We start from the raw sequence: 143,041 nt of genomic DNA, 5'->3' as shown, positions 1-143,041 counted from the left end.
AGGAGATGAGAGAGAGGAGTTCTAGCACAGGTGGCCTAGAATTCAGGTATTGCATTTCATGTGAATCGATCCCTCCGGATGTTGGAGACATTTGGCACAAGTACAACAGCAGTGGTGGGTGAGGGCATTAGTCCAACGGTGTGTTGAATCATCAAAAGTAGTCCAGTTGAAAAAGAAGAGAGCACCGACTCTCCACTGGGAAGATCCTGTCAAACATTCAAGTTTTAAGAGTCCAATCACGATGAAAATCCTGAAAGGTCCAGGAAGAGCGTCCGGGTCAGTCAGAGTGTCTGCACCAGTACAGGGAACAGCAGGGAGAGGTGCTCAGCACCTCGGATTGGGAGTTTGTGTGTAGTGTAGAAGTGGATGACCTCTGGGATGGAGTCAAAGGGCGGGCTGTTCTGTCCCAGCACATACTTGCCATCTTTATATTGTGTGAACTTCATGTGCATGAAACCCTGACAGCTCCTGTGGGGGAAAAAAATATTGAGATGGGGAAGGAGACAAAACAAGAAAGAGAGTGGGAGTGATCCAATATGAAAGCGAAAAAGAGAAGTGTAGAGGAGAGAAATGAGAGATGACATGAAAAGTGGGGCACATAAAACATCATGCAGCCTTCCACACATTCTGACACATAATGACACAGTGGAAATGACAACTTGGATTTATGTTCGCTTCTTTTTTCCTGCACTTTTAGGATGGGATACTAACCAAGATTTAATATCATGTCACAAATTAGGCAGGGACATTATGATGGATGGATGAGTGGTGGTGGTGGAATAGCACATGGGAGGAAAGACAAAGGCAGAGAGAGAAGCAAGCTGGACTGTGAAAGTGGCTGAGCCGAGATAACTACACCGTTTCCTCCCCTTTAAGAGCCAGACAGCCAGGACAGAACTTCCCCTTTAAGGGCCAGTCAGCCAGTCATGATGTATGTCTAATTATAGAAGCAGAGGGAAAGACAAGGGCTGAAACCGGTCACCATAATTATCATTGTTCTAGTAAACCAAACCAAATTTTGAAGAGCAGTGAAACCCAAAAAACTCGCTCTGACTACAAACAGCCAGAACAACAGGCGATTCATGATCGTCCCACTGGCCTCCTGAACAGTTAGAGCCAGACACTTTATCATGTCAGCGCTCATAGTTGACAGTGGGCTTTCATCCAGCCCTGTTTGTTTAGGGGACTCTTTGTATCTCATGGTACATTAGAACCAACCAGAGCTCTTCCATAAATATTCATGTTGGTTTAAACATTGGTAGGTCTGCCTGTGTCAGCGCTGACTCACTTTGAAGTGGCTCTTCACTTTGTCTCCATTAAAAAACCTTCATCCTTCCTCCCATTGTTTATATTAGTGTGTATTCTTAATGTACTGTAGGTGTGGTTCACCTTTTCCAAGGAAGGCCACAATGATAAAAGCACATGGATGCTGCACTATCTCAAAAATGTAGCGGATATGAATTGTTTTTTCACAAAGTGTCCTTACTCAAGGATATACTAGCATCATTGCCATAGTGCCTAAACCAACCTAGCCAGTCACAGCACCCCTATGATGACTAAATGACAATCTATGGCAAATAGTTTCCATCAAATTGGAGACATTATAGGACAATTACAGTTTATTACAACTATGGCCTTTGTGCTCACCAAAGTAATAATGCTGATATCTGGGAACATGACAACATTGCTACAACAAAGTGCAAGAAACACAAGTGTTCTGACAATAAGACAAATGAGCTAAAGATTTTTGCAAGATTATCCAAACCACTATGTTTGGAGATACAACCCAAAGGATTAAAGTGTCCACTGCTCACCTGACAGTTTTTCTCATTGCCGGAGTGACAATAAGTGCACACAAGAGTCTGCATTGTCTTTTTCATTATGTGCAAAGCCTTTTTATGGACTTTCAAGACATACAAGAAAAGCAGACTTGCAAAAACATCTGTGTATGCCTGACACAAGATCACACTCAAGAGTTTTGTCGTCCCATGGCATGTGTGGACTCCAAACATGAAGGACAGCAGACTCAATGTTTCAGACAGACATTTAAAACATGCAGACAATGTCATACTCCATGAACAACAATACCATGAAAAAACATTAGGCAAATTTGGAGTTAAAACCTGAATGAGTGCACCAAAAATTCTGGTAATAATCCGTCATTGCAGTAGGACTGTGTGCATGCAAAACTGTGGAAAGTAAGGAAGTTCAAAGTAGGTCAACGTCTTTAAACCTTAATGGCTGTTTAAAATAATTTTACAGTTTGGCTTCATCTTCTTTTCCAGATATGTTTAGCTAACTGGGAACCGTGTTTGAAACCTATATAATCAGACCGCTCGTGTTTCTTGCCGTGTCTGACTTCTGTTGAGTGATGTTGTGTTCTTGGATTTCCGCTATTAACTTTATGAGTACAATGTTAATAATACTCATACAAATTGTGGCCAAAACAGGGACAATAAAGGCTGTATGAAACCAGAGTTTCCTTTTAAGCTGATTAAAGATCTAAGCTGCTTCAAGGCGGTTCTTTGTTTTGTTAAGACTTTAAGGCTACTCAGTGAAGGGGGATTCCTCCTTCTAAACAACTGAAAGAATGTAAGGTTGATACATTTAGTAGTTTCATTACTTCTTCCAGACCAAACCAACTGTGGAACCAGTGCCAACTGTGACCTTGTTCCTTTGCGTGTGCCCTATGATGTGTGTGTCAAACCCACTCTACTCATGTAAATGAGTAATGCATGAGCTTGTTTATATGTCAGCACAACACAGTGACACTCAGTGTCTCCCCCTCCCCTCCCTCTCTTTCTCTTTCTCTCTCCCCCTCCCTTTCCTCTTTCCCTCCCTGATTCCCTTCTTGTGTGGCCCACAGAAGGTAATTCATATTCATTAGTGATTATGGGGAGGATGATGTGTGCACTGAAGTGTGCTCTACCTGCCTGATTACCACTTAGGGGGCCTGCTGGGGGCCAAGGAAGAAGACCACAGAGAGGGGCCAAGGATGGGGTGAGGACAGAGGGATGATGGGAGAGCAGTGTCAGGCCGGGACGATGGATTGTGGTAGTAATTACAAGGGAGATATTTGACCAGCTAAGCAGTATTGTGCCCTGCAAATGAGTATTGGGAGAGGAATCAGTGCAGCGGTGATCTTAAGTGGGGGTGATAGAGGATGGGAGGGAGGGGGAGAGAAGGAGGTGAGACAGATGGAGAGGTGTGGAGACTACGATATGAGATCAGTAGCTCTGGTGACTTCACACATGCTTTGCACACACTCTGCAGTCACACAGCAGGAAAAAAAGAGAAAAGCGCAATCAAATTATAAAGCGATTAATCTGAGAACAATACTGAAGGTGCTCAGGTGTTTCATTGCTTGTGGTGGTAGAAGGTTTACTGTGTGTGAGTGTGTGTGTGTCCATGTCCTACCGTAGGGACAGGGAGTAGTCGGAGCGGTTGGTCTGACTGTTCCTCACAAGGTAGCTACACTCTTTACACAACGTTAGCAGGGACTCTGCCTCCGAACGTGACAGTGAACCGTGGTACCATCTGATGGACAGAGCAAATTGTTTAAGTGAAATACATATTTGTTGCAATACTAATGAGATTTTCTTCTTCATGACTGAATGCAGGTGCACTGAATAGTTGACAGTGATGGTATTTTTTCTGTTTAAAAAACAGAGCTGAAGACCACAAAGCTCATAACAGCCCTCCCTAATAAGAGATCATTAGGGAGTAATGGGGCAAAATAATCAACTACGACTCTCATCTGTAGGTGTGCACACGTTTGTGTTTGTGTGTTCGACACTGTGTGTGTTGTCTGTGTGCGCACGTGTATGTGTGCTTAAGGGGTGACATGCTTGGATTTCATTAATAAAACGACCCTTCTTGTGCACAAAAACAGCACATAAATTATACCAATGATGTCTGAAATTGCAAGACCACCGTAAATGTTTGTTTTTAATGTTCTGACTTAATTAGTTTTCCTTCTAACCTTCCACATTACTGTAAACTCTGATGAGTGCTGCTTAGCCAAAACACATAACTGTTTCATTTTACGGTGTCCACACCCCTTAATAGATCAAAGTGGTGCAATAAAATTAGTTTTTGCCTTTATTTAAGATGCCTGCTTTCTGTGACTTCACAACATCTTACATTTTGATGTCAACTAATGTCAACTGTCTCCTCGGTACAACTATTAATGTTTTGACATGGCAATTTCTTCACCACATATTACATTCAAAGTAATTAAATTAATAGCAACAGGGACACTCAATCATTGAGTATCAAAAGTCACTGAATATCCAAGCATGTAAACCTTTTAATCAAATTAAACCTTAACAGCAGTGTAGTCTACACTGCAACACATAAAAAGTGATATATGTTTATATAGCTTCCCCGGGTATAAATTAAAGTCAGCATACATACACCTGCTTCTCCAGAGGCAGTGTGGGGTCCACTCTCTCCCCCACCAAAGCAAGGCCTTCCTGTGGCATTCGAAATTTCATTCCCCCTCCTGCCAGTGGGCTGGACCTGGGCCCCGGAGGGCGCAACCGCTCTGTGGGCGATGAAGAACGGTCCCACTCTGCGCCATCAAACTGCACTGTTGGCAGACAGGGACAGAAAAAGTGAGTCACATTATTTACACTCTGCTGTGATCAAAAGGGATTAACCCTCACAGCCAGACTTGGGTAAACATCAGACATCAGGCTATTGCAAAACCATGCATGCAGCAGAAAGACCTCTCATGGATGGCTCAAACTAGAGTACAGCAGGTTTGGGTCTCACAGACTGCAAAACTATCAGAATCAGCACAATTACTATCTTCAACATTTTCCCTCGTGCCAGATGGAGACAGGAAGATGTCATCTTCCATGCCTGGCTGTGGTGCACTTCTGCATCTTCCTGTAGACTACACTGCCCGTAATATTGACTACACAGACTCTACTCTGGTGCGAATTACAGACTGAAATGTTATTTACTCTTTTGTGCCTGATTTTGGTGAAATTCAATCTACAAATCTAGGGATTAAACATTTAATGCACCACAAGCAGTGAGCACACTGATATGAACAAGTGAGAAAGTGCAATTGACAGGGATAGTTGCAATGCATGGTTGATACAAAGGTGGATGTGGTAAGAAGGGAGTGCTTAAACCCTAAAACCCCAGCAGCCAAGCAGTGGCAACAGGCAGGGACAGATGCAGGTTGTGCAGATGCAGGCTGCTGGGGGTTTACGGTGAATGTAGAGCAGATGTAGGCTAACAACCTGGGTCATGTAGGTCATGGCGACTGCACATGTAAGTGTTTGTGGTGGGGTGCTAAAGAAAGGCAGGGTAGGGGGTTGTGTTGGGGGTGATAGGTCACCTTGCTCTCTGACGGGGGGCTCCTCCTCCAGCTGACCCACTGGGGCAGGCCAAGGCAACACCGACAATTCCCTCATTTCTAATGGAGGGGGAGAGCAGGGAGGAGGCGAGAGAAAAGGGTAGCGACAGAGTGAGAAAACAGCAGATGGGTTCGAAAAAAGTTAACCAAAAGCAAGATATGTGACAGACATGGTAATGATCAAGAGGTGAGCCTGAAATCTGGAGCAAGATTTTAATGGGAGGAGGAGAGAATAAGCGAGATGTGAGACGTGAAGAAATAGAAGAAAAGGAAGCCCTTTTGGAAGTGGGAGAGGTGGCGTGTTCAGATGACAGGGATGTGGTGTCAAGAAATGTAGTTAACTATAGCTTCTGTCATGTAGAGAAGTAATATACTCTATCACCTGTCTTTGTAGATAAACAGGTATTTTAGACCCTATATTTACAGTAATTTATAACGTGAGAGACAGCTAAAGAAAGCAAAGGAGATAGGACATAGGGAGGACAGGAGAAGTCAGAGGCTGCATTATTTATAGTCAACTGAATGAATCCACTTTGAGAAATTGTCTAGTAGCGCTAGAAGCAATGAAAACAAAATGTGACTTCATGTGCACTGCAACCCACAGCGTAGTGTGACAGAGGAACTGAGGAGCATGGGGGCAGAATAATGCTCTGTACATTGTCCTACCTGCAGTAGGGGGGTGGCAGAAGGTGCACAGTAAGAGAGAACTGAAAATAGCTCATTATCTACCATGGCAGGCAACCATCTAATGTAACAGAATTTTATGCAGCTTCACACACACATACACACGGACTCATATACATTATGCGATTTGCCAGTTTAACACCGTACATTCAGCCCCCACTCAGAGCGAAAACGGATTACAAAACAAATACAAGGAAAAGAGGGGTGACGTCTTAATGAGCTGACAAATCCAAAGACCCCCCAGGCCCACAACATCAAAGGCCATTTGAACGGGCGTTTGGAAAGAGACCCAGGCTGTAGGGTACATACATGCCTCTCTCCTTCTCTGGTTAATTATTGAACAGACAGACACACTCCGCCACTTTCTCTGGCTCTCTGTGAATTATTGATGCATGGCGCAGTACAATGGCCCCATCTGGAGCGGGCCGCACCTCCGCTGAAGCCAGGATTAAAGTGTGGCCTGGCACCCCTCAATGGGAGGCATGCACGCAAAGACACACACGCACACACCTGACAGCCCTAAACGCTGCCACTGCCACACTCCGCTGCCTACCCGTCACCCCTTGCCACTGCATCACATTTCACACCTCTAATTCTCAAACAAAACTGAGAGAGACACACGGAAAGAGAGAGGGTGTAAATGAGAAGCACACAGACGCAGGTGAAAGGTTACAAGAAAGGAGAGCAAGGATGGTGACAGGCGAGACAATTTATTACAGATCAGAAATGTGCTCAGTCATCTGAGTGAGAGATAAGCTCAGGTCGTGGTGTACTGCAGACAGAGAGGAAAATTCCATCAAGATTCCTCTTGCTCAGTGTTTGGGTGACTGTTGTCCTTAACAACGAATCTTGTCTAGTGTCCTTGAACAAAAGAAGGGGAGAGGATTTCAGTTGTTTCCACTGCCTTATTCATCTATTAAATATTTCTTGATCAACTCACATCTTGAAATAAGGCAAATCACTCAACTTGTTTTAAACCCTTGAGTAGACACAGAGGCGAGACATTAAACAGACCGACAGACCCCTCACAAAAAAGGATTTAGTGTGATGTTGTAGTGATAATAACTCTTGCTTTTTAATTTGCAGGAAGATATCATAATTTAAAATTCCCACTTCCATCTTCTCACCTTCTGTCACAAGCTGAAACTTTCCACACTGTAAAATTGTATCAAATCTCTATAAAGAAATCAATTTTCAATTCAACCGCATTCTTTTCCTGTGATTCAGGGTGACCCAGGTTACTCCTCCTAAATCTGCTGATCTAATTAGCAACCTTGGATTCAGTATTTCTGTTTCTATCTGTCAGAGTGAAACACTGGCAGCTCTCTCTACTGCAAAACGCTCAACACGCACAAAGACACAAAACCATGTCTGAGCTCCTCATTCTGATAACAAAAGGCTGAATACCAAACACACACACACATACACATACACCATACCATGTCACTCATTCACTTGCTGGGAACATCTGGCTCCCATTCACCTCTAATGGGAACCTGTGGATTTGTCATAGACAGAGGGCTGTTAGTACTCTGCTTTGTTCTCAAATACAAGACAATGTGACACATGAATGGTTTACAGATAAAGGCATACTAACACCAGTGCTCACAGCCTGTATTCATGACTTGTACTTCAAATCTACTAAACTGTATCCAGGATATATGCTGAAACAAGGTGGGGTGTTTTTTACATCAGTCCCGTCTCACACTTGAACCCAGCAGATGAAACAGGTGACAGCAATTCAGTAATTTGCAGTCTGACAAAATCTACTGCGCGCCTGGTGCTTCAACTACCTGCTAACAATTACCAGAAATTATCTGAAGGGGAGGGAATGACCACGCTAGGTTTTCAGCTTCATGTTGTGCACAGGACACATCACCTTGAGTGACGGATAACTGACTTTTCAAAGACGCCAGCTGTTTTCTGTGTCCTCTTAATAAGGGGGAGCAGACAAAGACAGTAGAACAGCTTCATTCGTCTATTAATGAAGACATCTGTTTTTCAAACAGCCCTGGCATCCCGTCTTCTTTCTGCACACAAAGACCTTCTGCTGGGCAAAATGGCCCCCATACAGGAAGACAATTAACACCTTATGCCAGTGCAGGAAAAAAAACATGCATTCAATTAAGTTCTCCTTTCATAATATGGATCTGCACCATTTTGATTTGAATCTTAAAGCATCACACATTCTTTAACAATGATTTCTGAGGATTCATTTTCCAGACATTCATTATTTCCATCCCCATGTGGATTTATGCAGTTCTCCCGGTGCTGCTCTGTTTTTCTTCATTTCTCCTCCTTCACCTATCTCCCTCTAAGTGGGGCATTATCTCTCTTCTCGTATTCCCTTGCTCCTTTCCTTGCGTGTCCTACTCTACTTCCATCATCTCTCTGTTTCTCGTATTGGTCGTCGAGAGGGAATCACAAAGGACAGGCCTTTTCATTAATGTCAGTAAAGGAGAAAGAAAAGCTGCGAGAGATGGGGTAGAGAGAGCAAGAGAGAGGAAATGTGACAAAGAGAAAAAAGAAAGCAATAGTGAAAGATAGAGTGTGTGATACAAGGGTCCTTCCACTGTCAGTAAACTGATGAAGAGGCTGGTCTGATGCCCCTAGGGTGTGCTTAGAGCAACAGAGAGCAGCATTACACCAGAAATGGAAATCTCATTTTCTCTCCTGCCTTTTTTCTTAGCCTGCATGTTTGTCTGAGTGCACATATCCCACACAACTCCGACTTAAAGGACCAGTGTGTAAGATGTAGTTGCATATAGTGGAATAGACTTGACAGAAATCAAATATTTGTGAGTATGATTTAATTAGTGTATAATTCCACGAAAATAAGAATTGTTGTGTTTTTGTTACCTTATAATGAGCCCTTAATATCTACATAGGGAGCAGGTCACACTTAGAATAGCCCAGGAAACCTTGTCCTGCCCTGTCAGAGCACCTGTGTCCAAACATCCACACACAGCATATGCACATGCTGGCCATCTGTCAAGGTGTCTTTGCAAGCTTAGCTAAACTGAGCTTTTTGCTTCGGTATTCATTAACACTTGAAAGCACCTTTTTAACATCTAGCTTACAGTGCTATTTGCAAAAGTAAGGATAAAGAAATCAGTGCTGTGCATAGCCTTTAAACATTTACAATATTTCTTTACATGTAGATCCTATATTTTACAATAATAATTTGAAAAATGTGTGTTTGTCCTATAGCTTAGCTTCTCAACTGCTAAAAGTCCGCAGCCATGCTAACAGCTTTGTGAGGCTGTATTCAGTAATTTACCATGTTAATTCTGCTTGTTAGCATGCAAACATTCACTGATTAGCACTAAAAAACAAGTACAGCTGAGGCTGATGGGAATAGCTTTTGGGGTAGGCATAGCCTACGTATGTAGTCATAAACCAAAGTTTAAGACAAACTGAAATTTTGCATTGTTGATGGGGCAACATGAAAATGGTAAATGGACTGTACTTATATAGTGCTTTTCTAGTCATTATGACCACTCAAAGCGCTTTTACACTACATCTCATTCACCCATTCACACACATTCATGCTTTTAGGACAATTACATTCATATTCTAGAGCTTCCCTGTATGAGCCCAGTCCTCTGCTGCTGTCTAATGAGCAGCTGAACTGGAACAAAAGGAGAATAAGGGCTTTGCTCAATGGCACCATAATAGTAATTGCTAAGGTTGGCAATGTTATTCATTCACCTTCCCCAGATCTCCAGCTGATTTGTAGCTCTTATCCTGTGCCCACTCCTCCATCCCTCCGACAGCCGTCATCTGCATCAAATGGCTCAAAGCTCCTTTTTGGGACTATAACACTTACAAATGTGAAGTACCTGAAACATCCATTCATCTCTTCATTAGGTGTGGCCATCAAAGAGCTAATGAAATGGTGCCTTTCATTAGCTCACTAATTGGTGTAGAATGGCTACAGGGTCAATCTCTCATTGCCGGACTGTGCATTGACTTCAAGGAATTAATGACTGCTGTAATTTGAGCTGCATGGTGGCGAATGGTGACGGCTTTCCAACGTTGTAATTAAAACCCACCGGACTGAGAGAGGCCCGTCACGTCCGACCCCTCAGGCACAAGTCAAATGCTTTGGAAGCAGGATTAATTCTTATAGTATTTGAAAATTAGCCATAGCACACAATATTCACCCTGATGATAAGGCATGGATGGAGCGCCATGGTAGCCAAATGGTTACAGTGTGAACAGTCTCTTGTTCAGACTTGCCTGGGGACCTTTGTTGCATGTCATGCCCCTCTCTCTCCCCCTTATTTCCTGTCTGCTTCTCCATTGTCAACTGTTGAATAAAGGCAAAAAAGCCTTTAAACACATTAAAGCATAGATAAGCTGTGAAAACCAAAATCAGAGAGATTCCATCCAGAAGCGCTTGCTTGAATGCAATGCACACAAATCCACATACAATATCCACCATCCTCCCTACACCCATACAAATATCCACACCCATATTTGTGCCAACATGCACCCAACCTCTTCTCACCCTTGAATTTCATAATAATCAGAACTGGAAAGCCTGGTTCAGAATCCGCGTACGTGTCTGTACAGTATGTGCAGGCGCCTGTGTGAAGGTGATGATGAGGCGAGGGCTTTGGCGCTGCTGGCAGATCGCGATGCCCCCCTTTGCCCCCTGTAGCGGGTTATCTGAGTGAGTGTGTCACATTCGTAGGGAGAGGGGGCTATGGCGACAGCCCTGTCACCGCTGCTGTGTTGGTGTGTGTACATGTGTGAGAGAGTGTGCCTATGTTAGTTGGATGACTGATTGCACCCTGCCACAATGGCCCTGACTCCCCCTCCTCTCCCACCGCTTCACCTCGCCACAGCCACCGACCATTAATTCTCCTCAACGCTCCTCCCCTCTGATGCACTGGGCCTCCACAAACATCCAGCGAGCTGCCACCAAACATACAATAACCTTGGACGTCCCTTTATATTTCTCTCCACAGCCTCTTTATCCATTTCATCTGTCTGTCCATCTCTATTTCATATCTCCTCCTCATCTCTGTTTTTTCCTACTCATTCCATCTTTTCTATCTTTCTCTTTCAGCTTCGTTCTTGTCCCCTCCATCTCTCCCCTCCCTCACATGTGGGCTGTGCCTAGCAACACTGAGTGGGGCTGGGAATATGGATTAAATGTGAGAATGGAAAATACTGTTTGTGTGTTTACACTTCAATGCTTTGGTCTGCTCAGACAGACAGCATGCCAGCTCAAGAGTGCTGACTCCAAACGGAAAAAACAAGGGGTCAGACAACTCGAGCCATGCAAGCGTTTTCCTCCATTGCGTTCTAATGGTGCTGTAAGCGCTCCTCCGCGGGAGTACATACTGTATGTGGCAGAGAGAGGAAGTGCTGGAGAGGAAGAAAATGACAGATAAAGCCAGAATGAGTGCAAAGTAGGTGAGAGGTGATATAGGCTTTTAAATTAACTGTCTTGCACCTCCATTCTCAAATAAGTTCCGGTGTCTCTTTGCTGCTTCTCTGGTTAATATAATTTGAGCATGAACATGGTATGAATGGATGTGTGTATGTATGTGTGTGTTCAGACAATTGTGTGCTGACCATGACCCTTTTATCAGCACTGGATCAGTCACGCACATGTAGGCATGTAATTAACTCAGAATGGGAGGGGGGTGGGGGGTTGCGTGGCGGGGGTGAGTCGAGGGAGAGGAGGGAGCGCCGAGGAGGCAAAGTTGATTTATTATGCCATCACCTTGACCTTGGTGACTTGGAGATGCAGCTCAATTAAGTCGACTTGGCCTGGCATGCCTTACACTGATCTACTCCTAAATGACCTATCAGTCTAGTTCTGTTTCTCTTTACCTCACTATCTCTTACTTCCCCTTCACTCTCTCCTTCCAGTTATACTCAGTAAATGGAACATGATGGGATGAGACATGCACTTTCACGACAACTAAAATAATAATCATGCACCATTATTAAAAAAAAAAACACTGCAGATAATGTCATGATTATGAAAGAAATTAAACCAACATTCAGTGTCCCTCCTCTGCAAACCTTTTTACACTGTGCTGCTATATGAAGCCTCTCACGCATAAACGCACACACAAGACATCTCTGTCAATCTGAATGATCATCTAAGAGGTTGCTGTAACTAGTCTGTCATATGTGCAAGAGCAAGATCAATGTAGACCAAGAGGTGTTTAAATGGAGAAAAGTGAGAGAAAGATGTGTCATTTGAACTGAGATAGTAAAGGTCACAGAAGTCTCTGTTTCCTTCATAAAAGGATGTAATGTTGAGGGGGCAGACATTACATTAAAGGTCAGGACAGCTAGATGAGTATTTCAACACGTAGAATCATCAGCTGTGCTCCTGGCAGGGCTCTGACCTTTAAATACAGCCTGGTCTTAAACATTTTCACTAATTCTATTGAATGATTCACTTTAAAAAGAGGTATATTTCGTGAGATACTTTATGGTTTATGATTGGCAACTGACATCAGGAGCTCTCTGTAGCTGATATTGATTCATTGTTTTGCTTAAAGACATGACATTTTAATACAATGGATGATTGCCAATATGGTTGTTTTCTACCGCGCCTTCAGTTAAAAACGCCTTTCCTGCACACTGCTTGCAGCCTGAATTTCAACCTCAACCTTTTAAACCTCTTTTTTTGCTGAATTTTATTCCGGGAAACTCTGAGTATTGATTGAGCCTGGCAGCATGGAGCCAGAAGAACCGACAAAGTATGTGGAGAGGTTGAGACAATGATGTGATTTGCTGCTTCTTAAAACCTTTGAACAGACATGCAAAATAGCCTTTTTATGATGAAGCAGCTCCATAGCCAGATTTTGCTCTTAAAATCAATCCCTGGTCATTTTGACACCAGCAAATCATATCATCAGCATATCATAAGCAAAGACCAATGACAATCCAGTTAATGGAGTATTCCTCCAAATAGGTGTAGGAATGGCTCATAGAGGATGATCGAAGCATCATGGATGGATTGGTTTGGACTTTGCTTTTATAATCATTTTTTCTGGTTACCTGCAAAAGCTTTGGAAATGTGGTCCTTTTTCCACTCCCAGGGTTGGTCGTACTCATCAGCTGGTCTTTCGTCATCTTGTGGCAGCCTGCTGCTCTCTTTGCCCTCCTCCTGAGGTTCTCCATGCACAAAGCCAAGGCGCTGGCCTCGCTCATCTTCGTAGGGGGTGTCATAAAGCTGCACCCCGCCACGTGCCCATCCTCCTCCAGGGCCACGCTGCAGCTCTGTCAAAGCATATGCAAAATAACACAAATTCATACTACAGTATAAACGCAGGCAAACATTCAGGGTTTTGGTGGATGTGTCTCATTTATCCAGTCTGCAAGAAAAACAGGCAACATTAAGCATAAGTATATTATCGCCTGTAGCAATGAGGTTTCCCTGAAGACAATACTGATATTATTCTTTACTACAAGGTAAAACAAAAGCCTGTTGAGCTCTGACATGACTAGAATTAGAAAAGAGAGACAAATGTTGTTTGCACAGCTTGCCATGGGCTCAGAATCTCATATGGGGGGGCTTAACGAGGCCTTGGGCTAGATGCGGAATAGCAACATGGTAGGCAACCCCCCCCCCCCCACCTCTTGTCTATCCGAATCCCAGCAGCAATCTAGCGCGGCTCACCACAGCATCCATGTTGCCTTGTTAACATTTTCATCACTTTCTCAGTAGGTTCCAACTAAGAAATGTTTCTTGGCCCCTGTAACTATTATGTGGAGTCAAATATGGCCATGAGATAAAAGGATCTAAGATTATTGATGCAAGCAAGAGGAGGAAATCAAATTGGCTAATCCATCAATAGGAGCCTCAAAGCTGTAGCAGCAGCAATCAGCATTGGTTCTTTGATATGCTGACCTTAAAAATGTACCCTTTAAAGAAAACAGGTGGTACAGAAGAGGAGAAAATGGGGGGAAAATGAAGGAGTAGGCATCTTTTGTGTCCACAGCCGGCAGACTTGCAAAGGAGGCGCACTCACGTGAGAAGGGAACGGCGCTACGACTAAATGGAAGGGTTCGCTGGTGAAAGGCAGAGGAAAACTTTAACCTTCACACGACAGCACACTCCTATTGGGCGGCCCTGTAGTCACCATGGCGACCGAGTGGAGGCCCTGGGGAAAGGCCCTGAGGTTATGAAGAAGAGGGTGGAGGGAAAATGGAGAGGAGGAGCAAGGCAAGGGAGGGGTTGAAAGCCGAGGAGAGGAGGTGATGGAGTAGAGGAACAGGAGGAGGAGAAGGAAGTGAGGCAGAGAGGAAATAAGGGGAGGGTGATAGAGGAGAAGGACAAGGGAGGGAGGTGTCTGCCAGCGTTTGATGTTAAGTCATTGAGACAGAAGCTCAGTGGGGCTGAATGCTGCTCTACCTGTGTTGGGAACCCGTGGTGTCAGCGGTAGCCTGGAGATGGAGAAGATGAAGGCAGAGAGATAAAAACAGGCATGTAGGAAATAAAATGAGAAATTCATAGGAAACATGATGGAGGAAACACAAGCCGGGGAAGGGGGGGGGGGGATGCAATTTTACAGATAGGTGACAGAGACTGAAGATTGAGGGTGATGATTGAGTGATGACGGGAGAGCTGGGGAGTGTTTAGGCATACAGATGTGTGTCAGAGCACACAGGAACTGGAAACAGAGGCCAGCCTTTTATACTTGAGTCAAACTGAAGAATCATGAGAGTTAAAAACACAACAACTTGAGAGGCAGATGTTGTTTTTTCCCCCATAAAAGTACAGTCTAAAAAGCACACAGGTGTCTTTTGAGGACAATCTTTGTGAGAGATAATTACTATTCCGATCTCACATCTGTCTTTGCCGCTCTGCTGTGTTTTTTAATGAGACAAAAACAGTCTGTGAGACAGACAGACAAAAGCAGGCAGACAGACAGCCCTGGAGTGACAGGCTCAATTCAAAGTAAATGAAAGAGCTGTGACAATACTTCGCCAAATGCTTAGCCATCACCACTGTGAATCTAATCTCTCCAATGGCTGCATCCAGCTGCCACGAGAAAAACAATTCTTTGAGGTTTTTGCAATTACTGTGGACCAGTTGGGCAGAGGAAAAGATGCTCCATTCACTTAGACCTGTGATGATGAACTTAATATGACCACCAAAAAAGCAGCGGACGTGACAACACAGTGTACAGGATGTAGAATTTGCTAAAAGGCAGATAAGACAGACAGCCAGACTCCCGTCAGGGTCCGGGGAGAGCCCTCGAGATGAATCAAGATAGAAATGGGGAAAGCGGAGGGGAGGGGAGGGTATGGGGGGCTTTTACACTAAATGACTGGGACAGACCAGGGAGAGCACTGGGAAAGGGGCAGACAGAGATGTTACAGGAGGAGAGACAAATGGAGAACGATAGATGTGTGCTAGACGATGTGGGAGAAAATCACTAGGGAGGAGGGAGGGTCTGAGAGTGAATAGACATCTATATAAGGGACATTTCGTCAGACTGAGAGCTGCGATGAACTAAAAACACAGGGGAGTGGACAGTGACAGCAGTCCATTTGCAGAACTGTCACCCAAGGGTTAGCAGAACTGTCATTAATCCAAGGAATTAACACTAATGTCTTGAGAATAAGAGCAGAAAAATATAGCAACAAAGATACGTTATTTCATGGATGCAGAAATAAATACACCAAATAATAACTCAGTTTTGAAACAACATCTCAGTGCTGGTTTGGACAGATGATCAATGCCAATAACAATCACTCTATGGTTTATATTTTATTCATGATTTGGTAACCCTGAAATGTAATATAGTACATGTTTGTTTTATGATTTGTTTTGTGTATTTTATGTTTTTATGTAGCATCAGACAAACCTAAATCCTAATTTAACCCTTTGGGGTATCCAGTCTTATACTATGAAAGCATGTCTGATTCATCATTTGTGCGAGTGGTAATGTGGAGATAACAGTTCAAGATAACAAAAAATAAGAAACTACAACACAAAAAGGAAGGAGAAAAAGGAGGGACTGAGACCTAAACTCCATTATGTTCTATGATAACAACATGGCTCACGGAAATGTAGTAATACTGATAAGATACTGAGTGATGAGTCCTCTAACCTGTTATGACTCTCTGGGCCTCATATGGTTCCATGTAGCCGTTGTTCTCGCAGGGAACAGGTCCCAGATCTGGTTCTAGTCGGTGGTCCAAGCGAGCATCGAATGGATCGGAGTAATCTGTGTCCCCTGCCAGCGGAGCAGACGGCACCACCTAAGGGACAAGACACACACTTATTTGTGAAGAAAAATGATTTCTGTTTCAGATCATTAATTTAGAAGAAAAAAAACATCTCCGGCATTTTTTGGACATAAAATAATAAATTGAAACCAAATGAAACATGAATGTTGTCTTGCAAGCACATTCACAAGCTATAATGAGTTTCACTTCCATCCAGCTTTTTGTGAAGCTTCACATCACACTTGAATAAAGCACATGAATGCTCTCTGACAGTCAGGAGAATTCAGTCTGAACTACATGCTAAAAATAAAGGAGTGTTGCACAGACAATAGCTCTTTGGGATTCGAGATGAAGAAAGCAGCACAACGCTTTTCATAAGAAATCACATCTTGTCTGAATGCCACATTAAATATATGTTTGGTTCCAAAGAAAAATGCTTTTAGAGTCTCATTGTTGAACTAATTTGTACCTTTTGTGTGCAACATCATGATATCATGCTGATTCTATGTAGAATATTTTTAGTGTCAATATAATGTTATTGCCTCTTCAAACCATTGAAGAGGACCTATTTTGTATCTCTGTTGCCACATGAAAGCTTTATGCAATGCAGAAAGAAATCACCCTGTCTGATGATGATCAGTTTTTTTATGGCTGGAATAAGGAGGGACTTGGTAGGTTCGGAGCATTTGTTCCTTCATGCAAGCACAGGAGGAAAACAGTGGTCAGCTGGCAAACTGACAGCTACAAAGGCAGCCATATGGTCACTCACTCACTCACTCACTCTCTCACACACACACTCATACACACACACTCACACACACCCCTACAAACACAGGCACCCTTTGGCAAAGTGTTTTTTTGTGTCTCTCTCCCTCTCTGACAAAGGAAATCACTCTAGCAATGCATGCTGCCCAAATTCCTGCTAGACATGTGCATCCCCTCACAAAATTACAAAGTAATCCAATGTTGATTTAGTAACAGGTTATCTATCGATGTACGGGAATCTGCAATGTTAATTAGAGTGCTGATGTTCCCACAGACCCTGGGAAATTAATGAGAGCAGAAGGAGAGCAGGGTAGAGAGGGGAGCTATCGACTGGAGTTAAGACTATTACTTCTATCCACTTCAGGACTTTTGCACTTGTAGCATTTTCCATGAGTGGAGTCATGGATTTAACTGCAGCGATGAATATGATAAAACCCTGAAATACTCCTTAACTAACTCGGCATGTGTGAGCTGAATAAATGTGCAGACCATTTCCTTGTAAAAACCTTCGCTCCAGTCACTCTCTCTCCATAACATCTGTTTGCCTTTTTATATCTCAGTAGCTGTGTATGTTCTCTACAGTCAAACATGCATAGCACAAAAGCAGGACGGCACTGCAGTCCTGATGACACAAACAGCACCACCACATAAATTATAGCTCCCTGTGGCCCTTGACATATCACCATACGGCGCACAGTATATGGCCCCTAACATGTGCTCATGCAGGGGTCTCTCAGCTTGCAAAACCAAACCCCATTTATTATTTATGGTAGGACATAAACTCAAGGGACTGTGACCCTCTCTGACTCAATGGTCCGCTCAAGCCATCAATAATTCTTCCTTCCATCTAAGGAAGAAAATGTACGTGTTGCACCAGATATAATGTGATTTATGTAAACAATGCATATTTGAGACACACATTACCAGCCACTTGCTTATGGAGTTTGATCAATAAAGCTGCCACAGTGATGGGAACAGGCATTAAAGAGAAGTGGGAAAGTACCCCCCCCCCCCTCCCCTTTACTTCATCCCTCCTTCTCACTCTCACCCTCCACTTCACAAGACAGGAGCCACATTAAAATCTAAATTTGTCACCACTTGCTTATTACTCAGAGCACCTACAGTACAAAGACATGCTGAGAAACTGAGGCTCTTACAGGTTCTTGCTGGTCCTCTAAGGATATGGCACTGAGGAGGATCTTGGTGCGCCCCAGCTCCTGGGAGTCCACTTTAATTAGTCTGTGTTTGGGAGATTTCACGTCCACACTAGAGGACTTCATGGGAGACCCATACACAGGGGTGGCAGGTTCAGAAGTCCCAGACTCGCCCCTGGACCTGTTTTCGGACTCCTCATATGGATCTTCGAAGTCCAGGTCCCTCTGGAGCCGGTAGGCTTTAAGGATCTCGCTCTCTGTGTAGTCTGGCGTGGGCGGCTGTGGAGGCACCTTCCTGCCAAAGCTCAGGTAGTCTTTCAGCCACTTTGCCATTGCAGCCCTGCCTCCAAACTGCGTGCTGTGGAGTGAGAGCAGGAGGCTGCAGGGAGCAGACAGAAACAAGAGGGTTATTGCCTGACCTTATTTCTAATGAGATTGTGTGAGCTATGTATTGGACTTGTTCTGAGTGTTTTTCTGATCGTGACAAGTGTTAAAAGCTCTTGTATTGTGTGTGTGTGTGTGTGTGTGTGTGTGTATATACATATATATATACATACACACACATATATAAATACACGCTACCTGATATTTTCCCAACAGCTGGGCTTTACGCACTCCTTTTGTTTTACGCAGGGAGCAATAACATCTGGCAGATTAGACTTTGCCCAAAGGCTGCAATTACATTTCACACCCCAGCAATAAAGTCTGATGTGAACATGCTGATAAAAAAAGGAAGACAAAGACTAGAGATATATATATATATATTAAAGTAACGTAAAATCAGAGAAATCGAAGTTAAATTCAAACTTCTTATCTGCTTTTCGTTTGTAATTTAACCAAAATAGTGTATAATAAGTTTAGTTTGTCGCAGAGTATTTGAAAAGCTGCCCCGCTGAGAATAAGATAATTTGTGTAAAACTTCCCCTCAAAATAATCACAAAAACACTGGATTTAAATGCCAGAGAGCGCAGCGCTGCGAGGGCATACTCACTTAACAACCTTATTCAGTCCTTCAGCCACTTTGGATGCTTTATTCCGCGTTTCTTCATGTCGATGACAAAAAACCGACTCAGAAAAGTGACAAAGCCTTCGAGTGTTCACGCTTTTTATTCCATGAAATGACAAGAGAGAGAAAAAAGAAGAGAGAAAACGGCAGCTTTTCAGGCACAACAAGAGCTGCCGAAATCCACCAGTTCGTCTGACGCCTGACGGTAAAATGTGCGAGTGAAGAGAGTGACTACAGCTCCGAGAGAAGCTAAACCGAGCGATTAAAGGGGAGGTGCTTCATTCCCAGAGGAATATCCTATTCCCTAACGTAGTCAGCCGACCGTTCCCTCGTTGAAATATCTGCACATCACACAGGCTGCAACAAGAGAGGCATCCTTCTTTAAATTCAAAATAACTGCAAGGGGAAAACAAATGAAGAACAGAAACTGGGGGGAAATCAGCTCGCACGAACCTGCTCCAAAGATGTGCATTATTTATTCACATGACATCACTAGAGACCCCCCACCCCCATCCCCCTTGTTTTAGCTTCACATAAGGTTTTTGAAACTATTTTGCCCTTTTCTCCCTCAAATAACGTCTAACTGCGAAAAGCCTGAGGGGTGAAGAAAACTGTGATGTGTCTCCTCATAAAAGGCTTTGGTGGGTTAGGGAAACAGTCACGTTTAGATAGAACAAACAGAAAAACACTCCTTATCCCATACACAAGATGACAAAAGCACTGAAACCTGTCCACTTTGATTGAAAAATAAGCCAGTTGTGTGTGTGTGTGTGTGTGTGTGTGTGTGTGTGTGTGTGTGTGTGTGTGTGTGTGTGTGTGTGTGTGTGTGTGTGTGTGTGTGTGTGTGTGTGTGTGTGTGTGTGTGTGATCCCCTTTTTTCATTCTTTTTGCCCTGACTGTTTCATCCTGTCACAGATGTCCCATTATCCAAGGCCCAGGCTGGTAAATTGGATTGTGTGCTACAGTGAGGATGGCCATCTAAGTCTGTTAAAAGACTGTAAATGCTTCTTTCCCGACACTCATGAGCTCACTTTCTCCCAAGCGGTGGGAGAGTGGATGAGGTCATCGTGCTAGAATCCCACCCCCACTACTATCAGTGTAGCCATCAACACGATCCCATCAAAACCTTCACATCACACTCCTCCTGCCTGCTCTACACCAGGGTTTCAGCTTCAGCTTCAGTCCAGACATAGAGGAGGATCTACAACCAGTGCAAATAAATCTGATGTCACTGGGGGTGTGTGATTGCAATTTATTGTATATAGCCGCAGTTCAATAGTGGTGAGGTACTACATTTTAAGATCAGTTCCATGCAGCCACCATTAAAGCCTGTCAAAGTCATTTTGTCTCTGGGAAATATAAGTTGGAAGAGATCCATGGAGTCCTTTACCTGCTTCACTATAGAGATGCTTTTTCCTAACAGGACAAAACTGTGGAAACAAAGTCTCATGGGAACAATATTCAAAGATATGATCGATTGTGAGAACCAGTCATTATTAGGTGGGAACAAGATCAATATGCTGTGCTGAGGGTCTTATCTTGTTGAAATAAGATCTACAGTATTCATTCAATAGGTTGATAGAGATGTTCTTGGCACTTGTTACTACAAGATCATTTGTTTACACAATATAAATGAATGTTGTTCCTGCAAGATAACGCTTTCTTCCCACAAGTTAGGACAATTGTCCTTGTGTGATAATAATCTCTGATCTTTGGGCCTTTCCTGTATTTCTCTCTGCCCCTTCTCTGTCATTTTTTTCTACCTTTGCATTTTTATCTCCTGTCATCTTCAAATGTACCACTAATCTTCCTTCTCTCTCTCCCCGCAGTCGCACATTCCCCATTTGTCATCTCTAGAATCAGTTCAACACCTCTCCTAACCCCATGCAAGCCAGTAACATACTGAACATACATTTATTTGTCTTTCCATCCTGCCCAGGGTGAACTGTATAGAAGAAAAGATTGAAACTGAGCAAAAAGGTGGAAAATCAGAGAGAAAGAATGAGTAAGACGTCTCTGCTGCCAGACTCAGCAAGAGGAAGACACATGGAGCGCAAAAGGGAGATGAGAGGAAAACAGAAATGGAAATTCAGGGCCTCTCTCACAGAGAGAGATAATCACAAAACAGACAGACAGGTTTAAAGTCATTGTGTTTTTCACGCAAAACAAACACAGTTGCATGGGAGCCAAAGATTTAATTGAATCAAACAAAACAACAAGGCGCTGGAAGGAATATATCAGAGAATTAATAAGACTCTCTCATTATAAAGGGCTAAATATGGATATGACATTTTCTCTTAACTTCATGCTTTCAGATGTTGCTCTTTCCCAGTTGAACAACATCGTTTATGAATATGAAAAGGTAAACAACAAAAAAAGCTGTTCCCTCTGTAGAGCATCAGCGGCTCTAGACATTCATGTACAACCTAAAGCACATCAGCAAATATGTGACAATGACTCTTTGGGTTGGATTAGAGGGTTGGGAAGGGTGAATAATTGATTTCTATAGTTTTGTCTCCCTTGCATTTACTGCCCTCCTTTGGCGGCTCATGTGTGCTGCATCTGTGTCTTTTGGAAATAATAGCAGAAGGCAGGTTTAGTAGTTTGTAAAGTAAATGAACAAATGAAGTTGTCATATATTACAAAGAACCAGGATGCATAGATGAATATTTACGGAGGCTTTAATGTGCATTTTCTCAACAACAACAAAAAATTGAATTATTCCTTCATATAATTCAGTGTTGCCATTGGTTGACTTCACTTTTACGTTTCTCTGATTGGCTAAAATCTCCAAAATAAGGAACTTTCGCTCAACCCCACTGTTAAACTGGGAGCAAAAGAGACTCCTACAGCAGAGGACAGCGACGACATGTATACTCTACAAGACGAGCTGCTGCTATCCTGCAGAGCGTTATTTACCCCCAAGGTCCAAAAAAGCCCCACGCTGTGCTGCTTCTGCACGTGACGGGCAAAATGTGCCATTCAACGTCGCCAATCAAACGCTGATCCGGCGTTTTGCGCATTGCTGATTGGTTGATTTACGATCAGGGCGGATGCATTGCTGCTGTCCACCAGGCAGCAGTGACACCAGTATTTTGGTGAGAGGAGCTGATGGGCAGAGGAAGCACTCACCTGGAGCCCGACCGTCCTCCACAGGTAAGTCTGCAAGTTCCTCCAGTGCAGTTTGTAGATGTGTGTGAACTGCATTAAGCCTGGGGTTATTCCTAAAATTCTGATACACTTATATTGCCCACTGTTGACAGTTGGGCCATTAAGCTTACAGCCCCTTCTAAGTGACTTACAGTAACACTATGTGTGTTTCTTTACTTTATTCATTGCAGTGTTCCTGTTGAGACAGAGGATATCAACTTACTATGAAGAGTCTGAAGGCAAAGTTTAAAAAGACTGAGGTAAGAATCTGTTTTGGGGCTTGTGAAGCTTTAAATTTGGGTGTATTTAAAAGTGGTACACCTGTTTGCTATCCCTCAAGTGCTTTTGTGTTGATCCTAATGTCATAGTGTTCAGCTGCTCTAAATTAAAATTATTCAGATACTGTGAGTTCCAGGTTTCTTGATGTGTGTTTGGGGGGCACCGGGATTCAGTGTCACAGCAGCAGCAGGAGAGCAGGGCTGCCTCCAGACTGCTGCTATAACAAGAGATCTCAGGTGGCGTTCAATTATTTACACGTACATGCACACACATAGACACACACACAAAGACTTCTTACTTTCCTGCTGTCATCTTTAGGCTGCTGTAAAGGACTTTGTAAAGTGGTTCAGTATTTATAGGATTCAAATGTTTTGTCTTTTTTGCAAGGACAGATAGGAGAAATGTTTGGCAGTGTCAGTGATCTGCATGGTGTCCATGTCTTTTCATTGGTACACGCACATAAACTAGCAACCTTTCAACTTGTAGGTGGCCTACCTGAAAAGCCTGCTGGCCTTTCAATGTGGTTTTATTATATAGATCCTGGTGATGCTGTTAGAAATAACAGTCTGTTACTGTCAGATGTCTTAAGGAGAAATTCTACCTTCCTCTTACCATGGATTACAGTCTGTTACTGTCAGATGTCTTAAGGAGAAATTCTACCTTCCTCTTACCATGGATTACACACTTAATGATGATCACTACAACAATGATAACAATGCTGATCTTGATGAAGCTGATGGGTGGTTTCACTTAGGTAAATAAAATGGACTAATTGATAGATATCCTTCATATATACACCTTCCAGGCTCTCCCACACACATAAACCTCTCCAAAGCCTTGGTGACTATTTCATATTTCAGCTTGTTTGTGTCTCCTCTGCACAGTGAATGACAATCCGAACCAGCGGAGCAGAGCACAGCCCCACTAGCTTGTTTCTCTTCTTTTTGCTGAGTCCTCACATCGCTGAGGCCCCCAATCTGTAACTGCAGAGAAACAGATCTATGACACTGCAAAGGGGGTACTGTGCAGGACCTGACAAAAACTAGTGGAGAGAAGGAGAGAAGCTGCTACAGAGAGGAAGGACAGCAGAGAAATTAATATGTTAGAGAAAGGAGGACAGTGAGCAAAAGGAGGATGTGTGTGTGTGTGTGTGTGTGTGTGTGTGTGTGTGTGTGTGTGTGTGTGTGTGTGTGTGTGTGTGTGTGTGTGTGTGTGTGTGTGTGTGTGTGTGTGTGTGTGTGTGTGTGTGTGTGTGTGTGTGTGTGTGTGTGTGTGTGTCAGATAGATAGAGAGAGAGAGTGCAGTGGAGAGATTGGCTATATGTTCCTGCTAGCTAGACCAGGACGAAAGGTAGCTGTTTTGGATGCAGACGGGGAGACGTTGTTATGAGGAGAGAGAATAGAAGTCTTACTCAGCTTCGTTAGAGGATTCTGAGGATAATGTACATTTTCTAGCACGTAGATCTGTGTTGTGATGTTGCTCTGACCTCTATAGGATAGCTATCTGGTAGAAACCTAGATGATTTCTCTACATTATCTGGATTGAGTCTGTATGTTTGTTATGTAGCCAGGCAGCAGTGTATATTGTCAGGCAGGACATACAGTGGTGGCTCGGTACTCTATAGCTGTGTGTGTGTGTGTGTGTGTGTGTGTGTGTGTGTGTGTGTGTGTGTGTGTGTGTGTGTGTGTGTGTGTGTGTGTGTGTGTGTGTGTGTGTGTGTGTGTGTGTGTGTGTGTGATGCCCTACGAGCATAATGGATCCCCAGCAGCCTGTTTTTAGCCTGATGAAACGGTTCTGTTGTTTCAGCCTGCTGCCACTGCCTGTAGGTATACTCTCTCTATATCCAATAATCATAGGAATAAGAAAGGAATTATCAGAATTGTTCTACTGTTTGCAATGTGTATGTCCTAAAAGTTTTTGTCAAACTCTTGCATCCTTTTCAATGATCTTAATAATATTTTCCACATCATCACTGGTTGTTGCCCAGTCATCCATGGTTTTGTATGGTATGTGATATGCAGCGGGGTATCAGTTTTCATTGGGGCATCTCAGGGTGGTGATCTGTCCTTTGGCTTGGCCCCCTCAGAGTCAAGACTGGAGTAAGAGTGATGAGAGGCTCATGCAGGCTGTGGAGCAAAATGAACCTGACAAAGTCTCTGCCCTCATCGTCAAAAAAGGCCTCTGTCCCACCAAGCTGGATGCTGAGGGCAAGTCGGTGTAAGTTGCTCGCCACATTTTTATCATTCTTAGTTACCCGAAGTAATTCAATTGTTATTTTTAGTTGTTTTCATTCCCAAAGTTGCATAACATTTATATTCCTTATTTTATTTTAGTTATTGCTACTTCCGATGATAACATAATTTCCTGCACAGTAGATTCATTTTCCAAGGAAAGACCTACCCAACACTTGGTGTTAAGAGTTTTGCCCTGAAATGATCCATTATGGATTATGTTTATCAATCCAATTTGTTAACAGTTTTTTATACATCCTCTTTTGGTAAATAGTAAAGTTTTATTCTCATTTTGAATCATTTGTGTAAAATACAATTTTAGAAAAAAAGACTACTAATTATTTAAAATAGCATGCAAGCTTAAAAATAAATGCTTATTACTTTACTGTGTATAATGCATGCTAATATACCAAATTGTCCCCATGGCAGGTTCCATCTGTGTGCATCTCGAGGGCGGCTTGAGTGTCTGGAGGTCATAATCTCTCATGGAGCAGACCTCAACATCACTGATGGTGCTGGTACGGTATTTTATTAACAAATCTTCATATCATATCTTACGAGTGAAGGCTGTGTTATCAAATGTGTCATGGACTGTTTACAAATGTCTGTTCTTCTTAACTGACTGACTCCAGGCTTGAGCGCCCTTCACCTTGCAGCCAAATATGGCCAGTCAGAATGTTTAAAGAGACTCTTACAGGTAAAACACAGCATGATAACATAGTTAGATTAATGAATGTATACTTTAAATTATGAATAGAATAAGTACTTGGCAAGCAAGAAAATCAAAAGTGTAATTATCACAAATTGTCCATCTTTTGCTGTTACCTTCCTTGACAGGAGAGATTAGCAGTAGATTGCACAGACAGCATTGGTAGGACACCACTTCATCATGCAGGTAAAAGTTACAATACTACAATATAAAAATCATTGTTCTTACATAACAGTTGCATAAAACAATCAAAAAATCAATGCATTTTATGATGTAAATATGGTAAAATAACCATCATTTTGATCATTTTCTGCAGCGGTCAGTGGTTGCTTGTCCTGCACTGAGACCCTGTGGGACTTTCAAGCCAATCTAGATGTCCAGGATGGAGTAGGTTTAATTGTCTGAAATTTGACCTGAATTTTTTGTCAATGTGAGATAAGATCATTAGTGACTGTTATTTGCTCCTGCTCATGTCAAACACATTATTCAACACCAATACAGGTCCGTGATATTAAGATGATTGTGTGTGTTTTTCTCTCAGGACGGGGCCACCACACTCATCCTGGCAGCTCAGATGAGCAGAGTGGAGCTGTGTGTCTTTCTTATGGGTCGAGGTGCCAACGCAAACATACAAGACAACCAGGGAAGGTACTCGATTGTTAATGTTAAACTCTTCCTCTGTGTCCTCTGGCATAGTCTCACTGTTGCCCCTGCTGAAACCTTGACAGATGGAGTGGCATATAGTGTCAGACAGCCCCAGTCTGCCTGCTGAGGCACACTGGGACATGATGAAGCTTCTTTGGCTAAGCTAGAACCAAACCAAAAAAAGCTTTCTAGGATTATTCTCACAGTGGTGGCGTTGTCTGAGAATAGAAGAAGGATTTCATGTAGGATGTTTCCAGTTGCCTGTTTCATATCTTCAGAATCTTTGACCAAGACTAGAAATTAAGTTCTATGTGTCTTAGTGTAGGTTAGAAATGACTGACAGGCTAATGGTCAGTAGGGTTTAAGAGACCAAATAAGTACCACTGTGAAACAATACAGTATTAGTTTTGATGACTTGTAATAGTATTGTTACTTTGCTCAGTGTGACTGATTTTTAAATAATAATTTTATATGATTGTGTCTGGAATTTTAGGTCCGCATTGATGTTGGCCTGTGAGAGTGATAGTGTTGAGACAGTAGAGGCTCTGCTGAGAGGTGGGGCCAACACACAGCTGGATGACGCCCTTGGACACAAAGCCGCTGATTACGCCACAAACACAGGCAACCAACGTATCATACAGATGTTGCAGGATGGAGCACCCCCAGGTACAGTATGAGACCTGAAATGTTTCTTTATTTGAAGAGATAGAAGATTTCCTTTGATAATTCATTCTTTCTATGGTTGAATTGTTATGAATCAATCCTAGTTAGTTTCGATCAGTTAGATTTAATCAAGTGCAAGAAATGAAGCAGTTCATGACAGCATCAGACCCAGTGTTTGGCTCCTGCTTGTGGCTGTGCTGCTCTGGATGTTTCACTGCTCCCCCAGGAAGTTACTGTAATAGAAGGAAGTGAATCAGGGGGACAGCTGGGTGTGATTATGAAATGGGGGTTAAAAAAAACAAAGAATACAGTCTTGCTCCACTTTTATCTCCCAACAAAGACTTTGATGATATATGAAATACAGATGTGTGGCTTGTGAGAAAAGAGATGGATGAGAGAATTTGGCGTGCAAATGATTCCTGAACGCATTAGTTTTTGTTCTATAATTGGAGACTGTGGTGGATTTCCTATGACATACATGAATGGCACTAATATAAATGACATGTTAAAAAAGTGAGAGGGAGTGCGTGTGTATACGCTTGTGTATGTGCTTCACATGCACCTCTTGCTGTAGACGTTGAAGTTTTGTCTCTTTCCTCTTGCGTACGCAGTCCCTGAGGGCGCAGGAGAGGAGGTAATGTTGCATAGCTGTGTGTTACATCACTCTCTCCATCAATGAGATCATGGCCCACTCTGGGTCATGGCCCACTCTGATCATATTGTGCATGTTTTCCAATATGAGGTCATTGTTTTTGTGAGCTGCTTTCTTTTTGTTGGCTTTCATTCCCCTTTGTTACTGAACCTGAGTCTTATCTTAGTTTCCTCCATTTTCCCGTTTAAGTTGTGCTTGACCTCTGCATGTCTGTGATCCCCCCCTCCCCCTACACCACGCAGCCCCCCCAAGTCCCCTCAGGCGCCTCGTCATTGCAAGGGGGGACTACCCCCCGCAAACGGAAAGCTCCTCCACCTCCGCGCTCTCCTCTCCAGGTACTGTGAGAAACATTTCAGTTGATGGAAAGCTTTACATACATTCAAAAAAGTAATTGGTTTCCAGCCATTTAGTGCTCCTTTTAAAAAGATCCAATGTCCACTACTGCTTCAATGTCTGAATATCATCTCATGTTGCTTATGTCTGCATTGTGAGTGATTTTCCTTTACTAGAATGTTTAATTTCAGTCATTTTAGAAGATGGAGAAAATTCCTTTGGTCCTTTGATAATTCTTTTGGTAATATCTATGTAATAGATCATTGCTTCTCAAGAGATTCATTAAGAAGGCAAGTGCATTTCATACACAGGAGCAACTCAATGTGCTATACATAATAGCAAAATATCAGGGGATGAATTTGAAACATTAAAGCATACAATTAAAAAAGAAAACCCAATTATAATAAAAAAGAATACAAAGTACAAAAAAATAGAAAGAGAGAAGAAAACAAAAAGCTAGACTAAAATAGAGCTTAAAATATTAGAGTGCAGTATAAAATAATGATTTGCTTTAAAATTATTAAAAGAACATACAGTGCAAATGAAGAAAGTATCACCTCTGTAATGACTCATAGAGATTAATTTCATTCTGTTATCCCATCACCATCATCCAGGGTTTGCCACCCTCTCCACAGCCCCGGAGTTCTGTTCCCCCTGCCCGCTCCCCTGAGCCTCAGTCCCAGTCCCAGTCTCCCTCTCCTCAGCCTCCAGATTCACAGCAATCAGCCCAGGTTAGTGGCGTAAGTCTTTGTTTCTTTTTAGACTTTATTCTTGCATTGCTGCTTCATATGATACATTTGTTCATCTGGCAGATTCTATTTTATTGCCTTTTTTGTGGTTGTCTGTGTCAGTCAGAAGATGAGGAGGTTTTTGAGGAGATTCGGCGGCTGCGTCTGGAGAGAGGCCGCCTGCTCCAGAGGATTAAAACATTTGAGCAGCAGCAACAAGCTGCTGTCTCTGCCATGGAGGAGGTACTACACTGCAGGCAGCACATACACCTCTTCTTATTTCTGCTAAATGTTTCATGTTTTATTCAAACCTATAACTATTCATAAAGTTCTTAGTGCGCATTTGTATCAGATACAACACTGTATGGTGTGTATGTGTGTGTGTGTGTGTTCGCACTCTAGTTGTCCCAACTAAAGCAACGTCTCGAGCAGTCAGAGGCAGAGAGGGACAGGCTGCTTGAGGAGCTGAAAGGACTCCAGGGTATTGGGGCCAGTGACTCTGAGGACATGGATGAAATGTTTGACTTCCCAGGTATGTAATCTGTGTGAACATGTACACCTTAGGCCCTGCAGAGCATACATGTTATTTAATGCATGTATCACCATTATACAGCAATGGCATTACTTCTACAAAGCTTTCTATATGTGCCTATGATGTCAGGAAATACACAGATTGATTTTTGTTGTGGTTTTTCAACTTTCCCCCCTAGAGAAGCTGCTCTCCAAGCGCTCCAGAGCTTCCCCTGTTCAGGATGAGGCCACTTCTCAAGGGAATATTGACTCAGCCAGCCCCTCTCCCTCCCCTGCAGACCCAGGAACTGTGGCAGAGCTGTGCAAACAAATAGAGGAACTTACCTCAAAGAACTCTGAACTTGTTCTCAAAGTGCAGGTAAAGTCATGCAAAGTACACACTGACATTAACTTGAAAGAAAAAGACAGAGAAGATAACTAATTCACCCAACATGTATAAACGTAATCACACACCCTCACTCATCACTCATGCAAACACACACACACACACACACACACACACACACACACACACACACACACACACACACACACACACACACACACACACACAACACACACACACACACAGAGACACACAGACACACACAGACACACAGACAGACAGACAGACAGACAGACACACACACACACAGACAGACAGACAGACACACACACACAGAGTACAAGGCCTGTCTAAAGAGGATAAATTGATAGTGACGTGATTATTAAATGGTTCTGAGTAAGATGAAGATGCTATCTAAAGAGTAGCTGAGTGTTCCTGACTCAAGCATTAGCCATGACCACTTAAACTGTATGATGTCACACTCTGTAACACTAATGCACTGAGGCAGTTGTGTGTGGGCAGGTATAAATAGAACAAAACAGCGTCAGACAGGGGGGGGGCATTTTGTGGACATTCTTCACTAACTGAGTCATGCTGGTTGTTATATTTCAGCATATCTCTTTCTTTTTCTGCATTAATATTGAAATGTTTTTTTAAATCTGTCCCACAACTATATGGAAGAGCAATACTAAAAATGGGGGAAAATGTAATGATGGTAATACCCTTTCTGTTATGTTAAATGTTTTGTTTATTATTGATACAGTATATGTATATTTTGTGCATTTTCAGCCTATGTAGTTCAAATGTTGATGGACAAACAGTGCAAGTCATTGTCATATGTTAACCTCCACAAGCTACCATATATTTCACTGTGTGGTCTATAGATGCTGGAGATGTTTGAGAAGGATGACACAGACATGCAGAGCTCCAGCCCAGACTTTGTCCCCATAGCTCAGTATGAGACCATTAGGAAAGAGTTGGAAGCCCTTCAAGAGCGCTTCTCTAAGGCCCAGGCTTCAGATGAGGCCTCCAGTGTGGTGGAGGAGGGGTAAGATTGATTCATATCATACAGGCTGATTTACAGCTAGCAAACTGAAGTAGTCATATCAACTCACATTCACAGGAATGCTCCTATATTGAATCAGGCCTTTATTGTTAGATTTGCACACCTTTGCAAGTATCAATTACCAAACCTCAGCGTTGTCTAGCTCTAGCCTCTCTCAGGGCCATTTTCAAAAGTGCTGAGTACTGAAATCTTTTTTTGCAGCATGCTGGAGGCTGAGAAGGCATAAGGGCTAAATGTATTTGATGGTCTCTTGATCCCAATTACAAGACATGTTGTGTTTGTCTAACATGTTTATCTACTATACTGTGGAGTAGTAGAATGAAAAGAGCCAAAATATAAGTGTATTTATGTCATCACAGGTTGTATGTTTCAATAATAGTGGTAATGTGTCATTCACTGTATGATGTAATACTAAAACAATTAGTCAGTTTATACATTAGTTGATTGGTCAATTGACAGAAATGATTTGTCCACTATTTTGATACACAATCACCCATTTCAGTTATTTATTAGAAAAATTCAAAACGTCTTCAGTTTTTTTCCTTCTTCAATGGGAGTATTTGCTTCTTCTCTCTGTTTTATATAATTGTAACTTGAATATCTTTGGGTTGTTTGATTTTTTTTCTTATAGTCTAAGTGATAATCATCAAAAAAAAAATTCACAGATTTATTAATATTAGGAATAATGAGTTGCATGGCTACATGATGCCAACCATGTTTCCTGAGATGCGACTGATTTGATGATCTTTGTCAAGATTGATAATCAGTGTCTCGTTCTGCAGTGGTGAAGAGAGGTCTCAGGAAGGAGATGTGGATGCAGAGAGTTTGGAGGTGCTGAAAGAGAAGATGCATGGGTTGGAGGAGCAGTTGGCCAACTCTCAGTCTGAGCTGGAGGAGATGAAAGAGCAGATGCGTCTTGGGGTGCTTTCTGTGGCGTGCGGTGAAGGGGATACTGCCACGACAGGTGCTGGGACAGGAGGCGGGTCTGCAAATGAGGGTCCGAGCCAGGAGACACAGCAACTGAGGGTGAGGGAGCTAGAGGAGGAGCTTGCTAAGAGACAGGGCGAGGCAGATGGTCAGAGCAGCCTGGACAGTGACACAATCAAACAGCTGAAGGAGAAACAAGAGGAACTCCAAGCTGCCCTGGCCCAGAAAGACAGCGAAGGCGAAGAGACAGAAACAGTGAAGTGCCTCCGTGATAAAGTGGCTGAGTTGGAGGCAGCACTGGCAGAGAGCAGGACAGCAGGGAAAGAGGTAGGAGCAGCAGGAGATGGAGGTCAGGTACGTCTCCTTCAGGAGCGTGTGAGGGAGCTTGAGGGGGACCTGAGGAAGTGTGTGCCCCGATCAGAGTTAGAGGAGGTGCAGGTGACTCTTGGTCTGCAGTGCGAGCAGCTGGCCAGGGAGAGAGCGGATGTGGCTAGAAGACTTAACGACTCTCTAATAGAGCTGGAGAGGCTCAGGCCTCCTCCACACGGTGAGGAGGAGGAGGAGGAAGACGAAGAGGAACACTCAGAGAGCTCAGAGCCTTCAGTCACATCAGGTGGGATGTGTATTTTTTTCCAATTACAGTAATCAAAATACTCATTTTGTTTGGTCAGTTCTGTGAATGATTATGCTTCTGTCCAATCAGAGCACTCCAGGCGCACCCTGGCAGCAGTGAGAGAAGAATTGGAGGTAGCGAGACAGGAAGCAGCCCAGGCTCTGGACTGCCTGTGTGCAGAGCGGGAGGGCCGGGCACAGGACGCCCTACAGCTGAAAGATGCGGTGCCGCTGTCAAAACACAAGGAAGCGCTGTCTGCAGTGTCCGAACAGCTAGCTCAGACACTGCAGGAGCTGCAGGAAGAGAAGAGCCTCCGGGGCCAGGCTGAGGAGCAGGCTGCCAGAGCAGAGGTCAAACTACAGGCCATGCAGGACGCCATACCCAAAGAGGAGCATGAGAGAATCAAGGTCAGCTGTGAAGTTCACACATTTTATGATAAGAATGATCAAAATAAATAGTTTAGGCAGAATCATTTTGAAGAGCAGGTATTTGTACAGAGGAGAGGGCCCAATTTGATATAAAGTAACTCAACTGTTCCTATCCATTTTAAGAAGATGTCTTAAGAAAACTGGTCTAATATACAATGCATTCCTGTGCATTGTCTAACAGATGAGCATACGGTTGATTGTTTTTACTCTATTTAGGTTCCATAAGAAATTTGGGGGATTCATTATATTTGTAAGAAAAGATACCGGGACATAAATTGGGGGGAAATAAATATTAAGCCAAACGGGGCAAATTTCATGAGTGAAATACACATTACACATCAGGTAATACTGCTGTTTCCCACATTGTAGGCAGAGCTTCAGCGCTCCCTGCAGGCCAGTGAGAGCAGTGCAGCAGCAGCTCAGGAGGCTCTGAGTGAGAAGGAGATGGAGCTGAGAGAGCTAAAATCCCAAAAGGCTGCAGAACAGGGTCTTATCTCCAAGGAGGACCACGAGGGCCTGCGTCTCTCTATGCAGGCTGAGATCAACGCCATAACGGCCCGCTTCAATGATCTCAACCGCAAACATGAGAAGACCTGCACTGAGGTGTGTGTGTGTTCACACATGCACTCATTTGTGTGTTGTAATATTGTCTGCCTTCTCCAATCTCTTCTAATGCTGTCTAAAGTCACATTAGATGTTATTGTGTTTTCCACAAAGAGAGCTGTGTTCCATGAAGACCTCTTTCCTGTATCTACATTATTCATATCTATGTTACTTTCTCTATTCAGTACCTCCATCTGCCTCATTCATCTCCCTGTATATGTGCTTATTGATGCACTAGATTAGTGTTGTATGTGCATTTTAGGCTCCTTAGGATGATCCAATTTCCATTATCTTTCCACATATGTAGTGGCATTGATGAAAGCAAAGTTCTTCCACAGATAAATGATCTCATAATGGGCTTCTGTGTACTTCATGAATTGAGCCCTGCTAAACGTAGAGAACATTTTATCACAAAAACCTTTTTGGCACACCTCCAACCATAAAATGTAATGCTGCTAGGCACTTACACACACACACACACACACACACACACATACACACACACGCACACACACACACACACACACACACACACACACACGATCATGTAAATTCCTTTTGGTAATGACAATATACTTACAAAGTCATACTAACCTGTATATACGAAACACTGTTGAACATGGCACCGAAAGTAAATGTGCATGCCCAGGTTACTGCATTTATTTGCAATGCAGCGTGGGTGTATGAAGATCAAAGAGAAAACTGTTTCCAAGGGAAACTGGAAATTCCCAAGAGCAAAAACTCTGAGAACAATGGTTGTGGGAATAACTATTCAGAAGATGATATATTTAAGATTTTGCTAAGAAAATGTAATAAAAAAATAGAAAGAATAAATGGTTAGATGGTATTTTCATCCACTAAATGCATAAAACTACAGTTAATTTCCATGATGTCATGTAGTAGAAGCTGGTGTTTGACAAGTCCATGTTCAAGTAAGTACTGAATCCACAATAGATTAGGAGCTTTGTTTTTTTTTCTACAAGTGTATATTTCTGTCTCTATGAAAATTTCCATATTAATTACCTCAGCAACCATACTGTCCATTTTAAGTAAATATCAAACTTTACACCTCTGTCATTGCTTGTGGCTCAATATAAGCCAGAAGCATCAGGCTGTGAGAGAAATGCAGACAGCATTGATATAGTGACAATGTGTCGCTGGTGGTTTTACTGATTTAGGTGTTCCAGGTGCAGAGAGAGGCTCTCTTTAACAAGAGCGAGCGGCAAGTTGCTGAGTCCCAGCTGGCCACAGTGCAGCAGCAGCTAGCACAGTTACAGTCTCAATCCAGCCACATCCAGGAGCTCCATAAAGACATCCAGGAATCTCAAGGCCTGGTCAAGGAGAAGGACCGCAAGGTGAGAGATCACAAGGCCAGTTCTGACAACTGCTGCTGAAGCACCTGCGAGGTGACACTGAAGTGAATAAAACTGAAGTATCTGTGTTTGCACAGATAACAGAGCTGTCGAAGGAAGTGTTCCGGCTAAAAGAGGCACTGGGAGCTCTGTCACCTCCTCTCGGCATTACCTCCTCCTCTTCCTCATCCACCCATCATGGTAACCCTGGGCAGCAGATGGCGCTGCAGAACAGGATCAGCATACTCACCCAGCAGCTCCAGGTGAGAACATAATTTTAGAGTGAGAAGGAATATGATTTTGAATAATCTTTTTCAGTATAGGTTATCATGGTCATGTATCATCTTCACATGGCAGTAACATTTTCTTTTACCTTTTTTCAGGATTGGGAGAGAAAGCACAAACAGGTGGTGAATGCATATCGTTCCCATTTACTGGCAGCCGTACAGGTCAGTTGAAGGCATATTGACAGTCAAAAAAAGGCTGAGGCACAAGCATGCCAGAGCACACATTACTTAACATTTACATAGGCTTCAACCTTTGTTATGTAATATTTATTTAGTATTTCCATACGTGCATGTCTGAATATGTGGGCACTTGAGCAAATATAGTGTATGTATGTATGTATGAATAGATTGGTCCTCCTCTGTGGTGCAAACAGTAAGGAACAGGCAGGCTCTGTTGACCATCTCTGCTTACCAGACAAAGTGGATGAAAATTCAGATTTAGGGAAAAGGGTCTCCATTTACTGTCTCGTTCACTCTCTTCAGTCACATTAAGAAGTCGACGTTGGTTGTAAAGACAGATTGTTTGTGTGTAGTTGAACTTTGAGAAAATTGTTTGCTACTCTTGGCATGTAGAGGTTGTCATTATAAGGTGCATATGTTAAAACATGTACCAAAGCTTTGTGCTTGAACCTTTCAAGCCTGCTATTCATTTTGGGCAGGGTTGGGCACAGGGTGGGCTGTCCTCTGTCTGTGGTACATCTGGCACTTACTAGTGTGCCAGCCAGGTCAGGGGCTTCAGTTTCAATTGTATAGGCTGTCACTGTTCCCACTTATTCCTCCTACATGTATAGGAGGAGCGCAGTGCAGCTTGTTATTCAGAATGAATTTCCAGTTTTGCTGCTTGAAAAATGTATTTGATTTATTCAAAGATCTCTAGTGCCAGCCTTGATAGAATGCACATAGGCACAAAAGCTCCCCTGGGTCTGTTTTTCACACTTTGAAAGAGGCTTCAGTGTCATTGTCAAGTTGTGGTAGATCTGCACAACTGATTGTATAATCAGCAAAAGTAATTAGCCTCCACCTCCTCTTAGTCAGCATGATGAGTAGCTTGGGGATTGCTAGTCATACTCTATATCTTTTTACAGTGGGTGTGTTAGGGTGACCAAGTTGGTTCTTCATCTTGTATCAGTTACAGGGGTGACACAGATGTATGGTTGACTCCTCCTTGTCTTGCTCCCTATTGAAGGAGGTAAAAGATGGGAGTTTCTATAAAAAGATGGGTTCTGCTGAAGGCTTGTTGTTCTGCTTTGATTGGCCAAACCCATAAATCAGTCAGTCTGCTGTTTTGCTAAGGGCAGTAAATCTGTTACTTATGAGGGCTCTGGCTATAATTTTTATTTTCTGACATTGTTGTCTGCTGCCCAACAGGGCCGAATGGATGAAGAAGTCCAACATTTGCTACTCCAGATCCTGAGGATGACACAGCAGGGAAACTGAGCTTAACAGCATCTGCAAGACTCTCTTCAGTTCTTCCACAGGTCAGCATAAAGCAGCTCCAGTACAGCAACCTGTGGAACCAGTATCACAGACACCTCTTCTAGGAAGCCAAATACAACTGATATGTGGTCAGATATAGCTGCATGCATACAATACAATTAACTAAACTACAGCCTTAAGGCTTGACTGATAACCAAGCAGTGAAGAAATCGAATTGTGGAGTGCCTTTATAGTTAAATGAGAGCAGCTTATATGTCAGGGTTTTATGGTAGCTGAAACTGAATGTGGATACACAGTGGTCATTTAGAAGATGGAATCAGGTACATTGAATCAGGTGTTGAGCCTACTGATTTTATATAACATTGTTTTAATAAAATTGAAAAACAAATTGCTCTGCTGTTGATCCTGTCATTTGTAACTTGGTTCATGCATAAATACAATTTCTACACTGTCCTTCACATCTATTTTAGGTGATGGAAATCCAAAGTCTTAATTTGGATTGAAGCACGAGTGCATGGAACATAGTACAGCTGGGCTTACGGCTGAGCTGCACATACAAAGACTCTTTAAATAGATAAAATACTCCATTAATTGTACCAACATTTCAGTTCATTTTTATTGAGAAAAAGCATTTAATGTTGATCAAAGAAGACAAGATTCAAGAAATTCCTGAGAAAGCAAAAAGGGGAGATCTGAAAAAGGTATTCATTGTTTGTCCCTCACCTCATCTCTCTGTGCATTTGTGAGGCTGCAAGAAGAAGAAGAACAGCAGAGGGCCTGATTAAAGATATGTTGCCAAGATTTAAAAGCATTAGACTGGATAATATCAGATGGCAAACTTACAGTTCAATCAACCAAGGAGCAGAAACAAGACAAGATAATTGACATGTAAAGACAGTAACACGGGATAGGACAATCAATAAAGTGATGTATTTCCCTGAGCCGGGACAAATAAAGGATTTAATTTGCTGTCCAAATCCCTGGTTTTTCAAATCAATCACTGCAGAGGAGTGCTCTTTGGAGTGAGGGGACTAAACACACATACAGACAATGACAATCACGACATGACAGTGTTAAACATTCACTGCAAAACAAGAGCAGCTTACATTACTGTTCACAAGTATAAGAGCTTAATCATCCTGATGTTTGTTTGTTCATTCATTCATTGGCATTGCAAGAAAAACTCTTCTTTTGCAATAGGAGCATACATAAATGCACATTATACACTCTGACACAATTGCCTGTCTCTGTAGTTATTAAGGCACTGAAGTTGGATGGGATGGGGGAAATACAGGCATGGATATACTGAGTTTGTATGCAGAGTTTTTGTTTTTAACCCATGATGTAGTATTCATTTGAGTATTCATCTGAATATTGTTCACAGGTTTATACAACACATACAGTAAGTCACTCCGTACAATCACAACACAAAGGACTGATAGTTTTTGGTAAATGTGATGAAAATTCCCACTTTCAAGACAATGGTCTGTGTGTCCATGTGGCTGTCTAGATATAATATGACTGCATTGTAGAGAATGGGACAAGTCATACCTAACAAGTAGTGTAATAATAGGTTTATGTTTTCAACACAACTTTATAAAGCATCCGTAACAAAAAGTGGGATTTTGGTGCTTTGGTTATCATGGAGAAATAAAAATAGTGGATTTTGTAGTTTAGGTTGAATCGTATAAATCCAGCACTGAATCATGCTTAGTGTGTATCCATTGTGCCATCTCAGTGTCAGGTACTGCAGACCTGTGAACATGAAACAGTCTTTACATCCCAGTGAAACATACATTTCTTCAGTTGTCACAGTAATGTCACTTCTTGCATTTCTACTGATATAAACCACTGAATATGGAACCTGACAGCTGCTATGTGTTATACTGTATACCAGATAATCAGTGACAGTTTTGTTCTGGCGATGTGCATTTATATGTTCAGTGGACGACAGTGGAGCAGGTTCACCGCTCTGTGACTGACTGGTAAAGCAAGCCTTGGTAGACTGGAAGCACATTACATTACGGCATTGTAGGACATTTTGTCGCTGTGCATCAAATCTCTGAGCGATTTACTGAAGTCGGGTCCTCTCCAAACAGTCCTCTCTTTAATTTCTGATATTTTTGGTGGACAATTTTCCAGCTCTGGGATGAGTCAAACTGGATTCTGGTTGATTTGTTAGCTTTAGAGCAGCATGCTGTGTTTATGACAGTTTGGTTGATCTTGCTAGCCAAAAGGCAGCAAAGTACAAGAAGATGTCTCACTCTCCTTGTTAGACTTGTCAATGGAAAGAAAATATCAGTGATATCCTTTGTTGCAGACAGTATCCATCCAGGAGAAATGATTTCCAAATACAGTTTTTTTTTCTGTGGTTTCCATGGGTAATGAATAATTCAACACTGGAATATGGGAGACAAAGAAGGATGACATTGTTTTAGGCACAGACTAAAAGTCAAAAAAGCTATTGTGCTGGCTTGCAGATACAACTGTCAAATGTCGGACACTAGATAATATGTTTCTGTATTATAGCATGCAGGAAGGTATTGCTCAGGTGAACAACACCCAAGATTTATTGAAAACATTTTATTGAGAATCTTTATGAATATATATATATATATATATATTTGTTTTTACTCTCCAATTCCCAAAGTCTTAATCATCAGAAATTATTTTCACAATTCTTCACATACACAATATGCTTACCATCCCATGCAGGGCCAGAGGGCTCATTGTTTTCTCCTCACCAACTGTTTAAGATGGAGCTCACTCTCTGCTGCAACAATAGGCAGCTCATTCTTCAGGTGATATGAGATTAGGTGGCTAATGCTCTCAAATAACATGTCTTTGGTCCGGACCTTTATAGAGGAGAGCCAAGAGATGGAGAGTAAGTGATTGTGTTTGCCATAAAGTACTGAATGACAGTAGTATTTGATGGGTCGTGAATATATTTTTGGGAAACTGTTGTGGCTTGCTGCCAGACTCACCACTCCCTCAGGGTCCACTAGCAGTAGGTGTTTGGGCAGGCCACAGTGCATGCCAGTTAGCACATACTGTCCTGGGTTGGTCGTGCTCTCCCGGACGAGAAAATCTCCATCTCGGACCAGGAGTTTCTCTGCATCTCGTCGGCTCATGCGGCTGTGGTACCAGGTCTCCCTGCGGAGCTGCTCCTCATTTGGGGCCACAGGGGCTCGACGGCGTGGAGGGCTGGGCCACTGGTCTTCTAGGACCTGCACACCTCCACCTCCAGCCTGAGCCCTGCAACCTCCAGCAGCAGTGGATATACCAGAACCAACAGCTACGCTACTGGCCTCGTGGAGCTTCAAGGCATCCTCAAAGGGCCCTGTTGGGAAACATGAAGCAGTCAGTGAGTAAAAAATATAAAAGTCTAAAGCAGAGCGTCAAACAGTAAAGGTCAGTGATTATTACATGGGGAACTATAAGCTACAAAAAACAGTTCTGCAAAATGTAATCAGAATAAATATAGTAGTTTCATGTAAAAGTACATTAATCTTATCACACCATCATAATCAGTATGTTATATTGCAATGCAAAGGAGCATCCCTGACCCTATAGATTCCCATATCTACCAAAAGTTATTAGTGAAACAAACTCATATACAGCAGCAAATGAATGTTTTTTTGTATAAACTTGGACCTAACTGGTCATGAGGTAAAAATTAGTATGCTGTATGCAGTTATCAGGTGACATGTCGCATACTTTCTAGTATTGAGGTCAGATATTCAAACACAGAGGTCCTTGCTGCTATTTCAATCATTTGGACCTTAGACACTTGATTAAAAAGGAAAACCCTATTTCACCAATTAAAAATGAGTACACTACAGTATTTTTCAAATAAAAAACACAAGTTAATCCTCACTTTATCCTTGATCAGATTATGTCATGCCAAATATCAGGACTTACTCATGTCAAACAGGTCTTTCTTGGGACTGTCGGGTGGCCTGGACCCTCTGTATCCATCGGGCCCCTGTGCCAGTGAATCCAGGTTTTCCAAACTCTGGGTGTTGACATACTGGTGCTCCTCATAGTCTCTTGGTGGCTGGCCATCAGCACACAGGTAACCATCTGATGTCACACCTGAAAAGACAGTTGCTCTAAATACACAACTGACCTCTCGCTGTTGGTGTAGTGTGTTTATCTGATACATTTTGGATGTACCTTATTTTGTGGCCCCTCTAGTGGTGAAAAACCCATTTTAAAGTACTGAGTCTTGTCAGCTGTAGTGCTACAGTATATAGTATACAGCTATAGTATGTATTCAAATTATTTCCACAAATAAGCTACAATAATGAAGCCAGTTTCAGAATAAACTAAACTGGAGGTGTCTGGTAAATATCATAATTAAAGCCAAATAATCTTCTCACAAATCTAAAATGCTAACTGCTGGCAATTATGGGAAATTTCCCCAAATCAAAACTATGTTTTCGACACCCTTAACTCTGATCCTTAATCATTTGTCTTACTTTAATTAGATCATCATTGGGCTGTAGATACACTTTTGCAAAATGAAACGTATACAGTATGTGTTAAAACTATATTAATGCATCAGTTTTTTTCATTTTTTAATAATTTTTTTTGAAAATTCAATGTTTAAAATCAACAGTAAAAGGTCATACAAATAACTTCTTCAGGAAAACATACAAAACTTTCATAGTTTTGAATAACTTGGTTGTGTTAATGCTAGAAAAATAAATTAAAGGATTGAATGATAGAGGATTACTTCATGAATTCAGAAATGTGTGGAAACAAATAGGCTGCAGATGCAATCCAGAAAACTTTGAGGACAATCCAACCTTCATTCTACTGAAGCCTTATATGACAATATCTACCACAAGTCATAGAAGGATCCTTAGAAGTGTCCAAACACTGAGCTTCTGTCTGTGCTAGAGTGAAAATAACAGCTAGGCAAAAAAGGGCACTGATGACTAAACTCATACAACAATAGGTCAGAAAAGTCTCAAACATTTTGAGAAAGAGAGAGAGCAGCACACATACACACTCCTCAAGTCCAATTAAAAACCTTCAATTTATTCTCTTTAAAGCCCATTGCTTTATCAAAAGTGAGAAATCTGCTCTCTTATGCATTGGTGTGAAATATTACATTTAATTTTTCTAGATGTTATACCTGCCTGCTGCCACATGGTGTCTCACCTGAGCTGTTTGTCTCTGTGTCCCAGTGAAGTTCATAGCAGAGCTGACCAGGAGGGTAAGATGACTGCTCCCTTCTAGCCGGTGAGCCCATCTGCAAAACCAAATGTACACCAGAAGAACAAGGCCTAAATAAATGTCTGTCTCTACCTGAATGAACGACTCTCATCTCTTTCCCACACATAATGTAGTTTTGAGGCACTTTATTTTGAAACATTAGCTACAGCATGTCACCATATTTTGAACAAGATGCAGAGAGAGAGAGAGAGAGAGAGAGAGAGAGAGAGAGAGAGAGAGAGAGAGAGAGAGAGAGATGATTTCTCTGACGCAGTAGGTAACAGAAGAGCCAAGACTCTTTATGTAATCATATCTGTCTTTGGCAATTATGGTGCAGGCACATCAGGAGGCCAGTTATGGAGTATGTTTTCATGCTCCTTCAGTTTAATTCTACATCAATAATACTGGGAAGGAGCAGCAAAACATCAATCACCAGTTTTATAAAGGAGGTACGCTTGAATCTGGGTGTCATTCTGTGCTAAACAAGTATTCACACACCACTTGATAATGACCAGATGAAGCCTTAACTGTGTCTGTATTAAAGTTTGAAGTTGAAGTTGGGAATTACTTATGATTTGTGTGTATGTATTACGAAGTGGAGGCAATACTACGTTTAAGAGGAAAAACTGACTCCAGCAACATTGTAGATACAATCTTAACTTCATGTTGTTTCTAAAATCATGCCTGAAGATTCACCTGTGCTGCCATCTTGCTCTGTGGCTGAGTGTGGATGTGACCGAGGAGGGCTCCACTGGGTCTGAGCCGCGAGTCCACCACTCCCCCAACAGGAGGCTCCTTCCCTGGGATGCTGTTGTAGTAATCATGCTCAGAGAAGTCATCATCCTCACCCCACATGGGCTCCTCTGTCCTAACAGACCTGAAGTCCACAAAACCAGAATGTTAAGATCCAAGGAGGAAAGTAAAAAGGCACAACTTTTATAATCTAAACAGCAATTATATTTATAGATATTATCTATATGTGATATTAATAGTAATAATAATGATAGGACAAAAAGATATGGGCTCTCAAATGGATTAGGTCTTATCAGATGACATCTCCACATCCGAAAGTGATCTATATAAATCTGCTCGAGGTTTATATAGATCACCAGAGCTGCTTCTGCTGGCAGCAGGAGGATGTTAATTTGAAACCAGAACAGAAAGACAGTCTGGAGTTCCTCCTGTATCTGCAGTGACTGAAACACCTAAGGGTTGGCAATAGGATGAGAATATCTGTGAGGATCAATATTATTAAATGGATTTTGAGGTAATACAAGACCAAATGATCACATCTGCTTGTAATGAATAACAAAGAAATCAGAGAATTGTACTATGGATCAGGTTTTTGTGGTGGAAAATGTGACAAAGCACTTTTATGTTCGATGTCTTGACTGTACATCTATCTAATCTATCTAAACGATCTATCTGATCTAATATAAGCGATTCATCTGAATTAATAAGTGTCTCTGAAGTGGGTTCTCACTTCTTATAGTGTCAACAACTGTTTGCAGGTGTACAACTGTGATGCTTTAATTTACATTAATGCTGTATTATTAGTATTTATACTTGTTAAACCCATATAGTGGTCTATCTGATTTGGTTGTAGTAACATTTTTGTGATCTGTCCTCTATTATCACAGATGTCATCTTTTTTTTGACAGGGCTCCATGTTACCTCTCCATAGACGCCATGGTTTTAGGAGGACTGTGAAGGTACTGTTTGAACTGCAGCTCGAAAGCCTGGCCAATGGTACTGATGACACCCTGGGCTAAACCATCTGAGCACTCAAGGATGTGGCATGCTGAGAGAGACAAAAAAAAGTTAGTGGAATAAAAGTTTTTTTCAAGCTTTTAGGACAAAGCTCCAGGCCTTCTATTAAAACATGTTCTTTTCAAAACACTTAATGTTGTTTTTTTTTAATGGGGGTGAAAATGTTTAAAGCAAGAACTGAAAGGGGATTTAAATGGTGAAACTATTATTGCAGTTATGATGCAGCACTGCCTGTGAAATCCATTTTTAAGACACAATAAGCTGTTGTATGTGTTTGGTTATGAAACAAGCGGTGATCTTTAAAAGAAGCTTTTCAGGACATACCTCTCTGATTCACCGGGTCTTTGGCCACGTATGCAACATAATCAGGCGTGTCCTGCAACATTCAGGAGAAAAATTCAATTAGATCAAATAAACTAGGCATCTATATAACTAAATTAAAGCTCTTATTGATTCTTCAGTCATATTATAAGCCAGTCAAATGCAATCCATTCAGATATACGTAGGCAGCAAAGATGCCCATTCCAACAATATGAAGGAGGGCAAGGAGTAATACACTTCACTCACTGTGTCTCCCCCTGAGGCAAATGAGATGGACTGCATGGGATGTTGCGCTATCACCTGTAAGACACAAGTGGATAAAACAGAGGTGGAGGTTTTCCAATATTCTCTCTTTCCATATATGTTGTCATATACAACATATATAGGCAAGACAACAATGGGTCAAGTGCCGCAATGAAATATAGATTAGAGTTTGACTAATCCAAATTTTGAACCAATTACATCTAAAATGTAATCATTTTCATACCTACAATTAAAATGATTCAGTAATTTTACATTACACATTAGAGAGAGCAGAAATGTCCTGAACATCATGAGGCATTGACATTCTTCAGTAAAACAAAGACTTATAAATTAATTAAATTAATTAACTCATGACAAACCATGCCTATTTATTGAAGAAAGTATTGGATACAGTTTTCACAAATATCAGATTATTAATTTAGTTGTAGTCACTGGATGTGTTGACAGTGGACAGTGACATTTGGCTACTGGAAGCTTCAACTTTAGCATCATACCTGTCGTGTAGTAGGGATGAGCAGACAGAGGCCGTCTGTGGAAATATGGACTGCAATGCTCATGCCTGCGAAGCGCAGGTTACTCTTCCCCATGACGGACTGGAGAGCTTTGTTCTGCGCCTACATGACAAAGATGCAGTCAAAATTCTGAACTACACTCCCAAAATTAAACTGCAGTTGTACTCAGGAAATGTCACATATACTGTATTTATCATGAGAGAACCTGCTTAAACCTGCTTAGAGTAACATATACTTTGTTTTATTGAATCAAAAACATTCACAAAGCATAATACAATAAGTTATCTGTACCATACTGACTCTCATACACAGTCTTAAGTTTCTTACAATCATTGCTCTGCCCTGTCATAAATTCTATAAAGATTACTAGTAAATATCATTACGAAACAATGAAACATGCACAGTAGGATTGTAAGTTTACTAGTGACCTTCTTCCTCCAAGCCCCCTTTCCACCTGGCACAGCTTCACAGAGCCTGTTGATAGCTTCCCTAATTACAGGAATGAAAAAAGGTCAGAGGTCAAACCATAGTGGGAACATAATGATCAACATTCAACTAGGACACATTTATGATCTAAAACTCATGTGGATTAATGTTGGCTGTGTACCCTAAATATCAACAACCCAGCAACAAAAATAAGTATTGTAAGTATAACAGATTGTGTTCAGGGCTACACAATACTGCTGCATCAGAATAACGGAAAAGCCTAAGGTTAAACATGAACAGAGGCTTTGTGTGCCTTCCCTTAGGCTAAGGTTATAGGTCACAGATTAAAGGTCAAAAAAGGTTTCTAGCTTCTCTGTTCACAAATACTAAACTAGCCCTTGTTACTACTGATGTTAAAAGGCCATACAAAAAAACAACAGTTATCATCAATGATTGTTTATGAAGCTTCAGTTTTACCTCCCTTTTGAATTAGAGAAGAGGAAACAATAAGGTATCTAGAGTTTGTGCAATTCCACGTGTTTTTATGCTTCTTCAGGGCATCTATTCTCAGAGCAATTTTCTCTGCAGACATGATACAGCTTTTTCTGAAAACTCTCAAGAATGGCAGCCTAATGGGCGTTTAAGGCATCTGTCCCCTTTGTGTCTGATGGCAGGAGTAAGACATGATGTGAATTTGAGGCTGGAGTTCATGCTCTGCCAGGGGACGGTGGGGACAGCAGTCGAGAACCCAGTTGCCCCTATCAAGTGACTCGTAAATATTTAAAAAGCAGCGTCCAGGGCCCCATCTCGAGTAAAGGTCTTCTCAGGGATTTTTGAAAAACACCACAATAGTTGGAATGACTCATGGTGATACAAGGGCAGAGGGAGGAGGAGAGAGATGGGCTGTTGTTTTTGTTTGCAATTCCTACAATAAAATGCTGTGACTCATTATCTCTAGTGTTGCTGTTTCACACTGTGACACAGAGAGCACTGTTGTTGGGATGTAACTTCTTAAAATCCAGGAGATAAAGTACATTTTTGAAATTCTGACAACTACTGAATGGTTTGTTGTAGTTTTCCAGGAGAAAATTACCTTTTCAACAGGTCTCTAAGCTAACAAAAACCAAAACACATCAGGACAGTTATATGCTGATTGTGAATTGCATCCAGGCTGTGTTTACCACAATTCACACATTCAAATATCCTGTGAAGTTTGTTAGATTGATTGATCGATCATTGATCTTTGGCCTTGTTGGACAGATGGGCAGTGCCCTTTTCCCCAGGGAGTCAGGACACATATCGTTAGCACAAAATTACAAAAATTGGACATCTTTTTAAAAAAATAAAAAAGGCCACACTGAATTTGAGTGAGGACAAGTATAAAACAGTGCAAAAACAAGACCTGTTTATCATCATCAAAACAATCGTAACTGCAGCTGAACCTGATGCAGGCAGTGTTGCCAACTTGGCGACTTTCTCGCTAAATCTGGCGACTTTCCAAACCGTCTTAGCGACTTTTTTTCTCAAAAGCGACTAGCGACAAATCTAGCGACTTTTTCTGGTGTTATTGGAGAGTTTTCTGGTGTTTTAGAGACTGAAGTGAAAGGACGTATAGCTCTGCAGTTACTGTCCTCAACCAGCTGCGGGTGCTGCCGTCAGCCCCTCCCCCGTCCCAAAGCACGCACAGGCAGTCAGGTTCACAGTAGCCTCTCGCAGCAGACCCAGCTGCAGTCAGAGCAGAGAGGAGACCCACACCACTCCGCACCCAGACTGCAAATAAATTGCGCAATTCCACCCTGCATAACAGTCTTTTGATTAAATGTAATACTCTGACATTTAACAATATAGAACAAAATTGATTTAAATTTAAAAAAACAAACCAATACTCAACATAAGAATATAAATTTGTAGTTCTAAACATATTTAGGTTTTTTTTATGTTATTCCTCTCTCCTACAGCGTCCATTATAATTACGCGCAAATCGAAAATTATGCAAATTCGGTGATGACGTCATTTAGCGCCTTCTAGCGACTTTTAGGACAGCCAATAGCTACTTTCCTTACTGAGGAGTTGGCAACACTGGATGCAGGGTTAGGCTGTGCTACAGTCAGTATGGAGTCTCCATTTGCTAATGTTTTGTGTTACAGTTTTGTTTTGACCCCCCCCCCCCCCCTTCAAGAAGTTACAGCCGCAGACATTATCCAAAAGGGTGCGTTCATGGGGACCACTGCAGCTTTCCATAGTCATTAGCGAACATCATCAATAATACATCTCTCTCTCTATCACTCCATCCCTGCTGCCTCCTCCCCCCCTGCACTTAAGCCTTGGTGGGCTCCGATTACTGCCGATCGATTGTGGAGGAGAGAGAGAGAGAGAGAGGAGGGTGAGAGACAGACAGGGAGCAGGGGAGTGCATGTCTCCCATGCTTTTATAACAATAACATCACGTGGAAGGCATAAAAAACACAATGACACAGATATATACTAAAGACCTTGGCCACAATACATTTTATACATAAGCAAATCATGACCCGTCATGCCACTGAACACATACAGTAGTTTTGTTTGTCTCTCTATTGCCGCACCACAGCACCATCTGTGACTTTAGTTTTGATTTCATTTTTAATACTTGAATTGGCATTACATTTCCAGAGGAACTGATTGAGCAGGTTTTAGTGAAATGACTAGAAAATACTATATTTACAAATTTGTGTTGCTATTACTTAAAAAAACAGGAAAGTTTTATAATTTCCCCAAATGTTAGTTGCAGGTGTGACTCTATTTTTAAAGCTTGGTGCAGCAAAAGTAACATATTTAGAGATCACGCCTCACACCACATTGACTTCCTGATAATGTGAATATGAAGCCCAGAACTGACATACAACTGAAAGCAATTTGAAATCTTGGATCGAATTTTTCTGACTCACTCCCGCTATCAAGCCAGTTGGTTAACAGCTTACCTCGTCACCTGGGTCCGTGTGTTGAAGTCCAGGGAACGCATTGACTTCAGTACTTCAATGCAGCCCATGTACTACAAAGACAGACACACAAAATAGAACAATTAAAAAAATATATGTTTTCAAATATAGCAGAAGACAGGTGAACTTGTCATGTATTAAAAAATTATAGATTCACCATCTCAAATATGAACTATCTTCAAACACAAATGCTGCAAATTATTAAAAAAAGAAAACATTTGAGTAAAGGACCAATATGTGGGACCTAGTGGAATCAGCCTCAAGTGGCCATTCAAGGAACTGCACATTTGGGCACTTCTGCCGCCCTGTAGGTAACCGCTTGATTGCAACCAACTGAATACCCCTTCCCTCTCAGTCACCTTTCAAGCATGTATGAGAACCTGCGGTGGCCGTGAAACTCGAGAAAAAAAAGGCCCTCTCTAGAACTAGTGTTTGGTTTGTCCATTCTGGGCTACTGTACGAACATAGTGGTGCAACATGGTGGGCTCTGTGGAAGGGGACCTGCTCCCTTTGTAGATATAAAGGGCTCATTCTAAGGTAACAAAAACACGATTCTTATTTTCAGGTTTAGATTATACATTAATTAAAAGGTGCTTTTGAATGAATTAGACTATATTCAATTCCTGGAGAGTCAGTTCCGCTAGATGTCTAATGCATGTTTAAAAAGTATTGAAATTGTCTATTTTCACTATAAACATTTATAGAAAATACTGCATGTGCAGTAACAAGTTCCAAAAAGGACATTCTTGGAGGGTGTAATATGTTATCTTCTATTGGAAAAAATGACTATTTACAACAATGCATCACAGTCCAACTCAGATCCACATAGGGCATTTAAGTGTACTCCAGTGGCTAGCAGCCAGCTGAGCAGCTTTGTAATGGCTGTCAGGTTGGGGTGCTAATGGCACCTTGACTAGATTAGTAGCACTCAGAGCTCCGAATCATGGACAAACTGAAGCCTCCTAGGCCTCTGGGGGATGCTATGAGTGAGTGTGTTTGTGTATGCATGTGAGGATGTCCTGTACTTTGCAATATATTTGGAGTTTACATGATAAGATGTGGTGATGAATACAACCCATGACTTCACATTTCTGTAAATATCAACAGTAAACAAACACATAATGCCTTTACAGTAACATTAGGTATAACAAAACATCTATATAATGTACTGTACATCTGTCAAGAAACAACGAATGAAAACCTTCTATGTAACATTAATTGATGATGTGATTAATGATGTGCCCTACCTATGTAAGTAAACAACAGTGAATAAAAAGAATCACACCAATTCACTGAAATAAAGTGTAACAATTTCCTCACACTTTAACGGTGAGAAGCAATATGAGTACTCGTCTGTTGACGCTGATTATCATCTGTGGATCAGAATTTGTTTTTATTGAGTGTTTATATCTGCCACTTGATTGTTGCCCAGTGCTGCTTAAAAAGACATATTTAAAAAATATTGTGATATAAAACACTTCAGATATCTTCCAAACTCTTTATGAAAATAACTTGTTGCAGCTGTACATAATTCTTATTCTGTCCACCCAACAGTACTTTGGCTCAGTCAACGTCATATTCACTTTCATTTCCAGGTTTGTTACTGTGAGTTCAACCAATGGCAGACAGACCACACAGCGACCATACAAACAAACAGAGAGCGATAGAGAGCAGCCTTTGAGCCTAAGAGCTTAATGAGCTTTCTAACCAGATTTGGAGATGGGGGAAGTCTTCCATCAGGAAAACTGTCTCTCTCTTTTTTCTTTTCCTCTCTCTGCCAATGCCTCCATTGTCACACACTCATCTGCTGATGTAACGCATCCCGTCTTCTATCACTCTATCTGCACTCCTATCCTTTTGGCCATGTCTGTAGCGTGTTATTTTTTATTGCTACAGGGACTTTGACAGGCATTCTTCAGAAATTTAATAACACTGGCATCCACTTTTAAACTTCCTTACAATAGCTATGTACAACGGCTGTCAGCTCTGTAGATCATATCCTGAGTCCAGTTTATTATCTAATATCTTCTCTTTTTTTAACAGTTCAGTAGCTTACATATCCTATCTTTTGTGATTCATGTTGTGAGAGGTAAAGTGATACATTTTCTACATTGCTGAAAGTACCGTTTCTTCTAATTTCACACTTTTGTGCACTAGTCCCAGCATATGCTACAATGCTACAATACACTTAGCTAGTCATCCACTCCATATGGTGGAATAACTTTTTGGATACTGCATCAGTAGCAACAGAAAATTATGTGACAGGTTACAGATTTTATAATTTGTCAGGGAAATACTGTGCAGCAGATTGTACGGGAACAGTATAAAATTATAGCAGTCTGGTTTTAGTAAAGCTCTCTAAATGATAACTGCTTTGGCAGCTGCAGTGCTTTGTCTGATTGTTGCTGTAGTGTCCTGGCTATGTAAGATGGCAGATGCTGGCCAGACACAGAGCCTGACATGGCTGTGTGGGAAGAGAGAAAGTGTAAAGGAGGAAACCAAGTATCATATTTGTGTCTTTTCCAGCTGTTTTTTTGTGTTGGTTTGTCTGTATTTGAGTGAAAAGAGAGAGAAAGGCGCTGAAAACGAAATAGAGGGAGGGCTGTCCACTGTGGTGGCTATGCTGATTATAAATGGCACAGCGCAGGCTACGCAGCAGAAATCTACTGTCATTTTGACACTAATACATGCAGCAAGTACTCCTCGCTACATAGATTGACCACTGAATCGCACATATAGTACAGCTTCAGCTGCCATGAAACAGGTTTCAAGCACAAGCTCACACAGGTCATCTAAAATGATTGCCACCTGACAACAATAAAGCTGTTAAAAGCTTGGCAATTAAATTAAATATCAATCAAATATAAGAGGAGCACTTGTGATGCGCTGTAAGGAAAGTCTTGCATGGTGATGAGAGCTCATACGTACTCATCACTGATCCCAGATGGACCCCTCCCATACCAGTCCAACCATCCTCTTCCACATCACATGATGCTGACTGTGATTAAATGTAATTGAATATAGGAATGAATGGTGCCTGTATAATGCCATTAGAAAGCGTGCTTGGGCCTCAGACTGGGCTAATCAAGAGCCATGTCATTAGTTTGAGGAGGAGAAGAGGGGAGAAGAGCAGTCCAAGAGGGGTGGAGGTGAACAGGCAAGGGGGATCGCTAAGGGGAGATCATTGACATCGACGTCAAGCAGTCTGCTTGGTATGGTAACCCTTTGTAAACGCAAATCAGCAGTACACACCGGTAGATTTGTTTGTTTTTTTAATATACAAAATTATTTCAGTTATAATCACTGTCATCTTTCTGGTGGGGCAACCCAGCAACCCAGCATCCTTTCTGTAAGAGTTTGTGTAATATTTGTACAAATATTCTGCATTAAGATAATTTAATGGCAAGACCAGTTAGAAAATTAAGAGTCACTATGCTGAGGGATTGTAAATACATTTTTCTTGATAAAATCTTATTGACTTGTTCCACACATGAATGTAAACAATCCCGAACTCACACAAAGAACACCGCTCCAACAAGCTTACAGTGGGAGCTTAGAGTCAGATGTAGGTTACAAGCATTATAAATAGAGATGGTTCTTGCTTTAAGTATAGTATGATGCATATAACCTTTGGTAAACAATGCTGTAGAATAACAATCCATACTGTGGTCTGTACACATAATTTCATGGTTTATCTTTCTCCTGACGCCTGTGTGCTATCCTGACGCAGTCTCCCCAACCAGCCACGCCAAGCCATCTATCAGGATTAAATTATGTATTCCCCAGCCCTCGCCACATGAGCTGCATAACAAACTGCCTGGCACCATGGTGTCCTTTTGTTTCCCACCAAGATAGTGAAACCTTTAAATGGGTTCATTAATATGTGATTAGCTGTTTTTTCTGTAAGGAGGGAGTTGTTGTGAGCACCAGAAAAAAGAAAAATTGGTTGTGCATATTTTCAAAAGACATCCTGAATTAAGTGCATGTTTCGCTTCCTTTATATTGGAAATATATACAGTATGTATTCAAATAAGGTGGCCTGTAAAAGGGCCAACTGACTCACCCTGACGATATAAGAGGCCCCTGGTCCTGCAATCTTCTTGTCAGGGTGCAACCAGCCTTGGGAGGGTTTGTGGATAAAGCTGCCCTTCTGGTTGAAGTCCTCTCCTCCCAGCCACATGCCTTCCACCCTTGCCCTGCGGTTCATTCCTGATCTGGAACTGCTGGAACTGCCAAGGCTCGCCATTGCCTCCGTGGCCCCAAATCCATGCCCCCCTGGACTGGCAGAGTTTGCCACTGCTACTGCTCTCTGCCCACGAATGGCCTGTAAGGAACAGGGGGTGACACACACAGGGTCACAGGAGTTAAGCACCGCAGCTAGACTGGCTACTGGGCCACTGGCTGAGATCACACCACTGGGCATGTTTGATGATGAAGAGGAGGAGTGGGAAGCAGCTGCTGCTGCTGCTGCCTTGCCCGAGTCCTTGCTAGAGCTAGAGCTGGAGCTGGAGTTGGATGGGCTCCGGCTGAGCAGAGAGTTGGAAAACTTCCACTGGGGCATCTTAGGAATAAGCATGCAGAAGGTTGTGGTGGCATCCTGTTCTCCATCCAGACAAGGGGAGTCGGCCAGGGCTGTAGCCCCAGCAGAGGAGGAGGACCTGGCGCTGGGATCCAGAGGAGGCAGGGGAGGCAGAGGAAGGCTCGGGGTGGAGGAGGGGCCCACCGGTGTGGCCACAACTTTGCCACTCATGGCTAAGCTCTGCATCAGGTCGTCAGAGGAGGTCACAGACTCGTTGCGAAAGCGGCCATACTTTGGCTTAAGGAGCATGCCCGGAGAAGCCGCCTGAAGCAGGAGCAGGGGGATAACTGCCAGAGGATGAGGGGGGAAAGGGGAAAGGGGGAAGGGGGAGGGGGAGAGGTATAATGGAAGAGGGGGCAAAAACTGGAGAGAAAATCTTCTAGGCGGAGTCCTATATTCCTGTCAAAGTCAAGTGAATGCTGTCTGGTCCTCTCCCGTTCACACACACACACACACACACACACTGTCCCACTCTCATGCCGCTCTCTTCTCTATCTGAGCTGGCCTGCTTCCTTTCACTGCCTTAGGCAAGCTCGCTCGTACGCTCCCAGTATCTCTCTCTCTCTCTCTTTGGATGATGTCATTGGGTCTATCAGCCCTGCCCTGCCCAGCTGCTCTCAGGCTGTATTAGCTAAAACACATCTGCCTGAACCACCCTGCTCTCAGACACACACACACACACACACACACACACACACACACACACACACACACACACACACACACACACACACACACACACACACACACACACACACACACACACACACACACACATTTACACTGCAGCTATTTCTTCTTGTTAGATGATTAAGCAAATTGATAATATGTCAGTGCACATTATCTTTTGGCTAGATTAGGAATAATATTTCAAACTGCCCACACTGAACAATTCTGCCAATCTATAAATTGAGACAACAAAAAAGCAATGATATGAACGTTATAGAAATACAAATAATTTAATTCCTTAGAGAGAAGTCAACACTCTTCTCTCTCTTTTTAATCTACCTCTTTCTCAAGCTGATACATATTACATTTACAGACTAAATAATTTCTGTTCCTCTTTTTATGTCAGGAAAGACAGTAAAATTGAGTCATAATTATCTCTTTGGTTTTCTTGTGTAAAATGTAATAATTCACATCAAATCATATCAATAATGCAACATTATAATCCATGCCAATAAAGCTTATCTAAATTGAAAGCTATTTGCAAAATAAGCAAGCATTACTGACAAGGACTTGGTTGCCTAGTAATTGGTTCCCTCTATCAATATGTTTTATATCTTTCATCTATAAATGCATGTTGCTAATGTGTAATAAGCATCTTGCATAATCAGTCCAATTAAGGTAATGTTATTCATGTTTAGAAAACTGAACTAAAAATCAATACAAGAATATTTCTATTCTGGAGAAATAGAAACAGACTGATAGGACTGTACTGAAACCCAAAGTAGAAATATTATATTATATATTGTAGAACTGAAAATGAATATGAACAAATGCAGGCATGAGCTTCATCCAATTAGTTAAAGTGTATTTTGTGTGAGTCGATATATATGTGTGTGTGTGTGTGTGTGTGTTTGTGTGTGTGTGTATGTGTGTGTGTGTTTAATTCCATTTGCCCTGACAACTTCACAAAGGAAACAAAGCAGCCGCACTCATAAGGGACTACATGTCTGAAAACATCCACCCTATCCCATCTGCCTGAATTCTCCTCTCAGTTTCCCTCCCATCGGACTCCCCAGAGAGCAATCAGCCATCTCAGCACGATCCTTTTAGCTCCCCACTTCTTGCACCCTCTCTCATGCCTTTCCCACTTTCCCCTATGAATCATTTTCACTCTCGCTTCTAATCCACAACTACACAATTATATTCTCCCACCTCACACTCGCACAAGTAATGCACTGTATGCTACAGCCATTCACGATTCACACTATGAAACACAAAGTAGGTTAAGCAGGGATTTATACTGCAAATCTTTTCTTTTTCTTTTTTTTGTGGTGGTCAAATCATGCACCCAGGTGAGAGTGAATACAGTGTATTAAAAAAAGAAAGCTAATATATTTTATCGTGTCAGGAATGATCCACTATATTATTAAGTCAGTTGGGGCAACAAAGAAAAAAGAGTCCTCAATGGTTAAAAAACAAGCACCTGCAAATACAAACATATGAATAATGTCTGCACTGATTGTGAAATAAGCCAGTAGTCAGGGTCATCTGTTACGCAAAAAGAGTATGTAATCAACTGAATAAAACCACTCACACACACAAAGAAAAGCTCATTATGTTCTTGTCAAACAAGGTAAATTGCTTAAATTCAATCAAGCAAATCATTACGATTTGTTTACTCCCATAATCAGTTTGGACAATGGAGAGGAGCATCATGTTCTCCGTCCAACAAAATACGACTCCAAAAACAACTCAGTACACAAACTGTAATTCATACATGATACTGACCAAAATGTGTACAACTATCACAAATGCAACACACACAACAATGTTTGGAGGAAGCGTACCTATGTGTCAGGCTCTGAGGAAAGAGGGGATGAAAATAAGATCCAGCCTAGTGAACATCCAATGACTTTTTTAGAGATAAGCAATGTGTATGGTTCAATTATCGTAGTACAAAGCAGCTGTGGCTATTGGTTGAATAGGACAACTGGTTCATTTCACTTGTCAGGAGTCCCTGTTAGAACAAACCATACACATGGTAACACACACACACACATACACACACACACACACACACATCAGAAACCGTACGACACCACCACTGCCACCCCTACGCCTTCCAAACAGCCAATCACTTCTTGTTAGTTTGCTACAGAGTATAAAAAGTTACTGATAAACCAGATGTAATCGATACTTGCACCATCCTCAGTATGTTCTGTCCCTTTTTTCTGTCAAATGACAAATAACTGCACTGACAACATAATGCACACAAAAGTAAAATACACATGGGAAATTTATTAAAACCAAATTGATTAAAAGTGTTTTTCAAATTGATGTAATAACAATAATTACAAAGATTGTACTAGGCTTGATTGAACAACATGCATTAGTTAATTGCGTATGATGTTGAACTGCAGTTTCAATCACTCAACTATAATGTGTTTCTCTGTGTGTAAAGAGTTAATATATTTACCTCCTCACCTTGCTATTTTGCATATACAAGTGGAACAAATCATGCTGTGAATACACCACATCTCATTAGCAGCCATTACCCTGACAACAGTGATTACAACTAAGAACAGCAACATGGGTTTCTTGCAAAACAACATTGTTTAGTTAAAATGTAACTAAACAATGTTTAGTTTAAATGTATGTGCTAACAAATCATTGACTGAGGAAAGTAACATTTGTACCTTGTGTAAGGTCAACAGAAAACATAAAATGTGACTGATGCATTTTTGTCTCAATGCATATTATCGACTATTTTTTATTTTATCAGACCTTTTAAAGGAAAAAGTTAATAAGCCTCTTATAAAACAGACAATTTGACTTGTCATGGCAGGAAAACACGGATGTTAGTAATTATATGGTGGCTCAGTAATAATATGATGGCTCAGTTCATTTCTCCATTCAAGTGACCCAGTATGCCTTGACAGTATGACAGTGGGGCCATCATGTACAATACCAAGTCCATAAAACAGTCTGGTCACTCTAGTCTCTGTATTATCCAAAGTGAAATCCCAAAGATGAAAAATGTCACTAATCTATCTGATAAAAGTGTAATTGAATATATAAATCAATAATTAAGTGAGATAGCTTAACCTGGGTGAACTGTTCATTCCTTTGCCACAAATCATCTTGCAAAATAGGCTTGTATGTTTGATATTTATCAATTATTTAGTAGTAAAATAAAGTTAAAATGAATAAATTGTATTATAGGTCTAACTTGTATTGGCAACAGGAGTGACAATCAATCAAACATTATTAAACATTTCAAAGCAGACATTTCCAACCATGTTTTAGCTTTGCATGTCGTGCCTTCTCTTAAATGGAGCGATATGTCTCTGTCAAAAAAACACAACGCAACGTGGCAGAGAGACAACAAATAAGTAAGAGCTCTCCTTGAACCCCTATCGGTTTCGATAAAGTCCTGTGATTGACCAAAATATTTTTTCAAATACAATAGATATCTTATATTCCATCGACCTAGAAAGATACTGAGAGTTAAAATAAGGTGTGAAATTTCAGTTTTTGCGATAAACATCCCGACAGACTGTGCTTCCTTGTTGAGGTAAGGTTTCGCTGCTGAGTGGTGCATCTTCTTATATATAGACGATCTACAGTGGAGGGCAGCCAATCCGGAGACAGCGAGGAACCGTTGAGGTTTGAATAGTCCCCTGAAAACAGCGGCAGATGACAGCAGCTTGCGGCACTCGTCAACATCGTCGTAGCTAGATTTGCAAATTTATCCGTTAGCTGGCTACTTCACACCACCTGAAAACACCTTTGAACACCAACTTTGACTCCTATCGTCGACTGAAAATGTCTAAAAAACAGATTTACTATTCGGACAAGTACACCGACGAAGAGTTTGAGTACAGGTAGCTATGGTTAGGGTTGTGTGTTTTTTTCAAACGTTAACGTTAAGCCGCCGTCAAACTATTGTAGCTCAACAGAACATAACGTCTGCTGGTAACTTCTATTTGATATGTCAATTTAGTAAAATGCGGCATTAGGATTAAGTGTGTCTTTTGTAAGTTATTATATTTTGATTAACAGAAAGGATCTGATAGCTTAATTTATAAGCTATCAGATCCACTTAACGCATGGCAACTGTTAACGCACACGTCAGTTTTTGAACGTTTAGTTACTGTAAAATTAATTTAGTTAAAAACAACAAGTGAAGCATAGCATCGTTATTATCGTAAATTGAGGCTTTGAGCATTAAAGTTGGCTACCTGAAATGGTTTTCTTTGCCGTCCTGTTTATATAACACATATTCAGTCATCTGGTGGGTCAGTTTTGTAAATCATATGTCTCTCCCCACAGACATGTCGTGCTTCCAAAGCAGCTGTCCAAACTGGTGCCCTCCTCCCACCTCATGACAGAAGACGAGTGGAGGGGACTCGGGGTGCAACAGAGTCAGGGCTGGATTCACTACATGATCCACAAACCAGGTGAGTGGCCACTGTCTTAAAGGATAGGTTCACATTATCTGAAGGCTGTCTTATAATGTACTAATACTCACAAGCCCATATGAATGTTGAACGAGCTACTGATCCTGTTCATATGGGTTGTGGAGGGATGTCTTCTTGTCATGGCTACAAGAGACAGGTGACACAATCACAGTCCTCATGTTTTAGTGCACTGCAAATGTATTAGTGTGAAGCTCAGCCTAAGCAAATGTATAGTTTCAACAGTCTGTTTAGACAAATCAAGCAGGTGTCTTCCAAAGAAACAGTATTTTTAGAACCAAATTCACTCTTTGTGTCGCTGTCTCTGCACTGCAGTTTTACCAAAGATGGACTGTCTGGGAGAAATGTAATTAGGGAATTTTGTATTAAAAGGACTAACTTTGGGAGATTCATACTTGTTTTGTCAGCCTCTGACTCCCCATCTTTGCAAAGAATGACGACTGTGTATCTTGTCCTTCATCTCATACATTGTAGTCGGCTAGGAAGGAATCTCTTAATGATTAGTATGGAGAGAAGGAATGATAACAGCAACCAGTTTATCTATCTATGTACATTTTGCATTTGAATATTATATTATAATAGACATGGCACATGTCTGTAGGGCAGCAGCTAACAATTATTTAATTTGATTGATTAATCTGTTGATCATTTTCTCAATTAAGTAGTTGTTTGGTCTATAAAACATCTGCAAATGGTGAACAATGTTGATTGTTTGTCAAAGACCAAAGTGACGTCCTCAAATATCTTTTTTTTCTGCCGACCAACAGTCCACAGCCAAAGACATGTAGTTTACTATCATAGATCTCATACATGTCATATTTGAGAAGCTGGAATCAAAGAATCAGTTTTTTTCCTTGATAATGATTAATCAATTATCAAAATAGAGTTCATTTTCTATTGATTGACTAATCGTTGCAACTCTGCATATAAGAGCCTATCCTTTTAATAGCTCCTAGCAGACGTCATTAGGCTGTGCCTTAAAGTTAGGTGGACATGGATCACAGTAGTGACAGTGTACTGTATGGTGTAATCGCTGAACTGTAGATGATGCTGACAAACACCTCTTTTCTGCTTTACTCTCCAGAGCCACACATACTGCTTTTCAGAAGACCTCTCCCAAAGGATTAAATGGGAACCATCTGTAAAATACCTGCTATTATCTGTGTTGATTTGTATTGTCTTTGGACCATACATCTCTCCCACATACATCTCTACATGCGTTCTTATGTATAGTGTAGAAAAAACCTTAATTGTATTGTTTTTTGTTCTTTCAAACTCCCTCAATTTATAGAGGTAATGAGAGAGTCAAATAGCTTGATTCCACTGTGAATGATAACCTTATAAACAGCAAGGTGAAAGTTTGCCTGTCAATTGTACATTTTTAATACATTTTTTAAATGTCTGTTATTTTGTTGAGATTGATTTATTTACTGAGTGGTCATACAGCCATGAGGTTTTATTTTTCTCAAATCCATGATTTTCCTAAAGTTTTCTGTGTTTGAACACTTCTGTTCTTTAAACTTATGTTTGTTTAATGTAAATATATTATTTCTAGATATACATTTTGACAGTGAGCTGTGGTTGATTCAACAAGTTTGTTGCTGTGAGGGAAAATAAAATGTACTTCATCAAATGTTTCCATATTTTTGTAAATAATAAACTTGTGTTTGAGTCTTTTTTGTAGGAGAGGATGTTCAGTCAGAAACACTGACAACTAGCGGGGTGACAAATTCTGAGTGTCTTATGCCCAAGGAAAAGGCTGGAGCCCGAGCTTTGTGAGCTGTCACTTTCTCTGGATTATAAGTTCCAGGACCAGGTTTCTTGGTGGCATCTCTGGGAAAACCGTGACGCCCCAGCATGGAAAATGCTGGCTGTCGGGGCAGATAAACACTTGGGTCTGTACTGTTGTACCTGCAAGGCCCTGGTGTCTTAGCTAAATCCATGGATGGCCCTCCTGTGCTGAAAGCACCTGCCAGTGTGTAGCTCGCACTGGCTGGCTTGTTCGGGACTTGAGGGCCCATTAGTGGAGGGAGACAGTACTTGTTCGGAGCAGGTACTGAATCAGTGCTGCGGTAGTGTGTGCGAGAGCCCATTGTGTAGGATGGGGGCCTTCGCTGGAGGTTGCATGGTGGAGCTCTTTCGGGGCTGTATGCACCTGGTCCAGGTGTCTGGAATAGCTCCTCTAGTGAAGAGAAAACAGTTGAAAAGTATAAACCATCAATTCAGCACCATCTGTGCCTGCAAAGGCGGTCCAGATTTTCAGTTACTACAGCTGACAATGGAGCTCTAGTAGTAGTGTCAAAAACAGATGTTGGTTCATTGTCACAATAGTGGAGTAAGAAATTAAGCTGTTATCTAAATAATGACTTACAAATTAATCTTTCCAAAAAACAAACACCCAAAATAAAAATGTGTTATGAATAGGAACTTACTCTGTGCTTTCATTCTGCCCAACATCGAGTATGCAGGTGTGCCGTCCCTTCCAAAGCGGGTCATTTTTGCATCAATGTAATACTGAGGTCCTGGACTGGAGTCAACACAATACACTGCAGGGAAAGTAACATCTACCATAAATCCAATATCATTTTCCTCTGTCGGTTTAGTTCGATCATGCATTCCTCCAAAAATAGACTGAACTGAAGTTAATTTTAGGGGCAAAGGCTGAGAAATAACTACACAATTATGAGGTGTTGTCTCCCCCTAGTGGCTCTGATGTGATGTTACACCACCCTGGAGTCATGCTTCTCTGTTTAGCCAATGTGATGTATTTGAGAAGATTAAATCATTTTCAAATATGTCAACTATATAAATTACTGTAAAAAAGTGCTTTGTAATATTTGTGTTGATACCTCTAACACAGTTTTTGGTCTTTGAGATCAATAGCTGATAACAGTAGAAGCTCATAATCATCCTTATTACAAATGAGAGAGGGGCTCACTATTGTCACTCATCCTGGCATGGAAAGAGTAGGCAGGGCTGGTTGGCTTGGTGAAGTCATGGCCCATAAATCCAATGGTAGGAGGAAGCCCATAGCGCCCAGGACCTGGCCCTAGAGATTGGGGGGGGGGGGGGGGAAGATAAGATGTCACACAGACAAAGGGCCTACACACTTATTCACTTTCTCACATACAAATTGGGTGCCATAGATATAACATTTACACTGCATAAATGACACAAATGTTAAAGTGGCAGCAGTTTTAATGTAATTCATGGCTTCTGTAATCTATGGAAGCAGCTGGAGTTCCTCTGCAGCTTTGTTTTCAATAGAAAATTAAAGCTGAGTGTTACTAAGTATATTCCAGCATCAGTCAGTGAGTAATACAGTAATGTGGAATGTCTAAATCTGCAAAATAATACTTTGGGTAACCTGTTGCTAACTCTGATATTAATACTCCAATGGCAATATGAGAGGCAAAACAATAACAAGGATGTTGCTGCAGGCAGCAAACATCAAGTTAACGTAGAGAAAAGCATTATATCAGCAGAGCAAGTGGGAGCATTTTATTATTTTTCTTTTTACAGAAAAAAAGCAAGTCCTGGCAAGTCTGCACGCTGAGAAACCCTCTCCTTTCCTCAAGTCATTGCTCCCCCTTTTTTCAACATAGAATGACCAGTAGAGATAATATACACAATATTTCTGTCTTTACATAAGGTGTTAAGTAACTGATCATGCTGAGTCACCTTTGTAAGAATTCATCTTCCATTAATGGACTTACCTTTTTCTCTGCCTGCAATTGCTGGATACTTTTTCTCCATTTGGCTCTTTATAAAAGTGAATGATCCTTCAGGAATCCCACAGTGACAGCAATACTACAAAATATTGAACAACACTCTGAAAATCCCCATAGGATGTAAATCATAACAAGAAGCAGAATGAGAAAATATTGACTGATTATTGTAAAATCATGGAAAAACCTCAAAGCCGTTCTTTTTTTTGTGCACCTTACCACAGATACAGTACATCCCCCTGAGGCAGGCTGAATACTTGAAATTTAAAAGTCATAAGATGAGCATCAACACCTTAGTCCTTAATGCGTGCCCACCTGGAAGGTCTTTCTTCAGACATCATAGTGATGTTTCTCCAGGATCCAGCATGAGGCATGCACTGACTGTCACTGAAACCTAGAACCCTGACGATCCAGAATCAATCCCTCATTTCCTCTGAAACAATTAGGAAACCTGATACCTATAATACATATCAAAGTGTCAACAACAGAGCAGACTACGTTTTGGATAGGGTTTATCTATCTGCCCATTTGTCCAAATGCTGGTGACAGGTGAATAGCCCGTTCCTCCGGAGAGGTGGATGTATAGGTGCACTCAGCTGGTACTTAGGAACAATGTCATCACTCCAATTCACTCTCATGTAACGCTAGCTCCCTCTGAAAAACCATGAAACCAAGATCCCCCTCTCCCTCCTTTCTCTTTTCACTCGTTCTGCTCATCGCAGTTTGGAGACGCAATATCACTCTTCAGCCATGCATGCAGTTGCCACGGAGACTGTTGTGGATAGACTTTGCAGCCAAGGTCCCCTGCACTGCTGGCTTTATTGTCACTACAGACACACTTTTTCCATTCAGACTGGATGGGTAACTGCATGTGCATTGCATCTACTAAGAGCTTCTGAGAGAGAGACGGAGAGTTTCTGTAAATTTCCATAAGTTTTACCTCAAAGTAAGACTGCACATTTTGAACTCTGCATTTATGACATACTATACTGTAAGATTTCTTTTTTTTTTTTTTACACCCCTACAAACACACATAAAGCCTCAAAACATGCAGGGTTAGATGCAGTGCAGCACACCTGGGGCAGTTACAGGCCCTGCCTATCTAGTCATAAATTGCCAACATATAGCTGGAATACACTGCTGGAAATTAAACTAGCAACCCTCTGGTTTCTGATCGGTCAAACCAGTTACTCCAGTTAGGTGCAGTTACAGTTTATCCTTCTTTGAGCCACCTATAATCCCAGTGATGATTTGTAGTTGGGATTTTAAAGGACTCGTTTGAAGGCCCAAGCTGCCAGAGGCCACAGTAACCAAGAGGGGTGACAAGTGACATGTACAGAAAACAAACATTAAACTTTAACAAGGTCTAACTCCCTCCCAGCTGCTGTTTTGGTAACCTGAATCTGTTGCGGGCAGTGACGTAAATACATTTGTTGCACATCCAAACTTAAAGAGGTCTATACAGTATGTACAAACGGATACACACGCATACATGTTTTCTGTCTCTTAGGGTCAGAGAGTCAGTTATCAAAGCAGAGGGCCCTCTGAAGCAGGGTTGTAATACAGCTCACTGCTGACAGGAAATTATCTCCAGACTTAACTAGCCGTTCAAAGGAAATGGAGCAACACAGCTTTCATAAACTGAACTGCAGATACATGCACTGTGGTGCATCTGCAGAGATTGCACTGTTCTAAAAAGTAAAAAGGCTTATGGTGTTTCTTTCCTGCTGTAATACAAAGTTTACTGGCAAAAGCAAAATACAGAAGGAGGAAGAAGATTAAACCTGGGCAACCTAATTAAATACATGAGTTCTGCATAAACACTTGAGTGTGTAAACATAACCAAAACCAAAACCCTGGATTGTATACAAATTTTATTCTCGTTTGTTTAAAAAGCACAATATTTGATATGAATATGGGCTACATTTAATCAAATTTGGTACATTTACAGAAATCCAAAACTTCATTCTTGATTTTTTAAAGGTGATTGCTTCAAGAATCAAAATTTAACATAAACAAAATAGCTTATGAACTGTACAATCAAATCTCAAGGTAGGTATGGTGAAAGATGGACTTGAGAGTAGATGTTGGTATCTTGGTGAAAAAAAGAATTGAGCTGGGGGCGTCCTTGTGAACCAGTGATCTAAGATGCATATCTTATATGAAGTAACTGTGAAATTCATGGTTCAAGTCCGCCAGGGACCTTCGTTGCATGTCAGTTCCCTTCTCTCTCTCTCTCCTTATGTTTCCTGTCAATCTCTACTGTGCTGTCTAATAAAGGCAAAAAGCCAAGAAAATCTTAAAAATGAAAAAATTTCAGCTTATGTTTCTGTAAAGCATATGGGTAGCATATGTCTTTTTCCAGCAGGATACCAGTACAGGAATTTCATCAAACATTTCAGTAATTGGGTTAAAGCTTGCTATGAAAGACAAAAAAAATTCCTCTGACAGTGCAAATCTTTTCTTTGAACTGAAAGAATCACAACGTAACAGGGCAAAAAGTAGACTGTATGGGGGGGCAATGACAACAAAATAAAAATGATATGACCTCTAGCTACAAATAAATACCACAGATAGAAAATATAACAAAATATTTTGCTTAAAGTCAGGGGTAATTACAAACATAAATACTTGATTATTTCTTCTAGTGATTATAAAGGCAGTACAGTGAATAACAAAGACGCTATGGTGCCTATTGGTGACTAGGAGTCTGGAGGAAGAAAATGGAAGTCTGGAGGACAGTCATCCACACACACACACACACACACACACACACACACACACACACACACACACACACACACACACACACACACACACACACACACACACACACACACACACACACACTTATGAAAGCAACCACACTGACTTGTTTACATTCAAAACAATCTAACACCTAATACACATACACTATCACACAAAGTCACACTCTCATTCTCCTGACTCCACCGTCTCTTCCTTTCAGGCTGAGAAAGTCCCAAGTCTCTCTTCTCTTTCCATTCACTAGCATATTCACAAATAATGTACAATTTGGAGGTGGGTATGGCTTCACTCTGTGGGCGTTTCTGTGGATGACATAAAAACAGGACACATTTTTGTTGTAAGAGCATCTCGGACACTGTTTGTTCTTTCACTGAACAATATCAAGACCTGTGGAGAAACAATCCTGTTAATTTCATTACCAGGAACAAAATGTCATACTTACAAAAGATTAACCCATAAATAAATGCTTTTAAAGCCTGATATAGCGTATTACTCTATGCCATGGAACTTCATTGTTCTGAAAAAAACAACTAAAAACACATAGGTGAGCTACATTGTTGTACTCATTGACAAGTTCCTTCATTAAGGTGAATTTTTTTTTTAATCATACATACACCTTTCTGTTGCTCAATACTCACAAGAAAACCAAATATATATTCATTCGCATTTGTTGTAAAATAGTCCCTAACAAATGTATTTACTCCTGTTTTGAGCAATTTTTGCTAATAATTACAATGTCTGGCAGTTATACTATATTCCTTAGTCTTTCTACAATATGAAACAAACACAAATGTATGTCATCAGGAGAAACAAATGAGCTTGAGGCTGAGTGCTACAGATGAGGTAGGCAGACAAACATATTATTGGTTTTGGTCTTTTTATGAAATGTTTTGACAATAAGAAACACAAATAGCTCGTACCATCGCTCAGGGCTGTTCCTTGTGTCCAGTGTGGGTGGCTGGGTATCTGCTGGCAGGAGTAACTTATGCTCTACACCCTCCCCGCCTTCGGGAAGGTCAAAATGGTCCCCTCCCTCTGCATCAGCAAGGAAGGGCTCAGTGTCCGGGTCATATTCATAGGAGTAGTAGGACACCTCTGCCATGGACCCATGCTCCTCTTCACCTGGAGAGATCAGGGAAGGGGTGAAAAAACAATCAGTTGCATTTAACCAAAGGTTGATGAATTAGCCCTTCAATGGTAGATCACCATATCTGATATACAATGAAATATTCTTGATTCCATTGCTGAAGATTAAAGTGTTCATCGAGATATTAATGGTTTGTGTATCACACACTCTTCAGCAGCAATACCCCATCACTGACAGTAGGTGTCCCTCCCTGCTTAAAATGTTGCATTCTCATATAGCATGCTGCTTCAAAATCACTCTTTTTAAAAGATGGTATAGCTTTATTAGATGTTCATTGTATATAAGCACCTTATATAAGTCTCCTACAATCAGATTGTGCTTCTTTAAGGTTTGCAGCACACAATGGACTTTACCATGATAACTAAACACACACACAACACGCAAATAATTTGCAAACAGTTGATCGTTAGAGAGGGAAATTAAAAGATTACAGCAAATTATATGCGAATAATACATACATTAAAATCATGAAAAATAAAATGTCAACCTAAATGAAGCCTGCAAGTCTGTGTATCCATTATATGTTTTCCTCTGGTACAAGTTCACTAATAAGACAAGTCTGCACAGGGAAGCTAATTCCAGAGCTTCAGCTTCCTCCACTGTTCCAGTGGAAAGTGTCAGTTCCTTGGCACAACCCGCCTTCACCTATTACACTCTCAGTGCACTTAGCGGGCATGTCGTCAACATTCTAATGGTTTACAATGACAGTGTTTTTACAGTACTTATTCAATCTAATCACCCGAGGGTTATCATATTGTAGGTGAGTGTGCGTATCTTTGTAGGTGTGTTTGCCTGTGTGAGCATGCAATATGCGTATGTGTGTGTGCATATATAGTTATACGTATGTGTGTGTGTGTGAGTGCATAACAGCATTCCTGTGGTAAGTGTGAAGCGTTAGCTTTTGTACTAAGGAGACCTTTGACTGAGAGCAGCTTTGTGAGCTGTAGCTACCGGGAGCTGCAGGCTGAGAGACAAGTCAGCGCAGGCTGTGCCACATCACACACACACACACACACACACACACACACGCACACGCACACGCACACACACACACACACACACACACACACACACACATATACACATATACACACACACACGCACGCACACACACACACACACACACACACACACACACACACATACACACCTGTATACAACTCAAACATATATATTTATATATATATATATATATATATATATATATATATATATATATATATATATATATATATATATATATATATACATATAGGTAGACCTTAATGCATTTAATCTGCAACAGCTCACACATTACCACATGAAATCCATGCACACACTCTCCTGCAACTTGTGAATGACTGCAGCGCCTTTTTTGTTTTCATTGCCAAATGTAACACAGCTACATCCTCCCTCCACACACGGCCAAACATCCTATCAGGAATTCTCTGGCTGCCTCTCTGGAAGTGGCAGCTGATCTAAGCTCATGGCAGAGCAACAATCAAGCCGGCAGTGTGAAACCTATCCTCCTATTTATCGCAACGATCGTAGACATGATGTGGTGCCAGGGGAATGTGGTGCCACACACCACACCTACACTTCTACTTTCCTCCTCTCATCCTTTCTCTCTGCTCTTCTTTCTCTTTCATCTTGTCTCCCACTCATCCCTTTTTCACTAGCTTTCTCCCCTTTCTTCTCTCAGCTTCGCACCCCCACCCCACTCCCTTTCATGTCTTTGTCTCTCACTCTGTAAATCTGTAAACTCCCATTCCCCCTCCACACACACTCGCATTCATGCACACACACACACACACACACGCACACACATACACAAAATTATAACATGCAAATGTATATAAACAACATACCAGTTATTTGGACATGCATGTATCAGGTGACAGTATGCCTCAAATTTGACTTTACACATTTACATTTAGCTGACACACATGCACAGATTGACTTAACTTGGATGCAGAACCAGATGACTAGAAAATTCGAGCTGCAGCATCGAGACAGTGGACATCACATGTTGCTGATAAGATAAAAGCTATTGTATATTTAATTCTATTTATTTATTTGACAGTGATAATGCTCATGAATTAACGGGAAAAAAGCATGCTAGGGTAATTTTCATCTGCTATCCCTAACCAGATGTTAACGAGGCAAAATTTAAATTAAATAATTTAAAAAAAATGTATGCAGGAAATACAGATAATTCCTGCCTTGCCTGGTGGGTTCAGCTGGCCTTAGCGGGGAGATGGAGGGAAAGTGGAGAGACAGAGAGAGGTGATGTGAAAAAACTGCAGGGAGAATGTATATGGGAGATGGGAGGTACGGTGTGGTAGATGAAATTACCTGTGTGTACAGGCACTGAAGGCTGCTCAGTTTCCTGGCTCGCTATTCGTTGCTTGTCCTCCACTGTGGTCTCCACTGGAAATACAAACACACACACATACACACACACACACACACACGTTAGATTATTGGCCACCACAGCACCTAAAAACTAATCATGAATTCAACAGAGTTTCAGTGTTGCATAATCTAAATACTGCCCAGAAGCATTATCCACCCCACTGAGCAACACTTCTTGGCAAAATAATGATGTACGCTGAGTCTTAGCTGAGGCCTGCATTAAAATCTTTCTAAAAATAGCAGGGGCCAAACCAGGGCCAGGAGGGCCATGTGTGGAAACAAATTGTATCTTTTTCCTTTTCGAAATGGGGAAATGGTGGCATGGATGTCCCCACACAACCATACACAAACAAACAAGGTCAGGGAGCTGAGCTCTAAACAAAAATGCGATCCTTTTGATAATCTACAGCATGAACCCACTTGGCACAAAGTGAGGTCTTTTCCCACCAAAGTTTTGTCTATGCCTTTTCCCAATCTGCTCCAGAACATGAAGGCTCCTTTGTTGTTGGGCTGTGCGTCGGAAAGGAATGTGACAAGGATTTCAAAGGGCTGGACAAAAGCACTCTGTCATTTGGAGAGAGCCCTGTAATACAGCAGAGAGTGAGAGAGGGTGGTGGCGGGGGTTGCGTCGGGGTAGCTCTCCTCAAAAAACGTATCCAGTAATCAGCTCAACACCTGAACAGCTGTTTCCACAGCTCAGATCATGGCACACACAAATGAGCATAGACACACTTGGAGCTGCTAGCAAACAGACAGACATGTCCATTGGACAATTACACACTTGCAGAAAGTTACAGCACACACACTTGTTTCCTGTATATGGAAGAAAGGTTCAGGCATATGCTGTCAATGTTTTTGAATTAGAGTCAACCTACTGTACAGTTTACTCTAGCTTCAATAGAAATTGCTGCCAGCTATTTCCTGCTCTGAATCTTTTAACTTACACTAAACTAAGGCTGGACTTGATAAACAGCGGTGTCAGATTTGAGCTGTTCCACATCTATGTAATTATTTCCATCTAATTCCAGTAGTGTTAGCCTGATTTCATTTCACCTCAACCTGACATTTTATCAGTCCCTCCAGGAAATTGCGATCTTTGAATCACAATTATTATGGTACTGTGAATTCTACCGATATCTGCAATACTTGCGGGTACTTGCAATTTTGCAAATTCCAACAATTTCTCTGTATTAAAGATACTATTAAGAATATTCTGATATCAATATATCATCATGAATTTAATGTGTATACGTTTCAATGAGAATGAAAGACAATTGCGACAAGTCCATCAATATCCTCCATTTTGTATTGATATTGTGTGAGACCGGGTTGAATTCACAGGAGTTCGGCTGAGGGCATTACAGCACAAAATAAGCCTTTTCAAACAAAACATGCTCATTTACAGTCATCGAGTCTCTTCAACCTCTCTTCTCATACACCATGCCTGTTGACTGAAAAAAACCTGGCAAAACAGGAAGTGACAGGATTTATGGGAAATGCATTATCTTTTTCCCCACCCACATTCTGTTAACACCCGCCCCTACTCTGCCTCTGATTGGCTCTGACGCTGATACTCTTACGTTAACCCCAACTATCTCACTCCCCATGGTTAGACCTTATCAACCTAAGCAACAAAGGGACAAGTACTATCCAATCAGAGGTAGAATAGAGGCAGGACTTAGCAGATTGCAGGTCGGGAAAAAATAAGGCATGGGATATTTGGTCTTACCATGAGAATCAGACTTCCAATTGCTAAGGCTACCAACTTTCTGCATCAGTCTAATCAGAACAACCAACAAGAAACATCATTGCATCCCGCATTCAAGTGAAATTACATGATGAAGAAAGTGAACCCATCTAATTTGCCAATGAAAGTAACTGCAAAAGACTGTGAAAACAATTCTCAAATGTTTTAAATGACAGTGTAGTCACACCACCTTCAACTTGCAATTTTCTCATTTTCCTGCAGTTTTATCTTAAAAATAGCCAAATAAAAACAAACAAACAAACAAAAACCCAAAGAAAAGTCACATAAATGTTCGAAAATTGCAACAACAAAAAAACCTAATGCTGGAGGGACTGATTTTATACCTTTTTACACCAAAAGAGATATGTCAAGTTGTTATTTCTGTTTGTTAATTTATGTACATGGACCTACAACATTTTTTCCCACTATTTTTCTACGGTAGGTAGGTGGTCAGCTATCTATTTTGAAAGATAATATCAAAATTCTTAAAACTGCCTACCAAGCTACTAAGCTGATTGGTCGACTGTTTATTAAGCTGGAGGAAACAGTCATCAAAGGGACCTACACAAATCGCTGGACAAATCTGACTTGTGGTTGGACATTCAAAGGTCTGGAACCAGGCTGGAGTAGTGTGCAAGCATCAGCACGAGAGAATTGTGGACTGTTGTGAGGCAGCAGTCCCAGACCTCTGAACTAAGTATCAACTAATGTGTGAGAGTTTCTTACTTTTTGGACACTGGGACAATGGAACTTGCTTGATGCGTGTCCCGTTTCGACAGGCAAACACCTCCATCTGACACTGGTTCTGGTAGAGCTGCCCATCTGATCCACAAACCGGCTCCCCATCGTAACCGCAATCCCTGTAGCAAGTGCAACGCTCAAACTGCTCCTCCTCCAGACAGCCAAACACATTGTTGCACTGGCTCGCCTGCACAAAACCTGCAGAATAATTTTTTCGTCAGAGACTGTTGGAAGTCAGGTATAAGTGAATGATAAAGGACATAGCATACATCTCACCTATCCACTGATTGGTTGAACTCTCCACCTCGTTGCAAGTGGGTCCATCACACAGCTCCCGTGCCAGTGGACTGCTCTCGCTCACGTTGTAGAACCGAGTGGCCTCGAAGGCTGCATAAGCACAGACCCACACCAGCACATTCACACATCCATACACACAAAACAATGATGATGCTCACCATAACTGGCTCATAAACTAGAAAAATTCCAATTTCCACAAAAAGAAAAAAAAAGCCACTTCATAAATCAAGGTGAGTTAGACAGATGTCTTTCATGCTCTGCAACTTTTTAAAGAGCAGTACTTAAAATATTCATCATAGGCACACCTGGTTCATAGTAGTCATAGATCTTGACCGGAACAGGCGCTGTCTTGCCCACAATGTATTCCCTGACAGCTTGGAAGGCCACACACGTCATACACTGGCTGGGGATCTGAGATGGGATGACAAACACAGAAAAACACTTACAGAAAAAATGCTATGGAGACAGATGCAAATATGCCATCATACACACATATATTTCTCCCCAACTTTGTGCCATCACAGATGAAGAACACTGTCCTCATCCAACATCATTACACATACATCATGATTCATTCATCATGAATTTAGATTTAACTCACCTCATCAAAGTAGAATAACACTTTTCTCCCATTTAGCTCGTATCTCTTCAAACCCACTCTTTTGTCCATCAGCAGCTGTTTAGGAAGACACAATAAATCAGGCAACACAGAAAAACAAACAACCACAACTGGATTTAAGAAATTCTGCTTTGTAGCCTTAAATCATTAGATCTTGCTTTGTCCTGGAAATTGCTTAGAAATTCTGTTGTGTGTTTTGTTGTTTAAGGTGGAAAACATTTTTGTGATTTTGTGATGTTGTAAACCAGCTCAAAGTTACATGCCAACATTTCATTTAGCATACTAACAGTTAAACAAGCCACAATCTATTCATAAAAACCAAGAAGAAACTCACCCATACCTCTCCCTCGTGCATCTGTCATATATCTATAGTATAAAATGCACATTCTGGCTTGTGGTGACTACAGCTGGCTGAACATTTGATTCCAAATAGCATAAATAGACATAGGTGGTAGCTGCTGACATGGACATGAATAGTAATCAGCACCACAGTGGACTGGACAGCTCCGTGTCATGCTAATAAAGGTTTAATATTTACAGATTAAATATAAAGTGTTAAACAAAAACACTGGGTTATGTTAATCCAAGACTAAAGATAACCCTGATTAACATGTCCAAATGCTCCAAGAAACCATGAGGAAATCCCACTTTGCACATTCCACGATCTCTGCTGTCATAAGTCCTTAATCCCCATTGCGTACATGTACACTTCAAGTATATTAAAATGCATTATGTTGTACAGTACCCTTTCCACTCAGCAGTCAAAGTCCACATGGTCTGCATTTGCTCTGTGGGCCACAACAGGAATGTAAACTATATGCACCCAAGCATGACGTGACGGCTGGGGTGGAAAATGTATTGGTCACTAATCAAGGGCTGGGACTATAATAGTTGAAATCCACAAGGCATCATGGTTTTCCTCTGGGATCACCTGCCCAGTGTTTTCTATTTAGTGTCTACCTGATATTTTGTGAACCACGTACACAAATGTATAGCTGGGTCAGACCAGCATGACCATATCTAGTAAATATGAGAGTGTATGAATGAGTAACGAGGAAGCTGTTTACTGCAAATCTGAGTGTGTGCATAGAGAGCCAGTGGAGTTAATTCCCCCCACAGGGGGATTTTTCATTCTGTCAAAGGTGGCAGCCTTTGGACAGCAGGGGTTTATGAGGTGCTCAGCCTGAGCTGGCGCCACCGAGACACACACATGCACAGCACTCTGTCTCTGTCTCTCTCGCTCTCTCTCTCTCTCTCTCTCACACACAGACACACACACACACACACACACACACACACACACACACACACACACACACACACACACACACACACACACACACACACACACACACACACACTGTTTCTGTTTACGACAGTATTGTTTGTCTATCTAGTAGCAAAAAATTGCCAATGAACTCCCATAGCTCAAATGTTATACCCATGGTGTGTTCTGGGTCGTTAAACAAAACTCATTATATTGGGTGATAAGATGCCATGGCTGTGGTAGCTCCCAGTCAGTCAGTGGACTAATCATTCATGACTACAGCATCCATGCAAGCAACTAGACATGACTGTAGAAGCCAAGCTTGCCACCATAAATTGAGGAATGTAAGTGGCAGTCGGGCAGGCAGCAGTAAAACTCCAAGGGAGGCCAGCAGGGGTGTAAACTGAGCTTGTTAGCCACTACAACTCAGGTCAGCCTCAAATGACACACACCCTGTGGTATATATGTGCATGTATGTGTGTGCATGTTTAACATCTCCCCAGGTATCCACAGAGGTGGCTCTTTTAGGGAGGGAAGCCTGCAGAATAAGGCCCTATAACTGTCTAGTAATGAGGGACAAACTTCTGATGGGTGGCTGACCTGCATCTAGCCCTTAAATTTCCCTCCCCTTTCTCTCTCTTTCCATCAGTATAACCGTTCCTCAATTGACCCATCCATCCTACCCCAGTTACTCCTATGATGCAGTTCTGTTCATACAATATAAGTCGGCCCATTGTGTAACCCCACATGGCATAAGGAGGCGAGTGTGTGTGTGTGTGTGTGTGTGTGTGTGTGTGTGTGTGTGTGTGTGTGTGTGTGTGTGTGTGTGTGTGTGTGTGTGTGTTTAGACTTGCAGACCTAGAGAGGCCCAGTGGCCTATTGCCCCGAGACATTGTAACTCTACATGGCCTGAACTGGCTGTTCTTTTTCTTATCATACCTTTAAAAAAAACACCATAAAAAGACCCTCACCTTAATGACCACTCCCCTGACTGCTAAAGTACAAACATGTGCAGATTCCACATGTGTGTAACACCCAGCACTTAAAAGGCCTTGTCCCCATTTTAAGGAAGTGAAGTATCCTGGAGCATCACAGAGGAAATATTTTTCCTGTTGTCCCACACAACTTCTAACAACATCGAGAATGTCAGGTAAACACTCAACAGTTTCCTGTTCTGACAAATACTTACATCAAAACACCTTCAGGTGTACTGCAAGAATAATATTCATATCCAATATGTGTGTTTGTTTATGTGAGTAAGCTTAGGGATGCATCGCGTGGGTGTAAATGTGTACATATGGGCTTGGTGTTTTCAAAGGATTCTGCAAATGAAACAGGAGGAGAGGAGGATAAATTCCATGACATACTGTTTTTGTCAAATGGCCTCCAGATGTGGACGCATCTGTCTCTTTCTACCTGCCTGCCACTTACTTGCCTATCTATCTGTGAGCCACTAGGACCAACAACGATGGGTGTCTATGGATCTGTGTATGTTCAGGATGATGTCCAGTCTCAAAACCTTCGATAAAGTGTGTGTGTGTATGTGTGTTAATGTGATTACATACCCGCTCTAGACTTTCCACATCTGCTCGGAAACCAGAAATCATGGGAACTTCTATGACTGCCATGTTTGATGAGCCTGAATGCAGCCACCTAGACAGACAGTTAGTCAGGATGAGGTTTTGGGGGTACGAGCTGTAGCAGCAGAGCTGTGCATATGTGTAGGGTCAGTTTCTGTACTTGTGCACAGTGTGTGCGTTCTACCTGGCACAAACTTCTAAGGAGATGTGGAAGTCCATTTTGTCCTGGTGGGCTGCTGGGTCATCATCGTCGATGGGTGCCCGCCGCTTCCGGTTGAGCTCAGAGCGGTTGTCGGCACGGCTACGGGAGCGCGAGGTAGGATGACGGGAGGAGGGGGTCTGTAGGTGTCGTTCCTGAAAAGGCTCTTTCAGGTCCACCTTGAGCTGAAAGGCTGGCTTGGATACTGGGTCAGGTACGTTGTACGAAACATCAATCTACAGGCACACAGAGAGAAGTGGTTGAAGTGTGTTTGAAACCAGGCTTTTTCCACAGGGAAAACAAAACAAAGATGGTGAGGTTTTTGAACAGACTGTTCAATGCCTGCTAAATTCACCTTTCCTTTCACTGTCTTGGTTGTTTTTGACTTGGAACCCTTGCATTGGGAAGTTCTTTCTAACTAAATATTTCCCTTTGTGATTAGGACATTAGGCCCTGAAGTGGTATTCCCAATTTGGGATACAGTGGATAGGACCAATGACAAGCTGACACCTATGGAAACATTATATGTCAGATCAGCTGATAGTTTGTCATAATGTCTGCTCTCATAGCAAGTCTTAATTTGTTTGCCAAATGTTTGGTATTTGAGGGAGCAATCTGTAAAATAAATATGAATAAAATGAATAAATAACTTTTTCTATGAGAAAATGAATACATAAAATTTTGACAACTATGTGAAAAACACAAGATTTGGCACCAAGGACTGGCAACAAACTACTTAGAATGCAAACATTAAGGACCTCCGGCCTAGAAATTCAGGAAAAAAAACGAAGAAAAAAAACTTTTGAAGCATAAACCACAAATCATATTCACTGGACACAAGACATGCATTCAGCAGACTACTATTTCACCCTCAGGACAACTCACTGCTTTGATGTGCTTTTTAATTTCACACAAGATTATTTTTCCCAGAACTGTACACATTCTGAATAAATCATCCAGTCTGATTTGAGACCTTTGCAAAGCTACTAAATGATAATCCTTAGGCACAGGATATATACTCATCACATACAGTATGTCTACAAACATACACACAGGCGGGTCTCTTTGATTGCCCCGCTCTTGTATTTCATTAGAGCCCAGGTGCTGCTGCCCTGAGGGGCTGTCAGAGGGGTGTGTTGACGCACAGAGAGGTGTGGATGGAGGGAAAGAGGGGAGAGAGGGAAAGTAGAGAGGTCTGAAGAAAGAAATTGTGTGTTTGTGTGTGAGAAACTCACTGAGGAGAACAAGTTGGAAGACGTTTTAGGCATTGCACAGCAGAACACAACATCCGCTGCTGTAGCTGGCTCTGTCTCATGCACATGCATGTTTCCAAAAATGGGATTGTAAACATCTTTGATTACATATGCGTTATCATGTTTGCCTTGTTTGGTTTTCAAGTGGACAAACTTTTAAACATGGGTGATAAAGAGAGAAGACATATCATCATCCAGCAAAGAAGAAAAAATTGACTCCTATTGTTTATGAAAGGGGCTTTTGTTTGTCCGTGACAAGGTAGGACTTAAACAGCACCCTGTCCAGGGGACCACAAGAATCAACAGGAATGATCAACACATAACAAAACAATTGGCTAAACTCTACCAGATTACTCCAATTTACAGGGAGAAATTTGGGCATTACGGGGCGACTGACTCTCCCCTGCCGGCAAATTCTTGCTGTGAGCCGATGAAGTAAGTGCAGCATTACAGTTCCTTTTTGGGCAATGTTCAAGACTGCAAATGTGTCTGTGTGTGTGTGAGCTTGTGTGTGTAGCACTACAATACCTGCATAAGACAGCAGCCTTCTCCTTTAGCGCTGACAAAAAGGCCTGTGGGGATACTGGGAATCTGAAAAAGAGCGAGAGAGAGAGAGAGAGAGAGAGAGAGAGAGAGAGAGAGAAAGAGAGAGAGAGAGAGAGAGAGAGAGAGAGAGAGAGGAGAGAGAGAGAGAGAGAGAGAGAGAGAGAGAGAGAGAGGGGGAGAGAGACAGAAATAGAGAAGAAAGAGGAGAAACAAAGAGAGTCAGAGGGGGCAGGGAGAGGTGAATGAGCCATTTATCAAGTGAATGAATGCTGTAGGCTGCTGCACTGCCACTAGTGGTTCCCTGGCTACTAACCAGCAGGCCTTAATTGCCCCCAATTAAGCTGACACCACTAATCTCAGCAGAAGAACATGCCCGGCAGAGAGGATGTACTGCACTCTCACCTGAACTGCTCTGGCTGACCTCACACCACAGTGCCCTGACCGAGGTAGTTCATGCCCACACTGTAAAGTTTGTAATGTGTGGGCAAACAGGCCCATAAAGCACAGTTCTTAAATCAGACAGACCAACAAGGTGCTTTTGGGAAATCCAGCCCAGTTAAGCTTGGTTTGGTTTGGCAGTATGTTTTGGCTACTAAACAGCCGGACATGGAAACAGAGATTAATGTTGAATGCCAGAGTGTGGCTCTGGTATATACACACTCATCAGTCACTGTAATTAAGAGGGAAACATTACTAAATTGCATTAAAGTGCAGTTCCTCTTGAGTGAAATGACCCTTCTGAAGTGCTCAAAAGCATTTAACAAGCTGTCATTTTTAATATCACAGTTCCACTTCTTTATATATTAAACAAATGGATTATGCCTCATTTGCACACAAAAACACAAATGAAGTACCCTTAATAAAAAACAAAACAATGGATGTGTTTACCTTGGCGCTCTGAAGGAGTTTCTTATTGTCCCTGTTGAGCTCAAACGTCTCCTGGAAGTCGAGGTTGGTGGAGGCCAGTGAGATGGTGAGGTTGACCCCTCCAACATAGGACAGGATGGCGTACTCTGACAGAGCTTGCAGAGCTACACATGTGTCCTGGTACAAGAGGTTTAAGAAAAGTCAAGTTTATACTGATGCTGCTGCATGTATGTGATCCAAAGGAAAGATAAGCCGGGAAAAAGGGCTACCTGTGTGGAAGAGAAGCCACCCAGGGCATTCCTCTGCTGGGAGAGCCATTTGACCACAGGCAGGGCAGACGCCACATCGCCAAGGAGGGTGTAAGTCAGAAGGCCATAGGCTGTCATCTCCACCTCTGCTGACACCACTGTGAACAAACATCAGGATTCTTACTTGGTTTCTGAGTTTTATTTGGAGAAATGTGTACCAGGATGACAGGAGGAACAGAGTTTTACTATTAATTTTTACACAGGCCTCTTTGAAACAAGTATAATAGGGTAACAGACCTGTACTCTATGTACTTTTTCCAATAGAGGGTGCATACTAAATTCTAGTAGCTATTCCGTGTACCTGACTGAGAGAGGCCATCACTGAAGCCCATGAAAGTGTCCTCATCTGTCATAGTACTGCCAGTCAGGCTCCAGTGGGTGAGTCCATCTGCAGAGACAAACAAAGTGAGATAAACACAGAGAGGCTGGAGAGGGCATCCTGTATCATATGAATCACTGAAATAACATTTAAATTTTCAGCATCTTTCAACAACCATACAACCAAGTTATGTGCCTTTATTGTGCTTGGCAACTAAAATAATTGTGATCAATTGTCCTCCAACTTCCTCTAAAGTCAGACAAATGTGACAGAACTTGCAGAATTTTAACGTCAAAAGGAAGAGAGGGAAATGGCCAAAGGAAACCAACATAGAGATAAAAAACTGAAAGGGAAAAGGGAAAAGGGAGGAGCGGACTGAACCATAGCTGAGGACCAAAGAAGCTTCTTTCACAATTGGTCTTGTGCTGCTGCAAAAATTTAACCAAAGAAACAAGCTGTGTATTTATACATTATTAATATATTCTCACTGTGATTTTTTAATGTCTTATTACAGAACACGTGAATGAATGAGCTTCCAGTCATTTGTTAATCTCACAGTGATGAGTACCTTGTGTGATGGCCATGTGGTTGAGGCGGCGCAGGGCAAGCGGGGCGTAAGGACTGCGTAGTAGAGCCAGGGCGTATGCAGACAGGGCTGTGGTGTAAGGGTCATCGGCGGAGTAGGTGTTACTCTCCAGGAAATCCTTGGCTTTGGCCACTGCCACCTTCTCTTCCTGGACCAGGTAGCACATTACACAAAAACAAAGGAACATGTGATAAAGATAATGATCGAAAGCTTAAAAGACGTTGCAGAAGTGGCCTTTTCAAAAGTGGAATTTCTTGTTTTGGGAGTTTTGTATACAATATTGAACTAGGACACAGTGTCTGGTTGATCTGACTATCTAGCTTCGGCAACCAAATTTCCCTACTGGGATCATCAGATATGCCTCTTACATGACCTTTGGCAACCCTTTCCTAACACACACACACACACACACACACACACACACACACACACACACACACACACACACACACACACACACACACACACACACACACACACACACACACCACTACCATTCTCACCATTTATATTTTAGAGGCTGCTCTGTCCCCGTCCACGCTCACAACCATCTCCTCTGCTCGCATGCCGTTATTGAATAAACATTCATTTTGGCCATTAAAAAGTTGAGAGTAGACTTTCATCTCATGCAGATGTGACCTTCCCCTCTCATCCATGAGATGATAGGCCTCCAGAGCCACTCACTGTAATTGCTGCAGTCATCTTTTAATTAAGTGAAATTGGAAGGGGGATGGAGTGTCTGCTTTGATGTGAAGGATACCTTTTAGGTTTTTATCAGTTGTAAAAGGACAGATTCTGAAAAGAAGCCCTTTGGGATAGATAGCAGACGAAAGGAGGAGTCAGATGGATGGAGAGGAGCCAGGGAGAGGAGATGCTAAATAAAGAGTCAACTATGTAGACAATTTGAGAGCAAAGACAAGAACAATCTGAGGTTAAGAAGTTTTCATAATGCTGACGACAATCTCAGCAGAATTCCTTCTTGTCATTTTATCGTGTCTATTAGTGATTGAACAGTACATATGATTTTTAATTATTGAAGAGTGAGAGAGTAAAGAAGTCTAAAACAGAGAGAAAAGTAGAGTGCCAAGGCGAAAGGCAGAAAGGAGAGAGAGAGGAATGCAACCAAGGTGTCTTTCACAGGACTCAATTGTCTCTGCACATCAGCCTGAATCTTATGATGTAGTCCAAAACGTGATTAGATTAGCAGCAATGGGGCATAACAAATATGAGTAGGCTGACTGCCAGCACATCCATCTTCACAACTATCAGGAATGCAGCAATACGTTCACACACGACTCAGGCTGGGAGGATGGGCTACAGGAGTAATTGGTTCAAGTGGGATGGGTAGTGCACTACATGTTGCTCTTGATGATTAAAAGACTCACTCCTTTTAACCCACTGAAATTATGAACCAATTTTTATACCACTGCATCAAGTGTAGGTGACAGGATCAAGGAAAGCAGATTTTTTTTCCAATGAGCTTGGTAAATTAAAACGGTTTAGTTAAGCACTAAGTAGTATCTGTGATGGAGCAGCACTGCACTGGCTTTGCTGAACTGCTTACCTCTGTTGTTATCCCTGTCTCCAAGAGAGCTGCTACCACATAAGCAGTGAGTGAGATCTTCCCATGGATCCCTCCCTGTAGATGAAACATTAGCTTTAACTTAATTGATAGTTGATGCAGAAAACTCCATCTTGTCAAAATCAAAATGAATATCTTCAAATCAGCTTTCAGCTGAAACACAAACACACTGAGAACACAATTATAGAGAGGAATTCGGATTCATAAAGTTTAAAGGGGCACATGACTGATTAAGGATTGCACTTCCATGAAGTTGAGGGACTTATGAGAGACAGATTTTTAAAAAGAATGGTCAAAATTGAAGCAGCAGAGGCCAAAAAATCGGACTTTTACTTCTTTGTATGATCCAAGCTTAAACAATAACACTGGATCCTAAACTTCATACATGTTAAAGGTTTTCATTTTTCATATTCTGTGTTCTCGATTTATAACAGGTTCTGTCAAATATTTGAAGTCTAACTCAAGATAACCCTGATGACATCAGGGATGAAAAAAAAGAATCCCTTCTCTTCATGATGGATAGTATTTCAGGACTTCATAAAAAATTGTGGCATTCACATTTCGTCCTGCTTTGTAAGCGCAGGAACTCCCTGAACCCCACCCCCATGCAGACCCAGGCCTACCTGCAGGTCTTTGTTCAGGATGCGCCCCATGGCAGGGAAGGAGCCATCATCTCGCTGATGTTTGATGAGCCAGGATTTGGCAGCACGAAGCTCCTCGGGGTCAATGAAGATGAAACCCCGAGACTGAGCAAAGGACTTCAGCACAAATGCTGTCAACCTAGAGGACAGATGGAAGTGGAGGGGGTGAGAGAGATACAGATGGGTTGGGGGAAGGAGATAAGAGAGAAAAGATATCAAAGATCCTTTAAAACATGTGCTGGCAAATCCTGAAAAAATACTTAACTATCAAACTTCACAAGAGCTGGAAGGCAACCATTTTTCAGCTGAGTGTGAAGTTTTCTAACCAGTCACACTCTTTCAATCTGTCAACAGAGGGAGGAGGGGGGCTGATAGAGAGGAGGGTAGATGGAGGGGATGTTTTTGTCAAGGACAGAGGGAGAGAGGACTGGTATGTATAGATGGATCTGATGAAATGGAAAAGAGAAAGGAAGTGAGCAGGGGAGCAGATGGGTGCGGCAGGGTTTGATCACCACTACAGGATGCGGCAGCTGTGCTCTTGAGAATGTGAAATCTCACACGGGCCAATCAAGTGTGTTTCTGCATGCGAGTCGGAGATTCCCCAAAAGCATTCCGCAACTTATACAAACACAAATCCCAGGGATGAAGGTTGTGAATCTGGCTGGCCTGGGAGTGCAACTGAAAGTATATGAGCCATGGTTTTAGTGGGCCGTGGTGGAGAAGTACCAGGGGAACCACGGAGAAAGGCCAAGGTCAGCCCTGGGGGACACGGCTGAGCTAATAAACACACACTCATCCATAAACAACAGACCTCCCGGTAGTGGTCGAAAGCTGCAGTCGTTGGCCAACATCTCCTCAGTGACAGCAAGACATTCCATTACAGCACCCCCTGACCACAACTGACTTATAGGATGAGGCAAGCTGCTTACCATAAAAAGAAAGAAACACAAGATGGAAATGGAGAAATAAACAAACAGGTCGTGCACTGATTTCTCAACGCAACTCGTAAGTGAGAGCACAATCCAAGAAACAGCACCAAGGGAGATGAGTAGGAAAAAAAGAGCCCTGCTCTCATAAAGCAAAACATTAAATCTTCCCTGGTTGGAACCTGGCTGGATGTTATTCCTCCCCGGAGACAAAAGTAGGGATAAAGCCGCAAGCCTGTTGGAATTTTTATAATGTTAAGTAATATTGTGTCACAGGCTTTAAAAGTTTGGCCCCAGGGAAAGGTACTGGAAAGTGTAAATATGATTTAGTTTGTGGAAGGAAGGAAACACTCGACAGGCTCATTTCCACCACAAGGCCCTTGGCTGGGGTAACCCACTGCTGATTCTCCCCCCCTCTTTTATTTTTTTTTTCCCACCCCCAAATCCCATTTTTGAGCTACCCTTATCCAGCACCGTACTTCAAAGGGTAGATCTGAAGGATTTTTTAAAAAGACAATACATGGGTGTGCTCCATGATAAAGCCTCGGTTGACAAGCTTCAAGGGGAATGTTATGAGCTGGACTTTGCCTTCCACTGTTGAGAAGTTGATGGTATGCTGTTTTGGAAAGCACTCACAGGTCTATCACTTACATTTAGATTAAACTGGATTATGACAGCATATTACTATGAAGGGGTTTGCTAACTGGCTGCCTTGGGACTACTGAAGCTGAAAAGATGGATCAGGTGATACCGCTGTTACTATCGCAACTATTTTGGGAAATTAAATCAAGGCACCAGTTAAATGTTAGCATATGTCTGGCTGTGGCTGATCAGTTTCTCTATTATCATGGTGGAAGTGTCTATATTTTCAATTCTAATCATTTGTTTTTGAAGCTGCTGTTTCCTTGCCTCTTCAAATTATGTGACAAACCTTTCTGACTTAATATTTGGTGAACACACAGACCATAAATAGCTTACTTTCAAAAAAAATATTAATAATTTACAAAAACACACCTCTACAATGGCTCAATAGCTAAGAAAAAAAAAAAAAAAAGGGAAGAAAGTTTGGTTTTCCAGTTTGGTACAGAAATGGAAATAGACACTAGCTTAATGCAGAAGCAGATATCAGTTCTTTCAATCTCTGGTATTCAGGCCCCCAACCCTGCTAACGCTGTCAGATCAGTCCTTTTGGGCAGACACAAATGCCATGCCAGCCTCAACATGTACAGCCAAGGACTGAAACTGTCAGAGAAAATGAAGTGCTGCCCCACTCCCACAGGTTATTATATAAGGAGTGGTTCGTTAAAAGTAATTTTCAGTTTAGCAGAGACCTCAGCTTTGTCACTAAATACTGTACGTGAGACTTAAAGGCTTCCTTTATTAGAAAAATTGCTTTTCTATCGAGGTTTGAGAGATACTTGAGCCCTCACTTTGGTGCTGCTGTGGAGGTTCATGCTCTTACACCCTGAGCTGGTCTTTAAAAGGGGGGTATAGAAAAGCAGGGCTAAGGAATACAGTGAAAATGGGGAGCTGGGTTGTTTGTTGTGTGTGCGCACCCTGCAAAAACCTCATGGGGCTTGCGCATAAAATAATGGCACAAGATTAAAAGAAATCAAAGAACAAATTTAGCCCTTGAGTTTGGAATTAAGATGAAAGTTGAAATTGAATGTAGGAAATGAAGTTTGTCAACAAAAGGTCTGCATAAGTATAGTAATATACTTATACCTGTGCATGTGTTTGTGTGTGTGGCCAGCACTGCACAGCAAACTATTACTGCAGCAGCTTATAGCTTGTATCATTATGTCCAATCTTTTCATTAGATCCTGTCTATTTCCACTCAGATACATTTTTACAAGCTGGAATACATTAACACTGCATTACGGGGTACTTTTAAGCAGGCAATAAATGCACTGCTCTACTCATGAACTCTGGAAGTAAAACAAAAGCTGAGCTTGTTTTGGATGCAAGCATGTTGTTGATGGATTCATAAAGTGTGATACAGGTTTACTGAAGGTTCACCATCTGTGTTGTGCCCACAAACCACACTTGTTGCCCCGGGCTTCAAGGAAAACCGCTGCTTGTTACATCCTCATATCCTCTCACAGTCATCAGGGGAAGAATTCAAGGTTTCCATGGCAGTTTAATGTTACCAATTACACTCAGGTAGTGAGTCATTAGGAAGCATGCACCACTTCGATTTTCTAGGCCATGTCAAAAAAAAGGTAAAGAGCCATTTGGTGAAGTGGCTCCAGACAACTTATAACACTGTCTCCAATGGTAGCATTAACAGCTCGTCTGTGGGGCCAAAGCAGCATGGGTCCACTCAGTGCCACGGATATGAACCCTGATTAACAGCAAATAAATCTTGACAGCTTTGCCTACCTCAGGGATCCAATTATGCAGTTTGTTTACGATTCTCTGTTGTTTATGTAACCTGCTGTTTCACAGTGTTAGCTCTATTAAATATCATAATATCCACCTCAGCTCATAAATCAACCAGAGGTATGCACATTGTGCGTGGGCCTCAAAATGCAAGCACTGGAGCTCCCCATTGAGAGCATTGATTTCAGTTTTATAAATATTAAGAGATGGTTCTGTCTGCCTGCCTGCCCCCAGGGAGTGTAAACATGAAATAAACACTCAGAGGAAAAACTCACCCTTGATTTAAACACACCAACAGAAATGGATTAATTTGAGCACAGCGTACTGAGATGCTGATAAAACCTTCATTGCTTTGGCCAGCAACCTATGTCCTAGTTAAAGCTGAAGAATGTGGCCACAGCTAAGCATAGATTGGCTGGTATGAGTTGTGTAAACTTCAACAGCTATACCTACAATGACTTACCACATACTGCCAGAGGAATCCCTTTCGCCAAAGGCACTGTAGGATCCATCCTGCCGTTTGTAGGTCAGTTGTCTCTGATAGCCTGGATAAGAATAAAGAATGGGAGGGTTGGTGGGGTATACTTTGACTGATTATTTTTTTTACATCACAATAGATACTTTTTTGAAAACAGACCCTATGGTGAACTCAGAAAAGCATGTATAATTAGGGGGGGGGGGGGGTAACAGGAAGATTTTACTTAATGTTTGATAAATGGCCAGGGTGGTAACTAAGAGTTCTTCTTTCATCAAGTAATCTTAATTCAGACTGAGGAGACCAGAAGCAGCAAGGTAAGATTGGACTCTGGGCTACATTTTCAAGGTGGTCTCTGGCGAAAGCAACACTTGGCAGCACTACCATGTGGTATTTTCCTGAAATGCTTTTCTGTCTTTCATTTGATATATTTCATCCCTGCACAATGTGCGAGGTGGAAAGTTGAAGAGAGAGGAACTATGGTCTTCCAGCAAATGAGGTGCAGCATGATGAACATAACCCAACCTATTTCTACATAGCACATAATACCAAGTAGCCTATGCTTGGTCATGCCCCTGTTGTTGTTGACGTAGTTACATGATGTAGCATTTCGCATTAGTCAATGAAATTGTGCAAGAGCAACTGCACAAAGGTGCTCCATGCTGGTCAATTCCAACACAAGCCACTTATTTTGTTCATAAAAATTCAACATTTGGTTAATATGGAAATCATAGTACTTTTGTTTCTGGACTTTATTCAACCCAGCAGCAGAATTCCCACTTTTAATGTTGTAAAACCTCTGCTACTTTATAAGGAATGTGGTGCTGAAGGATGAACTTATTTGTGAAAAATACCACTACTTCCTTGTCGACATGTGTGTATTTTTCTGGGCTCTTCAGGCTACTTACACATCTACACAAGTCCTTTGAGCCTCCCCATCATAAACTGGTGCAAGAATGCTACATGTGTGTTTTGGCTTATTCTCTTTTGGTGCAGTCCATTCTGCCAGCTCAAGGTCAACCTCAATGTCTTTTCCAATGTCAGGATGGTAAGAATAACTCATGCCACCAGTTCAATTCTTGTGCACAACTCTGTTACATGCATCTGCAAGGTGGCCTGTCCCTGGTATGGCACCCTATGAGATTCTGGTGAGACTAACTGAAGGTGAGGTTTTCCTCAACAACAGGAGATTTTTGCAAGGGTATAAGTGGAGAAAACGGATGAGGGGAGCTCTGGGTAACAACATCCAGCTTTATGTTCCAATCCATGATCCAAAGTATTTAGTGCCAGCCAGGCCAAGGTTCCTCTGTCAAGAAATCCACAGTTCCAAAAACATAACCCATTATCCAAGGTAAACTTCACTTCAGTAGTTTCCAGAAAACCCAACAACAGTATACAACTTGCCAGCAATTTTTTTAAAAATCCTTCCGCTCACTATGAATCCACTTTTTGCAGGGAAGGTCAAGAAGGGATTCGAATTGTTGAGATTCAAAACACACACTGAGAACTTAATTGACCATCTTGTTTTCAGTGTTTAAACAGCTGCTAGCTAACTGAAGATATGACAGTGTGAACTTTGAAATGCAGGACATCACTGGACAAAACCCATTATCTGTGTATTATCAGTGGGTGGCAACTGTGATACGGGAGTCAATCCTTCATTTTAGTGTCAAACATTGCATAACCGATTCAGGTATGTCCAAAACAAACGGTCTAATAAACCAGTTTGTGTATATGAAATAAGAGCACAGGCGCTCCTGATAATTAGCTTCCAATTAATATCTTTACATTTTTAGAATTTTTTCAGATATACAAAGCAAATTGCTGTGAATACATCAGGAAAACATTTTACTAAAAGATATGTTTTTAAATTACAAGTAAATAAGTGTGCAAAGCTCATATTTCATGTTTTGTACCTTGCAGCAGGTAGTCAGTTGCCTCATTCTCGACCTCAGGGCTGAGCTGCCTGGTCTTCTGCAGGTACTTCAGAACAAAGACGTTGGGAGCAAAGTGGATCATGTTCTGTTCTCCACACCCAAATGGCAGCCGCAATAGCTTGTCCAGGTTATTTAGAGTTGGCCCCATCACATCCCCTGATACAGATGCATACGCACACAGACACACACACATCAGATATTCACACTGCAAAATGCATTTTAGTTGAATTGTATGCTTAGCGGATTAATGAAAGCTAAAGCTTTAAGGTATGATGACAATAATAAGTAAACGTTAATTCTTGTGCACAAAAATACAAATACACTTGAGTTGCACACATAAACAAGTTTACCTATCATAAAAGCAGTGGCCCTCTCAGATCCAGGCACCATGTTGTGTGGGACCCCCAGAGTGAAGGCCTCATTATGGTTCTCATCAGAGTCTTCCTTTCTCCAGATCTTAAACTCCCCAACTGAGCCCCAGCCTGTTGAGAAGCCTATGTGTCGCACCTGGATAGGGTAAAATAATTCTTGATTAAATTGTCACTAAAGATAAATTAAAGCGACTAGTATAAAATTGCCATAGAAAGAGTCAAACCTGTCCAGGGATTTGGCCTGCCCACTGGAGTATCACTGACTCATTGGATGGATGTAAACCATGGCCCACCTGAAGAGAGTAAGGCGGACAGGCTAAAAGTAAACACTTCTGGAAGAATACAGATTTGTAATTAATAGCCCATCATATTGTTTTTGTTTATATTATTTGGACATACTACAACTCCAGCATGAATCACAACACAAACAGATAGCAGTCAACAAGACAACATTAGAGAGCAATGAATCCACTTAGAAAGCAACTGGCGCTTTTGGATTCCCTCATACAGAGCAGTAATAATGTCCCTCTGCCAAGTGCTGGCAATGCCAGTTTGATTCACCCGCCTCCCACACACAATCGCTAACACAAACATGCAAACAGACCCATGTAGAGCACATTTCCTACTCTGGTATTTTCATTTCATAATCACATTAAACCAAGGATCATGCACGGCCGAGCTCTGCATGATCCTCGTCCAACCCAAAATGCCACCGTCCCCAAGAAAATAAATGAATCCTATTGGGCCGTAATATACGGTTGCTCTACTGCGGGCTTTTAATTGCTCCCTTTGGTGAATGGTGCGAGGCTAATGCTGGGGCCGGGGAAGCAGTGTGCCAGCCAGTGAGTGCCATGCGAGCACCAGGGCATGGATCACTGAGTGTCCGCAGTGACATCAGCCCGTTAACCTTACAGGAAGGCACGCCAGTAAATGTGGCGCCAGTCGCCCTAACACACAGACCCTGTGGCCTGCTGAGTCTTTTTCACTCTGTCCTCTTGGTGTCAGAGCATCCACTCATGATCAGAACACAAATCTGTTGCCATTGTCAGTGCAGGACATTTCTTTCTTTCTGTCTTTCTTTCTTTCTGTGTGCCAAACCAATCAATATATTGATTCAAACCCTGACCCACTGCAGCCTCAGTGTTGGAAAAATAAGCATTCACTGCAGCTTCATATTTCAAAACTACAGTATATCTTCTGTATCAGTTGTCTCAAGCCTTAGACATCTTCTTAATTAACATTGCTGAAGACTCATTCTCTTTTCTTCTTACCTGTACCACTCCTCCCTTCCAACTAATCCAGAAGCTGCGGAACTCATCCCATGAAAGGATGCCCGGCGTGGAGGCACTAACCAGTGGATCACCCATCTTGCCCAAAGAGATCCAGGAGCGAGTGTTCTGCCTACCCCCAAGTACAATCTCGAGCATCTCTGCACTGTCATGCGGGCTGGCAGAGAGGGCAAAATGGGCATCGTTGTGGGTCTTCACTGCCACCTGGAACTGGTTCATCTTGGCAGGCTTTTTCACATATTGATACTCATACTTGTTGGGGGTAGAAATGTGGATCCTCTCTGACAATGAGAATACAAAATACCGTCAGGCACTTGGATTAAGTGAAGTTTGTGTACTAGTATGAAGATTATGTATAAGTCTAAAACGTTTTTTTTTTTGATTTATAATTTAAAAAGTGACAGGATATAGCATATAGCAACATATAGATATAATATTAAGAAAATATATCTGCACTGACCATTGGGACAGAAGAAGACACTGTATGTGTATTCTCTGGGAAGGCCTTCTGGCTGCAAGGAAAATCAGAGAGTCACAGGAAAACAGAAAGAATAATGAAAAGTGGGTTCATTTAAGGAAATAAAAAGATCTGATTTATCATCTCAGTGTAATTCTAATCCAATGTTAATAAATGCAATATATAATGTGAGAGGGAAGTCTTCCCTATCAAGTGACATTAATCAACATTCTTACCTCCACCAGGACTGTCCTACGAACATAGTCAAGGCCAGTTGGGGTCCTTTTTTCATCCACGTCATTTCCTATTTTGCCTGGCTGCAGAACATCTGAGCAGCAGCCTGGTTCACTGTAGGCAATGGCACGGGCTATTGGGGCAGCAGAGAACATAATAAGTCTTCCCTCTTCCATTTTTGTCAAACCACAAGATCTATCACAATACAAAATCCACTAAGAAGAAATTTACGTTTGTGTAATTGTCCACGTGATGCTACTACACTTATCAGTTTGAAGCACGGGCTGACAGAGGACATGACTGTCCTGGTTGCCAAAAAGCTCATGGGCAGCTGTGTCCTATAAGCCTGAGCCCTTAAAATGTATCTAGAGTTACTTGGTAGTTTATACACTTCAAATTGTTTATAATTATCATTACAAAGTACTTCTTAGAGACCTTGCAGCGTGTAACTGCTGGATGATACTGTTTTGACCTTTGCCAGTCTTGAAATTGAGGCTTATCCTACTGAAGTACTTCTAAATCACTCTTTATGGTGGGGTTTAGGGGCAAACTGTCATGGGATTTGATGAAAACATCAACATGTGTTTATGAAGTAAAAAATCACTAATACCCAGATAAGGCACATCTCTGATGTAATTTGCGGGCATCTCTCATAACATACATTACACAGGATAAAACATGCCTGTAAGAGGACTCCCAGTTCTCTTGCCTACGGGGAACACATTGGAAATGTGGCTGTGTGCCAGTGGCGTCTCTTTGTGTGTGTGTACTGAGAGGGAAATACAAGGGGCCAGGGGACTAGGAGTGGGGCCATGGGGGGCCCATTGACCGCCAGTGACCTGCAAACTCATCAACATGCCACTGAGTGTCACAGCACAGCTCTGGTTGCTCCCCCACTGCTGACCAGCTTTGTTCTCACATGCGCTCTGGAGGGGACTGTTTGTAACTCAGGGTGGGTGACCAGATCACACACAGCCCAGCTCCTTGGCCAGCAGAACTCTCTTAAGTCAAAGGCTTGGCTTTTTGTAAGGCATCGCACTGAGGAGGGCTGGGTGTCCTGGTGAAAGGCTGTTATTGTTTTGAAGTGCCATGCCACTTAAGAATTCAAATGATGCTATTTCCATGATCCAGAACAAAATAATCTGCATCGTTTATATGAGCATCAAAACATGACTCATTCTTTCACAATAAAGGCTGTTCCACATCTTTCTTTCTGGACATGTGACGAGAACTGTGGAACATAAAATAATTCATCCTGAATTCATACAGTAATTTATAATCATGGCATTGCATAAATATGAAGTTGCTTTATTTCCTAATTGAAAAATCATTTATGAAGAATAAAACTTTGCTGCCACCCAGTCAACATAGTATTCAAAATATCAAAATGGCAAGTGTTATTAAAGGAATCAAACAATAAGGAAGTTAGGCATGTGGTTGTGCTGCATGTGTACCTGTAATGTTTGCAGAACCCAGTTCGGTGAAAGACAAAACAATTGATGTGGGTGTAGCCTCTCCAGGAGCAACACACTTCTTTCTGGTAAGATGGTGCTTTCCAGGATGGCCAACAAACTTGATGCCCTTTGGAACTGAGACTTTAACATGAACCTGTAAAAGGAGAGGAGGGAGGAGAGGAGAGGAGAGGAGAGGAGACAAATCAGAGGCCATTGATCTCTTTTGACAGGCTACAATGACATCATTTCTGCCAACCACGCCCCTCCCTCATATAGCGTGTTCTCCTCAATGCTCTACAAGCGAGGGAGAATTTTTAAATCACATTGTGAATTTTTCATGCTGACTGACTCATGCTTCTCAAGCTCCCTGAAGGATTAAGTTCCACTCATCGTCCAATTTTCGCAGAGGGCTCTGTAATGCTGTGGGATCTTTTAACTGTTATTCATCCACATGCCACAAGTCGTAAATAACTGAGCAGAAAATATAGGAATCACATGTTGCTGGGGTGGACATCAAAGGATGGGCTATGCTGGTTTGCATATTCACCTAACATGACATCAGGGCAGCGCACGCACAAGCCATTTAACAGGCTCATCTGCAAACATCATGATGTCATCTCTGTGGAGCGCAGGATGGACCCATTTAAGGCCAAGATGGAGCAGAGAGGGCTCTTCAAAGTGAACACTAGAAACATACCTCTGGGCTAATCACATATCCACACAATAGAAACCTGAGCTTTCTTTGGCCACCATTCCCCATGTCTCAGCACCTCTGGGCCTATACCTGCCTACAGTTAACCCAAAACAAAGCTTGACTTATTGGTCACAATGTTTTGGCAGCAAACCTATTTTGGAATGCTAAATGCAAGTGTACTTTAATGTCTTATCAACATGTGTCTTAATGTATTATTTTCTTATTTTGTATGTATTTTTTAATTGTATTATTCTTTTTTTCTTATGTGTACAGCACCTTGAGTTACAACCAGTGTATGAAAAGGGCTATACAAATAAATATACTTAAAAGTTTCCGTTCTGATTTCCAGTCTAATATCACACTATATAATATCATATCACAGACTGAGTTTGATGCTATCATGCCAGATGTGACCTGCACATCATAAGTGCCTCACCCAACCACATTTACTGATACAGCAACAAAAAACATCAACAATGGAGCTGGCAGCAACACAACTGAACTACACAGTCACATATGTCAAAGTTATATCCATGTGATAATACTAAAACTAAAACTGTGCGAAGAGCTTTTCATGACTCTACTTGGTGATGGACTCCTGGACAGTATGTAAATGTTAGTGACATGCAACAGTTAATGTTACACTAACAAATTATCTTGTTTGAAAACCAAACTGGCAAACATGGACTTCATGAAAAGAATGACTGTGACCAGGTCAAAATCAAACCCTCCTCTGTGCTGTGGAGTTGATAATAACAGTCATTTTGATTTCTTACAGTTTCATCTATGCATCTTACAACAAAATAGTAACAAAATGCTTATTGTGATTGATTACCTCCTTTCAGCATTTAAGTAATCATTTTCATTCCATTTTGAAATACATGGAATGTAATCTATCTGAGAACATGTAGTTTACTTTGGAAAAGGGTCAACAGTAATGAAAAATGCATAAAATATGGAGTTAATTGGTTAAAAAATGAAAAAACACTGCCAAAATTAATGCCACTTTTACAGTCTTCAGTGAATATGACTGTTGACCTGTGTAAAGTTTGTTTGTTAATGCATATTTACTGCACTGTAGAAAAGTAACATGTTTGCTTCCTGTCCATATGCGCTGTCATTCATCTTACCTCAGAGCAGGTCGGCAGGTAGTTGTAGACAGTAAGGGGAACTTTGGTTTGCTCCCCTCTGATTAAGCTGTAGGGTAACGTAAAATCAACAAAGAAGGGCTTGAAGGTGCGAAGCTCTGCTCTCTTTGCTAAACCCAGCCCCTTCTCTTCAGATAGGCCAACTGCCTCTGCGACCCACGTGGTGATCGAATCGGGGACGTCCAGTCGCAGCTCAGCTTCCCCGGTTTCGGCGCTGTCAGTGACATACAGTCAGTTGAGATACAACTTGAGTGGCAAACTTTGCTGGACAGTAAAGTAAAGAGATTTAAGCATAAACACAGGCAATAAAAAGCCACAGACTACAAGGAAGGGCTTGATGAAACACTGCAGATTACTTTTATGTTAGTCACACCTGTGTCAACACCAACAGCTGCACCAACTCTAAACTGGATAGGTGTGAGGGACAGTCAGGTGTTGACCCAATCTGTTTCTTTGAAAGAAATGGGCTGAGATCATTATTGGCAAGACTTATTTAATGTTGGTCTTGGCAAACTGTCACAGGGCATAATAAACTTGAAAAACTGCATGTACGCCCTTCTTTTGATCAAAGTTGCCCAAAATCCACTTTAATAGACTAGGGGAAATCAGAGCTTTGGACTTCACAGGAAATTAGGCAAAGCTGAAGTCCCTTCCAAATGAATCAAGCATATGGAAATCTATGGGCAGTTCATTTATATTGGCTGAAAATGAATGGAAGGAGCTGTTGAGAAAGTGACAGTCCGTTCCAAGATTGGCCAATTTAAATGAGGCACATTCACACCCTGAGGGGGGAAATGCTGCTGTAGTTTTCTTGCATACAGATCCAAGTCGCACCTTTCCCCCCTTCTCTCCTTTCAGCTCTTATCTTCACTCTTTCTGTTACAGCACTCTTCTCTTATCCCCACTTTCTATCTTCTCTTGAACTTTTCACTGTCACCATTCTTCTTCTACATACCTAAAAGATTCTCTTCATACCTCCTTTTCTTATTGTTTCTATTTGTCTCTCTCAGTCTTCCAGATTTCTTCATGTTTGCTTCTCTCCTAGACATTTCATATACACACTCATGCAATATTTATGAAGATAAGATTTAAATACCTGACATTGAGGCAGTGCCACACCCAAGTCTCTGGGAAAAATGTACGCCTACGCTTCTCTGCTCTGCAACCAAAACACAAGCTGACATCAATAAAATACTTCAGCTGCTCACAATAAAACAACACCATAATTGGAAAATGTATTTTTCTGAATCCCACGCCGACATTCTCTTCAGTCACATCATGTGTTTAATGTTCATCACTAGAATGAGTGGTATTTGTGGCATTAAGGAATGTAGGCCTACAATATGGCCGAACCAACAAAACTATTTTCTTTTGTTTTTCCCTGCTTGCCCTTTTCTCCTTTTGGAGACCTCATTTAACCCGAGCATGACAAATACTGCAATGTGTATTACTAGAATATAATTTGGGGGGATTTTGAAGTAGTTATTGCTCTCTCATGGCTCTGCTTTTAAATTCATTGTTTTCAGAAAAGTACATGCCGGTATAACTGTGTGGTCCAGTCAGAGATCACAGTAAATTTTCATCATTGACTTGTTTTCTGCCAGTACAGCATTAAGCAGACTGGAATAAGTAATAATTTTAAATACAGAGTGCCTTTATGGTCAGGGAGCACATTGTAACACAAAAAAAGGCAATTGATTTGTTTTAGTAACTTAATAAAAATTATGAATGAGCTTTTAGTCTGTATATACTTAATATCATGTTAAGAAAACTGTTCTATGAGCCACACCACAGTTAAAACAGTACAACAGTGTCATTTGTAGGCATCTCAGAGTTAATTGATGTCAGAGACTGCCTTCAACATCTCTATAGCGGGTCCTGTACCTGGTCGTAGAGCGAGAGTGCATGGCAGCCACTAAGGTTGACGTGTGGGGCTGAAAAGCAGGAACGGCCTCGTCTGTGTACATCCCTCCACTCTGCCGGTGGTTTAAACTCACCATATCTGTCATAACAACCAGCCCTGTTTCCTGTGTTAAACATACAGAGAAATAAAAACATACACACACCAAGATAATTATTTTTTGGTCCTGTGCCATCATTGCAAGCTCATTAACCAAATGTGAGTTCTCACTGTGAAAGCAAAGCGTGCGTCCTTGGTGATGTCCCAGTGCCATGGAAACACAGAGGACCGCCTGCGTCTCTTTGATGACAGCCCTGGCCACCAGAAGTGTCCGTCATCTTTAGGAATACCAAACGCATCTGACACATCAAAGTCTGCCAGCTCTTTAAACACCTGTGCCAAGGAAAAACATTCATGCAAGCACACAAACACAGCTCCAAGTTACATATAAAGCTAGAAAGAATGATGTGATACTTGCCCTTAGATTCACTGCTCTAACACCTGTATTCAAAATTACATAAAACATAAATTCATTCCTATTTAGATTAGGCAGATAAGAAATATATATGCAATGAGACAGATATAGGAAGTTGGATTTTCCACTACAAAAATTAAACTACATAACTTGAATGACAGTTTAGTTTCACTTCATTGAAGAAAAACAATAATTAGGTTCAATAAAAGATTACTGTAACTTGTCACATTTATACCACTATAAACTAAGGACCGACCTTGTCTGGACTAAGCTGGAAATCAGGCTTTAACAGGTAAAGACTCTTATCCACAGTGGCCACACAAACACAAGAGCCCCTCTCTCCTCGGACGTGCAGGGTCACGGGGTCCCCTGGCATGGACTCATTAGTTGACAAAGAAACAGACACCTGCAATCCAAACAATATGAGATAGAAAAACATTGCAATATTTGATTTACATACCAAAAAAGAAAAAATGACCAGCATGCATTTATACAACAAACTGTCTAGCTCACAATATTGTACATTGACTTGACAGCTGTCAGTAAGGCTTTTACTGACAGCTATTTTGGTTTTTCATTTGTCTGGTCTGAAAATAGTGAAAAATTACAAACACAATCTCCTAAAGATGAATGTAATGAGATGAGATATTGCGCATGTTTCGTTGTACCAACATTTTGAATCACTTAAAATACAATGCTATGAAAAAGAGAAAATCAACATATTCTTATATTTGACAAGTTGGAAACAGCAAATGTTTTCCTGATAAATGACATTAACAATACACTTTAGTTGATTCATTTTTGGTTGATCTAATAATCAGTAATTCATTTACTGATTGTTTCAGCACTAGCTGGCTGTGTTGCCTGATGGGCTGATGGCTGGCTTGTGGCATCAGAATAGTAACAGAATGACAATCTTTTGTGGTTAAGTAATAAGGTATGGTGGGAAACATCAGGACAGAGAATGGAAAACTACAGCCTTTGAAAGAGGAGGGATGGTGAGAGTCGGCTGTAAACTTTCACACGTCAAAACTATTTTTCACAAATTAGCCCTGTTAATCGGTTCCGCTGCCCTCCTTTCACCACTCCGTAACCTGTCATCCTCTCCTGTCACGACCCCACTCATCTGCCTGCGGCCCACATGGCCTCTGTCTCATCATGCCCTCACAACCCCCTCCCCCAACACTCACACACACGCACACGCACTTGCACACTCACACTCACACACACACACACACACACACACACACACACACACACACACACACACACACACACACACACACACACACACACACACACACACACACACACAGGCAGAGTGTTGTAATGGCATACCAGGGAGCTGTAAATACTTCAGGGAGTTAACTCCACCTAATGCAGGCAGGAACTGGGGAGCTCTCCCAGGCCAACACAGCTGTTTGTTTACAGGCATTACACTGTGGACAGAGCTGGTGCATGGGCTCAGCTCCAAAAGGTATACACAAAGTGCGCACTTTTCTCAAAGTTTTTAATAAATATTACATAATGAAGTTATTTTTATGATGACACAATTCACTATTTTATATCCAACAACATCCCTTATTGAGCAATGAACTTAGGCCAGATATGATCAGTTTATATATCTAAATGTGCGATAAAACATTTTTCTCAGGATAAATTAAGTTATTTTTTCTCCATTCTTTTCCCACTGTAGTGTTAAAGTGTTTTGAATAACTCTGATTTGTGAATCATTGTCATTACAAAGCCCTTCTGTGTGAAGTAAACCGGTGGGCAGCAAGAAGCAGTGAAGCTTTCCTTATGTTTCAAGATAATGCAGACCTGGTTTTCAAAGTCGGGCTGGATAGGGATTTGCAGACTGTCTGTGACGCCCTCGCCGTTTTCCCTCACGTAGTAGACAAGCAGACGGCTGAGGGGTGCCATGCTGTGGCTAACAGGGAAACGTAGATAAGACACACAGCTGTCCATCTCAGCCTGAGGGGAGGAGCCTGCAACACATAGAGCATGACGTGAGGGCAAAGGGAGGTGACATTATCTCCATGAAGATTTAACTACGGAAAAACCTCTTAAAACATGATGTTCAAATATTTTAAACTCTAGCACATGGTGCTGAGAGCAAAAACACATTAACAGGCACCTTAGAAGAAGCAAAGAATATGTTTATCCAAGGATTTGTTTTCTTAACATTGCTATCCTATTACAATCCAGCAGATAAAGATGTTGGTGGAACTGTTATAACAGGAAATGGATCCATGTACTTACCAGAGGCAGAGGGAGGCAGGTTAGTGGTATGAACATTCTTGTCAAAGGTGACTGTGGCCCTTTTTCCTCGGTGTGAGGCTGTTAGATTGGCTGACTGCTGGCCTGAGAGAATGATGTTTCCCCTGGATGCCACCTCATAGTGCAGTGTGAAGTTACAGGGACAGGTGGATTTAAGAGCCACTTCTGCCTCTTGGCCAACCTATTCCCACAGAAATATATGAATACACTGTCATGATCCTATTAGGAATGATACTATAACATTGTGTGTGTGTAACATTTTTAATGGTTCAAAATTGGGTCAGAACCTGATGCAACTAAATGTTCAATAAAACACCAGCAACTCCAGAGTACTTTGCCAGGAAATTAAACCTTAAAAGACGGCAATACCAACCTGGAATGGGGTGCTGGGGCTCTGGATCTGGATGTGACACCTACTGGGAGAGTACCAGCTACTGATAGACAGGTAGCTGGGCAGGTACTGGTCCCTTACTGTCTTTCCTTCAATTGATGTGACTTTGGTCTATGCCAGGAAAACAAAATTCACAGTGTTTATATGATTTACTTCAAATTTCAACTCAAACAAATGATTCAAATCCCTTACCCATCACATCAGGTTTAAAATGTTTATATCACATAATACTACTCAGTACTGCCACTGACCTCTAGCCAGACATACTGGGCTGCAGTTGGGATGGAAGGAATCTCAAAGGTGGCCTGGCCGTTCTTGGAGACCAGTTCAGTGGTATAAACATTGTCCTTGGGGGTCAACTCTGCCTTAACGCGCACCCTCACCCCATCAGCTAAGCTGCCATCAGGGTATGTCACCTCAATCTAAAGAGAGTGTTTACAAAGAGTAAAAAAGAACAACAAGGTGGGTCAATAATGTTCAGGTTAATCGATAATGTCCTAATTTACTGCACATTTAGCAATCAGTTTATAAATGTTAAAGCCGTTTATGTTCTCTTTAGTACGTAATTGTACACTTTTGTTTATAGTGTCAAAAGCAGCTTTTCTCTGTCTTACCTTCCCTTTGTAAGGCAGACCAGGCTTGAACTGTTTGCGTGTGTCCTTGGAGTACTTTATGTCGATGAGCTGTTTATGGACGGGTGTTGAATCGTCGAATGTGGTTTGCCTACTTCCATCTATGCTTGTCACTGATGCCCAAATGCTCACTGTGCCTCTGAAGTGATCAGCAACATCCACAGGCATCATGTCCTTGACACACAGGCTGAAGTTTGCAGAGCCTTTGATCTGAAAACAGCAGAGAAGCGATTTGGTATAATTACGCATAAAATGTAATTCTGGTGCAGAGTCGGGATCGTCGATAATAACAGTTATAACAGTTATACATATCGTATGATAATAATTGTAATTTAAGGGTTGACAAAATAATTTCAGTCCTGACAAACAATTCAGACACAATCAATAAACAATCTTGTTTCAATACCAGCCTTAGAATCTCTACTAATGTCATAAACAGGAGCATTAACAAACAATAAAATATAATCAAAGAAACTGACCTCCATGGTTTTAATCACAGGATGCCCCACCTCATGACGGTAGTAACCCACTCCATTCACAGTCATATTCACTGTCAATTTCCCTGTTACTGGTTTTCCAAAGGTGTACCTGTCCAACAATTCAGGGATTAACATAATGCGCATCTGGTAAAGGGTATGTGGAAAAATTAAACTGTGTGAAAGAAAAAGTTGAATTCTGCCACCATCAGCACTGCGTTTATAAAAAAACCCATCTCAGTCATGAACCTCTTGGACTGGATGCCTGAAGAAGGTCCATAACTAAAACATTCTATCTTTAATAAACACAGTGCTGAAAGTGTGCGAGAGATTCAATGGAAAATACATTGTTTTCATATTGTAGATAATATTAAGACCTATTAGACTGCTACACTACATGTAAATATAAAGCTCTACATTTACATGGCAGCCAAGGTCAGAGTATGAAGGAACATCATGATGACTGTAATAAAACAGAGCTTCCCTTGGAATGTACCAGTTTCTAAAGATGGTGAGCCAAAGGGGTTTTCTTACCTCGCCCTGACAGTGGCCTGTTCGCATGAGTTTAGGTCACGGATGTATCGTGGTGGATCAATAACCAGCTCAAATTTGGGCATCACTGTGAGGAAGGAAAAATAATATTACTTTAGTTATAAATGATACTTCCTTGGTGCAGGTTGTTTGTTGTACTATATTATCTTGTATGCTCCTTGTTTCTGTCATGCTGGTGATGCATAAAATATTATACTAAAGAGTATCTTCTAAAAGATAATACGAGTGTTTACTGTTTAGCTGTCTCTGAAAATGCCTTTTAGAATCAAGTGAAATTAAATTCTGAAACATTATATGAAGTTTATCAAAGTTTGCTCTACAAAGTAAACATACAAAAAACTTAAACACTAAACATAGCACAAGAAAATACATAATATAATAATATTATAATAATAATAATATAATATAATAAAAAAAACACCCTGAACAACTACAGGACAACAGAGTAAAACAGTAGTAGTAGAGTCTTAATAAACAATGCTGTTAACCATTGTGCAAAGAAATCTCTTGTACATACAGGTCCTTACCGTATTTCTGCACTTCAAACGACTTGTTATAGGTGTGGCCCTGCACCTCCACAAAAATAAACCACTCTCCAAACACAGGCTGGTCAGACAGAGGGAAACTCATGTTTACAACCCCTGTAAGAGAGAGAGAGGAATCTGGTTAACACATTAGAATGCCTGCGTGCTTGACAGTTATTTACCATATAGACGCCTTATATGACAATTACAATGCAGAATTGACTTATGTAAAAGTGAACCAGCTATTTAGCAAACTCTAAACATTTTCAATAGTGAATTCAATCTGCAGTCTTCAAATTATAAATCCAAAATGGTAGAAAACCTTCCACTTCAGTAAAAAGTACTATCTGATTCGCTATCATTGCAATGAAATGTAAAGTCACAGGCTTCTGCACTGAAGAGTGCTCACCACAGCAGATAGATTTTAGGCTCTTCCACTGGACCATCCTGGATCCTCTTGGATCCTGAAAAATAAAATAAAGATATAAGAAACGGTTTAATCACTAATTTGGATATTGTCAGGACACAATGTTTATGTCAGATATTGTAATTGTTGGGTTAGGTCCTTGAACTGTCAAAATACTTTTACAACTTTTCCTCAGGTGATACATTGGCTGCAGGTAAGAGAGTAGTAAAAAAGTCATTTATGTGCTTGTCATTAAGTCATGCATGGGCTTCCCAGAGCTGCTTATGAAGCATGTTATTTGCCCTTCAAATGTCTCAGGATTTGGGAAGAGAGACAGTAAATGAGCAAGGTCAGCGACTATGGGAGAGGGAGATACAGTGTGTGTGTGGGGGTGGGGGATTTGAAGGATAACTGATAAGGAGAGGAAGAGAAGAGAAGAGAAGAGAAGAGAAGAGAAGAGAAGAGAAGAGAAGAGAAGAGAAGAGAAGAGAAGAGAAGAGAAGAGAAGAGAAGAGAAGAAAAGAGAAGAGAAAGAAGCTCCTTTCATGTTGTTTATCCCTGCAGTGTTCCACAGAGCACCCTGTTATCTAGGTGAGCTTCCCTGACTTTAGCTCTGTAATCTCCGACCAGGCTGGGAACTAAAATTGCCACTGTCCCCTCCCGGATGTGGCTCTGCCAACCCTGGGTGGTCCCACCAGACTCCACTCACCAAAACATAGGCCTCAATCTGAAAAAAAAAAAATTTTAAAAGAGAAAGATGAAGTACAAGATGTAAAAACTGTAACTACAGAGGATCCTGTGCCTCTTCCCAGCATTTCACCCCACTCCATCCTTATCCAACAATCATCCATCTGTGAAAGTGAGTACTGCCCTTTACTAGCAGCGGATCTTTATAGCTGCAAACATCAATAAACCTCCTGTCTGCACAGTTGCACAGTATATTTGGAGCCATTGCTAACATTCCAACAGAAATGACTCTAGCTCAGCTTCTGTAAACAGGTAACTGTACATTTCTCTGCACTCTGGCAGACTAGGTTTCTCCTCTTAATTCCAACCAATTAGGGAAGGAGCATGTTCGCACTAAATATTATGCATGTTGTTATATATTGCCAGAGTCACAGAAACAGATATCTGTGGACATTTGTCATGGCAGCAGAAATTAGAATTTGTACTTTTTGCAAAACTGAGATACAGGTGACATTAGAGATTTCCTATTTCCCTATATTCATTTAAACTAAGCATTATTTATTATTTGTTTGCTAGTGTTGTTTAGTAAAATTTGCATTATTTTAGGTGCATGTGTTGGAGGAATTCACATCAAAATTCACATTACCTTGTCATTAACTGGTCTCAGGTCGGGGGTGACTGTGTAGATGTTGATGAGTACTGAAGACAGAAAAAGAAACACAACGTTGTCAAATGCATCAGGTTTATATCCTTCCAACAAGAAAACCTTTCATGCATTATCTGGTAGATCTGTTAGAATAAATAAATGTCTGCCACATTAAACCAAACGTTGTTGGATCAATTAATTCATTTAACTGATTTAATTTGATGGATTAAATGCTATATCCCACTCAGGATAAGCATATAACTAATCAATATCATATAATCACGACTTATTTCTATCTTGGTCCTTCAATTCCAAACCAGCATCAACCAGCATCAACATCTTTTAACATATTCCCATTGATCGACTCCTACTTTAACTACAAAACCCCTAACATGAGCCTCAATTCTCTGCATTTCTGTGCAGTGATTATCTGATTAACTACCAGGTGCACTATGAGGGAACCTTTATGTTTGGGTTTGTAGACGGGCTTGTCAGTCTGGATGAACACAGCTGTGCCCTTGCTCTCCAGGGTGACGGTGGTGTAGTTATGGAAGATGTAGCCTCCTTCTGTGAGGTGACGGTTCCCCCACACCTTCAGATGGGCCTGACCTCTCAGCCCAGAGGGAACCTGGTGGCATACACACACACACATAAACACACGCAAACACAAGAAGGATCAGGGCTCTAAGTAAATTAGGTCAGTGGGGGAAGGATTGAACTCTTAAATCAAGAAATTATTCACCTAGATTCGACATTTTAAATATTTTTTTAGGGAACAAAAGCTACAGCATAACAAAAGCACTACATTTAAACTCCAGAGCAAGATGCCAAGCTATAACACAGCACACTACACATGACTGTATTTCACGAGAATGAGGGTGGAGGTTACAGAGAGGGGAGAGCAAGCGGGGGAGAGAGAGAGAGGGAGAGACAGAGGGGAAGAATCGAGTCGTGCATACTAGATTGATCTATTCCAGCCTTCGGGGGCGGCGGACCATACATGCACGTCAACAGCTGTTGCATATTATATCGGGGCTGTTACCTTATTCCCAATGAATGAGCAGAGACAGATGTTGCATTACAAATAATGTTAGTGTTGATTTGCATGTTGCCTGAGGAATGTGCACAAACGGACAAGGGGGCTCTCACTACTGTGCAGCTGTCACCGCTAAACAGCACCATGCATTTTAAACATCTCTGGAAAGCAGCATGCATGTGGGACACTGCTGAGGAAACAAACGCAAACACGTGCCATTAGACTCACCTTCAGTTTGATGGTGCCTTTGTCTAAAATAAAAACAATGAGATATTTACTGTGTGTGTTTTTTCAGTTCAAACAAATCAGTATCACCTGTAAAAATGCTATGAATATACAGTAGATATGAGTACTGGTAGACTGTGGCTACATTTGCTTGGAGGTTTTCACCCTGGGTTCGCAGGAAATCCAGCTGCAACCGGTCTCCATGCCACTCTGAGGCAGAGCTTGCACCATCTATTAATGGTGCTGTCAAACAAATCACACACTGTATACACTGCGTGGCCAGTGGGTTGGGCTGAACTGATGCCTCCAATCAAAGATAATGTCTATGAAAACCATAGCTGGTCAGGAGCTCACAGTCGAGGCAGAGGTCAACCAGGCTTACACTGTGTGTGTTCTGTGTGCGTGTGTGCCTGCCTGCCTTCCTGTGTGATCTGAACATCCTTTGAATAAATCACACAAAGGAGGTATCTCATAGCACAACCTGTTAGTGCAAGTTTTCTCTGCAAAAGTAGTGCAAATTGTGCCAGTGTAACCCTAGCTTCAGAATGTGTTCTCACCGAGCACTGAGCCATGGCTGTGGGCGACTGCCTGTCCCTTCACCGACAGCTGCACCTGGACGCGTGTTTCTGCTTTTGCATTGAAGATGGTGACGCTCACGCTCTCCTCTACTCCCGCCCGAAATACGGATGGAGCGGCGACCAAATAACCCCTGAAAGGAGAGCAGGAGATGATGGAGAAAGAGGGATGATGAGAGACAGAGAGAGGAGGAAGAGTGATGGTGATGGAGGGTGGAAGGGAAAGAAGACACAGGACACAGATAAGGCAGAAGAGAGAGGTGGGAAAAAAAGAGGGAGAGGTGATAAAAGGAGATGTCAGAGGTTAGAGAAGGAGGAGTGGTGGAAGAGGGAAGGGGTAAATACAAGCTGCAAATAAACACACATGTATTGTTCAGTTTTAGGGGCATCCTAGGACTAATATCACTTACTATTCCTCACTTTGATTTATTGTGGCAAGATGTTTGCAACAAATCCAATAGGTAAATTAAGTGTGAACTCACATTTCTCTGTTTCTCACTGACCTGTACAAATACACACACATGCACGTATAAATAAAACAATAATAAATGAGGATAATAAAACAAGCGCACAAACGGTGACATTCCACATGGATTTGTTCGGCGAGATCAAGTTTAATTGCGTGGTTACCAGGGACACGGTACCTGTTGGCCAATCAGCTTTGTGCTCTAGTGTTTTTCTTTGGGTGGTCTGGTACCTCTGACAGATCCTTGGCGTCTGTTTTTGAAAAATAACAACTGAGATTCCACACAGTCCCTCTGACATTTAATTGAGGGAAGGAGCCTGTCACTGAGGTCATGGAGCAAAGGTCATTCTTTGATGCTTATAAAACTGTCTGGGTGGGAAAAAAAGGACTGATTCAAGTTTTATTTGGATGAAAATATATATATATATATATATGACATCTGGCGCAAAAAGCTATCTCTTTCAGGTAACAAAAAGCTGCTCTTGTTAGCGGAAATTGGTAGAGTGTGGTCTCTTAGGGGTGTGTCTCCCACTGGGGCCACCTGGCAAAATGCAACCAAACAAACAGCTTATATGTGACTACCAAAAGATGTGCTGTGTTTGACCCAGTCCAAACCCACAAATCAGTTAAACCACCCACATGTGGCAGCTAATAAGATATTTGTTGGGCATAGTATGTTCTTGTTTGACCATTTTAGTCCTCACCCAGCCACTCCAGCTTTAATTCTTAAGGCAAATAGGCCTTCTCACTCCCTTAACTGAATATCACACAAATTAGGAGTGAGCAAAGCCCCCAGCACATATCCCAATTGCATGCCTGAGAGAAGGATCAGGTGGTTGGCATTACAGCACTACAGCATTACAGCCAGAGGCAAGTGCAGTTCCTGAGAGAGAAAGTCATGAGAAAATCCCCTGGAAAATAAGGCTTGGGGAAAAGGAAGATAATACGAGGAAATTGACTCTGTGCGTTTGATCTACAGTGAGTTTAACCAGCTCTTGGATGAGCCTGGATCAGGCGGTGGAGACCGTGCTTATTTCAGTCACATGGCTTGATGTACTCAAGTTCTCATTGTTTTTGCCCAACTTTTGTCCCAAGCTGGGAGCTGTTCAGTGCCTGAGAACGATTTGTGCTCTCATTTGTAGGTTTTTAGTTCAACCAAGTTTTTTTCCTTTTTTTCTTCTGAGGCTTTTGATTTTTGCCCTTAGATGAGTTGTTATACTTGAGAATTATTTAAGCTATCTTTTATAAATCAAGCCTGCATTTGCAAGTATTTTTTTGTTTATGCTCTAGATTGGGCTGCACTATCCTCCCTCCTTCCCTCCCTCCTGGACACTTGGGTAGAAATGTTTACAACTCCTTACTATTAACACAGCTCTCAAGGTCAGGATTAAGCCCTCAAGCAGCTGTAAGCCTGACTGATGGTATCTAAGAAGTCAATTTTACCTCTTTTGCCTCTCGCTCTGGAGATGTAAACTGAATAAAACAAGCACCTATTGCCAAACCAAGAATCTATCTATACTATTGTAAATTATCTTAAAGGGCATGGGGAAATCTCTCAAGAAACTATAGGCTATGTGTATGTATATACACACACATAGCATATATATTCATTGGCAATAAACAGCAATGCAAGCTCCCTTTCAATATACCTATTTATATAGGCTACCAGCTCACAGGACCAGTAAACATCACAGTGACTGTCTGAAAAAACATGAATGGCAAGATGTTGAAATTATAATACAATGTCATTATCTGAAATGCCAATAAATCCCTTCGTTTTCACACGTTACTGCAGCAAATCAATGGTCAAGTTTCTGGCTGCACATGACTTAATGAAAAGGCTATGTGTGCTATGACCACAGGTCACATAAACTGGATAATGAGTGCATATTTACGCACGTTTGAAACACTGTGGCTGCATTAAATGTTTTGTAAATTCCCTGACTGTGACTATTGGAAATTGATCTGGTGAGCATAAAGCATTGCACTACACTTCAAAGACAACACATGCAACACAAGCTACTTACAATCGTTCTTGTGCATAACCTCTGCTCACGTTGCAGATGAACAAAGTCCATGAAAGACTAAAGGCTGTCAAAGACAACCGCAACATTTTGGCCTCAGTAACCGAGATACTCCTGGATATCGGCTCTATCCTCTTGAGGAGCCTGGATCTTCTAACTCTGATCAAAAGTTAAATGAAATTTTAACAGTCTGTGTCTATAGCCTTCTCAGTCTATCCATGGAGGCTGCTTGGCGTGGTAGGTGTGCAGAGTTTCGTTCAGAACCAAGGATCGACTTTTTGTAATCATCCCACTTCGCAAAATCCAGTTCCAAGCAAATCGTAGGTTTTTTTTTCCCCTTTTAGAGCCCAGAGTACACGGACAGTCCTCTTCCATGTGCCTTCACCCGCCCCGGTTCCGTTCTCTCATATTTCAGCATTACAAATTGTAAGCGTCCTCCCACTTCAGCGCGCAGAAATGTCACTGTAAAGTAATGTTTGACATGTAAAAATCCGCGCAACTCTTGCTTCCCCGATCGTTCCCGGTGATCTTTTGAAAGTTGCTCGATCTTTCTCCGCTCCTACAGCATCGAGTCAGGAGGCGATCGGCGTCAGGCTGCGCTTCATTCACTTCAATACCTCATCTCACGTCTCCACTGCGAGAGCATGACTAACCCTCTCAAAGAGGGACAGCACGGATCCTGCAGTTTAAAATCACTAAATTACCTGCACAGCTCACATACCTTTGATACAGCTGATATTTCAAAAGATATACCGACTAGGAGTTCCTTTCCCTTTGGGAGGCATCACAAGACTGCCACGTTGAAAAACACAACCTAAAAATACAACACAATACAAACACTAACAAAAGCAGAATTGTCCAAAGTGTAGTCACTTATTTTCCTACTTGTTGGAGTGCGATGATGCCTTATGCAGATCTCTGGTGCCCTCAAGTGGTGAAAGAGCTCAGATGCAGTAAAGTCTCCCCAAAGGGTTCAAATGAAAGGCCCAAACATCTCTCGTTTAGATATCATTTATTGAAATGGGGTTCTGAGGTACTGCATTTGTTTGAATAAATGAACACTTTTGCACAGTTTACAGTTTTACAGCAGGTTTCCCGAAATACTGAAGAACAAACACAGTATGACATTAATGTAACATTCAAATAGTATCAATATAAAAGTAATTCACATCTTTAAGTAGGTAAGGCACCAGGTACATGGCCACACAAGACTGTATGGATGAAAGAGAACATTTAGAACCAAGAGGGAATGCTTATTTCCTGAGTGGCTCTTTCAGACAGCACAACCCAACAATGGCCCTAACACTGACCTTAAAACTCACAGAACATGAAGCATTTTTATCAGTAAAACATTTAGTACGGACAGCCAAGGAGAACTCCCTGCCCGACTCAGGGAAAAGACCCTTAAACTTCCAGTGCTATGAAGCAGCATCAGAGTGAAGTGAGTAGAAGACAACACTTACCACAACAGCTGCCCTGCTGAACAGATATCTTTGAAAAATACTTTATCTGCCAGTTTCACTGACCCCTTTATACAGAGATCCTACAGTACTGACGTAAACAAGACCTATCTTTATGCTGGCATTGCTGTTTTACACTGTACCAAACAAAGCTGGCATAATGCTGCCCGTGTGTGATTTAAGATAGCTGGGGTTACACATCAGAGGCTTGATGTGTAACCCAAGTGAACCTTATGTGCAGTCGTCCCGCCAAGGCAGGCTGTCCCTTTCACACAGATGTCAATCCGACAATGTAACTACCTCCACTGTTGGCTTAATGGTGGAACAATAATGCCCCTCCCCATTTCATGTTTGCACCCTTTATAAAAATGGCAAGGCGAATAATGGCACATTATTCCCACCTTGAACAGGCTGTGTAAAAGCTGTGGCCTACTGTGGAGGTATGGGAACAAATAGTTTATTATATAATTTATTCACTCAGTTTTTGTCTCAAGCACAGCCATGAATAATATTCCCAATCGTAAGGTCTTTTTGTTTTTCGGCCACTATGTTGTGATATAGTGTACAGTGCAGTTTCCCTTGTTCAGGCTCAGTGAAAGCAGCCTTGGAGAAGACCACATGATTGTCTTGATTAACTTCCACTCCATACACCTGACAGAGTTGAGCTGTGAGCGAGGCATCCAAGGCTAAGAGTTGAGACAGTCTGTCCAGGGGAAAACGACAGTTTCTGCTGCTGTATCCATGACTGTATATCAGCAGCAAATCTCTACGACATGTCACCAAGTGTCGGTGCAGAGCACAACTCTGCAGGAAGTTTAACTTTTTGGCAAATCGGAGCAGTCGTACAGGGTTTCGCTCTAGAAAAGCCTGATTGATGGATAGTGCCAGTGTTATGGCAGGAGTGCTGCGAAGACGCTCAGGGAGCTCTATAACATGTTGAATGGCACGAGTTGAACCTGGGAGAGATGAGAAAAAGCAGCAGTTCTGAATCAGCTGAGAAAAGCGGAAGACACAAAAATATGAAGAATTCCAAAATCCTTCATTCTCTATGTAATACCAATGAACACAACTGCTCAACAAACAGAGATCCTGCAGTATCAGTTTTTTGCACCAAAAGCTGGTTTATAGAACACTGGAGTTTTGGATATTTGGGCATATTTCATGACGCTTCAACATACATGTAAATATGTCAATGCAAAACATTTTAAGTAATAAATTATTAAAACAAAGTCACCAACCTAAGTTGTAGAGCAGACCAAGAGTCTCAAACTCCTCCTGGTTGGGATGCGGTCCTGTTTCAGATGCGTAGCAGTCCAACAGCCAGCTCAGGTTCTCCTGGAGGTGTGTGTCGTTGATGCGTGGGTCATAGAGCCGCAGGGGCTCACCACAAAGACGATAAGAAGCATAAATGAGGAAACGTACTGTCCGCTCCAGAATGGCGACACAGTCTGACCCACTCACTCTCTGGATGATCATGTCCTGCTTCACACCACGCAACCGATCAAAAACAAAGCTGTATACCTGGAAGATTAAAGAATATATGTTGTGGAGGGTTTTATTTTTATGCAGCAATGATTGCTACTTCAATATTACAATTTTCTCACTCTTACACTGGTAACAAGCTAGCCATGTCAGAATCCTTCAGTTTTGGTGTCACTTAAGTCTTTCTGCAAAAGATATTTAAGTAATCTATGGCCATTGGTCATGGAAAGTCGTTGCCATCTGCTCGTCAGCCTCAGCTGCAATACAGGTGATGTTTGTATGGTATAACACACTGCTTGTGTTACATATTCAAAAAGAAAAGTGTCCTGATGCTGAATGATTGCACTTTGTTAAAAGGTAAAATATTAATTAATTGCTAAATGGTCATTTGGGAACTTAAAATTTCGTACTTGTGACAATGACAATAAAGATCTATTCTAACTCTTTGGTACTCGACTCTAAGAGGATAGGTCTCCAAGTACAGGCTCCTGGACATTTATATTGTTTTGGAAGTTTATGTGTGTGTGTGTGTGTGTGTGTGTGTGTGTGTGTTTACAAGCTGTGCCGCCAAACTGTGTGTTACAATAAAATAAAACACCAAACATTTCAATTCTCAGTGAGTGATCCCATTGATATACAGTATGAGTTACCCTTTTTCGTGAAGAAACTACTTAACAATCGTAAAAACTTTGAGTTAAATAGTATTAGTAGTAGTAAATGCCACTAACCTCAGTCCAAGGATGCAGACGAGGGGAGGCAGCAATGTCATCAATAAGGTAGCACACAGTTTTCAGCAATACAGCAGGTGGACGGAGTTCAGTGGGGTTTGTTGCATCTTTCCCCGCTGCTGGTCTGGAATACTCCTTGACAGCACGCAGGGCATCACCCCTAGGTCTCCGATCTCTTGCTGTGCCTGCTAAAATCTCAAAGCGGTGCAGTCGGTTCTGTGACTCCCGCTCCTGCAGCTCACGAGCAGGGCACATCGATTGGCAGATCCCCTTGGGCACGTTTTCCTTCCCCTGCTGCCCAGGCCTTACCTCCTCTACCTCTCTCACCTGTGGTTTGCCTTGGCCTCGCCATTGCTCTAGGTTCCTTTGTCTCCACTCTCCTCCTGCTGATGCACCCCACCTCTGAGAGTGAGAACTGTTTGTGGGAGACATGGTGGTTAATAGCCTAGTATGTTTAGGTTTAGTAATAATGCTCTTGGAAACGCAACGTTAAATTAATGCTGATTGTATCGTCCTTAGGTAAAAAACTAAACGTAAATATTAAATTCGGTTGTTAACGTTATTTTTAGATAGTATTTTCTTCGCTGAACAAAGCACACCAACGTAATATGTACACGAAGCTTTTAGTAGCTAGTAGTGATAGCTATACATTACTAGCTATTAGCTATCAACTACATTGAGCTAGTTACCAACGACAGACAACCATGGGTGTATATACGTAAATAACACAAAGCAAGCAGTCAACAATACAATAAAAGATTTGACTTTCAATGCCATTTCTGCAAGATTTATGTGAAAAAACTCCTGCTTGTACTCACATGTAACGAGGGGCCCTCCTGCTGTTCATTTGCTTTTTTAAAAAGACAAATCGTCAAGTTCGTTCATTTCCCGGATCAGCCAATAGAAATGAGCCGTCGCTGTTTAGCTGTTACGTCACATCCGGAATTAGACGCAAGGGTGTTTACGGTTGAAAACAAACTTTTGAATGAAATTATGCATCTTTTTTCTTTCTATTTTTACAACCTTGAAAACATGTGAGAATAATTTTCTGATTCCGACTTTGCATTAATATATCTTTTATTATAACCTCTACCAAATATATATTATATACCAAATTTTACAGCTTTCAAAGTTGCCATCTGTGTTTGACTGCAGTTATTATTTTCAGTGTTGATTGTCACTGTGCCACTCTCTCTCTTTATTGCTCCTTTTCTCTCTCTCCCTCAACCCCAACCAGTCAAGGCAGATGGCCACCCACCTAGAGCCCGGTTCTGCCTGAGGTTTCTTCTTGTTAAAGGGGAGTTTTTCCTTGCTGCTGTCGCCAAGTGCCTGCTCATGTGGGAAAGTTGAGTCTCTTTAAATTAAATAGTCTTGACCTGCTCTACGAAAAGTGCCTTGAGATTACCTTTGTTGTGATTGGCGCTATATAAAGATTAATTGATTGTGTTGCTGTGCAGGTGACAATAAAACCTGAAAACAATGTTTCTAAATGATAAGTAAATTAATTAGGATTAATTTCCATTATATGGTGAGCACACATGTGCATTTTATAGCCCCAAACCTCTCATGTATATTTTTTCCCCAGCAGTAAGACTGCAGAGTTCAGATTGATTTTTTTGCCATTTAAAACAAAATGGAAGTGGAAATCACCATCTTTGCATACTGTTGGTTTCATCAAAGTGCCATTGTCAACTGTTTCAATTTATGATTTTTGATCCATTTATTAAGAAATTTCAGCTATAAGTCAATACAGCAGCTATTATTCTACATTAAACATTCCTCTGCAACAAAATCAGACATTACAAATATAATATTACAGACACAAATGGTACAAATATATCCAAACCAGGGAAATTCAGGGTGGTGGGGTTATCCAAAGTGCATGTACTGTATATTCAATGCTGTGTTGTATTCTTTAATTTTTGGTACAGTAGAGCTCCTGCGTTCTTGCAGTTCCTAGCTGCTCTTCCTCTGAAGCCTGCTGGATGTGGATTGTGTGGCGGCAGACCAATGACGACAACTCCAGTAGCTCTGAAAATGCACTTTAAAAACAGAAAGCAAATGTGTCAAAATCTGGCTGCACAACACACAGCAGAACATTGTGACCAAAGAAAAAAGAAGTCCATGTATTTACAGCATTTATACATATATGTGCCCACCCTGATAGCTGCTGACTGATGTCCTTTGAAGCCATTTTCATTTCCCTAAGGCACTCTAGAGAAGTGCTGTTGTCCTTATGATCTCCTGTGCACTCCACCAGCAACTTCTCACTCTCCTTCAGGCAAGGTTCAGCTTTATCTTAAATAGATAAAAATGACGGGATGATTTTTTATAAAATTGATAAAGTTTGATCAAACCGCATGCAACTGTTCTAAATGCAAATGAGCTGAGTTTGAGCAATTAAGTCATTAATTCGATGTTTATTTTTTTGCAATTTAAAAAAAACATTACTTAAAAATTCTGATCTGTCCCCATCAATGTAGAAATTCTTGACAGGCAGCTCATGTCGCGTGGTGTCAATAGCTGTGGCGAAAGATTTGTATTCCTTTGTGAAATGCTTGGCAGCTTCTGCCACAGGAGTCAGTGCAGCAATCTAATGGGAAATGATTCCATTAGTGGGATTAGAGCCATGTCCTCATACATTTGTACACACAAGCCCACAGTACATATACATATATATTTTTACATTTAAAAAAATATTTTAAAATCAATATTAAACCAGCTTCTGGCCAGGTGTTTTGAACAGACATTATTATCAATCAGCCCAGATGCAAACCAGCAAGCCTCAATAGAATACGTGTATGCAAAGGTATGAGAAGTGTCATCAGCAATAAATCTCTCAGTGATGGTGATGCGCCACCATACAGATACACAAATCCAATAAATATTACTTAAGAAAACGTGATTTTTAGCTATAATGCATTTCCACGCTGTGTTCAATGTTCAGCTAACCTGTTTGGCAAGAAGAAGACCCTGAAGAAAAATTATGTTTTGTTTCCCCTAACAATTTAAACATGTCTCTTAATTACGCAACAGGCTCAAATAACTGCTGTGTTATTTAAAACTGCACACACACTAAAAAAAAAAAAAAAACATTTTCTTACCTGCAAATCCAGCAACTCATTCACATTCCTGTCCTTCTCCATGAAGAGGTACTGGCGCTTCTTCTCATAGACCTCATTACGTAGCACCTCTTCTTCCTCCATCATCTGCAGTATCCTTGCCTCTGCCTCGGCCTTGAGCTTTGCGGTATTGCTCTCCATCTTAAGTGAAACATCCAAGGGATAAGACAAAATCATTTAAAGACATTAGAATAGGATATGTTTAATTGGCCACAAAACACAGTGGACTTGGCAAAGTCAAAAGTCAATTTTAGCGTCACTAAAAACTACTTTAATGATAATACTTTAGTTAAAATCTTATTATCCACTGAAAGCAACAGAGCCCAGCCTCTCAGATACACTTATCTTTGAGACTGACTCACCTTAGCTGTGAGGTAGGCCAACAGAAATGTTTGCATCTCAATGTCCGTCTTCTGAATCTCTGGGTTTCTCTCAGGTTCTACTGCATTTTCTTTTACCGTTTTATCTTAGAGAGACAGATAAGACAACCGTTACATTAAAGTAAAAATTGTAAATAAATCCTGGCATTTTAGGGGTTTACATCAGTTTACCTTTAATGACTGAAATATCAAAATCTGGACGAAAGCAGTGTCCATCTGAGAAAGTAGACTGAAGTACACTTTTCCCCAGCAGTGATGGTTCAGTTTCACGTGACATCATTGCTGTAAGTAAGATAACAATGATAATATGCAAACGTTATTCATAGTTCACACTTAGAAAGTGTTATGGGTTGAATAAAACAATGTAATTATTAAAATGATCATTGCAAAAGTGGGGTTTGAACTTAAAATATAAACAATTGATATGGCCTAAAGCGGAATCCTACACAATCCTGTAAATTTACAAGTATAAATAATATACTATAATCCAAAATATTAATTTTAAAATATTTTGGGGTATTTTCCCTTCATTTAAAGTTGTATAGTTGAAAAGTAACATGGAATAAGGGGAGAGGTGAGAAAGACAAGTCACAAACAGTTTAGTCACCACTACATTCTGATGACCTTATTCACAGCACTTAAACTTTTAGTAAGTTAACATCATTGCCTTGAGGTTTTCCCATTATTACCTATTCACAGACATAAGATATACAATTACACATACTAATAACTGTAGAAGTGCTTACACATTCCAAGAGCCTGTGGGGTCATTGTCTGTCTTAGTGGATTGCCAACTTTTGGTTTGACACCACTGGGTTTAGGTGAAGAAGGCAAACCACCAGAGTCATTGGAGCGTGAGATACTCTGCAAGTTGTTACAGGAGTTCAGTGAAGTAAAAATGTGTGACATGACAACTGTGATAACACAACTACTACTACTTAACTAGTAACTTAAATATTTCTCAGAATACTGTCAGATTAGATCCACACCATAAATACCAACAGGCAATGTAGTGAGATTACTGCTTGTGAAACACAAATAGTAGCGTTACCTTTGAAAGAGATGACTTTTCAGCAGACTGCATATAGCGGGACTTGACAGCAGTCCCACTGGCTGAGGTTTAAGGAAGACATTTCAAGATATTAATGACAGAGGGACAGAGTGATGTATTTACCTGTTTTTGACAATAACACCAAGACAAAATAGAGGTACATCATATTATAGAAATGACTTAAAACGTTGCTGACATCTCACAATGGGATTTTACAATTGGCACAAGCTGGTGCGTCACAACACGGCCATCCTTATATTAGTCCATGTTATAAATGGCAGCAACTACAGTACAACTGAAGGATAATTTGGTCCACATACTTGTCATTGTTAATTTATGTGCAAACTTACGTTTAGAGGTGTTCTTTGCAGCTCCATTTCCACTGTTGTTGGCTTTATTAGTGGGGTTTACACTTTTTGAGCTGAAGAGAAAAAAAAGAAGCTGAATAGTTACGCCAATGATGTAGAAATTACTACAACAACTGACAAGCTTTATTTTGTTTAGAAAATGAGCTAAATCCAAAATATAAACGAGCTAAGCTAGAACTATATAACCTCCTGAAGTTAAACTGGCCACACACTAGAAAAATGTAGTAGTAACGTTACCTTTTTGGCTCTGTTGAAGGATTTTTAAAAGTACTTGGCACTGCCGTTGTTCTTCTTCTCGACGCCATAATGTTTTGAAGTAGCCCGCCTGCAAACGGGATATGTAGCGCCCCCTCCTCCTTCTTCTGTTCATTTCCAGCAGGTTAGACGCTTTGGGGCACACTACTGCCTCTCGCAGGTCGGGATTATGTTGCAGTTCGTGGTATGTCTATATTCCCATACGTGGTAATCTGTTATAAATGTAGTCTAATCTGTGCTCTTCATAAAGGCTGATTTCCATAAATAGATGTTTAACAACTTACTGTTATCTGCAGAGTCCACACAGTCCATCCTCATGCTTGCCCATCTTCACCAGCACGCTACTCCACATTTTCCTAGTCTTAGTCTGGTCATAATTGCCTAGAAATCTTTACACTCATTTGTATCTAAAAGTAATGCCAGCCTTTCTTTTCATTTCCCCTCTGTTTCTGCTATGTTTTCCTTGATGATAGACTGACATTTAGATATCCCGATGCACACACTCAGAACCCACCCCAAGCCTGATTTTCCTTTTCATTGAGATCTTGGGCCCCATCTGTATAAATCTGGAGATAAAGTTCCCAGTTGTTTTTTAGCTTTCCTTCACTATGCCTAGATATGCAGTACTCACTGTCATATGTTCCTATGCTTTCTGACATATTGGAGTCTATTTCAGGTGCGTGTGGGTAGAATCCATGCTGGTATAACTGCACTCCTTGATGGCCCCTGAGCGTAACTATGTACTGCATTGCCAATTTTGCTTTCCAACCTGCCTGTGGTGTTTCCCCCATTTCTACAGAATATAAAGACCCACTCCAGTATAAATAATATGTGATCCGTTCTTCTTCTACTTTGTACATTTGTGGCAGATTGCGTGTGAACTTTGAAGGTGTAAGATGAAATCTACTGTAGTTGAGTGTCTAGAATCATAATGATAGCACAAAATCAACTGAAATATGTTTATACACAATGAAATATAATCTTGTTTCCAAATGATACCATAACAGGTTTTTCATGATACAACAGCCCATTCCTGCTTATGAATCCTGCTCTGTTTTAATTGTTCCAGTCCTTGGACCTGGTAATCAAAATGTATACTGCAACTTGTTACCTAAACCAACACTGATGTTTACACACACTCACACCAGCACTACAGTTGTACTGTTCTCATTGTGTGGCAACACAATTTAACAGCAAGCCAAACTCCGTCCAATAAATGCCCAAGAGTCAGGAATCATCTTAGTTGTGCCTTTTAATAAGATGCCGTTGTAGTTGCATTTATGAAACCAGAGTGAAACTGAAAATATAACAAACACAACAAAATACATGAACAATGCAATAGTGTTGGAGCTGGTATAATGACAAAGTAACAATAGCTTACTGCTACATAGCTTATCATACACATTTTAAATGAATCAAAATATATGAATTTTTACTGTAAATGTTTATGAAATTATAATAATGCACTTGCACTTTAAAGTTGACAATTGTACAACCTGCACTCTTATTTTAGCCAATAGCAATACTATTATTAACGAGAAAAGCAGATGTTAAATTTCACAATTTTCAACATAAATCTTAAAAGGTTAACAAAAGGATCCTCATTCTTAATATCATCACATATAATCCAAACATAACGATACATAACTTAGAAATTTACAGATGATGCTTTCACAAGCTCAAACAATAGGATGGTGGCCTATGAGACATGCGTCTGCTCCTTGGTCTGCTTGATGTCTGCTTTCAGACCACATGTAAACCTACTTCCTGTTAAACTAAATCACCACTAGGAGGTGCTACAATGCCAAAAGGAAACTTAAAATCCAGAGACAGGACACTCCCCGCCTGGCATCTATAAGATGTCATGATCATTTAACTGTCCTGGTCTTTCCTTGACAACAGAAGGATGACTTCAGTGACCGGTCTGAGGTATGTCTTGCACAACCCTTCCTTGGAAACCCTGATTTGTAGCTTGCGCACTTTCCCATCTGGACTTTTAAAAACGTCGGACACAAGTGCCATAGGCCACTCATTCCGCGCTGCTTGAGTGTCTCTCATCAGAACAAGGTCCCCTTTTTGAATGTCTGGCTGTGTTGTCTTCCATTTGCGGCGAGTCTGCAAAGTGGGAAGATATTCACGTCTCCAGCGATACCAGAACTGGTCAGCGAGACTCTGCACCCACTTCCATTTCTGTCTGAAGTGGTCACCTTTTGAGAAAACTCCAACTGGAGGAGGTAACCCAACCTTTTGGGTAAGTAGCATGGCTGGGGTAAGTATCAAAGGTGAATCTGAGTCGGTAGACACAGGAGTCAGCGGCCTTGCATTGATAATTGCAGAGATTTCTGCCATGAATGTGCAAAGAACCTCATGGGAGAGAGGTTGGGACTTGTCCTGTATAAGCATGTAGTCCAGTATCTTCCGGACGATCCCTATCATTCGCTCCCAGGCCCCTCCCATGTGGGAGGCATGGGGTGGATTGAACTCCCATGTGCAAGAGTGGTCCCTGAGATATTTCTGTACAGCATCTTCCTTTGCCATCTTGTGGAATCCCAGTTCTTTGCTAGCTCCTACAAAGTTTGTCCCACAGTCGGAGCGCAACTGCTTTGCAGGTCCTCGAATAGCAAAGAACCTTCGAAGAGCATTAATGCAGCTTGAAGTATCCATTGTCTCAATAACTTCAATATGGACTGCTCGGGTGCTCATACAAGAGAAAAGCACAGCCCAGCGCTTGCTGTGAGCATGTCCTCTTCTAGTTCTGCGTGCTATGACTGTAAAAGGACCAAATACATCTAGCCCGACATATGAAAATGGAGGAGATGTATTCAATCGTTCCTCTGGCAGGTCGGCCATCACCTGATGTTGGTTTTTCCCACGGAGCTTCCTGCATATGAAGCATTTATGAAGAACACTGCTGACACACGCCTTACCACCAACCAGCCAGAACCCTGCGGTGCGCACAGCTCCCTCAGTGAACAAGCGGCCTTGGTGCTGGACTCGGTTATGGTAGTACTGTATCACTAAAGTTGAGATGTGGTGGCGGCCTGGTAAGATAACAGGATTCCTTTCTTCACTGTTCAGTTGTGCATGTGCCAGACGACCTCCAACTCTTATCAGTCCATTCTCATCTAGGACAGGGTTCAACATAGCTAGAGGACTATTCTTAGGAATGTTTCTCTTCTCTGCGAGAGCTTTGTATTCCTCAGAGAACACTGACCTTTGAACAGAGAGGATGACAACATTCTTGGCTTGAACTAGTTCCTCTTGCAGATGTTGTTGCTCACACTGGTGCCACCCAGCACATTTGTGTGAATGATTGACAGAAGACGATTTGAAAGAGCGGGCTACATGGATAAGTGAAGCGATCCCATTCAACAAGCTGTCCCATGTAGAAGAACGCTTAAAGCGTTCTGAACCAAGTGGTCTGTCCTTCACGCTAGTGGAAGATACACTGACTTGAGGCTGAGGGCGAACCTCAGTGTCTGTGTTTGGACTTACTAGTTGGAAGGAAGTTTGTGTTGTAGGGTGACATTTGGATGGTTTGTAGAGGAAATCCGGCCCAGTAAGCCAACTCGTAGTCTGAAGTTGAGAAGCAGGAATGGATCTCGAAGCATGGTCAGCCGGATTGAGTTCAGATGGCACGTAATACCATTGCTCTGGCTTTGTCGACTGTCTGATTCTCTGGACTCTGTTGTGCACATATACATAAAAGCGTCTGCTCTCATTATAAATGTAGCCCAGTACCACCTTACTGTCAGAGTAATAGCGCACCTCATTTGGCTTGATATCAATTTCATGTAGAATGAAATGAATGGCGTCAGCTTTGCCTTTCCCAGAATGAAACCCACATCACACTTTTCTTCCTCATAGAAAGCTCTGAGGTATGCTACTGTAGCAATAGCCTTGGTGGAAGCATCACAGAACAGGCACAACTCAGTACGTGTAGCCTTTGAAAGAGATTCTGAACAGTATGTTCGGCGGATGTGAAGCTGTTGCAGATCATTAAGAGAGTCTCTCCATGATTCCCACTCCCTGCACTTTTCTGTAGGCAGCGCAGTGTCCCAATCATCAACTCCTTTGGAGAGTTCTCTCAGCAGAAGTCTCCCCTGTATGGTCACTGGAGCGGCAAACCCAATGGGGTCATATAGACCGTTCACAGTTGACAGGACTCCACGCCTTGTGAACGGCTTGATTTCACTTGACGTTCGGAAAGTAAACAAGTCTGTGGTGACCTCCCAGCACAGCCCAAGGCTACGCTGAATAAGCATAGCTTCCTCTCCAAGATCGAGGTCTTTGATCCCTTTAGCACAATCCTCAGGAGGGAATGCTGACAGCACTCCTGCGCTGTTGGATGCAATTTTATGCAACCTTAGATTCGACTCTGCTAATGAAGCCTGTGTTCTCTGCAGCAGATTGATCGCTTCTTCTTCAGTAGGGAACGACTTTAGGCCGTCGTCCACATAAAAGTCACGTTCTACAAACGTGCGAGTGTCGGGTCCATATTCGGGTTCTCCTTCTCTTGCTGCCCGTCTGAGCCCGTAGATGGCCACGGCAGGGGAAGGACTATTTCCGAATACATGGACCTTCATCCTATATTCTAAGATGTCCTTATCCATATCATTGTTTCGAAACCATAGAAACCTCAGATAGTCTCTGTGGTTCTCCCTTACTGCAAAACAATGGAACATTTGCTGGATATCTGCTGTTACTGCGATTGGCTCCTTCCTGAACCGGGTCAAGACACCCAGGAGGCTGTTGTTCAAGTCCGGACCTTTTAGGAGAACACTGTTGAGAGAAAGACCCTGGTACTGTGCACTGGAGTCAAAAACGACTCTAATTTGGTCAGGCTTTCTCGGATGGTACACTCCAAAGGTCGGCAGGTACCAGCACTCTTGACCTTCAGTTAAAGCAGGTGCCAGCTCAGCATGATCGTTATCAAATATCCTCTGAATGAAGTCAATGAACTGTTGTTTCATTACTGGCTTCTTTCTCAAGGTGCGTCGCAATGAGAAGAGGCGATTTAGCGCATGCTCTCTGTTATTAGGGAGAGGAGGTCTTGGGTGTCTGAAGGGAAGTGGGGTCACCCAGCTGTTAGCTTCATCTTGGAAGATCTCTTTTTCCATGGTGTCCAAGAAGACCTCATCTTCTATAGAGAGAGCTAGTTTGTTGTCATTTTCTGTCTGCTCGAACACGAACTGACCGAGGTGATCTTCATCTGTTCTGCCTGTTATGTCACCTTTGAAGGCATGATGAAATCCATAACGTTTTTCATCTCTGATACTCAGCTTCTCTTTGAGATGAATGTGGTTTTCACAGGGTGTGAAGATTGAAGGCCTGCCATTCTCTAACACATTGGTTTTGAAGCATTGCACCCTTGGCATGTGGGAGCTGCCTAAACACACATCGCCTACTAGAACCCACCCCAGGTCCAGCTTGAGAGCAAAGGGGGCATCATGAGGCCCATTCACTCGTTTCCTCACCTTGTGGGCTCTCAAGATGTCACGACCTTGCAGCAGGAGGATTTGAGCTTTCTTATCCAGTTCTGGGATCTCTCTAGCGATAGACTTCAAATGTGGATGGTGGCGGGCTGCCTCAGGTGTAGGTATTTCAAACCTGTTATCTGGTATTTCATTACATTCTATCAGTGTTGGGAGCGACAGGCTAACTCCACCGTGTACAGGCTCTATCTGATAACCAGTGGCTCTTCTCCCTGCTTTATCTGTGATTCCAGCACAGGTCTTCAGTGAGTAAGGAGATGCACTACCGTTAATGTGAAAATGCTCAAAGAACTCTGACTTTGCTAGTGATCGGTTACTCTGATCATCGAGCATTGCGTACATCTTGACTGCATTCTCCCACTTGCCTTTTGGATAGACTTGTACTAAACAAATCTTTGAACAGGACTTGGCTGACAGACCTTCGCCACAGACCTCTGTACATGCACTGTTCACAGATGGGGATGAGAATGAGGCTTCTTCCTCCCCGCCATGCCCTGTAGAGGAGGCAGATGCTTGAAAACCTGAAGAGAGTGAGCCTGGATGAAGAGCTGTGCAATGGTTCTCACTGGTGCACTCTGTACACTTCACTGCAACATTGCAATTACGTGCCAGGTGAGAGGAAGATGCACAGCACCTGTAACAGATTCCCTTGTCCTTCAAATAAGCTTTCCGATCTTCCAGTGTCTTCATCGTGAAGCCTCGACACTTCCTCAAAGGATGGGGCTTATTGTGAATAGGACAGTGTTTACCAGGGTAATTTTCTTGGGGAGATGGATCCGTGTCGGAGGGTGTTTTGGAGGAGACATCCATTTTGTTGACAGAAATGGGCACTCTCTGACCGCTGTACTTTGGCATAAATCTGTCGCTTTTTATTGGGTTACTGCTGAGGATGGTAAAACTAGGGTCATTCCTTGCTTTTGCCTCATGGCAGATGAAACGAGTGAAATACCAGAATGGAGGAAAGCGATCACGGTTTTCCTCTTTGTACTTCATGCCATGAGAAACCCACCTCTCTTGTAGATAATGAGGCAGCTTCTCCACTATTGGATTGATTCCCCTTGATGTATCTAAATAAGCCAGCCCTGGTAAGTATCCGTCATCTTTAGCTGCTTGCAGCTCCATTAGAAGGTCGCCAAGATCTCTAAGCTTAGCATAGTCTCTGTTAGAGATTTTTTGAAAAGCATCCAGCTTCTTAAAAAGTGCATTTTCAATCATCTCAGGTGCACCATAACACTCAGTCAACCTATCCCAAGCCATTACTAAAGCTGCACTGGGATCAGACACATGGACGGACCGAATTCTCCTCACGTGCTCGGATGAGTCCTTACCCAACCATTTTGTGAGTAAATCCAGTTCCTCACCAGCTGTGAGATCGAGACCATGAATGGCATTGACAAAAGCAGACTTCCATGCCCTGTAAGTCTCTGGCCGGTCGTCGAACTTTGTAAGTCCCGTATTGACAAGTTCACGGCGTGCTAAAAATCTAGCAAAGTCCAACATGTCTCGAGCCTGAGGCTGGTGATAAGGTGCTGAGTGTGAGTTTCTGTGTGGATTGTCCTCTGGCCTGAAGAAGTGTGGATGAAAGTCAGGTGAGTCAGGTTTAATTGGCTTTGGGTGAGATGAAATATCTTTCTGGAATGTGTGATCCATAGGAATGAATTGTTGGCTTTTGGCTGAATCGGGATGATTTCGGAGAAGTGTCTCCTTCTTGCACAATAGTTCTATGTTTTTGTTATCCTTGTCAGTTAAATCAGCTTGCGCCCTCACATAGTCTCTAGTGCACTCTATTTTGATTTGCAATGAAGTGGCGCGAGTTGACTTTCTCTGAAACTCGTCTTCAAACTCTTCTACTACTGCTGCCTCTAGTATTTCAGCCTGAGCTAGAGCCGCAGCTGCTTTCTTTTCATGGCGTAGCATGTCTAGATCTGCTTCTAATTTGGCTTGGTCAAGCTGATGGGTCATCTCCAGTCTAATTTTGTCAAGCTTGATAGCAGCTTCCTTCTGTGTGAATAGTGCACGTGTCCGTGCGGCCTCAGCCTGAGCGCGTGCCTGGGTGGCTGCTGCAGCAGTTGATGAGCCAGATCTATGTGATAGTCGTGCTGAACTGGACTTTCTTGAGCCCACCTCTGACATGTGGTCCTCTTCGCTTGGAGTTCTTACCATTGCAGCATTGTCTTTGCCTTCCTCTGCATGGGCTGTTGATCTGCCTTCTTCAGACATGATGCAGAATCTGTATGCAGTCTACTACCATGAAGCTTGTCTTGCTTGTAGGATTCTCATCTTTTCACTGTACTGTTCTCATTGTGTGGCAACACAATTTAACAGCAAGCCAAACTCCGTCCAATAAATGCCCAAGAGTCAGGAATCATCTTAGTTGTGCCTTTTAATAAGATGCCGTTGTAGTTGCATTTATGAAACCAGAGTGAAACTGAAAATATAACAAACACAACAAAATACATGAACAATGCAATAGTGTTGGAGCTGGTATAATGACAAAGTAACAATAGCTTACTGCTACATAGCTTATCATACACATTTTAAATGAATCAAAATATATGAATTTTTACTGTAAATGTTTATGAAATTATAATAATGCACTTGCACTTTAAAGTTGACAATTGTACAACCTGCACTCTTATTTTAGCCAATAGCAATACTATTATTAACGAGAAAAGCAGATGTTAAATTTCACAATTTTCAACATAAATCTTAAAAGGTTAACAAAAGCATCCTCATTCCTAATATCATCACATATAATCCAAACATAACGATACATAATTTAGAAATTTACAGATGATGCTTTCACAAGCTCAAACAATAGGATGGTGGCAGATGAGGCATGCGTCTGCTCCTTGGTCTGCTTGATGTCTGCTTTCAGACCACATGTAAACCTACTTCCTGTTAAACTAAATCACCACTAGGAGGTGCTACAATGCCAAAAGGAAACTTAAAATCCAGAGACAGGACAACAGTCTTAAGAGGAAAACTCAAGTTATTTTTTTATATCTCAGTTTTTTAAATATATAAACTACATTTTTCTAATAATGGTGAGCACCAAAGAGAAAGCAAACATCCTGGGACATGACAGCACCCATCATGATTTTACTATAGTTCACTGCTTGAAGTTCTACATGCAATAGACTACCTCAAACCTAAAGTATTAAATTTGACAGAGCCGCTGACTTATTCACTGTCAATTTTCAGACTCAAAAAGTGGAAGATGCTGACTTTACCAAGACTTACTCACATAATTGATTTACCACCCAGAATTATTAGATAAGCTCTATTTTGATGTAACTTTGTGAAAATTACCTGTATGAATTCTACTCATCCTTGAGCCCCAATTCTGTTTTAACAGGAAACAAGGAGAGGGAGAGGGGGGAAATTACCTGCATCAAATATTCCTTGCAAGAATCAAACCAGGGATGCTGCCATTATGTGGCATGCACAGTAACAACTCGGCTAGTAAACTCTGCTTTAATAATTCTTTAACCTCTTCATCATATAGGTGTTGTCTCTCTTCTGCAGTAGTGCTTTCTTGCTCATACAGGGGGTAGACATAATGTGGGCACAATAACACCTATACAATAAAGCAAATGCAATCATCAGTGTTATTGATGAGTTTATTATTCTGTTTTCTGTTGAGACTGTGACATAGAAGTGCTGATTGATATATGTCAGGCTTTTACATTAAATCGTGCAGGTGAAAGTTTTATGTTAGAGAAAGAATGCAACATCTGCTCATGGATCTTAAAGGACATAAAAAACTACAGTTGATCTGGTAACCACTAGATGGGTGTAAGGGTCTGCATTCACTGTGAGGGTAAAATAAGGATCAAATGTCTGGTGACAATCCCTTCAAGTTAAATACAATGTCAGATTGCAAATTTAAATCACATTGATGACTGTAACTCCCTGTTTTATGTTAATGAAAAATAAAATCAACTTGTATTTATATACAATTATTACTCATCTCCTTCCTCAGGGTTAAGGGGTGGATGGAGGGTGCATGGTTGGAGGGCAGTGCAGACACTGAGCAAGAAACCAGGCCATCACAAGGTTAACAAGAAGTGACAAGACTGCAACTTATTTATTTACACTTGCAGGCAAGGGTGTCCATATCTGTTGTACCCAGAGCACCCAAAGTAACCCACAGATTTGGAAAGAACATGTAAATTCAAGCCTTCTTTTTGGTGTTGTAAACTGGGGGCTCGTGTGCATGAACCCTGCATATGTGGATATCTGCTTAAAAAGTTCTCTTACCTGCTGTTTGTGCGCACAAGTCTTAAAGAACATAATGGGTGCTGATCCCACCTGTCTGAGCTGGTCTTGGATGACAGGAGGACAATAGGAGAGTGGGTGTGGGACTGGATGGTAAACAGTCACTTCATGAATGGATAAACCAGAGAGAAGGAGAAAAATTGTGTTAGTAAGCGGCCATCTGAAACTTAGATAAGTAGGAGAGGGACATTATTAACACTGAAGAAGTAACATCAAGATACGTGTAAAATTACCCACAAATACGAAAAAAGATCTACTGACAATTCAATGACAATCTAAGGATTAAATATGGAAATTTAATCTTGGCTTTAATATTGAATGTTTTAATGTTTTCTGGGGAATTTTACTCTGTATCCTACCATAGTGTCCCAGTGTAGTATTTGAAATATAATTTTTAAAACAATAGTTGAATTAGATTTGAAATTCAATTTAAATGTGTCTGCTGAATAACATCCAGTCTTTGAAGCTTGATTTATTCTGACCTTTCTGCTTTAATTAATTTTCACGATAAAGGTTGAACATTTGGGCCTGTGTGTGTGTGTGTGTGTGTGTGTGTGTGTGTGTGTGTGTGTGTGTGTGTGTGTGTGTGTGTGTGTGTGTGTGTGTGTGTATGGTATGTGATGTGTGTTTGTGTGTGACAGCTATGGGATGTGTGTGTGTGTTCTACTTTATCTGTGTGTAAAGGCCGGGGCTTATCATTGCTCTCCACTCTGTCTCTCTCTGTCTCTCTCTCTCTCTCTCTCTCTCTCTCTCTCTCTCTCTCTCTCTCTCTCTTTCTCAGTGTAATAAAGCCTCGAGGCTCGCTGCTGTGTGTCTGCATGCCGGCTGTCCATCTCTCACCACCAAGCAATGCCAGCCCCAGTAGGTGCTTTGAGGTGGACAACAAGTGCTGATGATGAATGCGTTATTGGCAATATGGATTCTTGTGGATTCAATTAGTTACACTTTTGACTAAGTAATACAAATGTTTTACTGGATGGCTGGTTTCCTTTTACTTTTTTGTGGCGTAAAAGATCCAGTCTGTAGCTGAGGAGCTGAAGTGAAAGACGGAAAAGTGCACGTTGAAAGACAGCAGTGTAAGGAGACATGAAGTTACTGAATGAAAGTCCTTGTCTCTGTTTTGAGCCCACCTTTCTTGCCTCTCTCTCTTTCTCTGCTCCGAAACTCTGACGTCTAATGAAGGATCTGTCTATGTCACTGTGACCTCACTGATACTCAGCTTTGCCACTTTTTTAGGGTGATAGCAAATTCTAGATGAAACGACTTGAATTTGTGTTGTCAATGAAAATTTTTTTCAGCTCTTCTTACACATGTAAGAAGAGCATGACTAAACACACACACATACACACAACCGAGCTATGCAGCCCACACTCCCGTCCCTCTTCCCTTTGTGGTAAGCTGTTGCTCATCACTCCCCAGTCTGCCAGTCTGGTCCACATAGCCTTCCAGGAATGCTAGAAAATACACAGTGCCTTATACAGTAAGGACAACAGGCAGTATTTGCAGCATTCAAATGGATATCTGAATTAAATGACACCACTCTAAATCTTATTATGGAACTATATTCAAGAGTATATCCTGTCTTGTCAGTTTATTTAATTCATGTGCACATGCATTCCTTTATTCAACATTCAAGTTGTTATCCAATTAATTTTACTGTTTAATGAATGAGTTATTTTGAATATATCTACCAAGATAATGGTTTAGAAGAAGGTTTTTTTTTCTCTGATTAAGCAGACATGTCATGCCCATCCAATGCACCTTTGTTGAAGGTCACCTCAGCTCTCCAGAGAAGATGGGTGTATGGTTTTCTGTGTTTGCTCTTGTCTTGGTGGCTCTTGCAGCAGGGCCTAGCCAACAAACTACAGCCAGCAAGCTACAGGAGCTCCCAGTATTAAGTCATTAAGCTTCTCTCTGTTGGCTCACTGTAGCAAGCAGTGGAGTATTATTACAGTGTTTTCTTCTTACCTTCGCACTATCTGGGAGGTCATTTTATCCCTTTAAAATGTCCAAATCCAAACTTTGGCTGTATTGGTCATCCATCTTAAATCTGTTAAGTTGCAGTGCTATTAGTATATAGTGTGTACATACACAGAAAAGAGTAATAATATGCAAAAGTGTATAGCCACAGAAGTTTTATAAATGGGAAAGAAACTACTGTCACTGGAAATTCACTATTATTAACACTGGAAAAGGAAGATCATTTTAATTATGTTGTCAGTCGTCACTTTGTTGACCTTTAGTTTTGATATCCCAAAACTACAAGTTTCTGAGGGTGGTCTAAAGCTTATACCGTTGTCTTTTTCTTTCAAATAAACTACAGTTTTGTTACAAGGAAGAGGAGTTTTGGCTGCTCTCAGCTCTTGATGAACGCACCACCGAAGACTCCATCAGATGGCCTGAAGCCTTGTTTTCCACAACCTGCACGTGCTGCTAATTTCCTAATATTTTAATTGCATTGCTTATCTTAGCAGGAGGTGACCTCAATTTGGCGTTCACTCTTGTGGATGATGATTTGTTAGTATCCCCATCAGCAGTGCTGGAGTCTGGGGGATTTCCTAAGGTGTCTTTGTGGCAGAGGGGGTGTTAATCCAGGCAGAAGCTTGAGGAACATTTAGTACATCTTCAGTTTCTTCACTAGAGATCAAAGGTTAATGTTCCTCAATGAATATGCAATTGCAGGAGAAAATGTCATGCACCAAGTGAATTCTAAATATTTCTCCGTGGTCAATGCTACATGTATCTTTAAACTGAGGTGTAAATGACAATTAAGTTAGAGATAGTCATATATATTGCTTAGATATCTATAAATATTAAGCAAATCTAGAGATGAGGTTAGTATACTTTAACTAATTTATTCAGTGATGAGAGGACTGTGCGTGAGTGTGATTATCTGTCTTTTTGTATCTATGTGTTACCTATCAATGTGAATTTTTGCGAATGAGAGATGAGCACCATATAAGCAAGCATGACTGGTTGTGTATGTGTGTGTGTGTGTGTGTGTGTGAGAACCATGTGCAGTGCTTTAGCAGGGCAGTGTAGCGTGCAGTGCAGGAGTGAGCAGAGGCGGCCCAGGCCAGCACAGCCCCAGTACCCTGATAATCCCTGCGTTTTCAGGAGCCCTGGCCCGTACTTGATGAGCTTGAGCAAGAAAAAGGTTGCGCTCTCTCGTGTGTTTCTCTCTCTCTCTGTCTCCCTCTTTTTCTCTTTCTGTCTCTCACTCTTTTTATTCCCCCTCTTTTTCTCATGCCTCCCCCCCTCTTCGTCCCCTGGAGCCACTTTGCGAATGAATGGATTCCAAGTGTTTACTCAGCAACTCTCTCTGTCCCCTCTCATCCTCTGTATTTCTCAGGATTTCATCAAAAAGAGGAAGAGAACCTACAGACCAGCTACCATTAGAGACCACAGGTGAAAATCTAACAATGGAGAGAAATGCATGTTTAAGGGATGCTTTGCTTTTCCATGAAATTGTGATTTCAAATCCCTTTTTGGAAGCATATTCGAGATTTAAGGAAAAACTGCCACAAACATTTAAATGAGTCTCCCTTTAATGCAATGGTCACTAACTGTGCTCCTGGAGAGCTACTGCCCTGCGTGTTTTAGGTATCTCCCCAATCTAACACACCTGATTCTAATTATTAGCTTGTTATCAAGCAGCTGAAGCTTGTCAAGGGCTTGATAATGAGTTAATTATTACAATCAGGTGTGTAAGAGTAGGGAGATACCTAAAACATGCAGGGCAGTAGCTCTCCAAGAGCAGGGTTGGTGATGACTGCTTTAATACATGCAGGAACATTTTGAAAACACACCAAACTGCTTTTACAAAAGTCAATTACTGTGTTTCACTCTCTCATAGAAATAGAAATTAAACTGATGCTTCTATAATGTCATGTTCAAGAAGAGGGAAGACCACATTTTCGACTAAAAACACATTTATAGTTTGCAAATAGGTATAAATGGATATTTTTTCTTTTTTTTTGAAAGTTGGAAAGAAAATGAAAATAATTACTGAGCACAGATTGAACCGTCACTGTTATCTCTTTGTGGGCTTCACAAGAAAATTGTCCCAGGTGAACTTGACAAAGATCGATCACTGATGCCAACTAGATAATAAAGATGGAAACAATCTCCACAAATTGGAATTCAAACTGTTACTATTTGTTTTTATTGATTATGCTTTTCCAGCTTAACAAACTAGTGTATGGAACATAAAGCACGTGAGCTCTTCAGTCAGAATAGCTAGCTGTTGATAAAGTTGCTATAAATAGTGTAAATGGATTTGTTCTTTTTGCTAATATGATTCAATTTTTAAAAATTAAGGATATAAAATTAACATTTAAAAATCTATTTCATAAGCAGCAATAAAACACCTTTAGATAAATGATCCAGGGAAATAAGGAAGACAAGCTGAATATAAATGAATCGACGCAGCATGATAAAAAATCAACACATAATCATAATACATAATAATTCTCTTTAACTGTAGGGTCCTATGCCGGTTAGGATTGGAAGAAAATACTTAGAGTTATGGGGTATTTTACAGAGAAGTGTACCCATAACCTTCTGTCTTACACTCCTCATAATCAACTTAAACAGCTTTCTCAACTCTTTAACTTGAGCGAACCCTTGTTTCTGACAGGAACCACAGCTATTTGTACACAGTGTAGCTAAAATGTTTCCAATGATGTGATGCATTTTTCGTCATTATTTGATTGCCTCTTTTCTTTAATAAAAAGTCATGAGATATGAGTTGTATACTCTATGTGTATGTTTTTTGCTTAGTATCTTTACAAGGTGGCTAGTTTTCCTGTTGACATTCTGTTTTATCTAATAAAATCAAAGTAAAAACTTGCCTATATTGTGATTCTTAGCACAGAAAATAGCTTTTTTTAAGAACGTATTTTGGAAACACTGGATCTCAGTATTGTTTACGTGTCACATCAGGCTCTCTGTCGGCAATCACTACCTGGGCTGTTTGACCATCCCAGAATGTTCTATATGTCTTACTCATTGGCTTTGCAGATAATATCAGCCATTTTCTGATTGTAACACAAGGTGAAACTGAAGTAAGGTTTGCACTGCATACAGAAATGCACATGCATGTTGATTTATGTGCATGCAAAGAACAGTGTTGAGCCTGTACATTAACATGATCATCAATGAGTAAAATGATCACAGAACAGGATGAGTGTTGAGGGAATGTAGAGGTACAGAGAGGTGTAGGAGAGCTCTGGTGGGGTGGTGGGGTGGTTTGGGGAGGGGAGGGGATTAGCAAGAGGCCGCAGGCCCCGAGGCAGAGGGCCCGTTTCCTGGCCTGAGCCCCTGTTTGTCCTGCCTGACCTGGCAGCTCTGGGGGCAGATCCTGCTTGGATACAGCCGCGCTCCCACGCCTGTCTGAAGCTGTTAGCCACTGGCTGTGAGTAGCTAGCTGGGCTTAGTGTTGTCTGAGCTGCGGCTGGGTCGGGAGGGGTACAGTCATCTGTGGGGGGTGCCACCTATTTTGTGTTGGCGGACTGAGGGTGACGGGAAACAGGCATCTAGAAGAGCAGTGGGCGGTTATGATTAATGACTTTGGTGTCATATTGGCACCATATTTTCTTTAATATTAGATTAGCCATGTTGTCATAAACATTGTGGAGACAATCTCCTTTCTTTTTTCTTTCTTTCTTTCTTTGTTTGTTTGTTTGTTTGTTTGTTTGTTTGTTTGTTTGTTTCTTTCTTTCTTTCTTTCTTTCTTTCTTTCTTTCTTTCTTTCTTTCTTTCTTTCTTTCTTTCTTTTCCCTAAATTTCCCCAAGGGGATCAATAAAGTTTACATCTATCTATCTTTAGGCTATCTGCCCCTTTTACCATGTACATATATATGGATATATTATAGATAAATTAAAGAAATAAAAGATGCAATATTTCTTACTAAGACATTTGGCATGCATTTGCAGTCTGAAAAATGTTAGTGTATTTTGACATACATGGCATATATTCTTCACCATTCTTCAAAAGATATATCCTGTCATTTGGTATTCGATACTGTAATTTGGTCCAAAATCTCCCAAAAGTGTTCATTGGGGTTGCCATAAGCCATAAGATACACATTGTGATTTTTTCTAAATCAAACCACTTGGTGACCCCTTGTGTCCTGTATGTAAACATATGCATTTTTGATGTATTCATACTTTTTTATAATTTGTCACTCAGGTATATGAATAGCATTAACCATATTGTTAATATTTACTGATGGTTGTATTACCCACAACAGTCCACAACAGACCTCATCTCCATGTTGTTAGAAGTGATGGCAGCAGGTCATCTCCCTGTGAATCTTACCTAAATAATCAATTAGAGCCACTATCACATAGTTGTATTTAAAGGGTGTTGTCTGCCTAACAGTTGTGTGCAGAACTGTGTTTTGACTTCAAAATCCATAAGATAACACCTCTCTTCTTCGGCCAGGGGACTGTTTGATTATCACTCTCCAAAAATGAAAATGAAATGAAGGGATATTTACTTTTCTTCCCCAAAAGCTTTGATAGCTCAATTGCTTGCTTTCAGTGGCTTGTTATTATTTTTCAATTGGTGGATTGGCTGTTGGGTTTGGAGTAGCACAGAGCAGCTCTGCGAGTGTTGTTTCTGCCCTGGATATACACACAGCTGTTGGTGAAAGCCCAGAGAGATGGACAGAGAAAGATAGAAAGGGTCATTGGTAAATCTCTGTGAGTGTCAGGATGATGTGCCAAGCAAGACGTTTAACACATCACCATGTCTATCCTACAGCCTGTGTTTTCTAAATGTCCTTTTAAAATGAATATATGTTTTATAAGCCTAATCCTACTAATTATTGACATCTAACAGTATCACAGGGAACGTCACCATAAAAAAACACCAATATTGCATAAATAGTTATTACAATAGCTACAGCATGGGTCCCTCTCTGTTTATTAGAGGAATATTGAAGTCTTCTCTAGAGTTGTGTCCAGCTGCCTCCATCGTCATCAGAGAGCCAGTGGCGTCATTCCTGCCCTGCCTTATAAAGCTGTCAACGCCTCTCTCTCTCACCTGGACTGACACACACATACACACACACACATACACACACACCAGCCTAAACACCAGGGCAGGACAGAGGCTATTTTTGGCCAGAGCAAAGGAATAACTCACTGGTTAAAATACGGACACGTTCCTCCAGCTGATCATTTCGACAACAAAAGAAGACCATTACATTTTTCTTTTATGAATCTGGCAAATTATTCTTACTTCTCTGGCATGTGCAACATGACCGCAGAGACGCAGCACTCGCCTGCCGAGGCCAGTCCTGTCGTCATGTCTCCAAATGTCAGCTTGGACTCGCCGCTGCCTCCGCCGCCTCTGATGCTGCAGGCCCGGTCAAAGGACAATATTTTGATCAAGTCTGAGCCCAGGGGAAACAGCCCAAACACTGAGGACGGAGCCACTCTGGGTCAGACTGAGGAGCACCTGCCCACCGGGAGCCGCCGGAGGAAGAGGCCCGTCCAGAGGGGGAAACCTCCCTACAGCTACATCGCTCTCATTGCCATGGCCATTGCCAACTCCCCCGAGAGGAAGCTTACCCTTGGGGGAATTTATAAGTTCATCATGGAGCGCTTTCCTTTCTACAGGGAGAACTCAAAGAAGTGGCAAAACTCCATCCGCCACAACCTCACCCTCAACGACTGTTTTGTCAAGATCCCCCGGGAGCCCGGCAGACCAGGTAAAGGCAACTACTGGACTTTAGACCCCGCAGCTGAGGACATGTTTGACAACGGGAGCTTTTTGAGGAGAAGGAAACGCTTCAAGCGCACAGATGTGAGCACCTACCCCGGGTATATGCAGAGCTCCAGTGCGTTCACCCCAACCCCGATGGGGAGGCCCTCATACCCTAACACCCTGTACGCCGGAATAGGGTCTGGTTATGGCTCACAGCTGGCAGCCACATCCCCGCATCCGGCCATGCTGCATCACTACCAGACGTCTGCTGGGGTCGGCCAAGGACAGCCGCGCATGTTCAGCATTGACAACATCATCAGCCAGCAGTCAGCGGTGCAGAGCGGCCCCGGGGGAGAGCTCAACACCCAGGCACTGGGGTTGGGCGCAGGTGACCTGGGCACCATGACCTCCAGCTGCTCGGTCACTGGTACCGACCCGTCTGCGTGCTTCCAGACCCAGACTGCCAACCCCTCAGCGAACATGCTGAGCAGAAACAGCGGGAACATCCCCTCCAACTTGGCCGCCGGGTACCCATACTCATCCTCGGCCTCTCCTCCAAATCTGCCCACCATGACCCAGTCGGGTTTCTCCCCCGGGAGCTCTCAAGTGTACTGCTCCGGGAACCGGCTGTCCCTGCCCGCCCTGCGTCCGGGCTCCTGCGCCGAGCACACGGAGCAGCTGCTGGGCCTCTCCAGCCCCATGAACTCCTACAACAACTCCTACATGAGACAAGCCAACTTTGCGTCAGGATTAGAGCGCTATATGTGAGAAGTCCCTTAAAAAAAATAAAAATCCTATAAAGAATTACAAAAAGTCAGGCTGCTGTAAGGTCCCATTCAAGAAACATGACACATAGCTAAAAATTCAAATCAGAATATTAATGGGATTTGTATTTTATCAGCCTATTATGCCCTAAAATGTCAAAATGGACTCATTAGGACAGAATCATTCAAGTAACTGTAAAAAACAGAAAAAAGGTGTTTTTTTAATTTTAGCCAAGATCAGAAATGATGTGATATATGACAAAGACCGAGCCTCATGATAAAACATTCCTATTTTAAAGGTGAGAAGCCATTTAGATCCGTTTGACACATTCCATTATTGTATCTCAGAGAGCATTCATGTATTTCTATTGTGCCACATTTCGTTCATATTTCCGGTGTTTAGAGGTTGTTTTTTCCCCCAAGTCTTCATGTGTTCGTTATTAATCAAGTCTGCTGTTTTTTGTTTTTGGATGTAAATAGTTTTTTTGGTGTAAAATCTTTATTAAAAGAAGAGTGATATCATTGCTGACAGATCGTTTAAAATAAATTCATTTTTTAAAATAACTGTGTCTTTATTGTCTGCACTTAAAATCTTTTTTCATTAAAATGGCTCCTTTCTTGGTTGTCGAGACCAATTAAAAAACTGTAATTCTATACTTTTTAACTGTCATATAGCCTATTACAACCAACAGGCCAAAGAGTCTTTGCTCTATGATAAGCACTTTACAGGCAATTGATTATTTTGCTTTATTTTGTGATCATGTAGGATCGTAATTTTAAATTTCATTATACCTGGCTTCAGCCTTTTTGAAATCTAAAAGCATACATTTTTTCAGTCTCTTTTTTTTAATCAAGTAAAATAAATAAGGCTACACAATGATAGACTAGAAAAATAAACACAAATTTCATCATGATCACACATGAATTTCGTTATCAAATATGAATTAAACATATTGACTGAACTAGCCATAATAAATCAAACGTAGCACCAAGAATGCAAACTGGAGCAGCCTTTCTTCCTGAGTGGATTCAAAACCAGCATTTCTTCTTAATGTAAGAACTGATAAACTAGACATTTGTATCAACAAAGACTAAGTCTGAGCCTCTGTTACATCTTCATCCTCATAGTTTAGTCCTCCTACAGGTTGAAGCCTAATTTTTGTTTCATTATACCAATGCTTTATTTTAACACTGCAACATAGGAATCCACCTAAAAATGTGTCGATTAATTCATATTCAGTTGTCTTTCATATTTCCCTGGATCATTTATCTAAAGATGTTTTATTGCTGCTTATGAAATAGATTTTTAAATGTTAATTTTATATCCCTAATTTTTAAAAATTGAATCATATTAGCAAAAAGAACAAATCCATTTACACTATTTATAGCAACTTTATCAACAGCTAGCTATTCTGACTGAAGAGCTCACGTGCTTTATGTTCCATACACTAGTTTGTTAAGCTGGAAAAGCATAATCAATAAAAACAAATAGTAACAGTTTGAATTCCAATTTGTGGAGATTGTTTCCTGGGACCTGGGACAATTTTCTTGTGAAGCCCATGAAGAGATAACAGTGACAGTTAAATCTGTGCTTAGTAATTATTTTCATTTTTTTTTAATTTAAAGTAATTTAAAAGTACAAATACAATTCTATCATGTATTAAAAAAAATAGAGAGAGACATACAACATTTATAAAAACACATATTTACTTTAACATATTTACATACTTTTATTTTGCTCAGGTTATGTATATGTTCAACGAGTTTACATTTTCTGTGTGTTGTCAACTTGCCAGAAAGAAAGAAATAGCTGGTGGCAGTGCTTGATGCATCTCAAAAGGTGAATCTGGGACATCCGGATGCCCCCTGATGCTGATAATATGACACCATAATGTTACAATCGTTTAAAGTCCAACATTATTGCACAGAGGCCCTTAGCCATTGAAACTACTGAACTCAAGTGATTATATGGAAGGGATGTATTAGATACGGTTTAAATGCAGGGCATTAAACTCCATTCTTTCTTTGAAGTCTCAGTTGCAGTATTCTGCTATGGTAGGCCTGTAACAGATTTTTGCCACCTGGTGGGTCTATCAGGTTATGCACATGATCATAAACTGGGTTGAAGAGTCAAAGTCAGAACTGGACTGCATGTTTGATTTAAAGACAATCTTGGCTGGATGGGACGACATTTTATAGACAAAACAGCACATCCAATTGTTTTAGACAGTCAGATATTTAATTGGTTGGAAGCAGTGCAGATATCTTTAGCAGTTATTCAGAACGGTCATACACACACACACACACACACACACACACACACACACACACACACACACACACACACACACACACACACACACACATATATATATATATATATATATATATATATGGTAGGTATAAGATAGGTCTGCTCATTAGCTGAACCTCATTAGTCCTGTCTAAACAACTGTTTGTGAAGTGCTGATGGAGTCATATACAGTTAAAACTCAAGTTAAGTCAAGCAAATTAAAACTTTACACCACTAGATGGAAGCAAAAGCAAGATGCTCAGCTTGTGGAGTTATTTTCACTCTTTTACAAGGACTTTCTTTTTCAATTTGTGAGTTTATTGTGATTATGATCAATTACACCAAATAGGGACAACAATTAGCAGTGAAACCACAGCTAAAATAGGCAAATCATTATTTTCTTCATTCTAAACTCATTTTAAATCTACAATCAGGTTGGTTGAGCCCGAGAGACAGGTGACCCTATAATCAGGCATAACCTGAATTTTGTCAGTTCTTTTGCTCAATTAAATGAATATGACTTCAAAGACTTTACAGCTGTGTGATAAATCATTACAGATTACATTATTTTTGTGGTGCTCCAACTGATCCTCAATCAGCCTCATTTCCTCATACTTCAGTTAGTTTTTAATTCTGTTGATTATCAGAGAATTGGAGCGAGGTTTTGACTTTTTTGTACAAAGCTTTGGTATCACTTGAAAGAAGACAATAATGATACAGAGCACACGTGCAAAGAGGTAGTTTTATGATCATCAACATCTTCATGTTGTTTTATATTATCATGAAGACTAAATGTAATCTTTTTACAATAAAGAGACACACCCAGAACTCAAGCTTTAGAGGATCTGGCATTAAAACTTAATTAACTTGGTTACATTAAGAATTTCTGAAAATCCAAATTCACTGTTGGACATATCTTGATGTGGTGTCATATGATCTGGTTAGTAATATGATAGACTGAGAAAAATACCTGAGCAAAAAACAACAGAATGCATCCATAACTGCACTTTTGAAGTGATTGCTTCTTTATACAACCCAACACTAAAAATTAGTGTATTTGTTGATCAGCCTGAGTGAATGAGGAATACAAAATCAGAATATCAGGTGTTCGACCAATTTATGGTTTCATATATATTCAGATTTAAAGTGAGAAATGTGGATACTGTAGTGACAACTTGTATTTAGAATCATATTATTACTTATTATTTCAGATGATGTTGATCACAGTGCAGTCAGACACCAGTCCTCTTTTAGACACAATGTTGAACCATTTGCTTCATTTAATCGCCATATGCAATAATCTGCATGATACTGAGCTCACCCAAATCTAATTCTGACATAATAATTGATAATAATAGCTACTCAACATACTTTTGCCCTCCACTTGTGCTTTAGTATTTTTCAAATAAGTCAATATTTCCAGTTAGTTTATTGCATTTTAACAAAAACCGGCTCAGAATCTCAGTTCTTCAGTTCAGTGGAAACCTTTCAGTTTTATTATTTATATGGGAAAAGTGGGTGTTTATATGGGAAAAGGCACAAGTTCAACCTGTCATTTTGAAAGTCTGTGTTGGGAAAGATTTCAGTGTCGGTACTTTAGTGGCAGCAGGGGGCGCTTCAACATCACAAATTGCACAAATAAAATATTTTCCGAAATCTGTCTTTTCCGCAAATCTCAACTCGTGAGCCAAAAACCTCTTGAACCTTTGGAAACTTGAAGAAGCTGAAATATCCCACAGCGTCCGTTTTGTAGGTTTCTCGAAAAGAAATATGAGTAATTGGAAAAAGAATAAAATATGTTAACATCTGTCTTTTAAGCCATATGCCACAACTAATGACATCTAAATAGATGTCTGCCCCTGCGCACTGTTGATACTTAGAAATGGAGCTGTAACTGAAAACAGCTTTATAATTTCGAATCTAGTATTAAACACAACAAAATCTTGATCAGATTGTCTATCTTTAATTTACTCATTGTTAAATACAATCTAAGATATCGATCCATTATGTTAGTCCACCACATATAAATCAACACGCTGCTTATGAAGTGATAACGAATATGAGGTTTTCATCAGTAAATGAGTCACGTGTCTTTTTACCTCTGTAGTCCAGGTTGTGGAGAGCAGTATGAGAAGGCAAATAAATTATCTATCAGTTGTGGAAAGTGCTGTCTCCCCATGGCGCCAGATCCTCTGGAAAATCTAGGAATTAGAATACATTTTTATAAATGTAGGTTTCATTAAACAGAGTTCAACTGAACAAATTACAGAACTCTTTTGTTCTTCGGTCTGTCCCACTGTTAATTAGAGTTTGGGTTTGGTTTTGGATTCAGCTGATGTGCGTTTTTTCTTGTAAGACCTGTGCAGGGTAATAAACACTGAATGTTAAAAGCAGAACTGATTGCACAGCAGCTGAACATTAATAATGTCTCATGTGTTTGTTCTGTTGTCTGGCTATATGTTGTGTTTTGTTATGTGAATCTATGTAGACTATATATTGTGATGCATGACACAATTCAGAGAGATAAGGTGAAATAAAAAATGTAAAAAAAAAACTAAACTTGAATTGCGTCTCTCCTGTCAGACAGCTGCGTGTCTCAGTGCGTCTATCTGAGAGTTTAGATTTTTTAAAGTCTTTAAAAGTGACAGGCAGGTCAGAGAAGAGGACACACGGCTCATTCAGAGCTTCTGTGGGATATTTAATATGTTGCATGCTTGACTTGAACTTGTTGCCTCAATGGGACAGTCGTTTCCCTTTAATAAAGAAAAAGCATACAATGCACACTCAAAATGAAAGCAAACAAATATAGAACAATACAAACATTTTGTTGCTGCTATTACATGAAACCATGTTGTTCCCTGATCCCCCCCCACCACACACACACACACACACACACACACATACACACACACACACACACACACACACACACACACACACACACACACACACACACACACACACACACACACACACACACACACCAAATAAAGTAAATGCAAAAAATCGGACACGATGTTGTATGACCTGTATGATGAATGAGGTGATGACGTCAAAGCATTACAATAAGTCAGTGTTTCTGCAGCGTAATGAAGTGGAATGTCCGCCTGCTCTAAACAAGCCCGCACACATTACACACACATTACACGTTGTCATCTGCTGGCCTTTCACTCCTGACGGAGACGAATTGGAGCAGGTTGCAGCTGACTGTGGACCTCTGTGAATTATGCAGAAAATTCAGATGGATAATGTTGTGACTTCTTGACAAGGAAAATACAAAACCCGTGGGAAGTGATGAGGGAATTAGGCTGCTGGCCAAAACCTTTGAGGTGGAATTCAATACGTTTAATTCAGACTTTTTTATATTTATTAGGGAACAGAACAACACATTTAGATAAACAAGTACAATAATATTATATAAAATATAATAGAACAATATAATATGTTCATATGTTATTAGTTATATGCCTATATGAGTGGATTTGGCAACATCATGATATTTATCACATATCATAAGCTTCATTAATGTTTTCATAACGAATTAAATTGCATTTAATTACTAAATTCCACAAATTGATAAATGTTTGCATTGCATTTAAAATGAGCTGAAATATTATTATTATTATTATTATTATTATTATTATTATTATTATTATTATTATTATTATTATAATCATCATTAATAATAGTAATAATACTGATGACAATAAGAACAACAACAACACCACTACTACTACTACTACTAATAATAATAATAACAATAATAATAATAATAATAATAATAATAACAATAATAATAATAATAATAATAATAATAATAATAATAATAATAATAATAATAATAATAATAATAATAATGGTGTGAAATCGCATTATAAAATTAATGGGACTCAGATAGATAGATAGATAGATAGATAGATAGATAGATAGATAGATAGATAGATAGATAGATAGATAGATAGATAGATAGATAGATAGATAGATAGATAGATAGATAGATAGATAGAACTTACAATACAAAAAAAGAAGAAACAAATGTCCATTTTAATGAGCCTCGCTACCTCATATATAGAAATAAAAAGCATTTTAAATTAGTAAATGTGAAATATCATTGCGATGTCAGTGCAACCATTTTACTTCCGTGTGATGCAATTGTATCCAGTTTATCCAAATGTTTGTCTGAATGTTTGGGACACGGAATAAGAAATATCTTCAATGACAGGTACAAAGTAAATTAAACCTTGAAACAAATCTATATGCATGGCATCAACAGAGATTGTCTTCCGGAGAGGAGATATTTTGTGCTTACTAACGAACTGTTAAAAAAGAATAAAGAAAGAAAAGCAAAAAAACCGACTGAGATTTTAAGGTCCAGAGGCAGGTTGAAATATTAATTTCTGCACGGTGATTTCGACTAGTTCCTGGTAACAGTGACTCAAAGACCACGTGATCAGCGTGGTCCTATAAATACCTTTTGAGAGCTAAGGAGGATAGTGTGACAGTCTGGCTGGATACCTACCCAATCCCGTGCGTAAAAGATATTTTGGAAAGATACTTGGATATCCAAAAGTGGCCCTTTAAATGGCCAACGGCATAAACTGATGACAGACGGGAACCATTGCATTTGAAGACAACACAAGTCCATATCGGAACAAGATCGATTATTTTTGACTTGTCTTTTTTTACGCCTGAAAATCAGAAGTTTTCTGCTCGATAAGAACCTCGCACGGCCCTGCTTGACCAGACTCGGACGGCCAGGAGTCGCCAAATCCACAGGTCAAAGAGTTGTTTATCATTTTAATAGATTCTAGCCATGTGTGCATTTAGTAGCTGGAGATAAAGCTGCAGCAACAGTCTAGTGTGGTTGTAGGGGGAGACGCAGAGTGCGCGCGCGCTCTCGCTCAGTAAACTTCACTGGACCAGAAGAGGAGGAAATCTGGGAGAGAGGGGTAAAAGAAGCGGCGTCTTCAAGGATGACTTTAGGGACGGATATGTCCGACAGCTCTGCATTGTCCGAAGACGTGGACATCGATGTGGTTGGGGGTGACATATCTGTTGGAAAGGACGGAAAGTACATTCACCACGAGTTCAACTTGGACAATGACTCGGACGATAATTACTCCCAGAACGCGGCTGAGAGGGTTTCCTCTCCCGGGCTCAGTAGCTCCGACTGCCCGTCAGACCAGATGGGCTCCAACGCAGAGGCTGGGACCGTGATTGGGGACAAAACAAGAAAAAGTGCACTTGTAAAGCCACCCTACTCTTACATTGCCCTGATCACCATGGCCATCCTGCAGAGCCCCAAGAAGCGCCTGACTCTCAGTGAGATCTGCGAGTTCATCAGCAACAGATTCCCCTACTACCGGGAGAAATTCCCTGCTTGGCAAAACTCGATACGCCACAATCTTTCCCTAAATGACTGCTTCGTGAAAATCCCACGGGAACCTGGCAACCCCGGAAAGGGCAACTACTGGACCCTCGACCCGGATTCCGCAGACATGTTCGACAACGGGAGCTTTTTGCGCAGGAGGAAGCGCTTCAAGAGGCACCAAACTAATGAAATCCTTAGGGAGGCTGGTGGCTTTCTTCCAGGGTTTGGATACGGCCCGTATGGATACAACTATGGACTTCAGCTGCAGAACTTCCACGCTGCCCACAACCCGTACCACCCACACCACACAGGTGGTTCATTCCCATTCCCTAACGCACCCTGCACCTTGCCCTCATCCATATTCCCTACGCCGCATCCCCTGCCCTCTCTTTTAGGGGCCGATTTAAGAAAGCCCTTTTACCCCCAGCTAAGCCCTTCTCTGCCACCTCTCAAGACGGACTCCAGCACCCCGAGTCGGCCTTCATTCTCCATTGACAATATCATCGGGGCAGCCAACTCCACCGCCTCTTCCTACAGCGCGCAGCCGGGCAGCCAGGCTCAGATCCTGGCCATGCTGACCCCAGCACTGGCCTCTGCTTCCAACCATTTGAGCCTATCACAGGACAGCATATTACAACCCGGGCCACCGAGTCAGACTTTTTCCAGCAAAACCCCGACTATGAACAGTTGTCCTTTCTAAAATAATAATAATGATAATAATAATAATAATAATAACGAATTGACGAGAGTGCCCGCTGAAAATCTTTTATTAAAAAGCCAATTCGTCGTCCTATTTGAAGGTAGGCTGAGCATTCTTGGTGGTATGAGAGTTTTTTGGCTCTCTTTGGTTCATCACAATGTAAGAGGAGAGAAAGGTTTATTTATAGTTTGTAAATATGTGTATAATATTGAGAAACAAAAGCAAGAGAAACTCTGAGAGGAATCTTTTTAAGCAACGCTGGCCTGCAAATCTGGCACGTAGCCTTCAATGGTCTATGGGGAAAAAGGGGAAAAAAAACATCCTATTATTTTAACATAAGTTAAAGTTGTCAGCAATGGCTGCAGGGATGATTTCCAATTTTATTCCTAAATATAATTGAGAATTATATTATGATTTATATTGTTTTTATTTTGTGCGTCGTGAGAAAAATGGCACTGTTGTTGTTGACATATAGTTCTTACAGAAGGCAAACTCAGGTTTTACTTAGAAAGCACATGGAGACAAAAGGGGGGTTTCTGACACTGACACACACACACACACACACACACACACACACACACACACACACACACACACACACACACACACACACACACACACACACACACACACACACACAATTAGCTTACAATTTCCCCACTATCACCACCCCCCTCCCAATCTCCTCTACATGGTGAATTTGTGACAGTATCATTTCATGTTGTCGTGGACAAGTAGGCTATGTGTTTTTTTATTTGGTATAAAAGAGCGCATTACCTCTCTCAACCTTTTTAATTGTTGTTCGTTCCTATCTATTTCACAATGGAATCTGTGAGACATACAGTATGTCATGTGTTGCCAATAGAGAGAGACACCTAAATGTTCATAGGTCATTTTCTGTTGTAATGACAAGAATAATAAATGTTGGTGAATTTGAAAGAAAAACACAAATCGTTAATTTTTTTTATTGCAGAGTTGATGCGTCAGAGCTGATATAGACTTAACTGCAACACATATGTTTAAAACTAGAAATTAAATCTTTATGCTGAATTTGTAACAATCCTTACTTTTTCCAACAAGTAATTGTTTTTGAAAGGAGTCATGTAATGGTTTTATTTATAAATTCGTTTTATTCTTAATGTTGCATTTGGAGAAAGAGCACTTTACTTTATTCCAACTTTAAGACCAGATTTTTAATATGCATGTTTGTCCAAATCACGCAGTTCCTAAATATATTTAATTTAGGTGTGGGCCAATTACAGCGAGGTTAGTCTCTTAAGCAAGCAGTGAATCAGCACTCTTTTTAGGTGTGAGAAACGCACATAACTCGGTTTAAATATTTCAAACACGACTTGATGCATATAACAGTCATGAATATCACGCAACGGTGGGCAAGTATTCCTCTTGTGTGGCTCTTGCTCGCTTGTAAAGGACCATTTTCTAGTAAGTTACAAAGGCCCTAAATGAATGGGGACGTTACCAGGCCTCGGCGGTCTGTAATTGAAAGTGAACAAGGATATACCCACGGTCTTTTGGGCTTTCGTTGCTAATTTGTAGCAGCATTTTTCATCAGGCTCCTAATCCACCATAATGCGGCTTTTTGGCCGTTTGTTGATGTTGTCAGTGTGGACCCCTGGCCCAGAGGAGTGAATGTGCGCACAGCGAGCGGTCCCCTGTGAGACCAGCCACACACATTTTAGACCCTGAAAAGCAATCTTCTCAAAAGGCCCTCGGTTTGGTCCGCTTTCATGTCATCTGTGTTGTCTCGGGATACATATAAAAGAAGCAGTGGGACTCGTCCGGCTACAGAAAACAGGCCTATTGGTCTTTTTCAGAGTTGTTGAAGCACATGTTTCCAGACAGAAGGGGGTGTAAAGCCTCTTTTATTTACCAGAACTGTGTGCAAATGGTTAAATTAGTTTGTGGGTGTTTTGACAGATGATTATTAAGGATGAAGGGTGGGAGGGCTGACTCCTCTGTTTTCCCTCATGCACAGCTCACTGAAAGTCTTTGAAACGAAAACCAACACTATTCTTTATCCAGACCCGGTCTTTATTTCTTTTTTCTTCTGCCTCTCTTATTGTAAGTGCAAATTTGGACAATTGATATACGGTTTTGGGAAATCGTTTTGATTTGATCCTCTCCTCTCAGTGATGTGAATTGATATCCAGCATATATAATTTGCGTAGTAAATGAGGTGGAGAAAAACATTAGCAGGCTATTGAAGTTTTCTCTGCACACCCGCCCTGACAGGGAGTCATTACGCACCGCATCAGTCTATTAAAATCCACATGAAGCGTTTGCAGAGGTGGTTAAAAACCATTTAAACAACTGCTGGAAAGAAAACTAAGCCAATAAAAATCATGAGACACAAAGCATAACGCACGCACGCACACGCACGCACGCAAACACTTGATCTACATGGAGAGCTTCAGTAAAAAGCGCCAGCTTTGAAAATGGACGATTTGAGAAGGATTTTCAGCTCAAACGCACACCAACACGGTCCATCTTTACTGTAAGATTACAGGCTTACTTATTGTGACCAGAATAGACCTGAAAGTCGCTCTTCCTCAAAAACCACCACAAACACTCGAACACATTAGACATCCGGGGCGCATCTTCCAAACACCCTTTAATTTTTTCATGCAACTTCTCCTCACCGGTCACATTGACACGTTAATTCTTCACAGAGACCCTGGTTTCCCCGGGGTTGTCACTTGAAGACCACCCACACATTTCCAGCCCCGCGAGCGTGTCTTTATTTAGGCACCCGCGACATTCGTCTTTTTTCGTGACGTTTTCTCACACGAAATAAGTAGTGAGTGATATGTGAAGTGACAGCCAAATGACTCAACAGTCACATAAACACATTTATAAATTTCAAGGCAATTCCCATATCTTTCTAACCGCTTCCATATGCCCAGTTTGGGCGTAAGCAACCTTAACCCAGCA

General features: G+C 41.3%; 10 protein-coding genes across 14 annotated transcripts in view; 4 read left to right on the top strand and 6 right to left on the bottom strand.

Moving 5' to 3' along the window:
- The window catches only part of shdb (Src homology 2 domain containing transforming protein D, b), a 19,549-nt gene extending 1,027 nt beyond the window's left edge, over window positions 1–18,522 (bottom strand). The window contains exons 1-6 of one of the 2 annotated variants that reach the window (XM_062424171.1): window positions 18,193–18,522; window positions 16,153–16,303; window positions 13,091–13,312; window positions 4,417–4,591; window positions 3,418–3,537; window positions 1–468 (exon numbers count right to left, since the gene is read on the bottom strand). The exon at window positions 1–468 is cut by the window's left edge and continues 1,027 nt beyond it. In XM_062424171.1, the coding sequence (XP_062280155.1) occupies window positions 282–468; window positions 3,418–3,537; window positions 4,417–4,591; window positions 13,091–13,312; window positions 16,153–16,303; window positions 18,193–18,522 (1,185 nt within the window). In that variant the 3' untranslated portion in view covers window positions 1–281. Of the gene's footprint in view, window positions 469–3,417; window positions 3,538–4,416; window positions 4,592–13,090; window positions 13,313–16,152; window positions 16,304–18,192 lie in introns of those variants that run through there. The other variant, XM_062424172.1, reaches the window with a different exon arrangement.
- Window positions 18,523–24,377: 5,855 nt separating this feature from the next.
- Window positions 24,378–36,154, top strand: ankrd24 (ankyrin repeat domain 24). Its single transcript, XM_062424278.1, has 21 exons — window positions 24,378–24,446; window positions 24,711–24,841; window positions 25,285–25,373; window positions 25,488–25,552; window positions 25,693–25,750; window positions 25,881–25,951; window positions 26,106–26,212; window positions 26,703–26,875; window positions 27,484–27,506; window positions 28,466–28,592; window positions 28,713–28,828; window positions 28,988–29,117; window positions 29,296–29,474; window positions 30,326–30,489; window positions 31,302–32,047; window positions 32,138–32,454; window positions 32,845–33,078; window positions 34,257–34,433; window positions 34,529–34,693; window positions 34,814–34,879; window positions 36,086–36,154. Exons 1-21 carry the CDS (start codon window positions 24,378–24,380, stop codon window positions 36,152–36,154), a joined length of 3,276 nt encoding a protein of 1,091 aa, XP_062280262.1.
- Window positions 36,155–36,749: 595 nt separating this feature from the next.
- shc2 (SHC (Src homology 2 domain containing) transforming protein 2) lies at window positions 36,750–54,928 on the bottom strand. Of its 4 annotated transcripts, none has more exons than XM_062424340.1 (14): window positions 54,743–54,928; window positions 51,711–52,513; window positions 47,630–47,700; window positions 44,673–44,733; window positions 44,227–44,346; window positions 43,715–43,768; window positions 43,472–43,523; window positions 43,052–43,178; window positions 42,075–42,254; window positions 41,324–41,424; window positions 40,076–40,249; window positions 39,139–39,494; window positions 38,858–39,009; window positions 36,750–38,553 (listed from the first exon to the last, which is right to left on the bottom strand). In XM_062424340.1, the coding sequence occupies exons 2-13, from the start codon at window positions 52,473–52,475 to the stop codon at window positions 38,881–38,883; spliced, it is 2,190 nt and encodes a 729-aa protein (XP_062280324.1). In that variant the 5' UTR covers window positions 52,476–52,513; window positions 54,743–54,928; the 3' UTR covers window positions 36,750–38,553; window positions 38,858–38,880. The 4 variants fall into 4 exon arrangements, with proteins under 4 accessions (XP_062280324.1, XP_062280326.1, XP_062280325.1 ...); XM_062424342.1 differs by having other exon boundaries at window positions 51,711–51,971; window positions 54,743–54,926; XM_062424341.1 differs by having other exon boundaries at window positions 41,324–41,414; window positions 42,074–42,254; window positions 51,711–54,928.
- Window positions 54,929–56,581: 1,653 nt separating this feature from the next.
- Window positions 56,582–59,004, top strand: cks2 (CDC28 protein kinase regulatory subunit 2). The gene is made up of 3 exons (XM_062423758.1): window positions 56,582–56,779; window positions 57,228–57,355; window positions 58,458–59,004. The coding sequence occupies exons 1-3, from the start codon at window positions 56,721–56,723 to the stop codon at window positions 58,499–58,501; spliced, it is 231 nt and encodes a 76-aa protein (XP_062279742.1). The 5' UTR covers window positions 56,582–56,720; the 3' UTR covers window positions 58,502–59,004.
- A 22-nt stretch (window positions 59,005–59,026) lies between these two features.
- Window positions 59,027–61,129, bottom strand: cimap1d (CIMAP1 family member D). The gene is made up of 4 exons (XM_062423757.1): window positions 61,090–61,129; window positions 60,312–60,422; window positions 59,806–59,919; window positions 59,027–59,558 (listed from the first exon to the last, which is right to left on the bottom strand). The coding sequence occupies exons 1-4, from the start codon at window positions 61,127–61,129 to the stop codon at window positions 59,068–59,070; spliced, it is 756 nt and encodes a 251-aa protein (XP_062279741.1). The 3' UTR covers window positions 59,027–59,067.
- A 1,897-nt stretch (window positions 61,130–63,026) lies between these two features.
- On the bottom strand, window positions 63,027–104,711 carry cpamd8 (C3 and PZP like alpha-2-macroglobulin domain containing 8). The gene is made up of 44 exons (XM_062423753.1): window positions 104,626–104,711; window positions 102,115–102,266; window positions 101,561–101,583; window positions 100,759–100,924; window positions 100,297–100,349; window positions 99,673–99,690; window positions 98,967–99,021; window positions 98,561–98,674; window positions 98,016–98,100; window positions 97,485–97,593; window positions 96,988–97,215; window positions 96,625–96,795; window positions 96,356–96,484; window positions 95,965–96,163; window positions 95,524–95,690; window positions 93,959–94,108; window positions 93,459–93,620; window positions 93,212–93,354; window positions 92,424–92,486; window positions 91,310–91,541; window positions 89,486–89,639; window positions 88,034–88,164; window positions 87,801–87,852; window positions 87,323–87,621; window positions 86,276–86,344; window positions 86,031–86,187; window positions 85,660–85,836; window positions 83,732–83,813; window positions 79,943–80,099; window positions 79,302–79,376; window positions 77,720–77,885; window positions 77,134–77,220; window positions 76,794–76,930; window positions 76,546–76,701; window positions 75,640–75,702; window positions 73,844–74,094; window positions 73,645–73,732; window positions 70,795–70,869; window positions 70,499–70,604; window positions 70,173–70,283; window positions 69,882–70,094; window positions 67,349–67,423; window positions 64,788–64,989; window positions 63,027–64,169 (listed from the first exon to the last, which is right to left on the bottom strand). Coding segments are annotated over exons 1-44 (5,589 nt in total). The 3' UTR covers window positions 63,027–64,168.
- Window positions 104,712–105,617: 906 nt separating this feature from the next.
- On the bottom strand, window positions 105,618–109,159 carry sac3d1 (SAC3 domain containing 1). The gene is made up of 4 exons (XM_062424440.1): window positions 109,111–109,159; window positions 108,293–108,707; window positions 107,321–107,603; window positions 105,618–107,038 (listed from the first exon to the last, which is right to left on the bottom strand). The coding sequence occupies exons 1-4, from the start codon at window positions 109,137–109,139 to the stop codon at window positions 106,572–106,574; spliced, it is 1,194 nt and encodes a 397-aa protein (XP_062280424.1). The 5' UTR covers window positions 109,140–109,159; the 3' UTR covers window positions 105,618–106,571.
- An 818-nt stretch (window positions 109,160–109,977) lies between these two features.
- Window positions 109,978–113,518, bottom strand: haus8 (HAUS augmin like complex subunit 8). Its single transcript, XM_062424580.1, has 10 exons — window positions 113,451–113,518; window positions 113,196–113,266; window positions 112,846–112,907; window positions 112,541–112,658; window positions 111,966–112,076; window positions 111,777–111,880; window positions 111,397–111,555; window positions 110,744–110,885; window positions 110,452–110,590; window positions 109,978–110,334 (listed from the first exon to the last, which is right to left on the bottom strand). The coding sequence occupies exons 1-10, from the start codon at window positions 113,516–113,518 to the stop codon at window positions 110,208–110,210; spliced, it is 1,101 nt and encodes a 366-aa protein (XP_062280564.1). The 3' UTR covers window positions 109,978–110,207.
- A 16,951-nt stretch (window positions 113,519–130,469) lies between these two features.
- foxe3 (forkhead box E3) lies at window positions 130,470–131,729 on the top strand. Its single transcript, XM_062424509.1, has one exon. The coding sequence runs from the start codon at window positions 130,470–130,472 to the stop codon at window positions 131,727–131,729; it is 1,260 nt and encodes a 419-aa protein (XP_062280493.1).
- Window positions 131,730–138,991: 7,262 nt separating this feature from the next.
- Window positions 138,992–140,613, top strand: foxd2 (forkhead box D2). The gene has a single exon (XM_062424310.1). It carries the CDS (start codon window positions 138,992–138,994, stop codon window positions 140,087–140,089), a length of 1,098 nt encoding a protein of 365 aa, XP_062280294.1. The 3' UTR covers window positions 140,090–140,613.
- Window positions 140,614–143,041: the final 2,428 nt, after the last annotated feature.

The sequence above is a fragment of the Scomber scombrus genome, chromosome 8, assembly GCF_963691925.1.
Source record: "Scomber scombrus chromosome 8, fScoSco1.1, whole genome shotgun sequence".
Classification (NCBI taxonomy): Eukaryota; Metazoa; Chordata; class Actinopteri; order Scombriformes; family Scombridae; genus Scomber; species Scomber scombrus.
This window is presented reverse-complemented; position numbering and strand designations above follow the sequence as displayed.

Excerpts from the sequence above, each read along its gene's own strand:
- ankrd24 (XM_062424278.1), top strand. The coding sequence starts at position 24,378 with ATGGATCCCCAGCAGCCTGTTTTTAGCCTGATGAAACGGTTCTGTTGT. Across the intron at positions 24,447-24,710 it reads TCAGCCTGCTGCCACTGCCT|AGTCAAGACTGGAGTAAGAG; the intron begins GTAGGTATACTC and ends TGGCCCCCTCAG. Across the intron at positions 25,374-25,487 it reads CAACATCACTGATGGTGCTG|GCTTGAGCGCCCTTCACCTT; the intron begins GTACGGTATTTT and ends GACTGACTCCAG.
- shc2 (XM_062424339.1), bottom strand. The coding sequence starts at position 52,475 with ATGCTCCTTAAGCCAAAGTATGGCCGCTTTCGCAACGAGTCTGTGACC. Across the intron at positions 47,701-51,710 it reads GGGCCTCTTATATCGTCAGG|TACATGGGCTGCATTGAAGT; the intron begins GTGAGTCAGTTG and ends CTGTCTTTGTAG. Across the intron at positions 42,255-43,051 it reads ACCATGGCGTCTATGGAGAG|GTCTGTTAGGACAGAGGAGC; the intron begins GTAACATGGAGC and ends TGTGGACTTCAG.
- cks2 (XM_062423758.1), top strand. The coding sequence starts at position 56,721 with ATGTCTAAAAAACAGATTTACTATTCGGACAAGTACACCGACGAAGAG. Across the intron at positions 56,780-57,227 it reads GACGAAGAGTTTGAGTACAG|ACATGTCGTGCTTCCAAAGC; the intron begins GTAGCTATGGTT and ends CTCTCCCCACAG. Across the intron at positions 57,356-58,457 it reads CTACATGATCCACAAACCAG|AGCCACACATACTGCTTTTC; the intron begins GTGAGTGGCCAC and ends TTTACTCTCCAG.
- cimap1d (XM_062423757.1), bottom strand. The coding sequence starts at position 61,129 with ATGGAGAAAAAGTATCCAGCAATTGCAGGCAGAGAAAAAG. Across the intron at positions 60,423-61,089 it reads AATTGCAGGCAGAGAAAAAG|GGCCAGGTCCTGGGCGCTAT; the intron begins GTAAGTCCATTA and ends CCCAATCTCTAG. Across the intron at positions 59,559-59,805 it reads GGGCAGAATGAAAGCACAGA|TAGAGGAGCTATTCCAGACA; the intron begins GTAAGTTCCTAT and ends TTTTCTCTTCAC.
- cpamd8 (XM_062423753.1), bottom strand. The coding sequence starts at position 104,711 with ATGTTGCGGTTGTCTTTGACAGCCTTTAGTCTTTCATGGACTTTGTTC. Across the intron at positions 101,584-102,114 it reads CAGCCATGGCTCAGTGCTCG|ACAAAGGCACCATCAAACTG; the intron begins GTGAGAACACAT and ends TTTTTATTTTAG. Across the intron at positions 76,702-76,793 it reads GTGGCTTCTCTTCCACACAG|GACACATGTGTAGCTCTGCA; the intron begins GTAGCCCTTTTT and ends CTCTTGTACCAG.
- sac3d1 (XM_062424440.1), bottom strand. The coding sequence starts at position 109,139 with ATGAACAGCAGGAGGGCCCCTCGTTACAT. Across the intron at positions 107,604-108,292 it reads GTCTGCATCCTTGGACTGAG|GTATACAGCTTTGTTTTTGA; the intron begins GTTAGTGGCATT and ends TTAATCTTCCAG. Across the intron at positions 107,039-107,320 it reads TGGTCTGCTCTACAACTTAG|GTTCAACTCGTGCCATTCAA; the intron begins GTTGGTGACTTT and ends CATCTCTCCCAG.
- haus8 (XM_062424580.1), bottom strand. The coding sequence starts at position 113,518 with ATGGCGTCGAGAAGAAGAACAACGGCAGTGCCAAGTACTTTTAAAAAT. Across the intron at positions 112,077-112,540 it reads CCCACAGGCTCTTGGAATGT|CAATGATGTCACGTGAAACT; the intron begins GTAAGCACTTCT and ends TCTTACTTACAG. Across the intron at positions 111,556-111,776 it reads TGGCCTACCTCACAGCTAAG|ATGGAGAGCAATACCGCAAA; the intron begins GTGAGTCAGTCT and ends GTTTCACTTAAG.
- foxe3 (XM_062424509.1), top strand. The coding sequence starts at position 130,470 with ATGAATCTGGCAAATTATTCTTACTTCTCTGGCATGTGCAACATGACC.
- foxd2 (XM_062424310.1), top strand. The coding sequence starts at position 138,992 with ATGACTTTAGGGACGGATATGTCCGACAGCTCTGCATTGTCCGAAGAC.